At 45.4% G+C, this 143,686-nt stretch overlaps 7 protein-coding genes, 1 long non-coding RNA gene and 4 pseudogenes across 20 annotated transcripts; 1 reads left to right on the top strand and 11 right to left on the bottom strand.

The window, feature by feature from the left end:
• Window positions 1-13,710: 13,710 nt before the first annotated feature.
• Window positions 13,711-18,055, bottom strand: LOC125539629 (vacuolar cation/proton exchanger 1b). The gene is made up of 11 exons (XM_048703127.2): window positions 17,653-18,055; window positions 15,880-15,947; window positions 15,741-15,769; window positions 15,452-15,648; window positions 15,129-15,350; window positions 14,909-15,040; window positions 14,661-14,777; window positions 14,507-14,560; window positions 14,306-14,422; window positions 14,077-14,167; window positions 13,711-13,988 (listed from the first exon to the last, which is right to left on the bottom strand). The coding sequence occupies exons 1-11, from the start codon at window positions 17,914-17,916 to the stop codon at window positions 13,972-13,974; spliced, it is 1,308 nt and encodes a 435-aa protein (XP_048559084.1). The 5' UTR covers window positions 17,917-18,055; the 3' UTR covers window positions 13,711-13,971.
• Window positions 18,056-22,962: 4,907 nt separating this feature from the next.
• On the top strand, window positions 22,963-31,156 carry LOC147986597 (uncharacterized). 12 transcript variants are annotated; one of them, XR_015617321.1, is made up of 10 exons: window positions 22,963-24,046; window positions 24,372-24,528; window positions 24,630-24,749; window positions 24,885-24,954; window positions 25,057-25,312; window positions 26,328-26,708; window positions 27,324-27,385; window positions 30,297-30,436; window positions 30,521-30,604; window positions 30,710-31,156. It is a non-coding gene; the product is annotated as an uncharacterized LOC147986597 (long non-coding RNA). The 12 variants fall into 12 exon arrangements; XR_015617320.1 differs by having other exon boundaries at window positions 24,630-24,754; XR_015617314.1 differs by having other exon boundaries at window positions 22,963-23,215; window positions 23,363-24,046; window positions 24,372-24,749; window positions 30,710-31,155.
• Window positions 31,157-45,063: 13,907 nt separating this feature from the next.
• LOC147986596 (uncharacterized) lies at window positions 45,064-47,086 on the bottom strand (annotated as a pseudogene).
• Window positions 47,087-47,880: 794 nt separating this feature from the next.
• LOC147986595 (uncharacterized) lies at window positions 47,881-48,441 on the bottom strand (annotated as a pseudogene).
• Window positions 48,442-50,393: 1,952 nt separating this feature from the next.
• LOC125537780 (uncharacterized) lies at window positions 50,394-103,175 on the bottom strand (annotated as a pseudogene).
• Window positions 103,176-103,894: 719 nt separating this feature from the next.
• Window positions 103,895-104,575, bottom strand: LOC147986594 (uncharacterized). Its single transcript, XM_087542076.1, has 2 exons — window positions 104,485-104,575; window positions 103,895-104,397 (listed from the first exon to the last, which is right to left on the bottom strand). Exons 1-2 carry the CDS (start codon window positions 104,573-104,575, stop codon window positions 103,895-103,897), a joined length of 594 nt encoding a protein of 197 aa, XP_087398202.1.
• Window positions 104,576-105,373: 798 nt separating this feature from the next.
• Window positions 105,374-106,951, bottom strand: LOC147986593 (uncharacterized). Its single transcript, XM_087542075.1, has 2 exons — window positions 106,385-106,951; window positions 105,374-105,646 (listed from the first exon to the last, which is right to left on the bottom strand). Exons 1-2 carry the CDS (start codon window positions 106,949-106,951, stop codon window positions 105,374-105,376), a joined length of 840 nt encoding a protein of 279 aa, XP_087398201.1.
• A 1,236-nt stretch (window positions 106,952-108,187) lies between these two features.
• On the bottom strand, window positions 108,188-108,856 carry LOC147986592 (uncharacterized). The gene has a single exon (XM_087542073.1). The coding sequence runs from the start codon at window positions 108,854-108,856 to the stop codon at window positions 108,188-108,190; it is 669 nt and encodes a 222-aa protein (XP_087398199.1).
• A 4,444-nt stretch (window positions 108,857-113,300) lies between these two features.
• LOC125527631 (oligopeptide transporter 4-like) lies at window positions 113,301-116,317 on the bottom strand. The gene is made up of 7 exons (XM_048692142.2): window positions 115,989-116,317; window positions 115,642-115,899; window positions 115,434-115,531; window positions 114,747-115,310; window positions 114,406-114,658; window positions 114,130-114,312; window positions 113,301-114,034 (listed from the first exon to the last, which is right to left on the bottom strand). The coding sequence occupies exons 1-7, from the start codon at window positions 116,196-116,198 to the stop codon at window positions 113,417-113,419; spliced, it is 2,184 nt and encodes a 727-aa protein (XP_048548099.2). The 5' UTR covers window positions 116,199-116,317; the 3' UTR covers window positions 113,301-113,416.
• An 11,876-nt stretch (window positions 116,318-128,193) lies between these two features.
• On the bottom strand, window positions 128,194-128,317 carry LOC147986591 (U1 spliceosomal RNA; annotated as a pseudogene).
• Window positions 128,318-129,151: 834 nt separating this feature from the next.
• LOC147986590 (beta-casein (DUF760)) lies at window positions 129,152-132,274 on the bottom strand. Its single transcript, XM_087544833.1, has 3 exons — window positions 131,965-132,274; window positions 130,365-130,642; window positions 129,152-130,197 (listed from the first exon to the last, which is right to left on the bottom strand). The coding sequence occupies exons 1-3, from the start codon at window positions 132,055-132,057 to the stop codon at window positions 129,393-129,395; spliced, it is 1,176 nt and encodes a 391-aa protein (XP_087400959.1). The 5' UTR covers window positions 132,058-132,274; the 3' UTR covers window positions 129,152-129,392.
• Window positions 132,275-135,484: 3,210 nt separating this feature from the next.
• AE7 (MIP18 family protein (DUF59)) lies at window positions 135,485-139,127 on the bottom strand. 2 transcript variants are annotated; one of them, XM_048703124.2, is made up of 6 exons: window positions 138,980-139,127; window positions 137,258-137,423; window positions 137,039-137,144; window positions 136,844-136,943; window positions 136,052-136,097; window positions 135,485-135,954 (listed from the first exon to the last, which is right to left on the bottom strand). In XM_048703124.2, the coding sequence occupies exons 2-6, from the start codon at window positions 137,373-137,375 to the stop codon at window positions 135,854-135,856; spliced, it is 471 nt and encodes a 156-aa protein (XP_048559081.1). In that variant the 5' UTR covers window positions 137,376-137,423; window positions 138,980-139,127; the 3' UTR covers window positions 135,485-135,853. The 2 variants fall into 2 exon arrangements, with proteins under 2 accessions (XP_048559081.1, XP_048559082.1); XM_048703125.2 differs by lacking the exon at window positions 138,980-139,127 and adding an exon at window positions 138,591-138,945.
• Window positions 139,128-143,686: the final 4,559 nt, after the last annotated feature.

The raw sequence follows: 143,686 nt of genomic DNA, 5'->3' as shown, positions 1-143,686 counted from the left end.
ACTACAACATTTCTGATAAGTATATGTGGATGACATATTTTTGATCCAAAATAATGTAGAATTTCTGGAAAGCATAAACGGTTGTTTGAAGGGTGTTTTCAAAGGAAGACCTGGATAAAGCTGCTTACATATTGGGCATCAAGATCTATAGAGATAGATCAAGACGCCTGATGACACTTTCAAAGAACGCACACCTTGACATGTTTTTGAAGGAGTTCAAAATAGATCAGTCAAAGAAGGGGTTCTTACCTGAGTTGTAATGTGTGAAGTTGAGTAAGACTCGAAGATTGACCACGGCAGAAGAAAGAGGAAGGATGAAGGTCGTCCCCTATGCTTATGTCATAGGCTCTATACGGTATGCCATGCTGAGTACCGCACCAGATGTGTGCCTTGCCACATGTCTGGCAAGAGGGTACAAAGGTGATCTAGGATTGGATCACCAGATAGCGGTCAAAATTATCCTTAGAGGAATAAGGAAATGTTTCTCGGCTATGGAGGTGATAAAGAGTTCGACGTAAAGAGTTACGTCGATGCAAGCTTAACACCTATCCGGATAGCTCTGAGTAGAGATACCGGATACGTATAATGGAGCAACAATTTGGAATAGCTCTAAGTGGAACGTGGTAGCAGCATCTACGATATGACATAAAGTTTTGCAAAATACATAGGGATCTGAATATGGCAAGACACGTTGACTACAACCTCTTCACAAGCATAACATGATCAAACCCAGAACTCATTGAGTATTAATCACATAGTGATGTGAACTAGATTAGTGACTCTAGTAAACTCTTTGGATGTTGGTCACCTGGCGATGTGACCTGTGAGTGTTAATCACATGGCGATGTGAACTAGATTATTGACTCTAGTGCAAGTGGGAGACTGTTGGAAATATGCCCTAGAGGCAATAATAAATTAGTTATTATTATTATATTTCATTGTTCATGATAATCGTTTATTATCCATGCTAGAATTGTATCGATAGGAAACTCAGATACATGTGTGGATACATAGACAACACCATGTCCGTAGTAAGCCTCTAGTTGACTAGCTCGTTGATCAATAGATGGTTACAGTTTCCTGACCACGGACATTGGATGTCGTTGATAACGGGATCACATCATTAGGAGAATGATGTGATGGACAAGACCCAATCCTAAGCCTAGCACAAGATCGTGTAGTTCGTATGCCAAAACTTTTCTAATGTCAAGTATCATTTCCTTAGACCATGAGATTGTGCAACTCCCAAATACAGTAGGAGTGCTTTGGGTGTGCCAAATGTCACAACGTAACTGGGTGGCTATAAAGGTACACTATAGGTATCTCCGAAAGTGTCTGTTGGGTTGGCACGAATCGAGACTGGGATTTGTCACTCCGTGTAAACGGAGAGGTATCTCTGGGCCCACTCGGTAGGACATCATCATAATGTGCACAATGTGACCAAGGGGTTGATCACGGGATGATGTGTTACGGAACGAGTAAAGAGACTTGCCAGTAAAGAGATTGAACAAGGTATCGGGATACCGACGATCGAATCTTGGGCAAGTACTATACCGCTAGACAAAGGGAATTGTATACGGGATTGATTAAATCCTTGACATCATGGTTCATCCGATGAGATCATCGTGGAGCATGTGGGAGCCAACATGGGTATCCAGATCCCGCTGTTGGTTATTGACCGGAGAGTTGTCTCGACCATGTCTGCATGACTCCCGAACCCGTAGGGTCTACACACTTAAGGTTCGATGACGCTAGGGTTATAGGGAAAGTATGTACACGGTTACCGAATGTTGTTTGGAGTCCCGGATGAGATCCAGGACATCACGAGGAGTTCCGGAATGGTCCGGAGGTAAAGATTAATATATAGGAAGTATGGTTTTGGCCACCGGAAGTGTTCCGGGCATCACCAGTAGTGTACCAGGACCACCGGAGGGGTCCGGGAGTCCACCGGGAGGGGCCACCAGCCCCGGAGGCCTACATGGGCCAATAGTGGGAAGGGACCAGCCCCTAGGTGGGCTGGGGAGCCTCCCACCAAGGCCCAAGGTGCCTCCTAGAGGGGAGGGGGGCAAACCCTAGGGCAGATGGGCCTTAAGGCCCACCCTAGGTGCGCCTCCTCTCTCTCCCCCCTTGGCCGCAACCCTAGATGGGTTTTGGGGCTGCCGCCACCCCTAGGGAGGGAACCCTAGATGGGGGCGCAGCCCCTCCCCTTCCCCTATATATACTTGAGGTATTGGGGGCTGCAACATACACGAGATCATCTTCCTCTTGGCGCAGCCCTACCTCTCTCCCTCCTCGTCTCTCATAGTGCTTGGCGAAGCCCTGCTGGAGTTCCGCGCTCCTCCACCACCACCACGCCGTCGTGCCGCTGTTGGACAGAGTCTTCCCCAACTTCTCCTTCTCCCCTTGCTGGATCAAGGCGTAGGAGACGTCACCGGGCTGCATGTGTGTTGAACGCGGAGGCGCCGTGGTTCGGCGCTTAGATTGGAATCAACCGTGATCTGAATCGCTACGAGTACGACTCCTTCATCCGCGTTCTTGCAACGCTTCCGCTTAGTGATGTACAAGGGTATATAGATGCACTCTCCTTCCCCTCGTTGCTAGATTACTCCATAGATTGATCTTGGTGATGCATAGAAAATTTTAAATTTCTGCTACGATCCCCAACAGTGATAACGGCGGCCGCGAGGGCTGCAACGGCGACGGATCTAGCGAAGCGGCGGCGATGGCTGCGGCGACGGCGGCAGAGGCCACTCCTGCCTCGTGGCGGGCGGTCCATGCTGTGGCGGCGCATCATCCGGCTTTGGATCGGCGGCGGCGTCGAGGGTCTGGTGGACTGCTTGGCAGCACCTCCGGTCAGATCTAATCTGGCTGGTGCAGCCAGCGGTGGTGGTCATCTTCTCCGTCGGAGGTGGACGGCCAGAGGTTGGGTGGGCAGATCTCGAGATTCGTCATCTAGTCCCGCCTGCGAGTTGGGGAGACAGAGTTGCTGGTGAAAACCAAGCCAACAGCAGGCGATGACGACATTATGCGTCGTTACATTGGTGAAGGCATCGTCGTGTAACTATTGTCAACCCACTCGTGTTGCTCAGGGGAAACCCTAGGATCTGCTTTTCCAGATCGGATGATGGCGGCACTGCCGCGTTGTTTCTCTCTTGGGAGCATTGTTTGTGGAGCAGTGCTGGAAGTCAGAGGTAGGAGGTGGAGCAGCTTCGTCTTGCACGGAGCTTCGGTGAAGATGTCAAGTCATGCCTGGCCGACAGGTGCTACGCTTTGTCATGCCTTGTCGGCAGGTGCTGCGCATGACAGATCTTCCAGAGACTTCAAGCTGTGTCGGCTGGTGGTACTTGGCGGCATGGTGCTGAGGTGTACCGGCGGTGACCGCGACATCCTCAGCAGTTCAGGCACAGGGAGGTGGTGGCGTTGGGCGCCGTAGTGGCGTCGACGGCAGCTAGACTGGGCAAGGATGATGCATCAGTACAACTCTGAAATTGGAGTGGTGGCAGTTGGTGACGGCGGCCTCTAAGAGCGCGTCGGACCGGTGTGACCCATACCCGGCAAGTGGCTTGGTTGGGGCCTCGGGTCTTAGATGTTAGGCTTGGTTATGAGGTCTGTGGTATTAGGCCTGGACTATCATCATCCCTTCATCAATTGGATAGGAGTAGCGACATATGTTGCCTAGACGGGGGCTTCAGACTTACTGCTGTATTTATTTGTAAGGTCTTGTGTGAATAATTAATAAAGTGACTGCACGCATCGCCCAGATGCAGAGGCTGTTGGATTATGGATGGGCTTAGGCCCATATAAGACACTAATCCCTGGTTAATCTTGAGGCCCATGTATGAGATGGCAGGTGGTGGGAGTTTAGTCCCACCTTGATAGTTGAGGAGAGTTGAGACCCCTTTATAAGAGCTGCTCTACCACTTGCCATTGAGAGCTTGGGAAGATGAGTGGTACACGCGCGCTCCTCCTCCTCCGCCACCCGCCTCACCACGCCACGCCACGCCTCGCCACGACGTGCGCGCGCCGCCGCGGGTTGCGGGAATGAGCCGAGCCGAAGCTTATTTTTGCCGCTCAGGAATGAATTAATTAATCAGGGATTAATTAACGAGTCGCTAACATGTGGGCTACTGTCCAAGACGTGGCCGGGACCCGCGTATTCATCGACTCCCTTGCCGGGAGTGGGCCGACTCGGTCGTGGGCCTCGGCAAGGCCCACGACTTTTTTCCTTACGGACTATATAAGAACTCGCGTGACCTAGCCGTCATCTACTGTTCCTCACTCTGTGCTGCCTCCGGCGATCCCATCCCGACGACCGCGTGCACGGCTGGTCGGGAGAGCAGGTGCCTCCGGAACCCTGTCGTTCGAGATCCTGCCCGGGAGAACGGCAATAAGGTTTTTGGGGAGCGTGTCTACGCGACTGCTCCCGATCCGTCCCCAACTCCGTTCGCCTCTGCTTCCACTACTTCCTCTGCTTCGACACCATGGCCGACGGCGCCGCCGCTAAGAAGAAGGCCACGGACGATGCCGAGGCTACTGCTGCAGCCGCCGCGTTGGCCTGGCCAACCAGAGGGTATTATCTCTTCATCCCTTGTTTACTCGTACTTATGCTAGCCGTATATGTGCTGCTCATAGAAGGTTCGATACTATGTTCTGTATGTGCTAGTATGCTTAGGTATCGCTATGAGGTGCATACCTTTCATGCCATGCTTACTGTTAACTCGTGGATAAGTCTAATCGAAAAAGTGCTAATATTTCCAACAATCCAAAAACCTTATTTTAGACACTTTTCGATTCAAGGCTTTGCTGCTACTCTGAAACTGGAAAAGTTTACCGGGACGCATTTTAAGCGTTGGCAGACTAGGACCACCTTGTGGCTCACAGCGATGAACGTGTTCTGGGTTAGTGGTGTGTCCCTCACAGAAACGATTGATCCTGAACAGGAGAAGGCGTTTAGGGAGGCAGCTACAATCTTTCTGGGAGCAGTTCTGAGTGTGATTGGAGACAAGTTGGTTGACGCCTATATTCATATGGGCGTTGCCAAAAACTTGTGGGATGCGCTCGAAGTCAAATTCGGCGCAACTGATGCTGGCAGTGAGTTGTATGCCATGGAGCAGTTCCACGATTACAGGATGGTTGATAACCATTCTGTATTGGACCAGGCTCATGAGATATAGTGCATTGCTAAGGAGCTGGAGCTCTTGAAGTGTGAGTTACCGGACAAGTTTGTCGCGGGTTGCATTATTGCAAAACTCCCTCCTAGTTGGAGGAACTTTGCTACTTCTCTCAAGCACTTGAGACATGAATTCTCTGTTGAGGATGTCATTGGTCATCTCAGTGTTGAGCAGAACTCGAGAACAAAGGACTCACACATGAAAGGGGCAAAGGGTTCTTCTAGCGCCAATGTGGTGCAGAAGAACTTCCACAAGTTCAAGGGAAAGAGCTCTGCCCAGCAGAATACTACCTTTAAGAAGAAGGGTAAGAAGAAAGACAAAAAGAGAGATGGCTGCTTTACTTGTGGTTCAGATGAACATTGGGCAAACAAGTGCCCAAACAAGTACAAGAAGCCAGCACAGGACTCCAAGTCTGTGAATGTCACTCTGAGCAACAATGATGCGACATCTGGGTATGGTAATCTGTTTACCATACTTTCAGTTTGTCAGTCCACCGATTGGCGGATTGACACTGGGGCCAATATTCATGTGTGTGCTGATGTGTCTTTGTTTTCTTCCTACCAGGTCGCACGAGATTGTTCCGTCCTGATGGGGAATGGCTCGCATGCTTCTGTTCATGGTGTTGGCACGGTAGATCTGAAGTTTACTTCGAGAAAGATCGTGCAACTGAAGAACATGCAGCATGTCCCTGCTATAAAGAATAATCTCGTTAGTGGCTCCCTTCTATGTAAAGAAGGATTTGAGTTAGTATTTGAGTCTAACAAAGTAGTCGTATCTCGGTATGGACTATTTGTTGGAAAAGGATATGATTGTGGTGGTTTGTTTCGCCTTTCCCTGGAGGATTTCTGTAATAAAGTCGTGAACCAAATTCATTCTAATGTGAACGAATCTGAGGTTTGACATTCACGTCATTGTCACATAAATTTTGGTTGTATGACGCGGCTAGTTAAGATGGATTTAATCCCGAGTTTCACTTTAGCCAAAGGCTCTAAGTGCCATGCGTGTGTGCAAGCTAAGCAACCTCGTAAGCCTCACAAGCCTGCGAAGGAGAGACACCTAGCACCTCTAGAGCTCATACATTCAGATCTCTGTGAGATGAATGGTGTGTTGACTAAAAGTGGAAAGAAATACTTCATGACTCTGATTGATGATTCCACTAGATTCTGCTATGTGTATTTGTTAAATACTAAGGATGAGGCTCTACACTACTTTAAAGTCTATAAGGCTGAAGTTGAGAACCAACTTGAGAAGAAAATAAAACGAGTCCGGTCTAGTCATGGTGGAGAGTACTTTTCTAATGAGTTTGATTTATTCTGTGCGGAACATGGTATTATTCATGAGAGGACGCCTCCCTACTCACCCCAGTCAAACGGGGTTGCCGAACGGAAAAATCGTACTCTAACTGATTTGGTTAACGCCATGTTAGATACATCGGGTTTATCCAAGGCATGGTGGGGGGAGGCTGTATTGACATCTTGTCATGTCCTGAATAAAGTTCCCACAAAGGATAATGAGACTACACCCTATGAGCAATGGGAAAAGAAAAGAACTACACTCTCTTACTTGCGCACTTGGGGCTGTTTGGCGAAAGTCAATGTGCCGATAATCAAAAAGCGCAAGTTGGGACCAAAGACCGTGGACTATGTTTTTCTTGGCTATGCCAAGCATAGCGTTGGGTATAGATTTCTAGTGGTGAAATCTGAGGTACCTGACCAGAAGGTTGGTACAATTATAGAGTCTAGGGATGCTACATTCTTTGAGGATATTTTCCCCATGAGAGATATGCAAAGCAATTCTAGACTAGAATCTGATGAGACTCCTGAACCTGCTATTCCGATGGAATATTATGAACATAAAAGTGATAAGAGTTCCATGGAGGATGACGAGGAAGCTCCTGTTAGGAGCAAGAGACAGAGGACTACAAAGTCCTTTGGTGATGATTTCCTCGTGTACCTCATGGATGATGATACTCCCAGCTCCATTTCAGAAGCTTATGCATCTCCGGATGCTGACTACTGGAAGGATGCGGTCTGTAGTGAGATGGATTCCATCTTGGCTAACGGGACATGGGAGATCACTGATCGTCCTTATGGTTGTCGACCATTAGGATGTAAGTGGGTGTTCAAAAGGAAGCTTAGGGCCGATGGTACTGTTGAGAAGTACAAGGCTAGGCTTGTGGCCAAGGGTTATACCCAGAAAGAAGAAGAGGATTTATTTGACACTTATTCACCTGTGGCTAGACTGACAACCATTCGAGTGTTACTCGCTTTGGCTGCCTCACATGGTATTCTCGTTCATCAGATGGATGTTAAGACGGCTTTCCTTAACGGAGAGCTAGACGAGGAAATTTACATACAACAACCGGATGGCTTTGTAGTAAATGGTCAGGAAGGAAAAGGTGTGTAAGCTAGTGAAATCTTTGTATGGCCTGAAACAAGCGCCTAAGCAATGGCATGAGAAGTTCAACACTACTCTGACATCTGTTGGCTTTGTTGTGAACGAAGCTGACAAATGTGTATACTATCGCTATGGTGGGGGCGAAGGAGTTATACTGTGTCTGTATGTCGATGACATACTGATATTTGGGACCCACCTCAAGGTCATCGAGGAGGTCAAGTCTTTTCTATATCACATCTTTGAGATGAAGGACCTGGGTGTGGCTGATGTTATCCTGAACATCAAGCTACTGAGAAAATCTGAGGGTGGAATTACACTTTTGCAATCCCACTATGTTGAGAAGATTTTGAGCCGTTTTGGATATTCGGACTGCAAACCTTCTGCAACACCATATGATCCTAGCGTGCGGATTCAAAAGTTCGAAGGCACGGCTGTAGATCAATTGAGATATTCTCAAGTGGTTGGTTCACTGATGTACCTAGCATGTGCTACTCGTCCTGACATCTCATTTGCTTTGTGCAAACTGAGCCGGTTTGTTTCCAATCCGAGAGATGTGCACTGGCATGCTGTTGAGCGAGTGATGTGTTATTTGCAAGGTACTGCGAACTATGGAATTCACTATTCTGGGTACCCGATGGTACTTGAGGGGTATAGTGATTCGAATTGGATATCTGATGCTGATGAGATGAAAGCCACAAGTGGACATGTCTTCACACTTGGTGGTGGTGTTGTTTCCTGGAAGTCTTGCAAGCAGACGATCTTAACCAGATCGACTATGGAAGCAGAACTCACATCATTAGACACATCATGCGTCGAAGCGGGATGGCTTCGAGAGTTTTTGATGGATTTGCCGGTGGTTGATAAACCAGTGCCGGTTGTCCTTATGAACTGTGACAATCAAACAGTGATTGCCAAGGCTAAGAGTTCAAAGGACAACATGAAATCCACAAAGCACATAAGAAGAAGATTGAAATCTGTCAGAAAATCAAGAAACTCCGGAGTAATAGCGTTGGATTATATCCAGATGGCTAAGAATCTGGCAGACCCTTTTACGAAAGGGCTATCACGGATTGTGATAGAAAATGCATCGAGAGAGATGGGTATGAGATCCACGTAAGTTGCCATGGGGGTAACCCAACCTATGTGATCGGAGATCCCGTGAATTAGGACCTGGGAAAACAATCCAGCGGTCAACTGAGGAGAGTATCCTTAATTCACCCACTCTGTTGGAGATACACAATACTCTCAATTCTGTAAGGCAGGATGACTTTTGTCTTAATGTGTTCCAAAGCTTGTGTAAGAAAGATGCTAACCTACAGAGCATTCTTTAGAGGAACACACCTATGTGAGCCCGACTGCTTGTCACAGTCTATGAGATTGGATAATCTCTAGTAAGCTCATGAGAAGGTACGGAGTATGACTAATAGGCTCTACCCGTGGGGTTTAGCCTTCGGCAGCCACGTATCAACTGACAATAGGCGAAACTTATGCATGCCAAACTGACAATTCAAGGCATAGTCCATTGTTCAGTTGTGAAGAAGTCTAATCTTGTTGCTCTAGGTGGAAGTTCAACTTAACAGTCTCCACTGAAAATTCTAGTATATCAAACATTGTTTGGAACAGTTGACAAACTTATGTGCCTCGAGATCTGGTGGGGGATTGTTGGATTATGGATGGGCTTAGGCCCATATAAGACACTAATCCCTGGTTAATCTTGAGGCCCATGTATGAGATGGCAGGTGGTGGGAAGTTTAGTCCCACCTTGCTAGTTGAGGAGAGTTGAGACCCCTTTATAAGGGCTGCTCTACCACTTGCCATTGGGAGCTTGGGAAGAGGAGTGGTACACGCGCGCTCCTCCTCCTCCGCCGCCCGCCTCGCCACGCCACGCCACGCCACGCCACGCCACGCCTCACCGGGCTGCGGGTTGCGGGAATGAGCCGAGCCGAAGCTTATTTTTGCCGCTCAGGAATGAATTAATTAATCAGGGATTAATTAACGAGTCGCTGCCGGGATTCGTCAACTCCCTTGCCGGGGGTGCGACCCGCGTATTCGTCGACTCCCTTGCCGGGAGTGGGCCGACTCGGGAGAGCAGGTGCCTCCGGAACCCTGTCGTTCGAGATCCTGCCCGGGAGAACGGCAATAAGGTTTTTGGGGAGCGTCTTGACGCGACTGCTCCCGATCCGTCCCCAACTCCGTTCGCCTCTACTTCCACTACTTCCTCTGCTTCGACACCATGGCTGACGACGCTGCCGCTAAGAAGAAGGCCACGGACGACGCCGGGGCTGCTGCTGCAGCCGTCGCGTTGGCCTGGCCAACCGAAGGGTATGATCTATTCATCCCTCGTTTACTCGTACTTATGCTAGCCGTATATGTGCTGCTCATAGAAGGTTCGATTCTATTTTCTGTACGTGCTAGTATGCTTAGGTATCGCTATGAGATGCATACCTTTCATGCCATGCTTACTGTTAACTCATGGATAAGTCTAATCGGAAAAGTGCTAATATTTCCAACAGAGGCCGGGGGTCTTCCTCCTTAAAAGAAAGAGTGGATCATTGTGGATTTGCAAAGGATTTGCTTGGGTCATATATCTTCATAGCCTACTTGCCAAAAGTTGAAAGCCAAAAGGCCTAACCAAAACCCATGTACAAGTCTAGCCCAAAAAGGTCATGCTCTCATGTGCCAAGACTAACCTAGCAGATTATGGCCAGCGATGTTGCTGTGCTAGTTGAGTAATGGAATCCAGTGGTTCCAAGTCAAAAAAAGAGTAGAATTTATTTGGGACCTGAGAGGAAAACATTGTGTGTAGGATCTAAGTATATAGACTAGACTGGATGAATGAGAGATCTAAATTTCCTTTTGAAACATCAAAATTCTCAGCACAACACAATAGAAATAACTCAACAAGACGCAGTTCTATTAGAAGATAAATTACTTAAGAAAAAAGACTACTAGGAAAAACTAAATAATTCTATTGCCAGATATTCATCAGAGCTAATAACAGAAGAATGACAATGTAGCTACAAATGAAAATCAAGCGAACAACAGAGAAACTATCTTAAGCATCACGTGAGTAACATGAAGCATAACATGATCTCAACACGGATAGAATTGCATGAGGTAGATGAACAACCAAATCACCGATGAACAATCACCATATAGATAACTTAACCGAAAGTAAATTACTGAAAGTAATACGATAAAGAGAAAAAACCAGTTGTGCTTGATGGCGACAAGGTATTTGTTCTACCAGATCATTTTTCTAATGCCCAAGGCCGACAAGGGGTGGTTATGGCATCGCCGGCTAGCATACGCCGGCATGAGAAATTTCAAATATCTCCTAAATGGTGAGCACATTCTTGGACTAACAGATGCTTCTTTTGAGAAAGATTGTATGCGTGGTGCATTCATAGCCGGAAAGCAATATCAAGCAAAGCATACTCCCAAGGGTATCATGTCAACATCAAGGCCTCTAGTGCTTCCTTCATGTGGATCCCTTTGGGCCATCAGCCTTGAGAGAAGAAGCATGGTTTAATCATTGTTGATGATTTCTCAATATATACATGAGTGTACTTTCTCAAGTCCAAGGACGAGCTGAAAGTGACATTTGTGGATTTTGTCAAGCCCAACGCACGTTCGATAAGCTAATCTTGGCAATTAGAAGAGACAATGGCTTGGATTTCAGGAACGGCACCTTGGAAGAATTTCTTAGTGATGAGGGAACCGAGCATCAATATTTCGCACCCCTTAGGAGTGTTCCTTCACGTTGTACTGGGGCAGAACTGTTGAAGGTTGAAGATAGAGCTTCTTTTGAGGTTGTACTGCAGAGAGGGTGCTGCAAGTGGTGTCGTCTTTGGCTGATTGTTCTGCAAAACTTCGGAGGCTTATGATCCAGGATGTTCCAAGTGCTCATCTTTCGGCTCTGCATTTAGTTTGGTGTTTTGGGTGTCAAGGTTAACTCACTATGGTTTGAAGCCCGCTAAGATGTTCTACGTCACTATGGTTTGAAGCCCGGTGAGATGTTCTATGTCGTCCTTTTGCCGATACTACTCTGCTTATAACTATCGTTTGGGTTCTGGTGCTAACAGTTTTGACGGCGAGCACTTGCAACGGGGTTTTGTCTTAGTGGCCCAACCCGCTTCTCCTCTTTTCCATCCACTTGTAATTTATTTTCTTTGTCCTAAAATAAGTGTCTCAACTTTATATTAAATTTAGTACAAATTCGTACTAAGCTCAAGACACTTATTTTAAAACGGATGAAGTAATTTGGCTATAATACTAAAGTTGTGTACTGGTTATTCCGGTAAGAAATTCTACTAGCGCTTACCAACTCATGGTAAACTTTTCTCTTTCACACAGTACATGATTTTCAATGTGAACTAATTTCTAGCAACATCTTAGATTGTTAACTTGGTTTTTTTTTAGAAAAGGAGGATGACCCCCGGCTTCTGCATCTGGGAGATGCATATGGTCACTTTATTGATTATTCTCGAGGACCTTACAAAGTATTACAACAATATGCATGAATCCACCATCTTGGCAACATATGCCGCTACTCCTATCCATACGATGAAGGGGTGCTACCTGGGCCACTCAGACCACTCACCGAAGCCTAACATCAAAAGCCGAAAGCCCCAGCCGAGCCACATACCGGGTCTGGGGCACAATCCAGTCAGACACACTCGTGTGTCGTCGTCGCCATCTTCCACAGGTCCGTCTTCATATCATATTGAGGCATCTACCTTGTCTGGCCACTCAGCCATCGACGTCACCATGACGCCAGACAGTTACCTCCTCCTGCGTGAGTCCATCCCGCGCATCGGACGCCGAGTCTCCACAACGCCATGCCGCCGATAACCGCCGCCATCAATGTGTGAGATGAAGCACCGCTCCGCCGAGTACGGCAAGGCTGCTGAAGACCAAGCACCGTGGAAGAAGGACTCCGAGGTTGAGCACATAGGCGGCAGAGCGCCAACGCACCGCCACCAGACGAACTCCGACCACGCCACCAACCGCCGCCAAGCAACCAAAGCATCACATCCACCTCAAGCTCACCACGAACGACACCCCCAAGAGGGTGACGACGCCCGGAGCGCCGCTGTCGCTCGATCCGGCAAGGATTAGGGCTTTCGCCCGGCATACGAACTGGGTGGAAGGAGGAGGGGAAGGAGGTAACCTGGACGGTGCCTACAAGAAGGGTACGACGCCCTCGGGCGTCGCCGCCGTCGTGGCCAGCATTGCTGGCCTCGGATTTCTCCGGAGCCACCTCCCACCTCCAGCCGCCAAACAGGTACAACTCCGGCGACAAAGGCCGCCCAAAGTAGGACCATCGAAGGCAGCCCTGGTTGAAGTAGACGGAGGCCTTCAGATCTGGATCGGGCGCCGCCGAGACGCTCGCACCACAGCCGCCACCTGTCGCCGCCCCCGTGGCCGAGGAAGAACGGCCAGCACCAACGAGCACCGATCACCGCAGACCCGGCGTCGTTCCACCAGCCGGGGCCACCACCATGGATCCAAAGCCCCCCGAGGAAGAACAGGGTGGCCAGATCCTCGCCGCCACCTTCACCGGCGGCCGAGCGGCGAGCCGGCGGCCACCTCCGGTAGCGATGAGGGAGAGGAGAGGTGAGGGAAAGGGCCGGCGGCGGGCTAGGGTTACGCCGCCCGAGTCGCCCTTGCGGGAGCGACGCGGGGGCAGTTCTAGATTGTTAACTTGGTGCCCCAAGCATGATGGGAAAATAGATAGCCAAGTTAGGGTGCCCCAAGCATGATGGGAAAAACATTATAATATGGACAATGCAAACTGATCGATGAGGGTGGCCCAAGTGTGCCCAAGTGCGCTTGGAGGATTTTGCTCAAGAAGCCCCTACTACACACACACACGGTCTAGTCGACGGAACATGCACCGGACACTGGGACAGGGTGGTAGCGGTTGGCGCGAGATGTGATCTGTGGAGCTGCAAACGGCAGCACCCAGGCATTTCTCCTAGACGAACTCCCCTGGCGTTGATGGTTCGTTCCCCACCGCTCGACACGGTGGAGGCAAAGCAGTGTGTGTTTTTCACTGTGGCTGCTTGTCCTGCTTTTTTTTTTTTTGAATCATGCTTGTCCTGCTCCTGCCTTAATTACCTCCGTAGCTACCATAGCCTTTTAGGTGCACTAATGGATACATTAAACTCGATTAATTTACAGGCCTGCGATGACCATAAACACACCTGATTTAGCCAACACTAGTCTCGATCTACAATCTTACACGCAGGCAGGCAGGCCCTACTGCTTGGCTTAGCTGCTGCCTCATGCACGCTCATCTGCCCAGGGAGGTGCTCTACTACCTTCTTCTCTTATCTTCACGATCTGCAACTCAATCACCGGCACTCTGGACTAAGCCGATCTGCTAGGCTGAGCCAGATTAGTTGCTTCCGTCAGCTGTCATCGAAACATAACAAATGTTAAGAAACAATGAGTAGTTGCAGATGTGTTGAACAGAAAATGGGAGGGAGTGTACAACCCCTACCTGAACGTCGTCTCAGGACAAAAAAGCACACGCCGATCACGGCGTAGCAAAGGAGGAGAAGCAGTCCCTTCAGATAATGCGACGATCCGTCCTGCGCAACACACGAACAATTCCTTCACTGAATGAGTTGCTAAGTACAATGATGTTGACAGCAATGCCAGAAACACCGACAGAACATAGGTTGGCTCGACGCACGCACGTGGCAATGCGAAACAGAAACGTAAATTACCTGGAGGGTGAAGCTTGTCACTAATATTGCCAGGAACAAAGAACCGGTCTCTAGCAGGTTGAAATCAAGATCCATTGGAACCCCCATGACCCAAGCCACAAGGACACTCAGTGGCACCTACAACAGTTCAGTTCCATCAGGAAAGAGACAAAGGCAAGACCATATGAAGATAACAATGTCGAGAGGTCAGTTAATACAGACCACAAACATGGAAATCTGCGTAGCTGACCCCAGAGATACTCCGAGGGTGATGTCCTGTTACAACAACAACAAAATAGAACGGATTTCGTGTTACTTATCGCTCCACGGCATTTCAGTGAGTATGCACGGGTTCTGAACTTCTGATGCTACTTACCAGCTTGTTCTTAAAAGCAAATATTATTGCCCCAGCATGCTCTGCTGCATTCCCAACAATCGGAATCAAGATGATGCTAATGAAGCTCACTGATAGTTCCCAGGATTTTGAGGCCGCCTGCAAAATTTGTTCCCAAAAAAAATTTGTTACCTGCGCTGTAGGTTAGCTCAGAGTAAAATTACAGAGGAAGTTTCTTCAGAACTCCCATCCAAACTTGGCCAACATGAACATGGCATGGTGCTGCATACCTCAATTGTGCTCACGACATACTCCGACAGTAAGGCGGTTATCACAGTCATGACCGCTAGCCAAACCATCGCACTTGTAAATCCCAGTACCGCCTCATCTTCAGACACCAAATCATCACCATCATCTTCAACCTAATCATTTTGTCATTAAACAACTAGTTATATGCATGGTAATAATTTATTCTGGTATCTGATCAGCACTAAGCCAAATATTACACACCTCCTGTGGCTCAAAGAGCTGGCGATGCGTCTTCAGCTGGAAGTAAAGGTAGGCTCCATAGGCCAGGATCATGAGAACGCTGCACGCCCGGGATAGCACCAATCCTGAATCGTCGGAGTTTACTGCATGCTCACCAGCGCTTACTGCATACCTCAGCATCAGCGGCATCGATTGGCATAGCACACCAAGAATCAGAAGCCCTGTGCTGACATCTGCTTGCTTCTGCACAAATGAAAGCCATATCGTCGTTCATGCGTCATGACAAATTCGTGCAATCTTAAACAGCATAACAGTAGTACGAAGTAGATAGCCGAGTTGGTTACTCTGTCATATGGCTGCTCGACACCGAGGTTGGCAAGCCCACCAAAAAAGAGGGAGGTGCCGAGGACAAGCAGCAAGTTGGACAAGATGGAGCCGAGCAGGGAGCATTTCACCACCGTTATCTTGCCCTCCCTCAGGGCGAATAGCGCGATGATAACCTCGGTGACGTTGCCGAATGTCGCATTCAACAGTCCACCGACTGCAGTTCAGGTAGATAACCACATGACGTCCAAGTTGTAGGTTGGTTAGAAACTTAGAATGATTTGACGTTTCGAGATCAACAACTCTTACCAGTGGGACCGGTGTAGAAAGCGATCTGTCTGTGATCAATCAAAATAACACAAAGAACAGAGTGCAAGCTTTGTCAGCGACATAATAAAGAAGGTGACGCCGAACCGAACACGCTATGACGATGAGCAGAGAAGCTTACTCCGTCAGGAAACTGAGTCGCTCCGCAAGAGGAATTAGCCCGATTAAGCTAAGCACGAAGAGCCACACCTGCATGAGCTCAGCATTAGGAAAGATATAGCAAGTGTCCGAAAAGATGGACAAACGGTGAAGAATATTCGGGATCCATATGCTCTTCCTGTCCTATTGCTTTCAGCCTCGAAAATATCACTGTCCCTGTTTAATCGGCCAGATTTTTGAACATGGTACAGCTTGGAATATGTTGGTACAAACTAAAAACATAGGCAGTCCTCAGTCCTGGTGTGTCTCACGTGTTCTCTGCAGCACCGGCACGACAGTGAGAGCTGAGAAGACGTAGGAGTCACATGCCGGACTGAAACCTTTGGTAAAATGACAAGAGAAGGCGGTACTACAAGGGCATCAACCTCTGCTTTGTCCAGAGGAATCCCACAGTGGAAACGGCCCGTGTTCGTGTTTGAGCTGAGCTCTCGCCGATCAGCCGCAGGATTGTCTCAGAGAACTGCTAGCGCAGTGGAGCCTACGTACGGACAGGATTCACCTGATGACCACGTTGTTAACTTAGTAGAGTACTGCTAATCCTATATCATTGTTGCTGCATGTGCAGTGAGCCCAGGGGCGAGATTAATGGCTGCCATCGCTGGATGGATCATGGATGGATAATATACTACACTAGCAGTGGCATTAGGGAGGTGGATGTGAGGTGCAGAGGGGCATGGATGTTGATGGACCGACATGGGCGACATGGGTGGTGGTGGAGGGCAAGAATGTGCATGTGATTCGCAGAGCCGGGGCATATTAGTCGCGGCTTATTCCATCCCACGATTCCATCTGTAACGCGTCAATTTTGATTAGTGGTTGGGGTTTGAGGCCTAGCCCACATGCCGGTATGGGGTCACTCACATGTAAACAGCTCGTCGTAAATCAAATCTTTCTCCAAAATAATATGTAAATCAAATCACCATCATTCCATTCTTCTCATAAACATATACTAGTAGTAATTGCTGTGAATAGTTATGTTGGCGGTTTCTTTAATGGAAATCAATAAGAAAACTTAGTATGGGACTATGAATGCATTGGCCACAGCTCTAGCTCGCTCTCTCTCTCTCTCTCTCTCTCTTCACATGTTTGTGCAACGCCCTGTCGAACTATTAATCTAAGGACTAATAAGGTAATACTAAATGCAGGAGTTAGTTAGCGGTGGGCAGAGGAGAATAAGATATATTTTTATGGTGGTGATGAAAATGTTCAGGATGCTTGTTTTACAGTATGTTGTAGACAAGGCACATGCAGGTTTTACATAGAGCGGTTGATCAGAGAGCAAACCAATCGTCCCTAATTACGTCTGTTAGCTAGGCGTTCCTGGGTTGATGTGACAAAAGCAGAGGAGAATGCGAGATCTTTCTACGCGAAAAGGCACGGCACTGAAACCGATGTATGACCCTAATACTCATAGGGTGATGAAAATGTAATGTGTGTTTTATGTTGGATAGGCACATGTAAGCTTAACACACAACCACAGAGCAAACCAATTGCCCCTGCACATAACATATATGATCCGATCCAATTGCGATAACGGAGGAAGCAATCGGAATCAAAGAGGTTCGATCGATAAACAAGCAGAAAAGAGCAGCTAAGTTAACGACAGTACTACCAAACACTAGCTACGATTAGGTGAAACTGGGATAGATAAACACGGAAATCAGGTGGAAGCAGGCGCTGAAGGGCCGGTGAGATTGGAGGAGGAGGTTACAGGGAAGGAAAGAAGGGGGCGTACCTGGCCGAAGCGCATGTATCTGGCGACGACGGCGAGGAGGACGGCGGGGAAGAGGACGAAGAGCTTGGTGCCGAAGAGCACCTCCTGGAGGGTGGAGAGGAAGCCGCGGAGCGCGGCGCAGGGCACCTTGCGGACGAGCGAGGTGTCAGACTTCTTGCGGAGCGAGGAGGAGGACATGTTGTGCGCGGTGCGGCCCAGGTGCCGCATCTCCTTGCCGCCGGCCTCCAGCAGCGGCGCCGCCACCGCCACCGCGGAGGAGTCCATTCTCGCAGGCCGCGGGCAGGCTCGCTCGGCTGCGCTCTGTTTCTCTCGGCTGGCTTCCACCTCCTCAACAGCCCGGGCGGGGGCGGGGGCATGTATACCGTGTAGTGCAGGGGTTAGAAAAGGGGCAGGCAACGTGGCGTGCGGCGCCGCTGGTCCGTTAGCACGCCCTCCGCCTCGGTTGTGTGGCGGGGCGGGCCAGGCCAGGGTACCGCTCGGGATAGCCTAGGCCGGCCGAGGGGATCAGCCTGGCCGGTGGCCGCTGGTGCTGGAACCGGTACCGGGATGACGTGGATGGGGTAACAGCTCCCCCGCTAGCCTCGCCTAGATTCGTTGCCGCTCGGCACCCACCCACCCGCGTACGGCGCAGCATACAGCGAAGCGAATGTGTACGTACTACTACGTACGAGGGATGGGGGTGACGACGAGGAACGGGAAATACACAATCCTTGTTTTTCTCTCCTGGCGGCCGGAACCCTCCCTACCAGGAGAGGCCCTCTTTCAGCCCCCTCCGCCGACGCCCCCGGCCGTCGGTGATAGGGGGGGGTCATCGAATCCATGTGCATGAATCGTTTTTATCTTTTTGTAGTCTAGATTTTTAGGCTGTTTATCATCTTGGCTTCGGCGGCGACGATGACGGCACTGAATAAAGATTCTTCAGATTCTTCCCTAACGAGGCCATCGGTCCTACGGTTGGGGATGGATTTGGAAACCAGTCTGTTCAAGCAAAGATGGCGTGGCGGCGGCGACATCCTCGTGGTGGACCTGTGTCCTCGGGCTCCGCCGTTCCGACGGCGTTTGCTTCAACGCTGGCGCGGAGCTTGGGAGGTAGTCTAGGAGCAGATGCAGATTGTGGTCTGCATCGACGACATCTGAAAGACGGAACCGGTGCTGGGTTCGTGGTTCCTGGATGGCAGATATGATTTCCTTCTTCGTCGTCTTAGTCGTGATGGGGTGCCAGATTTGGAATTCGATAACGTGTCTGGGGTGTTGCCCCAGTCTGATTCGTTCAATGGCAATGGCTTCACTTTTGGTAAGTCATCTTGGAGGTCCGCAAAGCTGCATATCAGCGATGGAGGCGCGTCGAGCTCGGGTGAGGAGGTGATCCGTTATTCTTTTCTTCGGTGGCTATTGTGGTGGTGCCAGAGACAGGTGACAGGCGTTGGTGTCAATCTCAGAGATGTTCTGCTATATTTTTCAGTTTTGTCATATCAGTTCTTAACTTTGTTTTTATGATATAAATGAGACATGTATTACTATGAAAAAATACACAATTCCTTGGCGATGTGTGTCTAACAAAATACGGCAGCTCTGGCCTTTGATTTTTTTTTTTTTTTTTGCGTATGAGCTCTGGCCTTTGAATTGATGGTATATTTGGACATATCTTCTTGTGTATATAAAAAAGTACGGCAAAGCTAAGCGGTGGCTACGTACGTACGAGAGAGGTCGATGGGGACGAATGTCTTCTTTCTTTTTTAGCGACCAAGAGAGAGACAAAAACTCTGAAGCTACCGGGAAGCTTCCTCCTACCAGCTCGTGTTTTTCTTTAAAAGCAACCAGCTCGTGCTGGTGTGGCGTGTGCGTGCTGGTCTTGGTTTTTGCTCGGTTTGGGGCTCCCGGTTCGGCGTCAGCGCGCTGCTTGCGATCGTGCGCCTCTCCAAGGTCCAGAATCGGATGTTACTCGATTCGTGTGTGCGCGTGTGCCATCTGTGATCTGTGGCATCTCGTCATGGAGCTACAGTGCCATGCACACCTTTCCTCACTCGTCCCCAGCGAGGCCCGGAACAAAACCTCGAGAGGAAAAGTTTCCCCACGGCCGGTAAACATTGACGACCTGTTTGTTTGTGTCGCGGCTGGATTAAAAAGTAGCTGAGCTGGTAGACGGTGGGACGCAGGCACGCAGCTGGACGGTACAAGCACTGGAAACCAAAAAAACAAAAACAAAAACTAAAACAGTTGTTTGTCAATTGCATTTAGGACAACCGGTGAGCCAGTAGCTAGGGGTGAAAATCTGAAATGCTCTTATTTGCTGAGGATGTACTTTAAACAATGATTTTATACGATTTATTTGATTATGTTGGTCGAGGAATTGAGAGGGGGGGGGGGGGGGGGGAGGTTGGGGAGAAAAGGGCTGCAAGAACAGGGGCGGACCCATGTTGACGTTGAGTGGGGCCATGTTTTGAAAATCTTGTAGGACTAGCACAAATGCCTGTGCGTTGTAACGGGGGAGAAAAATGATGCATTGATTTAAGAAAAAGGCTAGTTTCGCCATTCACCAAAATGCCCATCAACGCGGCATATGCGTCCTGCATGTACGCTTTTATCATGTCATCATTTTCTTTAATTAGAGCTATGCATGTACTTTTTCTCATTTAATTTAATTAGAGCCATGCATGCTTTTTTTCTCATTTAATTTAATTAGAGCCAATCACATCATGCCAAGCCCACAAATCCTTCTAATTAGAGCCAATACAACATGGTTGCATCGTCCATGCCCCCTTCATTTTATGGAGTTTTCTCTCCTTTTGGTATGCTGTTTCCTCTCTTTCTTGGTTTTGGAGGTGACTTGCTGATATTTAAGACAACATGCAAATTCATATAAATTGGTGGGATTTGATATTAAAAATCAAGGTGGGACTATTAGATGGGGAACCCTTTAGTATGGCAGAAAAGCATGGTAGGTCGGTTGGCTTTGTCCTTCTATGTGGCCGGTGGCACATTTTTTTTCTCCTCCCAAAACGAAAAAAAACCCACAGATTAGTCTCAGGTTGGCTTTCTCCTTCAATGCGATGGATGGACTAAAAATATTGTAATCTAGGCGGCGGCCCAAGTCGAGGAAGCGCATGCATGGCCAATACGAACCTTTTTGACTACGAATTAGTACCACCTCGTGTATTTCACATAACGTAAGATCAGATGCCGGATGAAACTAAGAATACCTGTGCGTTGCAACAGAAGAAAATTACAATGATGCCTATCGATCAAGGTTGGCCGGGTCAAGGAATTATGTAGCAGAAGAATAATCTCTACTGACAAAAAAGGATGGAACATTTGAGGATCGTGTAGCGTGAACAACATTAAGTTTAGATTATTAGTTGTACTGACCAATTATGCATAATAGCTCAAATTTTCTGTGCAATAACACAATCTCCAAAATTGTAAAAAAAAACCTAACTAATTGGAGCAGCGGGTGCCAGATGATTGGAAGTTGTATCTAAGGCCATTGTGCGCTCATGTTTAAATTAGATGACGCAGCCAAAAGTGCTCAAGGCCACCACCAGCCATCATGCCGTCGCCGTGTCCAGCTTGCATATGAAATTCAGCTAGTAGTGGCCGCTGCTGCACGTACGTACTCTGCTCCGCTGCCCGACGCGCATAGCAGCTTCACTGACCTGCATGTTTGGCTTGGAGGCCGGCGATCGCTCGAAATCACAAAACAAAGCTCGCTAGCCCCAGGCCGTGCATGTCCCTCCCTCCCACACCCTGTCTTTATGTGGTCTCTTTTTTCTTTTTGAGTTGGACTTAATGGGTCTTTCTTGGCTTGTTGATTCTACTACAACTCACGTGTGTGTATATAAATTGGTGATATTTGATTTAAAGGAGCGAGGTGGGACTAATATATATTGGACCAGTTCTTTACTGCAATCTGAATATAGGCTGGCTGGCTATAGCCTTCGTGGCCTAACCCAGAGGTTGCGAGTTCGATACGCAGTTAAAACACATATATTTTCACCTTTTTTCGTCAAGGGGGCAGGAGTAGGCCCATCAAAGGAAGGTCGAGGCCCAGCCAGTTGAGCCGTTTCACCTTCCGACTATGTTTTCCCATCGCACGAAAAGACAACCAGAATTTCACTTGAATAGTACCACCTCATTAGATTAAAAAAAGTCTAAATAGTACAATCATTTAAGCGGGACGAAACCAAAAATACCACCTTGCTTTATTAGTAGGTATAGGTATAGGTATAGGTATAAATATTGATAGATAGATATAGATATAGACTAGGACAAATGCTCGTGCGTTGTAACGGGGCAGAAAACTGACCTATAATCAAATTTGGTGAGAACTGTATATGCAAATATAACGCCACGTGCTTCATACAAAGAAACTGCTAGTTCATGAAAATGTCCACCAGCACAGTATAATAATATCAGAACGATTTATTCAGGAATAAAAACAACTCACTGCAATAAACTAATGGAATCTTAGAATCCCATTGTGCAGTAGGACCCGGAGCCGTATGTGTGGCCAACAGTGTTTTTGGATTTGCTGGACTTTTAGTTTCAACTGTTGGAGCTCCCGCCGCACAAATCCGCAGGGGCACAAACCCGCCAAGCCCTGTCCGGTGTCTCGACTGCCACGCGATTTGCGAAGTAGTTGGATCACATATGAGGAAACAGTAAATTTGAATTTCAGTCGTTGATACTTGCTTTTTTTATTTGAAACCTGCTATTTTCTCATTCGCTTTTATCAAATTTATAGATAAAATTTGAAGACATTTTTCTGTCGATCATAGACGCAAAAATCATGATTTTATTGTTTGTGTGCTAAGTTTCAAGTGTTGAAACTTAACATTTAATTTTAAAATCCATCCAAACATATTTAAGATGGATCTTATTTGAAATCCCTCGTCATGAGAAATACGAATTCGGAAACAAAACTTAATTTAAACTTTTCATTTAAAAGATATAAAAGTTTGAAAACCGAAAGCCAGAAATAAAATCACATCTGAGGGACCGCGGCACAAATCCTCAACCGCTCTTGCCATATCTCTACTCCTAATGTCTCAGTTGGTAGGTCGTGTTCCGGGTTTAATTTTCGTCCCACCTCACCCGGTCTTTTTTGGTACTTCTTTGGTACTTCCTCCCACCTTCCTCTCAGCCGCGAAAAACTAAGGAAAACCCCTCGATCGAGTCCCGCACATGCCCAAACTCCCGTCGTTATTAACTGAAAGGATCGAAAATAAACCACGGATCCCACCTATCATGGTTTTTTTTCGTCACGGTTTTTTTTCGCTGGTTTTATTTCGTCCCACCTTGTACCCCGCTCCCGCAAACAACTCCTCTCCCCGATAGCCCTCTCGCGCGCTAGGGTTCCTTGAGCCGCCGCCGCACCGGAGCTCCTCGATCAGCCCCACCTCATGCCGCTCCACCCACTGCTTCTCCCTCCGCCCGCGCCGCTCTCTTCCCCGCCGGCACTGCCCACCACGAGCGGGAATGCCCCAGATCGTCTCGAGCAAGTCAGCGGGGCGGCGGCCAGATCCGCCACGGCAACATCTCGTCCAGATGGGCCGCGCCGGGAGAGGTAGATCGAGGCGGCGGGCACCGTGTGCGTCTTGTCTCTTGGGACGCCGCTCCGACCCGATCCGGCGAGGAGGCAGCCTCCGTCTGCGGCAACGAGGCGGCCGGCTGCGCGAGAGGTTGATGCCTTTGTTTCTGTTTCGTGCTGCAGGCCGTCTTCACGGAGCTCTGCAACATGCTGGATCCCGGGAAGCCGGCCTTCACCCCCAAGAAGGGCAAGCCCAACGTCGTCATGTTCGTCGGATTGCAGGGTCAGTCTCACTGACTAACCTCGGTTACTTGCTCTGTTTTTTGTTCTATGCATATTACTCTGAATTCTACTCGCTATGTATGATTGCTTGTAGCTGTATATATGCACCACTTTGATGTAAATTTAGGTTATCATTGCGTGTAGAATTGCGGTTAGGGTCATCAGTTGCCTTTCACCAATAGAAGCTGAACTTGTTTAGTTTATTGCTGTAATCTTATCCTCTATCTATGTGCTTTACTTTGTTAATTGTGATGGCAAGCAACTATAGCAGTCGGTATTATACACACGGGAGCTCTCAATTTTGTATTGGGATGGATGGCGAGGTAGATACATTGTTTTGTCGATCTGATTGTGCCTCCAAGACGGCATCGTGATGCCCACCGCCGACGGCGCTGCATCGCGACCAAAGGGGCACCCGTGTACGGCCGGGGACTCACTGCAGTTGAAGCACGCCATCTCGCCACCATGTATGTTGTGTGTTCTTGTGCTGCAGGTCCTGGGGTTTGGGTGTTCTTGTCGCCACCATGTTCATGCAGGCACGAATTGGACTGAGAAATGCTAACAGAGGAGGAGGAGACCATGCAAGTACGTATGTGCCAAAATTGATAGATTTAACTCTAGGTATTGCATTATTTTGCTGCAGTGTAGTAGTACTCTTTAAAGAATTTGTAGGAGATAGCAAAAGGACTAGATGAAGGATCCATTGATTTAAAAACACGTGGAAATAATTCAGTTTTGTAAATATTGTATATACCCTTCCCCTGAAAAGTTTGACGTTGTTACTTGGGAAAAAGGAAAATGCCCACAGATCAAATCCTTTGATGCATTGATTACTTTTTAGTTATGCAAAGTTTAAACTTCAGTCATGCTTTATTGGTCGTTTTCCCCAATAAATATCTACCAACTGCAGGTCCTTGGGGTTGGGTGCAGCAACTCGTAGCTCAAAGACAATCTTTTGTGGTGGGGCGTCGCTGCCGCTGGCGGCACCTGCATAGACCGTCTCGCTGGGAATGAAGAGATGCTCCCCTGATTTAGAGTTGTAGAAAGGAGGTGGTTGCAGACACAAAGTGGGGATACACAACTCCCAGTCATAATATTCTTTATCTTGGCTCGTTGACATCAATCTGATTGCGCTCTCCTCCATGCCAAACGAATCCTTGGTTCGGAGGTGCGCGGCGCCGACGATGACAACCTTTCTATCGACGCAAGGGCATCGGGAGCTCATGTCGCTGTTGATGCCACCACCATGCACGGGGTTGATGCAAGGCGGGACAAGTCTGTATACCAGGCAAAGTACTCAATCTGTTTGGCATTTAGCTTTTTGATTCTGTTTTTAGTGAGCTTTTTTGATTCAAATAATTTGTTTACCTGATGCCTTCACTCCAGGTAATCTGTTTGTCTGACATTTTGCTTTTTGATTCAGTGCGATCACTAATGGGGAGAACATAAAACTTCAATTGAGGGCGCTGTGATTCTCTAGCTACATGTATCATGTAAGTGACGTCTTTCCATGAATCTTCTATACATTATATAACCTCTCAGGCCCTTAGAAAAGTATCTCTGTTAACTCGATTTCTTTCTGTTGATTCTTATAGAGCTTCTGCAGGAGGGCGTCACCTGCGGCATCACTTGCATCAACCTCTCACCGATCACCATCCCGAGGATGCACGACAGACTGGCGGAGCAGGGCACCAGTGATTATTTCACCAATTTGCTCGACTCATAGTTCCCTTCCTCTGTCCACGCAACGTTGCCCATTGTTGCTAAGTTGTTAATTCATCAGGCCCATTATTGCGGCTACATAGTCTGTTCATCTTGCCTTCCTTCTTAGGAGAAACCAATTTACTGAAGGTAACTATTCTTTATTTACATTTTATTTGTTTCTTCCTGCTACTTGTACGATTTGCGTCGGAAATATTCTGACTACTTGCATGAATTTTAGACCCTACTTGCACAGTTGCTTGCATTTTGTGTTGAGAAACATCTACTTAAATGTACATAATACTTGCAAGTTCTATCTGTTGACTGTGCTATGATAACTTTAGGCCTTTAGTTCTACAAAACTGCCAAAGTAGGTGACAACCACCTGCAGCTCAATCCTTGTTTAACTCGACAGACAAGCTAAAGTAAATGCGGAGCCAAGATAAATTGTTGTAAGCCTTTTACTGACTAGGAACGAGGGGTTGTAGGAAGGAACACTGCACTATGAGTATGCCCTTTGTTAGCTCTTTGCCCTTTTCTGTAACACTAGCCTATAGAAGGATGAATGGTGTCAAGCTCCGGGCAACAAGTAGGATTATCTCAGTAGTAAGCAGTCAGCACCACTATCTGAGATTGCACATTTACGACCATGGTGGCACACGGAAAAGGAAGGTTGGTCTGAAACAAATTGCCAAATGCTAGGATCAACATTTCTTTTCTAGAGCATCTCCTTTTCGGGAAAGTTGTTGTCGAGAACTCAGTTGCGTGTTCCTTAAACATTTAGTATGGTGTATTTGTAACGTACAATCCATTCATAATTATTGGTAGTAACATGTGTGTATGTGTATCTTTAAACGTACTGTCACTAGATCAAAATTTGGACATACATAGATAGCTCCAGATGTAGCCTAAATGTTTTTTTACTCCCCATATAATCACTGTTGTGAATCCTTGTGCCGTTGTGCCTAGATATATCAAAATGCATCTGCTGCTATATCTCTCAATACTCAATAGCATGGTTTCATGGCGAATCAGTGCCACTGTTATGTGTGTTGATGTTTGAACCGAACCAGCGATTTGTTAGAACTTATATTGTTTCTTGTATAGGATGTCGGTTTTCCAAATCATAAGAATATTTGCTTTGCTTTGTTTTTTATATTTGCAGGTTGGCAATTCCGAAGTTATTGCCTTTCTACTTCAAACTGAAATAATTCCTCTTTGTCTTTAATATGGAGATGGGCACTGAGCTTTAGAAAACACTATGAACTCAACCCCTTCTGTAAATCAAATATTTCATTTGCGGGGACGACGTGGGGCTCACGTCGAGCACTTCACCTGCAATGGGTGTGGCCTTCTCCGCCTGCCAAACATGCTACAAGTACGAGCACCACGAGGGAACTGCCTGGAGTGCAAGACCCGCCACAAGCTCCTCAAGGGTCAGTCAGCCTCCACCCACGGCCGAAGGCACTTGCAGATGTGAAGAATATCCATGTCCAATTACATCGCCAGAAAGCAAAACCCATGAGATCCCAAACTAATCATCGAGGTAAAAATTGTCATGTAGTCTTTTCTAATATTTCATTTGTATGTTGGTTTGGTAAACTTAGCATGATGCGAGCTATTTTTAAGAAAGTTCAGTCATACCTGATGCAGCTATGAAAAATACATGTTAGGACTATTTACATGCCTATAATTAGGCCCACCAGTTTGGATGGCAAACAATTGCAGCTGCGAAGAATAGGATATCTTCTCGATCTTAGGGATCAGCCCATCTGATCTTTTGTTTGATTGGGGTTGCGGTTTTGTTGGGCATATAAATTTGTGCTGGGTATATGATCATATTTTTGCTGGCACTGATGTATGACCTTCCTTATGGTTATTTTTTATAAAAATAAATTGTGTCAGTTTTGCCGTCGATGATAGTAATAGTATCAAGTTCATATGGTAAAATAACTGATATGAAATACTACCCTCGGTTTAGATCTATTTCATGAAGGTCTCATATTAACACCTATGAGTGGGAGTTTCATAATATAGAGTTCCTTATAAGATTGGATACTATTTTTTGATCTGAAAATATCTATTGCTGATAAGAACGTATTTCACATAATAAATTGCTGGTTCATGCTGGAGCTTGAAATGTATTCCTTTTTTTCTGTAGGGATTTTTGAAACGAGCAGAAGATTAGTAACTTCTACGACATCAAAGATCTGACCTTTTAGAGTATGCACCATATTGATTTACTTATTAATTTATTCACACTATATCAGATTTGTTTTGAACGTGATACTTTATTGACTGTACTAGACACGGGAAGTTAATAGGATTAGTCTGCACCAATTGTTGCATAAGTTCTCCTTGATACCAATTTACACACTTGCGCTACTAGGCCTTTGGTCAGTTTGCAACTGGTATTTTAGACATGTACGAGTATTCTCATGGTATTTCTATATGTTTTAATTAGTACCAGATGGAATTTGGGAATTAGTCTTACAAAGAGAAGAGAAAAGGAAATATTATTCACGAGTTTGCAGGAATATGGAAACTCAAGGTAGTCTGTTAGCATAAGTAAAAAATAACTTTCATTCTATTTCTTGGTTCGACCAAATTATATTTTATCCGAACGTGTGGATGATCGACACAATGAACATACGTAGTTTCTGGTCAGCACTACTCGGATAACAATTATGCCTACTATTACCATTTTTGTGCATTGTTTGGTCTTATGCATTTTAGTTAAATACATCCTTTGTGACGAATAATGATTTTTGAGCATACTATCTTCTTTTCATGTGGGGGAGATCGCTGATAGAAAAGAAAATTGTGTTTCTGATATGTTATGCTTATTTCTAAGTGCTTCCAATTTCCAACTACTAGGTATGCAGCCTTAGATGAACAACTACCTCTTTATTTGCTTGAGGATGATTTGATTGTGCAATTAAGACTACATAATTTCACTTTTCATTTATATTTATTGGTGAGGGCGAGCTGGCGGCGGCATGGCGTGCTGGTGCGCGTGACCGCAGGTTCGGCCAGGGTGCGAGCCGATCTGGCATGTGCGCTGGCAAAGTAAGGCGTACAGGTGCTCCGGCCGACTGTGTGCGTTGGTCCGTGGCGGAGGTGCGAGGTGGGCGTGGATCTGGCGCCTAGCATGCGCGAGGGTGGACATATGGGCGTTGTGCAATTCTTCGCGGCGAGAGGTGTGACTGTGCTGCTCTGCAGATTGATGACGTTGTTCTCCTGGTTTCGTGGATCTGCAGCGGGGTAGCCGGTGGTTGCGGCGCCAGAGAATGCTGGGGCAGCGGCCTTGGGCTGATGGCTGCTATGGCAGGGGCTGCTGCACCGGCTCGGGATGGTGGATTTGGAGCGATGCACTCAGATCTGACCCTGACAACTGCGTTGTTTCTGTGTCGCATGAGTTGCTGTAGCTGGTCGTCGCGTGAGGGCTATGTCGGCTGACGGTAGGGGGGGTGACCTACACAATGTTCTTGGCTCTGATGGCCTGGGTATCGTTGCGTGACCAGATTTGCAAGCAAGCTCACTGATAGGAGATCAGGGACTCGAGTGAAAGCTCCGTGACCTTCTTAGAGGCATAGTCGTAGACATCTTCCTATCCTTTCATGTGCTTGGGCTCTCCGGATCAGAACCTAAAGTCCAGTTTTCTACGGGCGACAATGGCGTTTATGTCGTAACCATCTTCGGAGGCGTTGCCTTGGAGGGTCAGCCTTTGGATGTCGTGTGGGGCTCTTTCGTTTTCAAGGGCGGTGTATGTCGGGGCTGCGGCTCCGGGATCTTCTATTAAGTGTCGAGGCTGTGGCCTCGGGAAGTACTGCGACAACAGCTCCAAGAGGTAGGGCTGCTTGTCGGCATGGCTTGGGTGAGGACCTTGAAGTGCGGAAGCAGCAAGGTTGTTGTCAGGAACTAGCTAGCAATCGGGATGCGATCTAGAGATTTGGAGGGGAGAGATTGGGGAATTCCGCCCAGATCTCGAATGTATGTATTAATATATGGGTTTACTTAGCCATCTAGGCAATTCTCAGCAACAACACGATGCCTCCAGCCAGCCACAGCCTGGCTGTCTTTATAGGCGATAGCTCCCGGCAACGGGGTGAAACGGAACAATAACAGCTAACGGTAAAGACACAATTCAATCTAACGGCTAGCGACGAGCGGTAACAGTGAGGAGTCATCTTAGCCATCCGTTTCTTCTGAAGCGTTTTCCTTGATCTGCTACAGTTAACTGAAACTATCGACACCCGGTTCAGTCCTCACAGTTGTCAGGTCTGTCAATGCGCCCCAGTCGGGACTGTTGGACGACATGTTGGGGCAGCGGCCCAGGATGTGGTGCAGCGTTCGTGGTCTATGTGCGGTTGGCCTGAGCAGCGTGAGCTGCGGGTAGCTGTATCGTTCGACGTTAGTGCTCAAGGGACAGTGGTGGGGGTAGCGGCACCAGAAATTGGTGCGGCGTTCGTGGTCTGTGTACGGCTGTCATGAGCAGCGTGGGCTATAGTTAGTTGTATCATGCGGCGTTGCTGCTCGAGGAAGAGCGGTGGCATGTTGGGGTTGTGGCGCGGGATAGTTTCCAGTTTACATGCATGTCTATGAACTTTGGTTTCAGTCTAGGTAGGTCACACTTTGATTGGATATTTGACATGTCAGAAGACGCTTGTTTGAAAAATAATACCAGCCAGTCACACCTGTTCGACATAAAGAATATGAAATATCTTCAATAGCTACTCCTTCAGGGAATCCTTTGCTTCTGGTATAGTCTCATATTCAACCTTCTGAACTGACATCAAACACATCCTCTGAACTACCAGACTGAATGGTGATTTTGTAGGTAAACTAATTTTAAGAAAAGTAGATTAGTTGCAATAAATATTTTAGTCTTTCACCCATATTCTCTTATTTTCTGCAACTATTCCAAGATAGGTCCCATACTTTCCATTGCAATGCACATCAATTTCATTTGGAAACATACCATGGTCCAATTGTTTGTTTTCTTTACCAGTTTTGCATGGCCATTGTGTACAACCATGTTATTTGTTGCTTGATGAAACAAGAATATGATGTTTATGATTACAGATGAGTGAGTCATATCTCATGATGAGCCATTTCGCCTTCCTTTATGTAGTGTAAATTTAACCATTGACATATCACTCGGAGAAACATTTTTAGCTGGGAGAAGGAAGAGAATAAGGGTGCTTGAACGGTAAAAAAAAGAAGTCATCAATGCAACCCGTTGCAACTCATAGGCGTTCTACTGATGCAGAGGTACCTTTCCTTGCTTGGGAGTTATATGTGGTTCTGTTTGCTAAATCTGTTTTAGGTTTATACTGATCATGCTTAGCTTTTTAGTGTATAACCAGTTTGTAGGTCCTACTATTTGATCAGCGGATGCAACAGATGGGTGCCGGATGGCGTCTCTGGCGTTTTGTTAAGGTACGACCAAACCACACTACAGTTTGGTCTAGCCAAAGTTATGCATGCTGTTCATCTTTACTTTGCGTGTGAATGTCCCTGAAACATGGTTTTGTTTGACACTAGGTTCAGGACAATAAACATGATAACTCAATCACTGTTATCAGAATAAGGTATGCACGCTGATGGCGATGAACCCGGTGACGACGAGCGCGGGGGGCACGAGCACCAGGCTGAACAGCACGACGAGAGGCATCACAGTGCGACACCGACGAGGCTATCTACCAGGACGAGGCCGGAGAGGCCCAGCAGCATGCTGCCAACACTATTGTATGAATATGATCAAGTGGTATGTTGTGGGTGCAGTTTGCCTGTATCCTTTTTTTATTTGTCAGGTTTCTATCTTCCTCGCTGGATTGTGTCACTTCCATTTAATCAAAAGAGTGTTAGTTGTTCCCCGAAGACACATCTCACTCACTGTAATTAGGAACTAGTTGTTGTTTGCCTCAAACATATACATGATCTATTGACTCCTACCAAAATTTCACAACTACCCATGCAGAAAAAAAACATTGTGAGTATAAGAATGTTGATTATCTACATTGTCGCCTGTAGCAATGCACGGGCACTCTACTAGTTGATTTTGGTTTTAGAGTCGCTAGTGCTGCCGCAAATTAGCACCACTTAACTTGTAGCAATTTTTGCATGGGGACAATATTTTCTGTCATTACCATATGAATTGTTGGAGGCCTATTTTAGCCTCTAGTGAGGAAAGAAAGCAGTTCCCGGCTATGCTTTTAAGCCTGCCGTTGAAGACCAAGCAAAATCCTGCTTAGTAATTAGAAACCAATTAAGGCATCATCATGTAGCAATGTACAATTTTTTCATTATTCTACGGACGATTCCATTGAATTTGGCCACGCCGTGCGCCCTTCTTCCTAATCTCATTTAATTCTCTTTTATTAGGGATGAATCCATTTAATTTGCCCACATCGTGAGTCAACCTTCCTATTTTTTTAAATATGAATGAATCCGCTTAATTCAAGGACGCCATGCGCCAGAGGCCTGGAGCCTTTGCCTTCCTAACTCCTTTAATAACGTCCGTGTGCTAGAACATTCATCGTCCTCCTTTAATTCTGTTTAGTTTACCCTTCCCTCGTTATCTCACATGGCTGTGTACAGTACATTGGAGATCACTAGTTCGATTCTGGAGAGCAATTTTTTTCCTTCTATTTTCCTGGACTGCAGTCAGCCCGCCGAGGTGTATGTTTTAAACGGGCTACAACTAAGATATAAGATGGGCCACAACAACACAACACAGGCTGTGCTCGACGGACGGGCGTGCATGTGTCATATGTCACCAAATTAGTACCACGTCGCATACATATAGAAAATAAAATCACCGCGGGACGAAAGCAAGAATATCACCTTGTTTTATTAGTAGGTATAGATATATATATATATATATATATATATATATATATATATATATATAGATATAGATTTGGTTGTATTATTAGGAAAAAAACTAAAACTCTCTAAATTTATACAAAATGTGCCAAAATATGCCCCCACTCAAGTATCCCCCCCTCCCCGTTCAAAAAAGTTGTTAGGTCCGCCCCTGGCGAGAACGGAGGGAGGGGGACGTTGGAACGTGAAACGAACGGGTTGAGTCGGTCAATGGGCTACAGTACCCTCTAGACCCAAATCAACCAGAGTAGCCTGATTTCGCGCCAATTTTTTTGGGAGCAAAAGAGGGTTTCCCCTCCGATTTCTATTAGAGAAACCAGGCCGAAGCCGAGCGACAGTTCAGTAGTCTTGATACAAGTTCATAAACGGGAAAAGAAAAACGAAACATAACAGGGGAGGAGGCCTAGAGCTGTCAACATCCCCACGATGAGCAAACTTAAGACTTCATTACAATTCCAACGCAAAAGAAGAAGGCTAAAAGCACAGAAACAGGAAGACAAGCTGGGAGCGTCGCAGCTTCGCTAATCTTTTTCACATCTGCAGCCTCGGAACTTGGAAGCGCCATCCCTGCGAAGCTTTCAAGATCTCACTTGCCACCTGTTCGATGATCCTTGCCCCCAACATCACCATTCTTTCCTCTGGGTCCTTTTTCTGTAAAATAGACCAGTCAGTGATCCAGCTCCACATTCTTTTGATGATCCTAATTGGGTCATTCAAATTTCTTTTGTTAAACCAATATCATTTCTACAGTTCCAGATCGCCCAAAGGAGGGCTGAAGTGCCAGTCAGGACCATTTTTTTTGCTCTCCTTGTTAAATTGACCTAACCAGCTCCCAAAACATTCATTGGTATCTCTAGGAATTTTTTTAAGATCGAATGCACATCCTATCAGGTTCCAAACCAAGCGAGCCACCGAACAGGAGAAGAAAAGATAGTCAATGTTTTCATCTTTTCCACAAAACACACATTGCTTGTCCCCTTTCCACCCTCTTTTGAGTAAGTTATCTCTGGTCAGAATACTTTTCCTGGTCATTAGCCAGAGAAAGAATTTGATTTTGGCAGGCACCTTAGGTCTCCACAGAAATTTGTGTGGGAAGCCAAGATCAGTTTTGAGAAGGTGCAGTTATAAAGATTTCACCGAAAAAATTCTATTAGCATTTAGCATCCACAGGGGTTGATCTCTACCCCCATGTATTATGATTTTTTGACATCTTCTTTTAAGACTATCCCATAGAATACTATATCCCCCACTAATTGTTCTTCTAAAGGACATGGCATTCCATCCTTTCTCCATCACTCCACTAACAGTAATCTCCCTATTATTGCTAATAGAGTATAATGAAGGGCACCAATCTTCTCAAAATCTGGTGTTTTTCCCATCTCCAATTCTCTTCTTGATATGGGGAAAGATCAGATCCTTAATCTTTAATAGACAGGTCCAAAATTGAGAATCTCTGTGTCTTTTCTTGACACCAGACAAGCATTTGCCATGGAGATATTTAGATTTTATAATATCTTGCCAGAGTCCATCCTCAGCCTCCAGCTTCTAGATCCATTTAGCTAGCAGGGCAATATTAAATTTTTCCATGTTGATCAAACCCAGACCTCCTTGTTGTTTTGGTAAACAACACATTTTCCAGTTAACTAGGTGATACTTTTTCTTATCTTCTTCAGCTTGCCAAACCAATCTAGCCCTGAAGAAGTCAACTTTTTTTCTGACTCCAGCAGGGAGCAGATAGAAAGACATCATATATATTGGTATATTAGTAAGGCACGACTGAACTAGTGTGACTCTACCAGCTATACTAAGCAATCTGCCCTACCAGCACGCACATCTCTTTTCAATTTTTTTAGTAACATTCCTCCACATTCTATTACATATCCTTTTATTGTGAACAGGTAAACCTAGGTATTTTATGGGCATTTCCCCCAGAGCACAGGTGAAGATCCCCTGGTATAGATCCTTTCTATTTTTAGCTTCCCCAAAAAGGTAGATGTCACTCTTATGAAAGTTGATTGTCAGCCCTGACATTTGTTCAAAGGCTGTCAGAATAAATTTCAGATTTTTTGCTGACTCCTCATCATCTTATATCAGAAAAATAGTGTCATCTGCATACTGCAGCATATTAATTCCGTTTTCATGAGTGTCGGTGAGTACTCCTTTAATGTATCCCTCCATTCTCGCCCTATCCATAATTATTGCCAGGGCATCTACAGCTAGATCAAATAGCAAGGGGATAAGGAATCCCCTTGTCTGAGTCCTTTGAAGGTTTTGAAGTATTTACCAATATTATCATTGACCTTCACCCCCACCTGTCCCCCCCTCATGGTGTGCATCACCCAGTCACACCACTTGTCAGGGAAGTTTTTAAGTTTGAGCATTTTGTGGACAAAAGGCCATTTAATTTTGTCATATGATTTTTTTTCAAAATCAACCTTAAACAACATAGCGTTCTGTCTTTTCTTCTTAATTGAGTTTAGAGCTTCATGTAGGATGACCACTCCTTCCATTATGTATCTGCCTTTCACAAAAGCAGTTTGAATGGGTGAAATAATAGGGTTAACAACCTTACTGAGTCTATTCATCAAGACTTCAGTAATTATTTTGAAGCTAACATTCAATAGACAGATGGGTCTGAATTTTTGGATTTGTTTGGCATCTTTAACTTTAGGAACCAGGGTAATAATCACATAGTTCAACCTGGCCAAGTCCACCCCCCCCCCCCCCGCGCTGTAAAAATCATCCAGAATATTTTTTAGATCATGTTTAACTATATCCAAGAAATTCTGGTAAAATTCTATGGCAAAACAATCAGGTCCTGGGCTTTTATTTTTTTTCCATGGAGAAGACAACTTCTCTGATCTCCTCCATAGAGAATTTTTTAATTAAGTCTTCTTGAGTCTGGGAGGAGATCTCAGTGGATCCCTGAATGTTAAGGTTTATAGTAGAATTTTCAGCTTGACCAAATAAATTTTTATAAAATGCAGTAATATAGTCCATCAGTTCTTTTTCCCCTTCAATCACTTCTCCTTCTTGCTCCAATTTAATAATTCTACTTTTCCTCCTTCTCCCATTTACTTTAGCATGATAGTATCTAGTGTTAGAATCTCCTTCTTTGATTTCTTTATATTTATACCTTTGCAACCATTTAATCTCTTCTAACTTGAAGATTTCTTTTAGCTCTCTCCTTAGTTCCTTTTGCATAACTCTTTCTTGGGCATTAATCCCTCTGGATTCTGCATTTTTATCCAGAATGTCAAGCATATTCAGTAATTCTTTTTTCCTCTTCCTATACATATCATTTGCATTTAAGATCCACCCTTTTATTTTCTGTTTGATATTTCTAAGTCTTTTTTGCCAGGTGTCCACACTGGACCCATTGCATTTCAGCTCCCAATTTTTTTCAACAAATTCCTTGAATCCTTCCATATGCATCCAGGCATTTTCAAACCTGAAGATAGGTGGAGCATTTTTTGTTCACCCAAGTCCAACAGCAAGGGTGTGTGATCAGAAATCTCTCTTTCTAGGGCAATGCTACCTCTTGAGCACTGTGTTGGTTTTCCCTTGAAGAGGAAAGGGTGATGCAGCAAAGTAGCGTAAGTATTTCCCTCGGTTTTTGAGAACCAAGGTATCAATCCAGTAGGAGGCCACACGCAAGTCCCTCATACCTACACAAACAAATAAGAACCTCACAACCAACGCGATAAAGGGGTTGTCAATCCCTTCACGGTCACTTACGAGAGTGAGATTTGATAGAGATAATAATGATAAGATAAATATTTTTGGTATTTTTATGATATAGATTAAAAGTAAAGATTGCAAAATAAAATAGATTGGAAACTTATATGATGGAGAATAGACACGGGGGCCATAAGTTTCACTAGTGGCTTCTCTCAAGATAGCATAAGTATTACGGTGGGTGAACGAATTACTGTCGAGCAATTGATAGAAAAGCGAATAATTATGAGAATATCTAGGCATGATCATGTATATAGGCATCACGTCCGTGACAAGTAGACCGACTCCTGCCTGCATCCACTACTATTACTCCACACATCGACCGCTATCCGGCATGCATCTAGAGTATTAAGTTCATAAGAACAGAGTAACGCATTAGGTAAGATGACATGATGTAGAGGGATAAACTCAAGCAATATGATATAAACCCCATCTTTTTATCCTCGATGGCAACAATACAATACGTGTCGTTTCCCTTTCTGTCACTGGGATCGAGCATCACAAGATTGAAACCAAAGCTAAGCACTTCTCCCATTGCAAGAAAGATCAATCTAGTAGGCCAAACCAAACTGATAATTCAAAGAGACTTGCAAAGATAACCAATCATGCATAAAAGATTTCAGAGAAGAATCAAATATTGTTCATAGATAGACTTGATCATAAACCCATAATTCATCGGATCTCGACAAACACATCGCAAAAAGAGTTACATCGAATAGATCTCCAAGAAGATTGAGGAGAACTTTGTATTGAGATTCAAAGAGAGAGAAGAAGCCATCTAGATAATAACTATGGACCCAAAGGTCTGAAGTAAACTACTCACACATCATCGGAGGGGCCATGGAGTTGATCTAGAGGCCCTTCGTGATCGATGCCCCCTCTGGCGGAGCTCCGAAAAAGGCCCCAAGATGGGATCTCTTGGGTACAGAAGGTTGCGGCGGTGGAAATAGGGTTTCGCGGTGCTCCTGGTTGTTTTCAGGGTAATTGAGTATATATAGGAGGAAGAAGTAGGTCGGTTGAGACACGAGGAGCCCACGAGTGGGGAGGGCGCGCCCAGGGGGGTAGGCACTCCCCCTCCCTCGTGGACTCCTCGTTCTTTTCTTGACGTCCACTCCAAGTCCTCTGGATCACGTTTGTTCCAAAAATCACGTTCCCGAAGGTTTCATTCCGTTTGGACTCCGTTTGATATTCCTCTTCTGCGGAACACTGAAATAGGCACAAAAAACAACAATTTGCACTGAGCCTTGGGTTAATAGGTTAGTCCCAAAAATAATATAAAAGTGTAAAATAAAGCCCATTAAACATCCAAAAAAGAATATATAATAGCATGGAACAATCAAAAATTATATATACGTTGGAGACGTATCAAGCATCCCCAAGCTCAATTCCTGCTCGTCCTCGAGTAGGTAAATGATAAAAAAAGATTTTTTGATGTGGAATGCTTTCTAGCATATTCTTCAATGTAATTCTCTCCATTGTGGCATGAATGTTCAGATCTGGAAGATTCAAGATAAAAGTTTAATGTTGACATAAAAATAATAATAGTCCAAGTATGCTAACCAAGCAATTATGTCTTATCAAAATAACATAGCCAAAGAAAGCTTATCCCTACAAAATTATATAGTTTGGCCATGCTTCATTTTCCTCACACAAAATGCTCTCATCATGCACAACCCCGATGACAAGCCAAGCAATTGTTTCATACTTAGACTTTTCAAACTCTTTCAACTTTTACGCAATATATGAGCGCGAGCCATGGACATAGCACTATGGGTGGAATAGAATAGAGTGGTTGAGGTTGTGTGAGAAGACAAAAAGGGAGAAAGTCTCACATTGACGCAGCTAATCAATGGGCTATGGAGATGCCCATCGATTGATGTCAATGCAAGGAGTAGAGAAGAAGCCATCTAGCTACTAGCTATGGACCCGAAGGTCTGAAGTAAACTACTCACACATCATCGGAGGGGCCATGGAGTTGATGTAGGGGCCCTCCGTGATCTATGCCCCCTCCGAAGGAGCTCCGGAAAAGGCCCCAAGATGGGATCTCTTGGGTACAGAAGGTTGCGGCGGTGGAAATAGGGTTTCGTGGTGCTCCTGGATGTTTTCGGGGTATGTGAACATATATAGGAGGAAGAAGTAGGTCGATTGAGCCACGAGGGGGAGGGCGCGCCCAGGGGGGTAGGTGCGCCCCCTGCCTCGTGGACTCCTCGTTGGTTGCTTGACGTCCACTCCAAGTCCTCTGGATCACGTTTGTTCCAAAAATCACGCTCCCGAAGGTTTCATTCCGTTTGTACTCCATTTGATATTCCTTTTCTGCGAAACACTGAAATAGGCAAAAAAACAGCAATTTGCACTGGGCCTTGGGTTAATAGGTTAGTCCCAAAAAATAATATAAAAGTGTGAAATAAAGCCCATTAACATCCAAAACAGATAATATAATAACATGGAACAATCAAAAATTATAGATACGTTGGAGACGTATTAGCATCCCCAAGCTTAATTCCTGCTCGTCCTCGAGTAGGTAAATGATAAAAACATAATTTTTGATGTGGAATGCTTTCTAGCATGTTTCTTCAATGTATTTTTCTCTATTGTGGCATGAATTTTCAGATCCGAAAGATTCAAGATAAAAGTTTATTGTTGACATAAAAAATAGTAATACTCCAAGTATGCTAATCAAACAATTATGTCTTATCAAAATACTATAGCCAAAGAAAATGTATCCCTACGAAGTCATATAGTTTGGCCATGCTTCATTTTCGTCACACAAAATGCTCCCATCATGCACAACCCCGATGACAAGCCAAGCAATTGTTTCATACTTAGCCTTTTCAAACTCTTTCAACTTTTACGCAATATATGAGCGCGGGCCATGGACATAGCACTATGGGTGGAATAGAATATGATGATTGAGGTTGTGTGAGAAGACAAAAGGGAGAAAGTGTCACATTGACGCATCTAATCAATGGGCTATGGAGATGCCCACCAATTGATGTCAATGCAAGGAGTAGGGATCGCCATGCAATGGATGCACTAGAGCTATAAATATATGAAAGCTCATCAAAGAAACTAAGTGGGTGTGCATCCAACTTGCTTGCTCACGAAGACCTAGGGCATTTGAGGAAGCCCATCATTGGAATATACAAGCCAAGTTCTATAATGAAAAATTCCCACTAGTATATGAAAGTGACATAACAAGAGACTCTCTATCATGAAGATCATGGTTCTACTTTGAAGCACAAGTGTGGAAAAAGGATAGTAACATTGTCCCTTCTCTCTTTTTCTCTCTTTTTTTATTTGGGCCTTCTTTTCTCTTCTTTTTATGGCCTCCTTTTTTTTCATCTGGAGTCTCATCCCGACTTGTGGGGGAATCATAGTCTCCATCATCCTTTCCTCACATGGGACAATGCTCTAATAATGATCATCACACTTTTAATTACTTAAAACTCAAATTACAACTCGATACTTAGAACAAAATATGACTCTATGTGAATGACTCCGACGGTGTACCGGGATTGCGATGAATCAAGAATGAAATGTATGAAAAATTTGAGCATGGTGGCTTTGCCACAAATACAATGTCAACTACATGATCATGCAAAGCAATATGACAAGGATGATGCGTGTCATAATAAATGGAATGGTGGAAAGTTGCATGGCAATATATCTCGGAATGGCTATGGAAATGCCATAATAGGTAGGTATGGTGGCTGTTTTGAGGAAGATATAAGGAGGCTTATGTGTGATAGAGCGTTCATATCACGGGGTTTGGATGCACCGGCGAAGTTTGCACCAACTCTCGAGATGAGAAAGGGCAATGCATGGTACCGAAGAGGCTAGCAATGATGAAAGGGGGAGAGTGTGTATAATCCATGGACTCAACATTAGTCATAAAGAACTCACATACTTATCGCAAAAATCTACAAGTCATCAAAACCAAGCACTATGCGCATGCTCCTAGGGGGATAGATTGGTAGGAAAAGACCATCACTCGTCCCCGACCGTCACTCGTAAGGAAAGCAATCAAATAACACCGCATGCTCCAAATTTGTCACATAACGTTTACCATACGTGCATGCTACGGGACTTGCCAACTTCAACACAATTATTCATCTATTTCACAATTACTCAACTAGCACACCTCTAATATTACCACCTTTATATCTCAAAACCATCCATCAAGCATCCAACTTCTCTTAGCTTTTATAAATTTATAGCCAAAGTGAATTACCAGGTTGTTCTAAAGGACTCTCAAAATGATATAAGTGAAGCATGATACATCAATTATTTCTATAAAATAAAACCATCGCCGTGCTCTAAAAGATATAAGCGAAGCATTAGAGCAAAAATTATCCAACTCAAAAGATATAAGTGAAGCACATAGAGTATTCTAAAAAATTCCAATTCATGTGTGTCTCTCCCAAAAGTTGTGTACAGCAAGGATGATTTTGGTAAACTAAAAATCAAAGACTCAAATCATACAATACGCTCCAAGCAAAACACATATCATGTGGCAAATAAAAATATAGCTCCAAGTAAAGTTACCGATGGACGAAGACGAAGGCATCCCCAAGCTTAGGCTTTTGGTTGTCCTTGAATTTTACCTTGGGGTGCCTTGGGCATCCCCAATCTTAGGCTCTTTCCACTCCTTGTTCCATAATCCATCAAATCCTTACCCAAAACTTGAAAACTTCACAACACAAAACTTAAAAGAAAATCTTCGTGAGCTCCGTTAGTAAAAGAAAACAAACCACCACTTCAAGGTACTGTAATGAACTCATTATTTATTTATATTGGTGTTAAACCTACTGTATTCCAACTTTTCTATGGTTCATAAACTCTATTACTAGCCATAGATTCATCAAAATAAGCAAGCAACACACAAAAAACAGAATCTGTCAAAAACAGAACAGTCTGTAGTAATCTGTAGGTTTCGAATACTTCTGGAACCCCAAAAATTCTAAAATAAATTTCTGGACGTGAGGAATTTATCTATTAATCATCTTCAAAAATAATTAACTAAATAGCACTCTCCAGTAAAAATGGCAGCAAATCTCGTGAGCGCTAAAGTTTCTGTTTTTTACAGCAGGATCGCAAAGACCTTCCCCAAGTCTTCCCAAAGGTTCTACTTGACACAAACACTAATTAAAAGCATAAAACCACATCTAAACAGAGGCTAAATGGATTATTTATTACTAAACAGAATCAAAAATCAAGAAACAAAAATAAAATTGGGCTGCCTCCCAACAAGCGCTATCGTTTAATGTCCCTTGCTAGGCATAAGATTTCAACGATGCTCACATGAAAGAAAATAATTGAAGCACAAAGTGAGCATCATAAAACATGTGACAAACACATATAAGTCTAACATACTTCCTATGCATAGGCATCTTATAGGCAAACAAATTATCAAGGCAAGCAAAAACTAGCATATGCAAGGAAGCGGAAAGAAACAATAGCAATCTCAACATAACGAGAGGTAATTTAGTAACATGAAAATTTCTACCACCATATTTTTCTCTCTCATAATAATTACATGTAGGATCATAAGCAAATTCAAAAATATAGATATCACAAAACATATTCTTAACACGATCCACATGTATGCAAAGTTGAGACTCTTCCAAAATAGTGGGATTAACATTAACTAAAGTCATGACCTGTCCAAACCCACTTTTATCAAAAACTTCATAAGATTGAACATTCTCCAAATATGTGGGATCTAAAGTTGACACTCTTCCAAACCCACTTTCAATATTATTGCAAACATTATCAATCTCATATTCATCATGGGGCTTAAATAAATTTTCAAGATCAAAAGAAGAATCACCCCAATCATGATCATTGCAACAAGTAGAGGACATAGCAAAACTAGCATCCCCAAGCTTAGGGTTTTGCATATTATTAGCACAATTGACATTAATATAATTCATAATAACATCATTGCAATCATGCTTTTCATCGAAGGAACTATCAAATATGGGTGTAATAGCAACGATATCATGTTTAACATAAGGAACTATAGCAAACTCATCTTCATAAATATTGGCATCATGGCCACAAAAATAGCAAGCATCATGTTCATCAAGGGATATTTCAATCAAATCATCGGAATCATGATTATCTATAGATTCATGGATATCATTATTTTCTTCCGAAGCAATGGTCATTCTTTCAATAAATTCTTTGACATAGACATTATGAGCATAGTTTTCATAGCAATATTTAAGTATGTCGTAATTTTCAGATTCGTAGAGAGTAACATCATATTTTTCAATCAAAGAAGCGACTTCATAAACACCCTTAAAAGCAACAAATTCTTCAATTTGTTCGATATCGTAGTAACTATAAACACCCTTTGCATAAGAAGATAAGATTTCATTGTCATTAAACTCACATAGGTAGGGCAAGTGTTTTTTAGGGTTCTTAGAGCAACAAGTAAGATCACAAATTTCACAAAAGTTCCAAGCATAACATAGAAATCTGTTTATTTGATGCCATAAGGGTCTCCCTTTTTCAGACAAATGATGGCGCACAAAATGAGCATGCTCATCTAAAGATTTCCCATCAACTAGGCTAGTTGGGGTTTCAACACAAGCGCATAAGGATCGAAGATGATCCAAGTAGAATACTTTAAGTGGATCCATATCAATAAATTTTTAGCAAGCAAAGATGCAAGCAAATGGAAACACAAACAAAGATACATACGGGAAGAAAGCAAATGGAAAAGAGGGCGAATAAAATGGCAAGGGTGAAGTGGGGGAGAGGAAAACGAGAAGCAAATGGCAAATAATGTAATGCGAGGGGAAGAGTTTGTGATGGGTACTTGGTATGTTTTGACTTGTGCATAGACTCCCCGGCAACGGCGCCAGAAATCCTTCTTGCTACCTCTTGAGCACTGTGTTGGTTTTTCCTTGAAGAGGAAAGGGTGATGGAGCAAAGTAGCGTAAGTATTTCCCTCAGTTTTTGAGAACCAAGGTATCAATCCAGTAGGAGGCCACACGCAAGTCCCTCGTACCTACACAAACAAATAAGAACCTCGCAACCAACGCGATAAATGGGTTGTCAATCCCTTCACGGTCACTTACGAGAGTGAGATCTGATAGAGATAATAATGATAAGATAAATATTTTTGGTATTTTTATGATATAGATTAAAAGTAAAGATTGCAAAATAAAATATATTGGAAACTTATATGATGGAGAATAGACCCGGGGGCCATAGGTTTCACTAGTGGCTTCTCTCAAGATAGCATAAGTATTACGGTGGGTGAACGAATTACTGTCGAGCAATTGATAGAAAAGCGAATAATTATGAGAATATCTAGGCATGATCATGTATATAGGCATCATGTTCGTGACAAGTAGACCGACTCCTGCCTGCATCCACTACTATTACTCCACACATCGACCGCTATCCAGCATGCATATAGAGTATTAAGTTCATAAGAACAGAGTAACGCCTTAGGTAAGATGACATGATATAGAGGGATAACTCAAGCAATATGATATAAACCCCATCTTTTTATCCTCGATGGCAACAATACAATACATGTCGTTTCCCTTTCTGTCACTGGGATCAAGCACCGCAAGATTGAACCCAAAGCTAAGCACTTCTCCCATTGCAAGAAAGATCAATCTAGTAGGCCAAACCAAACTGATAATTCGAAGAGACTTGCAAAGATAACCAATCATGCATAAAAGATTTCAGAGAAGAATCAAATAGTGTTCATAGATAGACTTGACATAAACCCACAATTCATCGGATCTCGACAAACACACCGCAAAAAGAGTTACATCGAATAGATCTCCAAGAAGATCTAGGAGAACTTTGTATTGAGATCCAAAGAGAGAGAAGAAGCCATCTAGCTACTAGCTATGGACCCGAAGGTCTAAAGTAAACTACTCACACAGCATCGTAGGGGCCATAGGGCCCTCCGTGATCAATGCCCCCTCCGGCGGAGCTCCAGAAAAGGCCCCAAGATGAGATATCTTGGGTACAGAAGGTTGCGGCAGTGGAAATAGGGTTTTGTGGTGCTCCTGGATGTTTTCGGGGTATGTGAACATATATAGGAGGAAAAAGTAGGTCGGTTGAGCCACAATGGGCCCACGAGGGGGGAGGGCGCGCCCCCTACCTCGTGGACTCCTTGTTGGTTGCTTGACGTCCACTCCAAGTCCTCTGGATCACGTTTGTTCCAAAAATCACGCTTCCAAAGATTTCATTCCTTTTGGACTCCGTTTGATATTCCGTTTCTGTGAAACACTGAAATAGGCAAAAAAACAGCAATTTGCACTGGGCCTTGGGTTAATAGGTTAGTCCCAAAAATAATATAAAAGTGTAAAATAAAGCCCATTAACATCCAAAACAGATAATATAATAGCATGGAACAATCAAAAATTATAGATACGTTGGAGACGTATCAGGAAGTAACCATGGTCATAGGGTATTTATCTTCCCAATCTGGGCAAATTAATATTCTATCAAGTTTCTCATAGGTGGGGTCTGGCATATTATTAGCCCAAGTATATTGTCTCCCACTGATGGGGATGTCTCTCAATCCAGCATGTCTATAATGGCATTGAAGACAAAACTGAAGTGATCAATCCCCCCAGGTTTGTTTTTCTCAGCACTGTTCCTAATGATGTTAAAATCTCCCCCAATCACACAAGGGAGAGGGTTATCTTGATATAATCTGTATAATTCAGCTAAAAAATTTGTTTTACCTTCTTTTTGAGCATCCCCATAAACTGTCACTAAGTTCCAGCTAAATTTAGCTTTTTTATCAAAGAGGAGTGTCCTGACAAAGTAGATGCCTTTTTCAACTTGTATTAAATCAAAGTCATCATTGTTAATCCCAACTAGAATCCCCCCAGATTTTCCACCAGGGGCAATCCATTCCCAGAGAAAATTCCTTCCTCCAGAAAGATTATGCAATTCATTTCTAGTATATTCTCATTTAATAGTCTCAAGTAGACCAACAAAATCTAAATGTTTTTTACAATAGTTTCCGTAATGAAATTTCTTTTGATGTCTTGTCTAATCCCTCTCACATTCCAAAACATTCCTTTCATTGTTTCTTTTTCTTTTTCTTGTTCCCCCTTCCCCAATGGATGTGGCATGTTTCCCAGCACTAGTGGCTGAGGTGCCAATCTTGATTTTCTTATTACTGGAAAATATTTTTTTGAGATTATTATAATAATCTAACTCTAGCTCTGCATTAGAGTGGTCATCTTCGGAGCACAATTCCTCTAGGCTAGCATGTCCAATATCAATTAGATCAGGAGAGCTTTTCCCTTTCTCTTTTTCTTCCTGATTTTTAATATTTTGTAGACAGATATCTCTTCTAGCTTGTTCCATACTGGAAATCAGGTCTAGGTTTTGGTGGACCATATCAATGGTGCACCCCAACTCAACCCCCACTTTCCTATCCATCTCAAATAAAGAAATTTGCCCTTCAGAAAGTGTTGTAGACTTACCATAGTTGTCTTTGTCAGCAGCTCTTTCTTTAGCCAAATCTTCAATCTTAGCATCTTTCTTGTCCAGGTTTCTGTCACTTCTTCTGGTTGGTCCATCCTTGTCCTTATCTTTGTCATCTCTGGCAGTGATCCCCAATTTTGACCCCAGAGACTCCATAGAGTCCTGACTGGCACTATAATCCACATTTTCAACATAATTATCTTCTATCAGGGGATCTTGTGGAGCATCTTTGTCAAGATCATTTTTCTCTGCCAACTCTTCACAAGAAATTTCTTTTTCATCCCACCGGTCCACTTTCTCCATGCATTTGTCTATCAACTCCTATTGTTTTTTAATCATCTCCACCATTCTGTTCTTCTCTTCTTCCCATGCATTATGCTTTTTTCCTCCACTGCCCTCCAGGCTTCCTGTTTATATTTATTTTCTTCCATTTCTTGCATCTTCTGTAGCAGTCTGTCCAGATCAACTTCAGCTTTTTTCCTTAAACCGACCTCAGCCAGATATTCCTTCTGAATACTCAAAATCTCATCATTCTTCTTCTTTACTTCTTCAAATTGCTTGAGTCCCACACTCTCTAGATAGATGTTTTCTTTGGTCCCTTCTACAATAGCTCCACCAATCTTGATTTTTTCCTCATGTCATCTGTATCAGCTTCCCTGTTTGAATCAGTTTTAGTACGTTTCCTTTTATCTTCATACCATCCCTGCTCCACCACCTTTTCAAGCTCTAAAGCCACTCTGTAAATCATGAGGTCCTTATCAGTTACTTCAGTGTGTTTTGGAATTTTTTCAATGTCTCTGACTCCCACCTTGGCTCTGATTTTTACCATCAGGATAGTTGTCATGTCAATCTCTAAAACTGGGCCAATGGTGGCAGCTACCTCACAAGCACCAAAAAAATGTCTAAAGCATTCTGGCATTTTACCAATCTACACCCACACAGTGTGTAACTTCCCTATGGCTTGAGTGTCATAAGTCCAACTATCCACATTTATGACTGCTTTAGTTCCTAGCAGATTGAAATTCCAAAAAATGTGAAGTTCAATCAGCCTGCTCTTGTTTGGAAATCTCATAAGATATGCCTTGTCTCCATGTCTTTTACATCTCCATTGCTAGTCCCACTTGAACATGTAGTTGAAGCCCTTCAAGAAATGTGTCTCATTGATCTCTCCAGAAGCAATATTGATGATTGCCATTGGGTTAACATGTTCACTACTCACCACTTCCTTAGAATTCTGGATCAGAAGTACTCCCAGCCCTCTGGCTGCATATCCTACATATTTAGGTAGAGGTTTCATTTGTTTCAGCCAGTTGCAGTCCTCAGAGATGTGTGAGTTTTTTCCACAGATTATGCAATTTGGGAGCTTGCAATCCCTAGTCAGATGTCTGAATCCTTGCATTTGTTACACATCATTGTAAAATTGTTCCCACCTTTCACCAGCTCAGGCCCTTCTCTTTGTGCAAATCTACCAGTCCCACTCCAAGTTTTCTGATTTTGTCTAGATCCTGATCCAGTATCTGCATCTCCTCCATAGTTGGTATCTCTGTTGTACATTTGATTTCCTTTTTCTCTATCCCCTTTAGGTTTTTTCTCTCCTTCTCCCTGTTTCCCTGATCCAGAAGTCACTCCTGCCCCTTGTTGGGCCATCAGGGCAAGAAGAGCCCCAAACCACTGTTGATGCTGAAAGAACTCAAGAGGAGGGTTGAAACCATGAACAAGATCTTTACCTTTGCCCTCGGATCCAGCACGGCCAGCCTCTAACTTATTCTCTTCTCCCCCTTTTTCTTTAGCAGCTTTCTTTGTTTCTGAATTTACCATTCCTCCTCCATTTCCCAGATAACTTGAGGCGCCAGTTGTGGATCCAGATCCAAACCCTTCGGGACCCCTGCCAAACTGTGGAAGAATCCCCTTATATTTGTCAATCTCTTCTTCTTTCTTTCTGTATTGGAATCCCTCTCGACCTCCTCGGTTGAATCTACCCCCCCCCCACGGTTTCCTCTATAGCATCTATTCATCTCTCCCTCTCCCTTTTCCTCTGGTGGCGGCGAGAGGGGGGAAACCCTAAATCCTTGAGGGGATCACACTCTCCTCTCCACAGAGAGAGAGAGTCTCATTATTTATACTGTTAAAGCTTGTAGAAAGCGTATTTTTACAGGGCATCTCTACCCATTTTCCCTTTTGCCCTCGATTCTCTTTATCATCGAATCCTTCCTCATTAACAAATTTTCCCCAGGCCAACCCACCAGTCTCAATTTCCATTTCATCAATATAATTCGCCTCATTAGACCCGATATCTGGAATTTGGGCATAATATTTTCTGTTCATTTTCTCCATAATCTCTCTACCAAGTAATACTTGGTTTGGATTAATTGTTGTCCCCTCTTTTTTCCCCTGAGCAGGGCTATTACAACAATCTCCCTCTAATTCCCTTGTAATTTCTGCGGCTATCAGCCGCTTTTTCCCCTTTTGATTCTTCTGTTTTCCCTTAACGAAGTAGGTTCAGTAAAGTGATATGGAGGGAATTGTACCTTGGTAATCCAACGGGAGCGCAGTCTCCTTGTCAGAATCCTCCCCAGCGAGCAGCCAGAAGCGGCCGCCTGCTGGCGAGACCCCTACCCCCGCCCAGTGGGGCGAGCGAGACTGAGCAGGCGCGGGGAGCGGTGTGGGAAGCGTGGTGACCTCCTCAAAATCAATGACATCTTCTTCTGGATCTTCTTCGTTGTCCCAGGCTTCATCCCCTTCCCGCCCTTGCCGCGCCCCAGATCTGTCTGCGCCTCCGACACCACCGCAGAAGTAGGGCCCCTCTCCATGGTCATCACCGGGACCGCGGCCGGCAGAGCCATCACCGCACCAACCACGAATCCTGTCGGGCCCGTCAGAGAGCAGCGGCGTGAGCGGAACGCCACCCACTTCATGGCCTACATCGGATCGTCCGATTCCGCCTCCTCCATTGCACACAGCAGCATCCTGAGCGCCCCCACCAGCTCGCCTGTTGGTGTGAGGCGCCAATCTTCTGCCTCGGTGAGCTTCCTGTAGGCACACCCTGCTGCCTCCTTCAGATTTCTCTCCATTGAGAACCTGGCAATGATCTCCATCAGCTTCTCCAGCTTCGATTCGTCCCCGTCAGTGATCACCCGAGCCCTCTTCTCGAGTCTCAGCTTCCAGGGCTCCATGGACGCTCGTTTGCGGCACGCTCACTTGTGGGGAAGAGGGGTAGCGAATTTCGTCGCGTGGGGAGGGGATGGCCGCACCGCACCGTGCTACGACTTTAATTCGTCTCTGTTCCCGACGTTCCCTCTCCTCCTCTACCTCGATCTGCGCGTCGCGCCGTGCCTCCGCCTCAGGACCCAACGCCCTGTCGACCAGAACAACGTGACATGGGAAACGTACCTGTGTCCCCTCTCCGATCAAGATCTCATCGTGTACCCGCATTGAGTCGATGCGTACGCCGGAGTCGTCGATGAGGGTCAACACCGGGGAGCCACCGCGCTGGATCAGGACGCCTCGCTTGAAGATCAGCAGCGCCGGCGTCGCTAGATCGGCGACGAGATGAACCACCCATCGGCGATCGGGTGGAACCGCCTCACGCGTGGTCACCACACACGTCGTCATCCGTTGAACACTCTTGTATTTCTTTCGCCTTCCTTCCGTTGATCCCAAGGTAACCCTAGAAAGACAGTCGGCCCACTTAGCTGGAAAATACAAAACAACACAACAATTAAACGACCAGAAATAATTGAAACACGATGTCCGATGTAAAAAATTGCTGAGTGCGTGAGAAGGCTGGGAAGTGGCTCGTAGCCATGCTTTCCCTTGGAGGCACCCCTCACCCCTCATTTTAAGCAAGGGTCGCCCGACCATCCTATGGTGACGATAGATTAGCGACCTGCAATGACAGATGAGCAACTACCAAAAATTTCTCCCGGCCATCGTAATACCATGAATAGGCATACATCAACGAATGGTGCTATCAAATTTATATGGGAGCCGCACAATGGTTAGAGGCCAAGAAGAAGCCAAGGATGCACGTCGCGTGTGTTGAAATATATTGCCTATCTCTCTCCATCAGTTCGGACTTTTGGACCAACTAGTTGGAGCATAAATTCAATATGGTATCCGAGCCAAGCGGTGTTGAGTTTAAGACCTAAAACGATTATGTGATCTACATTGATCCCACATCTAAGGACTAAAATAGCGTAAACATGAGGTGGAGTGTTAAAATATATTGCCCAGCTCCCTCCATCAATTTAAACTTTTGGATGAGTTGACTAGAGCATGCATTCAATAGCATGCACTTGTCACACATTTTTCACGTGTTCCCAGCGCACTCGATGAGCTCTCCAACCACTACAACTCTAGTGTTGAGCATGTATGAAGGCCTCGATATATATCTGCCGACTACTTCATGACTCATATGTGCCCTTGGAAGCCTTTGGACTCATCACACGCAATATTCTGTCAGCAGGGTACCTAAGATCTCGTACTACATCTTTCCTAATCTAATTCATTTTATCTCACATATTCTGAAGGTCATTGATGTAATGGATTTCATGAGAATCAATATCATTCAAAACTTGATGGAACAATTTGTGTTGCTGTTGTTCAAATAACGATATGTGTTGCAGTTTAATTAACGATTCATGGACACCCGATATGTAGTATTTAACCTTTTCTATTAACAAATTTGATCATCACTTTTGCTTCAAACATTTGGAAATAATTTATATGCAATGTGAAGCTGCATTATTTTTTTGGTACTGCTATTTTAGAGCCAACCACAACATAATTGATAGCTCAAAATAAACATATAATACATTAGCACAAAATTGCCCTCAATAATATATATTGTGTTATTTTCACATATTTATGAAATTTCATTATAGTGTAAAAATGGACAAGCACGGCAACACACACCATCAATGATCTAGTATTGTACAATAGCAGCCCCTGCTCATCTCTATAGGGTTACTAGATGTCTAGGTCGGCAAGAAAACAAAGAAGTGTTTTTCCTTTCGCTGCCTAGGCCAGAAACGAAAGCCTTTTTATCTTGGCAAAGAAGAAATACCTTATATATATATAAGCAAGTAAGCGACAACGAAAATCATGTGGACTAGAATAAAAAGTCTCAAACAATATGTGCCAAACGGTCGACCAGGGAAAAATTTTCACCTAGTATTTGCCTAAGTTTTGTCAACATGATGAACTGGTGATAGTAATTTATGAGCTTTGAGCATTGGAGATCGCAGCCCAACTTTACCGTTTGTAATGCATCTTCTTCCGAGTCGAGGAACCTAACCAGCAAATTCTCATACATGGCCTTCATCCTATCGAGACCGAACCAGCACGCCTCAACCAACATATCTTCCGCTATCATCACCTCATCTTGGTCAGCACCATCATGGACTAGGTCTTGAATTGGAGGCAACTCATCGGTGTAGATGAAGTGGAGCACGGCCTTGAAGACCTCTACTATCACATCGTGAACCGACATGACATGGTCATCCTTGTTACCCATTACCATCATCTCACATAGGGTTGGTGATCATGCAGCTATCACAAGGCTGTGCGCGCAGAGCTCACAGTCCTCGACCAGGAAACTTACATCCGACCCGTGCTTGCTCACCAACAACAGCTTCAGGTGAGAGGCAATATCAGACGGTGGCATTGTGGCTCTGGTGCCCATGGTGGTGGTCCTAGTACTACAAGTGTGGACCTTCCTGGTGATGGCAACAACACAACGTATGGTAAGGGATCCATCATCTGCAAGGTGACATGACTTGGCAGATTCAATGGTGACGAACTTTGCATATCCCCAATCTGACTTGGCCGTAAAGGTTTTCTCTGACCATTTCATCAAATGCGGTGACTCGCCACTATGATCATCCAACTTAAAGCCCAATGTCACATTGACACCTTCAGGTCCAGGATCAGTCAATAGCTTGGCATACACGGAGATGTGCCCTTGTATCTTCTTTGACGACGACGGCGACGGGTATACCCTTATCTTCCAACCGTAATCGCCAACCAGGAAAGCTTCGGAACTGATTTCTTTGCCAACTCAATGCCTCCTTTGCACAAAGACAAAATGGGGGATTTTAAACTCATGTGTGCCCTGGGCCACCTACAATGAGTAATGTGTGCACACATTCATCTGCGGGCGGCTGCTGGAGGAGGAAGGAGCAGTGGAGCACAAGTTATGAGTCATGTTGATGGCTGCTACTTTGTCAGCGACCTCGAGTATGAAAGAGCAACAACTCTCCTTCAACTCCTAGTAGTTATCCGTTGCCTTCACAGTGGCGTACACGGTAGGATCTGACACCATGTACTGATACGTCTCCAACGTATCTATAATTTTTTATTGTTCCATGCTATTATATTATCTGTTTTGGATGTTTAATGGGCTTTAATATGCTCTTTTATATTATTTTTGGGACTAACCTATTAACCGGAGGCCCAGTGCCAGTTTCTGTTTTTTTTCCTATTTCACTTTTTCACAGAAAAGGAATATCAAACGGAATCCAAACAGAACAAAACCTTCGCGAGGATCTTTCTTGGAACAAATGCAAACCAGGAGACTTGGAGTGGAAGTCTGGAACTCTACGAAGCTTCCACGAGATAGGAGGGCGCCCCCCACCCTCGTGGGCCCCACGGAGCTCCACTGACGTACTTCTTTCGCCTATACTCTTATACCCTAAAAACATCATAGGGGCCACGAAACCACTTTTTCACCGCCGCAACCTTCTGTACCCGTGAGATCCCATCTGGGGCCTTTTCCGGCGATCTGCCGGAGGGGGATTCGATCACAGAGGGCTTCTACATCAACACCATAGCCTCTCCGATAATGTGTGAGTAGTTTACCACAGACCTTCGGGTCCATAGTTATTAGCTAGATGGCTTCTTCTCTCTCTTTGGTTCTCAATACAAGGTTCTCCTCGATGTTCTTGGAGATCTATTCGATGTAAAACTTTTTGCGGTGTGTTTGCCGAGATCCGATGAATTGTGGATTTATGATCAAGTTTATCTATGAATAATATTTGGTTCTTCTCTGAATTCTTATATGCATGATTTGATATCTTTGCAAGTCTCTTCGAATTACCGGTTTAGTTTGGCCTACTAGATTGATCTTTCTTGCAATGGGATAAGTGCTTTAGCTTTGGTTCAATCTTGCGGTGTCCTTTCCCAGTGACAGTAGGGGCAGCAAGGCACGTATTGTATTGTTGCCTTCGAGGATAAAAAGATGGGGTTTATATCATATTACTTTAGTTTATCCCTCTACATCATGTCATCTTGCCTAAAGCATTACTCTCTTCTTATGAACTTAATACTCTAGATGCATGCTGGATAGCGATCGATGTGTTGAGTAATAGTAGTAGATGCAGAATCATTTCGGTCTACTTAACACGGACGTGATGCCTATGTTCATAATCATTGCCTAGATATTCTCATAATTATGCGCTCTTCTATCAATTGCTCGGTAGTAATTTGTTCACCCACCGTAATACATGCTATCATGAGAGAATCCACTAGTGAAACATATGGCCCCCAGGTCTTTTCCTTATTATATTGCATCTCTTTTATTATCGCATCTCGTTTACTATTTTGCAATCTTTACTTTCCAATCTATACAACAAAAATAAGAAAAATATTTATCTTACTATCTTTATTAGATCTCACTTTCGCAAGTGACCGTGAAGGGATTGAAAACCCCTTTATCGTGTTGGTTGCGACGTTCTTGATTGTTTGTGCAGGTACTAGGTGACTTGCGTGTTATCTCCTACTGGATTGATACCTTGGTTCTCAAAAACTGAGGGAAATACTTACACTACTTTGCTGCATCACCCTTTCCTCTTCAAAGGAAAATGTGCATTCTCAAGAGGTTGCAAGAAGGATTTCTGGCGCCGTTGCCGGGGAAATATACGCTCAAGTCAAGACATACCAAGTACCCATCATAAACTCTTCTCCCTCGCATTACATTATTTTCCATTTGTCTCTCGTTTTCCTCTCCCCCACTTCACCTTTGCCGTTTTATTCGCCCTTTTTCGTTCGCCTTCTTTCACTTGCTTCTTGTGTGATTGTGTGCTAGATTGATTGTTTATCACGATGGCTCAAGATAATACTAAATTATGTGACTTCTGCAATACCAACAACAATGATTTTATTAGCACTCCAGTTGCTCCTATTACCGATGCTGAATCTTGTGAAATTAATGCTGCTTTGTTGAATCTTGTCATGAAAGATCAATTTTCTAGCCTTCCTAGTGAAGATGTCACTACCCATCTAAACAACATTGTTGATTTGTGTGATATGCAAAAGAAGAAAGATGTGGATAATGATATTGTTAAATTGAAGCTATTTCTGTTTTCTCTTGGAGATCATGCTAAAACTTGGTTCTCTTCTTTGCCTAAAAATAGTATTGATTCATGGAATAAGTGCAAAGATGCTTTTATCTCTAAGTATTTTCCTCCCGCTAAGATCATCTCTCTTAGAAATGATATTATGAATTTTAAGCAACTTGATCATGAGCATGTTGCACAAGCTTAGGAGAGGATGAACTTAATGATACGTAATTGCCCTACACATGGTTTGAATTTATGGATGATTATACAAAAAAATTATGCCGGATTGAATTTTGCTTCTAGAAATCTTTTACATTCGGCCGCGGGAGGCACTTTTATGGAAATCACTTTAGGAGAAGCTACTAAACTCCTAGATAATATTATGGTTAACTATTCTCAATGGCACACTGAAAGATCCACTAGTAAAAAGGTTCATGCGATTGAAGAGATTAATGTTTTGAGTGGAAAGATGGATGAACTTATAAAATTGTTTTCTAATAAGAGTGTTTATTCTGATCCTAATGATATGCCTTTGTCCACTTTGATTGAGAATAATAATGAATCTATGGATGTGAATTTTGTTGGTAGGAACAATTTTGGTAACAACGCGTATAGAGGAAACTTTAATTCTAGGCCGTTTCCTAATAATTCTTCTAATAATTATGGTAATTCCTACAACAACTCTTATGGTAATTTTAATAATATGCCCTCTGATTTTGAGACTAGTGTTAAAGAATTTATGAGTTCGCAAAAGAATTTCAATGCTTTGGTTGAAGAAAAATTGCTTAAGATTGATGAGTTGGCTAGGAACGTGGATAGAATTTCTCTTGATATTGATTCTTTGAAACTTAGATATATTCCACCTAAGCTTGACATCAATGAGTCTCACAAAGCCATGAGAATTTCCATTGATGAGTGCAAGGAAAGAACCACTAGGATGCGTGCTAAAAAAATATTGCTTTGTGAAAGCGTGTTCTTCTAGTTTTCATGATAATAATGATGAAGATCTAAAAGTGATTGATGTGTCTCCTTTTAAATCTTTTTTTCCACTATAAGTCTTGATAAAGATGGGACTAGAGATGAGTCAACTTTAGTTAAAAGGCGTCCCAATGATTCAGAGTTTTTAGATCTTGATGCTAAAATTAATAAAAGTGGGATTGAAGAGGTCAAAACTTTACATAGCAATGAACCCACTATTTTGGATTTCAAGGGATTTAATTATGATAATTGCTCTTTGATAGATTGTATTTCCTTGTTGCAATCCGTGTTAAATTCTCCTCCTGCTTATGATCAAAATAAAGCTTTTACTAAACATATCGTTGATGCTTTAATTCAATCTTATGAAGAAAAACTTGAACTAGAAGTTTCTATTCCTAGAAAACTTTATGATGAGTGGGAACCTACTATTAATATTAAGACTAAAGGTTATGAATGCTATGCTTTGTGTGATTTGGGTGCTAGTGTTTCCATGATTCCAAAAACTTTGTGTGATGTGTTAGGTTTCAGTGAATTTGATGATTGTTCTTTAAATTTGCACCTTGCGGATTCCACCATTAAGAAACCTATGGGAAGGATTAATGATTTTCCTATTGTTGCAAATAGAAATTATGTGCCAATATATTTCATCGTTCTCGATATAGATTGCAATCCTACATGTCCTATTATTCTTGGTAGACCTTTCGTTAGAACGATTGGTGCAATTATTGACATGAAAGAAGGAAATATTAGATTTCAATTTCCGGTAAGGAAAGGCATGAAACACTTTCCTAGAAATAAAATTAAGCCTTATGAATCAATTATGAGAGCCACTTATGAATTGCATGCCAAAGATGACAATACCAAGATCTATTCTTGCTTTTATGCCTAGCTAGGGGCGTTAAACGATAGCGCTTGTTGGGAGGCAACCCAATTTTATTTCTGTTCTTTACTTTTGTTCCTGTTTAGTAATAAATAATTTATCTAGCCTCTATTATGATTGTTTTTTTATGTTTTAATTAGTGTTTGTGCCAAGTAAAGCCTTTAGGATCTTCTTGGGTGATTGTTGTCTGATCTTGCTGGAAAAAAACAGAAAGTATGCGCTCACGAAAATAATTTTAATTTTTTCCCAGAGAGCGATAAAATACCAAATCCAACTGAATCAGGTCAATATACAAATTATTTAAGCTGTCCTAATTTTTCAGAATTTTTTCAGTTACAGAAGTATTCGAAACCTCCAGATTGCTACAGACTGTTCTGTTTTGAAAAATTATGTTTTTCGTGTGTTGTTTTCTTATTGATGAATCTGTAGGTAGAATCGGGGGTTATAAACCATTGAGAATTTAGAATACAGTAGGTTTAACACCAATATAAATAAAGAATGAGTTAATTACAGTACATTAAAGTGGTGGTTTGCTTTCTTATACTAACGGAGCTCATGAGATTTTCTGTTGAGTTTTGTGTTGTGAAGTCTTCAAGTTTTTTGGGTAAAGATTTGATGGGTTTTGGAACAAGGAGTGGAAAGAGCCTAATATTGGGGATTCCCATGGCACCCCAAGGTAAAATTCAAGGACAACCAAAAGCCTAAGCTTGGGGATGCCCCGGAAGGCATCCCCTCTTTCGTCTTCGTCTATCGGTAACTTTACTTGAGGCTATATTTTTATTCATCACATGATATGTGTTTTTCTTGGAGCGTCTTGTATGATTTGAGTCTTTTCTTTTTAGTTTACCACAATAATCCTTGCTATACACACCTTTTTGGAGAGACACACATTAATCAGAATTTATTAGAATACTCTATGTGCTTCACTTATATCTTTTGAGCTAGATAATTTTGCTCTAGTGCTTCGCTTATATCTTTTTAGAGTATGGTGGTGGTTTTATTTTATAGAAATTATTGATCTCTCATGCTTCACTATATTATTTTGAGAGTCTTTTAGAACAACATGGCAATTTGCTTTGGTTATAAAATTAGTCCTAATATGATGGGCATTCAAGATGGGTATAATAAAAACTTTCATATAGAGTGCATTGAATAGTTTGATACTTGATAATTGTTTTTAGATATAAAGATGGTGATATTAGAGTCATTCTATTTGAGTAATTGTGAAATTGAGAAATACTTGTGTTGAGGTTTGCAAGTCCCGTAGCATGCACGTATGGTAGCCGTTGTGTGACAAATTTGAAGCATGAGGTGTTCTTTGATTGCCTTCCTTATGAGTGGCGGTCGGGGACGAGCGATGGTCTTTTCCTACCAATCTATCCCCCTAGGAGCATGCGCGTAGTGCTTGGTTTTGATGACTTGTAGAGTTTTGCAATAAGTATGTGAGTTCTTTATGACTAATGTTGAGTTCATGGATTATACGCACTCTCACCCTTCCACCATTGCTAGCCTCTCTAGTGTCGCGCAACTTTCGCCGGTACCATAAACCTATCATTTACCTTCCTCAAAACAGCCACCATAACTACCTATTATGGCATTTTCATAGCCACTCCGAGATATATTGACATGCAACTTTCCACCGTTCCCTTTTATTATGACATGCTTCATCATAGTCATATTGCTTTGCATGATCATGTAGTTGACATTGTATTTGTGGCATGGCCACCACTCATAATTTTTTATATATGTCACTCTTGATTCATTGCACATCCCGGTACACCGCCGGAGGCATTCACATAGAGTCATATTTTGTTTTGAGTATCGAGTTGTAATTCTTGAGTTGTATGTAAATAAAAGTGTGATGATCTTCATTATTAGAGCATTGTCTCATGTGAGGAAAGGATGATGGCACCTATGATTCCCCCACAAGTCGGGATGAGACTCCGGACAAAAAAAGAGGCCATAAAAAAGAGAAGGCCCAAACAGAAAAAATATAAATGAGAGAAAAAGAGAGAAGGGGCAATGTTACTATCTTTTTTCCACACTTATGCTTCAAAGTAGCACCATGATCTTCATTATAGAGAGTCTCTTATGTTGTCACTTTCATATACTAGTGGGAATTTTTCATTATAGAACTTGGCTTGTATATTCCAATGATGGGCTTCCTCAAATTTCCCTAGGTCTTCGTGAGCAAGCAAGTTGGATGCACACCCACTTAGTTTCTTTTGTTGAGCTTTCATACACTTTTAACTCTAGTGCATCCATTGCATGGCAATATCTATTGATAGGCATCTCCATAGCCCATTGATATGCCTAGTTGATGTGAGACTATCTTCCTCATTTTTGTCTTCTCCACAACCACCATTCTATTCCACCTATAGTGCTATGTCCATGGCTCATGCTCATATATTGCGTGAAAATTTAAAAAGTTTGAACAGGCTAAGTATGAAACAATTGATTGGCTTGTCATCGGGGTTGTGCATGATGGGAGCATTTTATGTGACAGAAATGAAGCATGGCCAAACTATATGGTTTTGTAGGGATGAACTTTCTTTGGCTATGTTATTTTGAGAAGACATAATTGCTTGGTTAGTATGCTTGAAGTATTATTATTTTTATGTCAATATTAAACTTTTGTCTTCAATCTTTTGGATCTGAACATTCATGCCACAATAAAGAAAATTACATTGAAAATTATGCTAGGTAGAATTCCACATCAAAAATTCTATTTTTATCATTTACCTACTCGAGGATGAGCAGGAATTAAGCTCGGGGATGCTTGATACGTCTCCAACGTATCTATAATTTTTGATTGTTCCATGCTATTATATTATCTGTTTTGGATGTTTAATGGGCTTTAATATGCTCTTTTATATTATTTTTGGGACTAACCTATTAACCGGAGGCCCAGTTCCAGTTTCTGTTTTTGCCTATTTCAGTGTTTCACATAAAAGGAATATCAAATGGAATCCAAACGGAACGAAACCTTTGCAAGGATCTTTCTTGGAACAAACGCAAACCAGGAGACTTGGAGTGGAAGTCTGTGTCAGGACCCCGATTCCAAGTCACATCGATCTAGCCGGTAACACCTCATATCACTTTGCGGCCTCACGCATGGTATTCCCACGGTGTCGCCTTACCATGGCCCGGGACCGTTTGTGCCTTTTGGCTCATGTATATGATAGGGTCGCTAGCATCCATATGACAGAGAACCTGGGCCGACATGGCTAGTCGTGAACCCAAAGCGGCACCAACCTATGGGGACAGGCATACATGAATCACATCGAGCATGTCGGTCAGCAACGTGTGAATCCGGGCTGTAGCACTGGGCTAACAGGACTCCGGGAACCCGGGCTGTAGCAGGCTAGGCAGGACTCCGGATGTCACCGCGTGACATTTCCCCGAAGGGACAGACACAGGAACAAAGTGAAACACATGCCGGCCAGTCAAGTGCCCTGAGGAGTAGTGCTGGGCTACCAGGACTCCGGTGAACCGGGCTGTAGCGGACTACTATGGCTCATGGAAGCACTAGACTACATTTCCCCATAAGAGAGGCTGCCAAGGATAAATAACTAGATTGTCGGATCCCACACATACCAAGCATTCCAATCATACACACAATATGCTCGATATGTGTAAATACAACATGGCATCACAACATAACTCTACGACTCAAGTATTTATTCATTAGGCTCCGAGGAGCGAGATAGTACAAACATGGGTCTCACGACCCAACAATCATAGCATACAATTCAAGGCACAAACGGAAGCTTAACATGTCTGAGTATAGACATCTACAAATGAAAAAGGCTAAGAAGCCTGACTATCTACCATATCCTGCCGAGGGCACAAGATCGTAGCTGAGGTAGCAAGCTAAACGTCGAAGCCCACACGGAACTACTAGCGAGACTGACGTCTCTCTGCAAAACATAAATTAAGCAAACGTGAGTACAATTGTACTCAGCAAGACTTACATCAGAACTAACTACATATGCAACGGTATCAACAAAGGCGTAGTGGAGTTTAACTGCAGCAAGCCAGCTTTGACCCAGTGGCTAACCTGAACTACGACTACAAGAAACTCTTTTGAGGTGGCGCACACGAGTCCACATGTTCACCATTCAATACACCACCATGGATCCGCTCCCGTCTCCCTACGAGAAGGCCATCCATAGCACTCACACTTAGCTTGCGAGTTTTACAGTATCCACTTCAAGTTATCTATGAACTATGTAAGTGGTCCAAGTTTCCATATCCGAGGAATCTGGTTATTCGAATAGATAATGATAACCCTGCAGGGGTGTACTTCTTCACACACGCTCCCACCACTTACCGTCGTTTACACGACATGTACTCGGCAACCTTCAAGCGGAAGCCCAACGGGGGTGTCGGCCACGGCCTACCTAAACACTTAAGTCTCTAGTCCAGGTTTATCGCCTATCCAGGTTCCATCCGCAGGGAGTCCGGCCGAGGTTTCCACTTACGGCCCCGAACGATGTGAACAGGGTTCCCGAGACACCAAACGGGTGCCCGGTACACCGTGCCACGGTGTATCTACCGCATCATAGCCCACCCCTAGGGTCAGCGCTACGCACGGCCTCCAACACATAACCTACAAACACCAGAAACTAGTTGCAACTCGTGGACAGAGTACTAGGGTGATTAAGAAGCCGAGAGGGTCAATTAAGGATCCCAATGAGTGGTAGTAGCTGTTCATGGATCACAGACACAGAACTCAGTTCCTGAGGACGGTTTCAATGAGACAACCCACCATGTACTCCTACATGGCCTCTCACCGCTACCTTTACCAAAACATGTTCACACACTTAGCTCACACACAGTAGGACATGTTCACACACCTCCGATTCATTCCCGATGAATCAGACCTGACACAACTCTATGCAATAGCAGGCATGACAAACAAGCATGAATGAGTAGGCACATCAGGGCTCAAACAACTCCTACTCATGCTAGTGGGTTTCATCTATTTACTGTGGCAATGACAAGTCATGCAGAGGATAAGGGGTTCAACTATCGCAACAAGTAACGGATGAATCGTTGTTGTCCTAATGCAGTAAAAGAGAGCAGGAGCGAGAGAGTGAGATTGTATCGGGATGAACAAGGGGGTTGTGCTTGCCTGGCACTTCTGAAGGTAGTATAACTCTTCATCGGTGTCATTGATCACATCGTCGAAACATATGTCTACCGAGGGGGGAACAATTACCGGCAAACACTGAAAGAATACAATCAATGCAATGCACATTATGATGCATGATCATGACATGTCAATATGTTGTGATTGAGCTAATGCAACTAGCAATCATATTAAATGAAGTTGGTTTGAACCAAGGGTTCAAATTCAAACTCCATATGTGCTTATTTAAATGTCAATTATGCAAATTGCCCTGTACAGCAACCCTATGTGGTTCAACCATGCATGCAAATGCCATAAACAGATTCCTTGAATTTTTCTGATAATTTTTCATATATAAATTATTTGATTTGGAGCTGCGGTTGATTTTCTATGAATTTTAGAAGTTTTGAGCATTTTCTGGAATTTTCTGAATTATTTAAAAATCCAGAAAATCACTTACTGTGTCAGCATGACATAGGTGTGATGTCAGCAGGTCAGCTGGGTCGGCCAGGTCAACCTAACCTGTGGGACCCATACATCAGTGTCTCAGGCTGGTTTGGGTGGATGACAGGTGGGACCGGTCAACGTTGACTTGACCAAAGTCAAAGCTGACACGTGGGGTCCACCAGGTTAGCACTAATCTAAACCGATAATTTACACTAACCTAATCTATTTTAGTTAGCCGGTTAGTTGGGCGGTGGGGCCCGGTTGTCATTGACTCCAGGGAGGTAATCAGTAGGGTGCTTAGGCCCTAATGATGTTGCCACGTTAGTCACCGGCGTTTAACCGCCGGCGACGACAGACCGCGGCGGTGCCCGCTTCGGGTTTGCTCTACGGGCCACCGTTCGACGCGCGGAAGGGCGCGTTTGAAAGAGGGGAGAGAGACGCATCCGTGGGTGGCCGTGGTTCGAGCGGGGATGGATGGAGTCAACGACGGCGACCAAAACGGCGGCGGCTGGAGCACGGTGGGTTGCGGGTTTGGGGTTGCGGTGCACGAGAGGGGGATATGTTGGTGGCTACGGTCTCGTGGGGTCATTCTGAGCACGGTAGTGTACTCAGGTGGAAGCTCCAATGGCTATGGCCACGACGGCAACATGGCGCGGCGGCGGCGAGCTTCAGCTCAAGTGAGAACGAGGGCTACAAGGTGCAATCGAGGCGGGGAAGAGAGGGGTTTGAAGCGGTAGCTCACAGCGGGGTCATCGGTGATCTCAGCGTGCTCGGGGATGGCCTGGTGAGGACGAATCGGGCGACGACGGCCGTCGATGCAGAGGGCGAAGAAGGCGTCGACGACGGCGCTCCAGGGCGTCCGGCGTCATGTGGCTCGGCGGAGAGGACCGGGGCGTCACGGCGGAGCTCGGGGGTGCGTCGGAGAGGCTCAGAGATGGCTGTGGCCGTGGGGGAGCTCGTCGGCGGCAACGGCTGCGTTCGATCGCGCGCGTGAGAGAGAGCGAGACAGAGAAGGGGACGAGGGCGAGGGAGAGTGCGAGAGAGGTCGAGGCTTGCGTGGCGTCTCCATAGAAGGCCAGGGCGTCGACGGGGAGAGGCTAGCAGGAGCTGGCGAGGCGCCTGGCCAGCGCGCGGCGAGCACGCGCTCGTCCTTCTGTCCGGGGAGGAAGACGACAGGGAGGCTGCGGTGGTGGGCTGGGCCGGCCACTTGGCCCGCCAGGTAAGCCTAGGTACTATCTCTCTCTCTCTTTCTGTTTCCATTTATTTAATTCTCTGTTGTTTGTTTTGAATTAGTAGAAATACTAATCCATTTTAGAAAATTCTGAAAATAATCATAGGCACCTTTGGAATTACTCCCAACAGCCTAAAATTACTTTCAAAAGTATTTGGGCATTTCAAAGTATTTATAGTATTTTAAATGCCCAAATGCAAATAGTTATGTCTTAATTCAAAAATCCAAAATGGCTCCAAAATTTATGAACCCATTTTTGGCAGAGGTTTTAGCCAGAACCAAAAATGATGAACATTTTTAAGGGCATATTGGGTTCATTGAAAATATTTAAAGTTGGGCCTATTTGCATTGCTTTGGTGCTAGGGGTTTGATCATCCCCATTTCAGTTTCATAAAAAATAAACATGCTGCCATGATGATCATGCAAGAGTAAGCAAAGCAAAGCTAGGGCTGTGACAACTCACCCCCACTAAAAAGAATCTCGTCCCGAGATTCAAGCGTAGGGTAAGATGAAGGGGGACGCAAAATTAACACAATCTTCACGATCCAAGTTGCACTTCATAAGAACGTTGGTTCAATCACCATCTTTGTCTCGATGTCTTGCTCTGAGAACTCCCACCAACATGACAACGAGAGGGAAGGGAAAACTCTAGAAGGGTCGATCTTCTCGAAGATCAAACAACTCAGGATCAACTCATGGAGTGAGACATAGGAACATCTCTCCAATTGAGACACAAAGTTCACATCAGGGTGATGGAAATCAGACGACGAGGATTCAAGTTGGTAGGTAGTAATTCCACACTTGAGTAAGGTGGTGCAAGGTTTCAAGGTTGCGAGGAGATAATTGTCATGAACCCATAACAGCGCACCTTGGAGAAGGTGACTCGTTGAACTGTTCCCTTAAGTGGCAAAAAGAATTACTTTTGATCCATAAATCATTGAAACTCTTCATACCAGCTTAAGGCAATTTACAATTGATCGTTTGAGATAGCTCGAATAGACGGCATACTCGGACTAGGATGGATGATCTGGACTACCTTGTTGAAAACAACGCAAGGGATGATTTTGCTTACGCGTGCTCTCAAGAACTTGAGCATTTCCATATTCATCAAGGTTCTACCAACATCCGTGGCAAGGATCCTGGCAACACGGCATACTACCATGATGACTAGTGATGGATGATGCGGATACAAAGGAAGATAACACCTTCTCAGATCTTCCCTTAGCGAGGCTAAGGGAACAGAATCTGGACGATCGACCGAGAGACATTTAGCACTCCACTTCTAATGTTCTCCTTGATGTGCTAGCGTAATCCATTCATAGATATGGTTGTATATCTAGAACGTCAAGTAAAAGGTCGGACTTCGGAAGCTCAAGAATCCATAAGGAATAACTATGGAGGCAGATCCTGCGATATCCTTATGGGGAGGTGACCAACTTCTTCAACCAGGATACTACAATAATAGGCCTTCCGGCTAGGTGTGTTGGCCACGACATCCACGTTACCGGTTACAGAGAGACCAACAATATAGTTCTTGGAGTACGTTCCAACCATCATATCTTCCTGAGATTCGGATCTGGTTGGTGTTAGGATATTCCAGACCCATCCAGTCTAGAAGGAAAATGAGAGTTTGCAACACAATTGATGAGATGACGTTGCGAGATTCTCGGGGAATGAACTGCGATAGCAAGCTCCAAAACATGAGTTGGTTCTGGTACAAACCTGTGAACACGCTATCCAAGACGAGCATGACCATGTAGTAGTCTTATAGTAAAACACTATCGAGTTCAGGTGGGGAACCATCTTCAAGGATTTCGAAGTCTTTACGCAAGTCCATGGATTAGATCCCAAGCGTAGACTTCTTTGCCTTGAACAAGTCAATCAGTGGCTTGGTGTGCTAGGGAATACATATGGAGTGGAGGTAATTAATCTACCAAACCATAGAATACATTCACACATGCATAACTGACTTGGGATGGTACCAGGGGAAACAAAAACAATCTTTCTCGAACTCACGGCGGCAACTTGCACCAGATGCACATGAATTCGAGGAAGTCACTTCTTCCATCCAAGCATAAGCTTCATGAACGGAACACGAAGGCATTGCTTATAAAGTTTCCAACACTAGGTTGATGTTCAACATGAATCATGGGGGAGACAAAATGCTGCTGATGGGCTCAACAACAACTCATCGGAATTTCCATATCACTGGACTTCCACCATCATGTGAACAGGATGATAGTATTGGTCAGACCAAAAGATATAATGGTGTATGCTCGAGGGATCAACCACGGGTAAGACAACATTATGAACATCGTTGGTTCTGATTTGACTTGACGGTAGCCCATACTCAAGTCAAAGTTTTGACAAGGCAATAGATCCAACAACTGATCACGAGGACCAATCGATGGAGATATCATCTTTCTTCAACACACACACACACACACAAAGATATCCCTTAACACGAACTAAGTCAGACAAGCTTTTATCTTCCAACTCTCCAAGTTGTTGTCTAGCTCAACCAACTAGCTCAGGGATATCCAACATAGATTCTTGGAGAAGGGGTGATTTATAAGAAAACCAACTTGATCACGAACTCAACATAGCGGTCAGGTGACAGCCAGGTAATACTTCCGAGAAGATCTTCAGAAAATCACGAACCACCGATATGTTACTAAGCTCGAGAACAATCTTGCTCTTCAGAGCAAGATGACATGATCAAATAAGCAAGGGATTGAATAATCCTAACTCATTGATCGAAGAGTGCACCGGAAAAAAAACTAGGTAGCACGATCAATCTCAGAACGATGGTTCAATAACCAACACGCTAAGAATGCGGATATTGTCCATTTACTACCAAGCAACTAGTTGCTAGGAGTATTGATTTCACACATCAAGGTTCACTTGTCGGTATTCCGGTTGCAACAACATGGATCCAAGGAGCGAATGATGATGGCGAGAAGTATCACTGCATCAAGAGTTCATAAGAGGTGGTGCAATTATCATGACAATTCTGACATAAGGAGGCAACACTCCAAGGTAGAACAGAACAAAAGCTGGATTGGCACTTTGATCTGCGGAATACAACTGTTTTGACCCAATCCTAGATATGGATGAGGTACTGGAGTTTGTTTCTCCTAGTGATTCCGGAATAGAATGGCTTGACGGATCACATGAATAACAAGCATCGATAACACCAATGCACAACTACTCTTGACCAACAATTGATGGACGAGGGTCAGAATACAACTAAAGAGGGGCAACTCAAAGGAACATATAATTTTCTGAGTTGTGGATGCATAGATTAGTATGTCGAGCAAAGCTCAACATTCCTTCCGGACAATCCATGCAGAAAGGTAGGACTGGCAAATTCACAATGAAGAATGGAGAACTCATCAAGAGCACTCTGGTTGTGATCTTTTGGTTCAAAGAACTTCTGCCATAGGCGGTTCGTAGTATTTGGAAGAAGGATATACCACGGACCTCGAGGACTAATGCAAAGGTTACTAATATCCTAAAGGAACTAGCAACACTATCAACATGAGGTAAGTAGGGTGAATCTCGGGTTCAAGAACCCATGAATAGAATACCTACTACTACATGGCATCACGGGATGCTTTCGAGAATGGTGGCCAGAATCATCACACCGGAACACAAAACATGGCTAGACTACAGGTGACTCCCTAAAACACCTAGGGTCATAATAATAGCTCCAACATATATGTCGAGGCAACAAAGTACCTCAACTCACCGATTAGTGTGATTAATCTGGCCCAAAGGGACATCAGGAACAGGAGGAAGGGGTTTGCAAATGCATCAGACTACTTAGAAACCTGGGATGACTCGGACAGCATAACGGCTGTAAATGCTCAAAAAGATTTGAGACATCCTGCAAAATGGTGGCATAACCACTCAACATCACAATATCAAGGTTCCGAGACCAATTATGAACACACGGAAGTACTGGAAACTGAATTGCGGCATGAATCCATCAATCCTATAAGTCAACGGGTTAGTAACACGTCATCCTGATAGATAGATGAGAAGGCCTAGTTTCTTAACACCGTAGAAAGGAAGAGGGTGACTCAGATCAGAGGGCATGAGATATAAGGAGTAAAAAGAGCCTTACGTTCCCTTCCACAATCAATTTCCTTACATAACTAAAGCATTTCTAGACTCGACTTCGACCAGTTTAGCTTGGTAATCCTACAGGCAACCTGACTCTGATACCAAAGCTGTCAGGACCCCGATTCCAAGTCACATCGATCTAGCCAGTAACACCTCATATCACTTTGCGGCCTCACGCACAGTATTCCCACGGTGTCGCCTTACCATGGCCCGGGACCGTTTGCGCCTTTTGGCTCACGTATATGATAGTGTCGCTAGCATCCATATGACAGAGAACCCGGGCCGACATGGCTAGTCGTGAACCCAAAGCGGCACCAACCTATGGGGACAGGCATACATGAATCACATCGAGCATGTCGGTCAGCAGCGTGTGAATCCGGGTTGTAGCACTGGGCTAACAGGACTCCGGGAACCGGGGCTGTAGCAGGCTAGGCAGGACTCCGTATGTCACCGCGTGACATTTCCCTGAAGGGACAGACACAGGAACGAAGTGAAACACATGCCCGCCAGTCAAGTGCCCTGAGCAGTAGTGCTGGGCTAGCAGGACTCCGGTGAACCGGGCTGTAGCGGACTACTATGGCTCATGGAAGCACTAGACTACATTTCCCCATAAGAGAGGCTGCCAAGGATAAACAACCAGATTGTCGGATCCCACACATACCAAGCATTCCAATCATACACACAATATGCTCGATATGTGTAAATACAACATGGCATCACAACATAACTCTACGACTCAAGTATTTATTCATTAGGCTCCGAGGAGCGAGATATTACAAACATGGGTCTCACGACCCAACAATCATAGCATACAATTCAAGGCACAAACGGAAGCTTAACATGTCTGAGTACAGACATCTACAAATGAAAAAGGCTAAGAAGCCTGACTATCTACCATATCCTGCCGAGGGCACAAGATCGTAGCTGAGGTAGCAAGCTAAGCGTCGAAGCCCACACGGAACTACTAGCGAGACTGACGTCTCTCTGCAAAACATAAATTAAGCAAACGTGAGTACAATTGTACTCAGCAAGACTTACATCAGAACTAACTACATATGCATCGGTATCAACAAAGGCGTAGTGGAGTTTAACTACAGCAAGCCAGCTTTGACCCAGTGGCTAACCTGAACTATGACTACAAGCAACTCTTTTGAGGTGGCACACACGAGTCCACATGTTCACCATTCAATACACCACCATGGATCCGCTCCCGTCTCCCTACGAGAAGGCCATCCATAGCACTCACACTTAGCTTGCGAGTTTTACAGTATCCACTTCAAGTTATCTATGAACTATGCAAGGGGTCCAAGTTTCCATATCCGAGGAATCTGGTTATTCGAATAGATAATGATAACCCTGCAGGGGTGTACTTCTTCACACACGCTCCCACCACTTACCGTCGTTTACACGACATGTACTCGGCAACCTTCAAGCGGAAGCCCAACGAGGGTGTCGGCCACGGCCTACCTAAACACTTAAGTCTCTAGTCCAGGTTTATCGCCTATCCAGGTTCCATCCGCAGGGAGTCCGACCGAGGTTTCCACTTACGGCCCCGAACGATGTGAACAGGGTTCCCGAGACACCAAACGGGCGCCCGGTACACCGTGCCACGGTGTATCTACCGCATCATCGCCCACCCCTAGGGTTAGCGCTATGCACGGCCGCCAACACATAACCTACAAACACCAGAAACTAGTTGCAACTCCTGGACAGAGTACTAGGGTGATTAAGAAGCCGAGAGGGTCAATTAAGGATCCCAATGAGTGGTAGTAGTTGTTCATGGATCACAGACACAGAACTCAGTTCCTGAGGACGGTTTCAATGAGACAACCCACCATGTACTCCTACATGGCCTCTCACCGCTACCTTTACCAAAACGTGTTCACACACTTAGCTCACACACAGTAGGACATGTTCACACACCTCCGATTCATTCCCGATGAATCAGACCTGACACAACTCTATGCAATAGCAGGCATTACAAACAAGCATGAATGAGTAGGCACATCAGGGCTCAAACAACTCCTACTCATGCTAGTGGGTTTCATCTATTTACTGTGGCAATGACAGGTCATGCAGAGGATAAGGGGTTCAACTACCGCAACAAGTAACAGATGAATCATTGTTGTCCTAATGCAGTAAAAGAGAGCAGGAGCGAGAGAGTGGGATTGTATCGGAATGAACAAGGGGGTTGTGCTTGCCTGGCACTTCTGAAGGTAGTATAACTCTTCATCGGTGTCATTGATCACATCGTCGAAACATATGTCTACCGAGGGGGGAACAATCACCGGCAAACACTGAAGGAATACAATCAATGCAATGCACATTATGATGCATGATCATGACATGTCAATATGTTGTGATTGAGCTAATGCAACTAGCAATCATATTAAATGAAGTTGGTTTGAACCAAGGGTTCAAATTCAAACTCCATATGTGCTTATTTAAATGTCAATTATGCAAATTGCCCTGTACAGCAACCCTAGGTGGTTCAAACATGCATGAAAATGCCATAAACAGATTCCTTGAATTTTTCTGATAATTTTTCATATATAAATTATTTGATTTGGAGCTACGGTTGATTTTCTATGAATTTTAGAAGTTTTGGGCATTTTCTGGAATTTTCTGAATTATTTAAAAATCCAGAAAATCACTTATTGCGTCAGCATGACATAGGTGTGACGTCAGCAGGTCAACTGGGTCGGCCAGGTCAAACCTGACCTGTGGGACCCATACGTCAGTGTCTCAGGCTGGTTTGGGTGGATGACAGGTGGGACCGGTCAACGTTGACTTGACCAAAGTCAAAGCTGACACGTGGGGTCCACCAGGTTAGCACTAATATAAACCGATAATTTACACTAACCTAATCTATTTTAGTTAGCCAGTTAGTTGGGCCGTGGGGCCCGGTTGTCATTGACTCCAGGGGGGTAATCAGTAGGGTGCTTAGGCCCTAATGATGGTGCCACGTCAGCCACCGGCGTTTAACCGCCGACGACGACAGACCGCGGCGGTGCCCGCTTCGGGTTTGCTCTACGGGCCATCGTTCGACGCATGGAAGGGCATGTTTGAAAGAGGGGAGAGAGACGCATCCGTGGGTGGCCGTGGTTCGAGCGGGGATGGACGGAGTCAACGACGGCGACCAAAACGGCGGCGGCCGGAGCATGGTGGGTTGCGGGTTTGGGGTTGCGGTGCGCGAGAGGGGGAGATGTTGGTGGCTACGGTCTCGTGGGGTCATTCTGAGCACGGTAGTGTACTCAGGTGGAAGCTCCAGTGGCTATAGCCACGATGGCAACATGGCGCGGCGGCGGCGAGCTTCGGCTCCGGTGAGAACGAGGGCTACAAGGTGCAATCGAGGCGGGGAAGAGAGGGGTTCGAAGCGGTAGCTCACAGCGGGGTCGTCGGTGATCTCAGCGTGCTCGGGGATGGCCTGGTGACGACGAATCGGTCGACAACGGCCGTCGATGCAGAGGGCGAAGATGGCGTCGACGATGATGCTCCAGGGCATCCGGCGTCATGTGGCTTGGCTGAGAGGACCGGGGCGTCACGGCGGAGCTCGGGGGCGCGTCGGAGAGGCTCAGAGATGGCTGTGGCCATGGGGGAGCTCGTCGGCGGCGACGGCTGCGTTCGGTCGCGCGCGTGAGAGAGAGACAGAGAAGGGGATGAGGGCGAGGGAGAGTGCGAGAGAGGTCGAGGCTTGCGTGGCGTCTCCATAGAAGGCCAGGGCGTCGATGGGGAGAGGCAAGCAGGAGCTGGCGAGGCGCGTGGCCAGCGCACGGCGAGCACGCGCCCGTCCTTCTGTCCGGGGAGGAAGACGACAGGGAGGCTGCGGTGGTGGGTTGGGCCGGCCACTGGGCCGCCAGGTAAGCCCAGGTACTATCTCTCTCTCTCTCTCTCTCTCTCTCTCTCTTTCTGTTTCCATTTATTTAATTCTCTGTTGTTTGTTTTGAATTAGTAGAAATACTAATCCATTTTAGAAAATTCTGAAAATAATCATAGGCACCTTTGGAATTACTCCCAACAGCCTAAAATTACTTTCAAAAGTATTTGGGCATTTCAAAGTATTTATAGTATTTTAAATGCCCAAATGCAAATAGTTATGTCTTAATTCAAAAATCCAAAATGGCTCCAAAATTTATGAACCCATTTTTGGCAGAGGTTTTAGCTAGAACCAAAAATGATGAACATTTTTTAAGGGCATATTGGGTTCATTGAAAATACTTAAAGTTGGGCCTATTTGCATTGCTTTGGTGCTAGGGGTTTGATCATCCCCATTTCAGTTTCATAAAAAAAATAAACATGATGCCATGATGATCATGCAAGAGTAAGCAAAGCTAAGCTAGGGCCGTGACAGTCTGGAACTCCGCAAAGCTTCCACGAGATAGGAGGGCGCGCCCCCACCCTCGTGGGCCCCACGGAGCTCCACCGACGTACTTCTTTCACCTATATATATACTCTTATACCCTAAAACATCAGGGGGAGCCACGAAACCACTTTTCCACCGCCGAAACCTTTTGTACCCGTAAGATCCCATCTGGGGCCTTTTTCGGTGATCTGCCGGAGGGGCATTCGATCACGGAGGGCTTCTACATCAACACCATAGCCTCTCCGATGATGTCTGAGTAGTTTACCACAGACCTTCGGGTCCATAGTTATTAGCTAGATGACTTCTTCTCTCTCTTTGGTTCTCAATACAAGGTTCTCCTCGATGTTCTTGGAGATCTATTCGATGTAATACTTTTTACGTTGTGTTTGCCGAGATCCGATGAATTGTGGATTTATGATCAAGCTTATCTATGAATAATATTTCGTTCTTCTCTAAATTCTTATATGCATGATTTGATATCTTTGCAAGTCTCTTCGAATTATCGGTTTAGTTTGGCCTACTAGATTGATCTTTCTTACAATGGGAGAAGTGCTTAGCTTTGGGTTCAATCTTGTGGTGTCCTTTTCCAGTGACAGTAGGGTCAGCAAGGCACGTATTGTATTGTTGCCATTGAGGATAAAAAGGTGGGGTTTATATCATATTGCTTGAGTTTATCCCTCTACATCATGTCATCTTGCCTAAAGCATTACTCTCTTCTTATGAACTTAATACTCTAGATGCATGCTGGATAGCGGTCGATGTGTGGAGTAATAGTAGTAGATGTAGAATTGTTTCGGTCTACTTAACATGGACGTGATTCCTATGTTCATAATCATTGCCTAGATATTCTCATAATTATGCGCTCTTCTATCAATTGCTCGGCAGTAATTTGTTCACTCACTGTAATACATGCTATCATGAGAGAAGCCACTAGTGAAACCTATGGCCCCTGGGTCTTTTCCTTATTATATTGCATCTCTTTTATTATCGCATCTCGTTTACTATTTTGCAATCTTTACTTTCCAATATATACAACAAAAATACCAAAAATATTTATCTTACTATCTTTACCAGATCTCACTTCCGCAAGTGACCGTGAAGGGATTGACAACCCCTTTATCGCGTTGGTTGCGAGGTTCTTGATTGTTTGTGCAAGTACTAGGTGACTTGCATGTTATCTCCTACTGGATTGATACCTTGGTTCTCAAAAACTGAGGGAAATACTTACGCTACTTTGCTGCATCACCCTTTCCTCTTCAAGGGAAAACCAACGCATGCTCAAGAGGTAGCATGTACTCGATGCAGGAGGCCTCCACCGACCTACAGCTATGCCGGCCATGAATCTCCATCAACGTCGACATGACAAATTCGACTTCCATGCTCTCGGACAACATGTTCTCACACATGAGCCTCAGGCTTTTGATGTCATACCGATCCGCAGCCACAAGTAGGTCGAGCGCCATAGGTGTACGACCATCATCGTTGCTATTTAGTTGGAGCTGATCGGTGTATATGAAGTGTAGCATGGCCCTGAAAGTGGAGGCGCTTATGCCGTCGACCCGCAGCGTGCTCTCTGTCGTGTGCCATCGGAATTCCGCAGCAAAGACCGGTGATCGCATGGCGAGCATGAGTTTGTGCGCCTGTATCTCACTCTGCTCGACAATGAAGGTCACGTCCGGCAACATGCAACATCTTCACGACAACTCCAACTCCGTCTTAGGCACTCCCTGCCCCTGAATTAGGAGAAGCCTACCAAGATCTCTGGAGATTGTCTGCGGCGGCACCATGTGTTAACACCAGATTTTGGCATGGTCGAAAACATAATTAATAAGGCCTCAGATGGAAAAGTGCTCAAAGTGAGAAAGTTTTGTATCGTCAAATGGAGAAACTTTGATGTTTAGGATATAGCCATCTGGTCTCATCTCTAAGGCTGAAAATATGTTTGAAGTACTGAGATTTAATATCCATAACACTATTCGACTGATTTTGCCCCAAGATGGTCTCATATGAGAAAACTTTCTACACGAGTTGTCTTCATCTTGTCGAAACGGTCGATCTGTATATATAAAATGTGTAAATCGGAGTTCGTATGCAGAAGTTACAGGTAAAACAGTGTGCTACAAAAGTATGCCCCAGAAGTTCCAGACAACTATCGGGGAGGTTCTGGGCTAAACCGAAAGTTTGCACGCGGTGCGCCCCAAAAACTGGAGTTTTAACATTACTTGCAGAATTGCGGGCCCGAATTCAACCTCAAGATGACCTTGGATGAAAAAGTGATCAACTGACGAGTTTTTCTCCATTGCAAGATCTACAACTTTGCTTTTGGGACCACCATGATCCGAAGTCATATGCGACCTAGAGAATCAGTGCAAGAGGGCTACTTGATATAATTTGAGCCCGGAAGTTCCGGCCCTTGTAGTCCGAGTTAGGGTAACTATTGATGATTTGGACATGATTTGAGTCCTTTTCTTGTACGGGAAGTCCAGCCGCCTCATATATATGTAAGGGGTGACGGCCGATTGAAAAACACACAATCGACAAATCAATCTATCATCTTTTACCTTTACTTTTGTCTTCTCCCTTGTTCTTCTTCTTCCTCGTTCTTCGTTCATTCTTCTTCATTGTAGGGCGGCAAACCTCGAGGCCCTAGGGGCGATCAGATTGACCTAGGGCAGCCCATAGCCGCCGCGTGCCCTGACGGGATTCCTCCCGGGCATGTGGAATTCGGGTCTACAAAAGCGCCCAACGGATTGTCTTGCGTACCGCGCTTCTGGCGGGTCTCCTTCGACGTGAGCTGCGGTGCATCACCCCCGGCGTCGAGCATACACTGTGACATGTTCGTGTGTGAACACACTTTTTGGCGACTCCGTTGGGGACGAAGCTTTGAACGGTCTCCGGTCCATTCTTGCTACGAAGAGATTGTCATCTAGGGTTTGCAATCTACAAAGGTAATATGAATATCCAATTCACAAAGGAGAAACTGGCCTCCGCCCACGCCGAGCTGATCCCTCTGTAGCAGCGGGTTGCTGACGCCGAGTCCGTCGCGCGGCAGAACAGGGAGGAAGTGCTTCAGCGGCGAACGCTGGAGCGCGTGCACGCCCCCATGCTCTAGGACCTCAGGAACAGGGCCAACATCGCCCTGGGCCACATCTGTGATGGGAATGCTCCTCATCCCCACGCGAACAACTATGCCAACCACCTCCGCTTCTTCACCGACGTGGTGATGCGCCTGGAGAACCGTTCTGAGAGGGCTCGCCAACTTGTTGAAGAGAGGAGCCGCGGCCTGCTCGGGCGTGCGTTCTCCCGTGTCTTCAGCCATCTCCAGAACGCCGACCCCAACTTCGATTTTGACGCTGCCATCACTCTTGTACCCGAGGCCATCTGGGGCGACCTGTCGCGATGGGTGGAAGACAATCTGGACGCGCTGGTCAGGGCCTTCACTTCCGATGACGATGGGGTGGTGGTCGCGGCGGACGCGGGCGACATGGTCGACGATGGTGATGGCGGCGCTGGTGGAGGTGATGGTGATGCCAGCGATGGTGGCAGCGATGCCAGCGACGCGTATGAGGGCGATCCGGGGGACGCGGCGAGCGACATGTCTGACTGATCCCGTATTTCCCAACTGTTTGTCCTGCACACAGAAGCTCGGGCGCAACCCTTGAAGTTGTAAGAGCATTTTTGGAGGGGCAGCCCCTGATGTAAATTTGCTACTTCCTCTATTTTGTTAGGTCGAGTTGAATATGTGTCTTCGTGGACTCACGTATCCTAGGTCAAAGTTGCTATTGCGGTTTACCTTAGCCTGGACGATCCCAAACCGGCTCGTGAGGTTGTGAGTTTCTGGGAAGCTCCTGAGGAACTCGTCGAGACGCTCGAGGGGACCGCGTGATAAGCAAGCGCTAGCCATGGCGCGACATGCACGTGGCGCGTGTGCGTCTTGCCCATCCCCGCTCACGAGGGGCCCGCGAGGGAGGGGCAACAGGTGAGAACTCTGAAATAAGGAAAGAACCAGATAGCAAGAAATCGCTCGAACGAGAAAAGGCACCCCCCGCACGCATCAATGAAAATTCAACTTCAACTCAAATCCAAATCCACAAGGCAAGGCTACAGAAAAGGGATCCAAAGCAAATGGCCGCGTCCGGCACCTAGTCTAGTCTTCTTGTTTTGAGTCTTCTCACCAGCGTGGAGCTAAGTGCTGCCACTAGGACGTGGGAGGGAGCCCCAAAGGCCCGAGGGCGGCACTCCTGAGACTCTGGGGCGTGTACAGCCCCACTCGTTATTACGTGAGAGTGTCACGGCGGCAACCTTCACAGGCGTGAGCCTTACTTCATATCGCCAGACGAGGGCCCCGCCTTGCGCCTCCCTCGTCCACAGTTAGGGGCGACCGGAGACCAAGATGACACCAAAGGGGAAAAGGGGACGCCAGCGGCACCCTCGGCGACCACGGGTCCTCTGCCGGGGGTAGGCCTACCTCCGGGGGACACTTTGCTCCGCGCAGCGCTGGGGAGGGCCTTCGTCCCGGCTTTCTTCCTCCAGTCCCCAGCGTGCCCCCCTGGAGGGAGGGAGGCCGACAAGCTGGGACCGCCATCTACTGCTATGACTTGATCCCCCAGCGCACCATGGTTAGCGTAAGCCTTCTCCTGAGGAATTAGTGGTACCCTATAGCTGTTGTTGCCGGCGCGGTTGGTGAGGCTTCCAGAGGGGTCCTGAAAGGCGCCGGCTTCTAGCGCCTCCTCCTCCCAGCCTGGCTCAAGGGACGAGCCGGGGTCGTCTTCCAGCATGTAGTCCTGGTCCACCATGCGGGGCACGTAGGCCTCCGAGGCCACCGCCTCGAAGACCTCGCCGTAGTGCCCCACACTCCACATCGTTCGACGTACTATGCCGCCTCGAGGATGGCAGGGTTGCATCCCGCTCGGACCGCAGGTGGCAGCGCCCGTGACCGCGCCCAGCGGAGGTGGCACGAGCGTGAGCGGGCGTGCAGCTCCGTTGGCTGCGCCGGTGTCGATGAAGCCTGGTGGTGCACCTGTAGGCACGCGGGCGCGGCGTGGCCCGCCATGTGACCCGGCGACAGCTTGTGGCGTGAGCAGAGAACAGAAGGGCGATGCTCCTGAAGCCAGGGCGTCCAGTAGCTCGGTGACGCGTTCCAGTAGTGCATCCCAGCCGCTCTCCATCAGCCGGCACCATACCAGCTCCCGTGCCATCGTGAGTGCAGCCTGCATGTTTGCCTGCTCCCTCCGGGTGTGCGGCGCCGTCGCCGTGGCGTGGCTTGCGGCCCTTGCAACAGCTCCCGCCTATCGTGGGGAGAGGGTGGACGGCGCCTGGCCGTGCCGCCCATGCCCCGCAGCGTCGGGTGGCGCGCACGCCGCCTGGAGCACGGGGTTGAGGTCTTCCTAGGCAGGCGGTGCCGCCCGGGCTGGCCAGACTGCCCAGCGGTCGGCGTTGGTCCTTGAGTCGCCGGACATCGGAACTGCAGCGCATCGGTGAATCGACTGGTGGGAGAGCGGCTCCGGCGCGCCCCTACCTGGCGCGCCAAATGTCGGATCACGGGTTCCGGCAAAACCCTTAAGATTCGAACACTAGGGTGCGCGCGAAGATCTCCCCCTACCGATCCACGTCCTAGCTGAAGGAAATATGCCCTAGAGGCAATAATAAAGTTATTATTTATTTCCTTATATCATGATAAATGTTTATTATTCATGCTAGAATTGTATTAACCGGAAACATGATACATGTGTGAATACATAGACAAACAGAGTGTCACTAGCATGCCTCTACTTGAGTAGCTCATTTATCAAAGATGGTTATGTTTCCTAGCCATACACATGAGTTGTCATTTGATTAATGGGATCACATCATTAGGAGAATGATGTGATTGACTTGACCCATTCCGTTAGCTTAGCACTTGATCGTTTAGTATGTTGCTGTTGCTTTCTTCATGACTTATAAATGTTCCTATGACTATGAGATTATGCAACTCCGGTTTATCAGAGGAACACTTTGTGTGCTACCAAACGTCACAACGTAACTGGGTGATTATAAAGGTGCTCTACAGGTGTCTCCGAAGGTACTTGTTGAGTTGGCGTATTTTGAGATTAGGATTTGTCACTCCGATTGTCGGAGAGGTATCTCTGGGCCCACTCGGTAATGCACATCACTATAAGCCTTGCAAGCATTGTAACTAATGAGTTAGTTGCGGGATGATGTATTACGAAACAAGTAAAGAGACTTGCCGGTAACGAGATTGAACTAGGTATTGAGATACCGATGATCGAATCTCGGGCAAGTAACGTACCGATGACAAAGGGAACAACGTATGTTGTTATATGGTTTGACCGATAAAGATCTTCGTAGAATATGTGGGAGCCAATATGAGCATCCAGGTTCCGCTATTGGTTATTGACCGGAGACGTGTCTCGGTCATGTCTACATAGTTCTCGAACCCATAGGGTCTGCACGCTTAAAGTTCGGTGACGATTGGTATTATGAGTTTTGTGTTTTGATGTACCGAAGGTAGTTCGGAGGCCCGTATGTGATCACGGACATGACGAGGAGTCTCGAAATGGTCGAGACGTAAAGATCGATATATTGGACGACTATGTTCGGATACCGGAAAGGTTTCAGACATATATCGGAGTACCGGGGGTCACCGGAACCCCCCCCCCCCGGGGGGGGGGGCTTAATGGGCCTACATGGGCCTTAGTGGAAACAGAGGGCAGCAAGGGGAGTGTGGGGCACGCCCCCCAAGGCCCAAACCGAATTGGTTTAGGGCAAGGGGGGTCGGCCCCCTCTTTCCTTCTCCTCCTCTCCCTTTCCTTCCCCCTCTCCTACTCCTACTAGGAATAGGAGGAGTCCTACTCCTAGTGGGAGTAGGACTCCCCCTTGGCGCGCCTCTCCCTGGCCGGCCGCCTCCTCCCCCTTTCTCCTTTATATACGGGGGCAGGGGGCACCCCATAGACACAATTGATCATTGATCCCTTAGCCGTGTGTGGTGCCCCCCTCCACCATAATCCACCTGGATCATATCGTAGCGGTGCTTAGGCGAAGCCCTGCGTCGGTAGCATTATCATCACCGTCACCACGCCGTTGTGCCGACGAAACTCTCTTGTGGAGATTCTATGGATCGGAGCTCCCGGGACGTCATCGAGTTGAACGTGTGCTGAACTCGGAGGTGCCATGCGTTCGGTACTTGGATCGGTCGGATCGTGAAGACGTACGACTACATCAACCGCGTTGTGCTAACGCTTCCGCTTTCGGTCTACAAGGGTACGTGGACACACTCTCCCCTCTCGTTGCTATGCATCACCATGATCCTGCGTGTGCGTAGGAATTTTTTTGAAATTACTACGTTCCCCAACAGTGGCATCCGAGCCAGGTTTTATGCGTAGATGTTATATGCACGAGTAGAACACAAGTGAGTTGTGGGCGATACAAGTCATACTGCTTACCAGCATGTCATACTTTGGTTCGGCGGTATTGTTGGATGAAGCGGCCCGGACCGACATTACGCGTACGCTTACGCGAGACTGGTTCTACCGACGTGCTTTGCACACAGGTGGCTGGCAGGTATCAGTTTCTCCAACTTTAGTTGAACCGAGTGTGGCTAAGCCCGGTCCTTGAGAAGGTTAAAACAACACTAACTTGACAAACTATCATTGTGGTTTTGATGCATAGGTAAGAACGGTTCTTGCTCAGCCCGTAGCAGCCACCTAAAACTTGCAACAACAAAGTAGAGGACATCTAACTTGTTTTTGCAGGGCATGTTGTGATGTGATATGGTCAATACGTGATGCTATATTTTGTTGTATGAGATGATCATGTTTTGTAACCGAGTTATCGGCAACTGGCAGGAGCCATATGGTTGTCGCTTTATTCTATGCAATGCAATCGCCCTATAATTTCTTTACTTTATCACTAAGCGGTAGCGATAGTCGTAGAAGCAATAGTTGGCGAGATGACAACGATGCTACGATGGAAATCAAGGTGTCGCGCCGGTGACGATGGTGATCATGACGGTGCTTCGGAGATGGAGATCACAAGCACAAGATGATGATGACCATATCATATCACTTATATTGATTGCATGTGATGTTTATCCTTTATGCATCTTATTCTGCTTTGTTTGACAGTACCATTATAAGATGATCTCTCACTAAATTTCAAGGTAAAAGTGTTCTCCCTGAGTATGCACCGTTGCCAAAGTTCGTCGTGCCGAGACACCATGTGATGATCGAGTGTGATAAGCTCTACATTCATCTACAACAGGTGCAAGCTAGTTTTGCACACGCAGAATATTGAGGTTAAACTTGACGAGCCTAGCATATGCATATATGGCCTCGGAACACTGAGACCGAAAGGTCGAGCGTGAATCATATAGTAGATATGATCAACATAAGTGATGTTCACCATTGAAAACTACTCCATCTCACGTGATGATCGGACATGGTTTAGTTGATTTGGATCACGTGGTTACTTAGATGATCAGAGGGATGTCTATCTAAGTGGGAATTCTTAAGTAATATGATTAAATGAACTTAAATTTATCATGAACTTAGTACTTGATAGTATTTTGCTTGTCTATGTTGATTGTAGAAGGATGGCCCGTGCTGTTGTTTCATTGAATTTTAATGCATTCCTTGAGAAAGCAAAGTTGAAAGATGATGGTAGCAATTACATGGACTAGGTCCGTAACTTGAGGATTATCCTCATTGCTGCACAGAAGAATCATGTCCTGGAAGCACCGCTGGGTACCAGGCCTGCTGCAGATGCTGCTGATGACGTTAAGAACGTCTGGAAGAGTAAAGCTGATGACTACTCGATAGTTCAGTGTGCCATGCTTTACGGCTTAGAACCGGGACTTCAATGATGTTTTGAACGTCATGGAGCATATGAGATGTTCCAGGAGTTGAAGTTAATATTTCAAGCAAATACCCGGATTGAGAGATATGAAGTCTCCAATAAGTTCTATAGCTGCAAGATGGAGGAGAATAGTTCTGTCAGTGAACATATACTCAAAATGTCTGGGTATCATAATCACTTAACTCAACTTGGAGTTAATCTTCCTATTGATAGTGTCATTGACAGAGTTCTTCAATCATTGCCACCAAGCTACAAAAGCTTCGTAATGAACTATAATATGCAAGGGATGAACAAGACAATTCCCGAGCTCTTCACAATGCGAAAAGCAGCGGAGGTAGAAATCAAGAAAGAGCATCAAGTGTTGATGGTCAACAAGACCACTAGTTTCAAGAAAAAGGGCAAAGGGAGGAAGAAGGGGAACTTCAAGAAGAACCGCAAACAAGTTGTTGCTCAGGAGAAGAAACCCAAGTCTGGACCTAAGCCTGAGACTGAGTACTTCTACTGCAAACAGACTGGTTACTAGAAGCAGAACTGCCCCAAGTATTTGGCGGATAAGAAGGATGGCAAGGTGAACAAAGGTATATGTGATATACATGTTATTGATGTGTACCTTACCAGAGCTCACAGTAGCACCTGGGTATTTGATACTGGTTTTGTTGCTAATATTTGCAACACGAAACAGGGACTACGGATTAACCGAAGACTGGCTAAGGACGAGGTGACGATGCACGTGGGAAATGGTTTCAAAGTCGATGTGATCGTCGTCGGCACGCTACCTCTACATCTACCTTCGAGATTAGTTTTAGACCTAAATAATTGTTATTTGGTGCCATCGTTAAGCATGAACACTATATCTGGATCTTGTTTGATGCGAGACGGTTATTCATTTAAATCTGAGAATAATGGTTGTTCTATTTATATGAGTAATATCTTTTATGGTCATGCACCCTTGAAGAGTGGTATATTTTTGTTGAATCTCGATAGTAGTGATACACATATTCATAATGTTGAAGCCAAAAGATGTAGAGTTGATAATGATAGTGCAACTTATTTGTGGCACTGTCATTTGGGTCATATTGGTATAAAGCGCATGAAGAAACTCCATACTGATGGACTTTTGGAATCACTTGATTATGAATCACTTGGTACTTGCGAACCATGCCTTATGGGCAAGATGACTAAAATGCCGTTCTCTAGAACTATGGAGCGAGCAAGAGATTTGTTGGAAATCATACATACTGATGTATGTGGTCCAATGAATATTGAGGCTCGCGGTAGGTATCGTTATTTTCTCACCTTCACAGATGATTTGAGCAGATATGGGTATATCTACTTAATGAAACATAAGTCTGAAACATTTGAAAAGTTCAAAGAATTTCAGAGTGAAGTGGAAAATCACCGTAACAAGAAAATAAAGTTTCTACGATCTGATCGTGGAGGAGAATATTTGAGTTACGAGTTTGGTCTACATTTGAAACAATGTGGAATAGTTTCGGAACTCATGCCACCCGGAACACCAGAGTGTAATGGTGTGTCCGAACGTCATAATCGTACTTTACTAGATATGGTGCGATCTATGATGTCTCTTACTGATTTACTGCTGTCATTTTGGGGTTATGCTTTAGAGACGGCTGCATTCACGTTAAATAGGGCACCATCAAAATCCGTTGAGACGACGCCTTATGAACTATGGTTTGGCAAGAAACGAAAGTTGTCATTTCTTAAAGTTTGGGGCTGCGATGCTTATGTGAAAAAGCTTCAACCTAATAAGCTCGAACCCAAATTGGAGAAATGTGTCTTCATAGGATACCCAAAGGAAACTGTTGGGACACCTTCTATCACAGATCCGAAGGCAAGACATTCGTTGCTAAGAATGGATCCTTTCTAGAGAAGGAGTTTCTCTCGAAAGAAGTGAGTGGGAGGAAAATAGAACTTGATGAGGTAACTGTACCTGCTCCCTTATTGGAAAGTAGTTTATCACAGAAAACGGTTCCTATGACACCTACACCAATTAGTGAGGAAACCAATGATGATGATCATGAAACTTTAGATCAAGTTACTACAGAACCTCGTAGGTCAACCAGAGCAAGATCCGCACCAGAGTGGTACGGTAATCCTATTCTGGAGGTCATGCTACTTGACCATGGCGAACCTATGAACTATGAGGAAGCGATGATGAGCCCAGATTCTGCAAAATGGCTTGAGGCCATGAAATCTGAGATGGGATCCATGTATGAGAACAAAGTGTGGACTTTGGTTGACTTGCCCGATGATCGGCAGGCCATCGAAAATAAATGGATCTTCAAGAAGAAGACAGACGCTGATGGTAATGTTACTGTCTACAAAGCTCGACATGTTGCCAAAGGTTTTCGGCAAGTTCAAGGAGTTGACTATGATGAGACCTTCTCACCAGTAGTGATGCTTAAGTCCGTCCGAATCATGTTAGCTATTGCCGCATTTTATGATTATGAAATTTGGCAAATGGATGTAAAGACTGCATTCCTGAATGGATTTCTGGAAGAAGAGTTGTATATGATGCAACCTGAAGGTTTTATCGATCCAAAAGGTGCTAACAAAGTGTGCAAGCTCCAGCGGTCTATTTATGGACTGGTGCAAGCCTCTCAAATTTGGAATAAACGTTTTGATAGTGTGATCAAAGCATATGGTTTTATACAGACTTTTGGAGAAGTCTGTATTTACAAGAAAGTGAGTGGGAGCTCTGTAGCATTTCTAATATTATATGTGGATGACATATTGTTGACTGGAAATGATATAGAATTTCTGGATAGCATAAAAGGATACTTGAATAAGAGTTTTTCAATGAAAACCTCGGTGAAGCTGCTTACATATTGGGCATCAAGATCTATATGTTGGGGAACATAGTAATTTCAAAAAAAATTCCTACGCACACGCAAGATCATGGTGATGCATAGCAACGAGAGGGGAGAGTGTTGTCCACGTACCCTCGTAGACCGAAAGTGGAAGCGTTAGCACAACGCGGTTCATGTAGTCGTACGTCTTCACGATCCGACCGATCAAGTACCAAACGCACGGCACCTCTGAGTCCTGCACACGTTCAACTCGATGACGTCCCTCGAACTCCGATCCAGCCGAGCTTTGAGGAAGAGTTCCGTCAGCACGACGGCATGGTGACGATGATGATGTTCTACCGATGTAGGGCTTCGCCTAAGCACCGCTACGATATGACCGAGGTGGATTATGGTGGAGAGGGGCACCGCACACGGCTAAGAGATCAAGAGATCAATTGTTGTGTCTTTGGGGTTCCCCCTGCCCCCGTATATAAAGGAGTGGAGGAGGGGGAGGGCCGGCCCTCTCTATGGCGCGCCCTAGGGGAGTCCTACTCCCACCGGGAGTAGGATTCCTCCTTTCCTAGTAGAACTAGCAGCCCTTCCAAGTAGTAGGAGTAGGAGGGAAGGAAAGGGAAGGGAAAAGGAGAAGGAAGGAAGGGGGCGCCCCCCTCCCTAGTCCAATTAGGACCAGCCCATGGGGAGGGGTGCGGCCACCCTTTGAGGCCTTTCTCTCCTTTCTCGTATGGCCCATTAAGGCCCAATACGAATTCCCGTAACTTCCCGATACTCCTGAAAATACCCGAATCACTCGGAACCTTTCCGATGTCTGAATATAGTCGTCCAATATATCGATCTTTACGTCTCAACCATTTTGAGACTCCTTATCATGCCCCCGATCTCATCCGGGACTCCGAACTCCTTCGGTACATCAAAACACATAAACTCATAATATAACCATCATCGAACTTTAAGCGTGCGGACCCTATGGGTTCGAGAACTATGTAGACATGACCGAGACACGTCTCCTGTCAATAACCAATAGAGGAACCTGGATGCTCATATTGGCTCCTACATATTCTACGAAGATCTTTATCGGTCAAACCGCATAACAACATACGTTGTTCCCTTTGTCATCGGTATGTTACTTGCCCGAGATTCGATCGTCGGTATCTCAATACCTAGTTCAATCTCGTTACCGACAAGTCTCTTTACTCGTTCCGTAACACATCATCCCGCAACTAACTCATTAGTTGCAATGCTTGCAAGGCTTATAGTGATGTGCATTACCGAGTGGGCCCAGAGATACCTCTCCGACAATCGGAGTGACAAATCCTAATCTCGAAATACGCCAACCCAACAAGTACCTTCGGAGACACCTGTAGAGCACCTTTATAATCACCCAGTTATGTTGTGACGTTTGGTAGCACACAAAGTGTTCCTTCGGTAAATGGGAGTTGCATAATCTCATAGTCATAGGAACATGTATAAGTCATGAAGAAAGCAATAGTAACAAACTAAGCGATCAAGTGCTATGCTAACGAAATGGGTCAAGTCAATCACATCATTCTCTAATGATGTGACCCCGTTAATCAAATGACAACTCATGTCTATGGCTAGGAAACTTAACCATCTTTGATTCAACGAGCTAGTCAAGTAGAGGCATACTAGTGACATACTGTTTGTCTATGTATTCACACATGTATTATGTTTCCGGTTAATACAATTCTAGCATGAATAATAAACATTTATCATGATATAAGGAAATAAATAATAACTTTATTATTGCCTCTAGGGCATATTTCCTTCACTATAGAGATAGATCAAGACACTTAATTGGACTTTCACAAAGCACATACCTTGACAAAGTTTTGAAGAAGTTCAAAATGGATCAAGCAAAGAAAGGGTTCCTTCCTGTGTTACAAGGTGTGAAGTTGAGTAAGACTCAATGCCCGACCACTTCAGAAGATAGAGAGAAAATGAAAGATGTTCCCTATGCTTCAGCCATAGGCTCTATCATGTATGGAGAACGGAGTCTTAGTCATCTTGCCCATGAGGCATGGTTCGCAAGCATCAAGTGATTCCAAAATCCCATCAGCATGAATTTTCTTCATGCGCTTTACACCAAAATGACCTAAACGGCAGTGCCACAAATAAGTTGCACTATCATTATTAACTTTGCATCTTTTGGCTTCAATATTATAAAAATGTGTATCACCATGATCGAGATCCAACAAACCATTTTCATTGGGTGTATGACCATAGAAGGTTTTATTCGTGTAAACAGAACAACAATTATTCTCTAACTTACATGAATAACCGTATTGCAATAAACATGATCCAATCATATTCATGCTCAACGCAAACACTAAATAACATTTATTTTAGGTTTAACACTAATCCCGAAAGTATAGGGAGTGTGCGATGATGATCATATCAATCTTGGAACCATTTCCAATACACATCATCACTTCACCCTTAACTAGTCTCTGTTCATTTTGCAACTCCCGTTTCGAGTTACTATTCTTAGCAACTGAACTAGTATCAAATACTAAGGGGTTGCTATAAACATTAGTAAAGTACACATCAATAACATGTATATCAAATATACCTATGTTCACTTTGCCATCCTTCTTATCCGCCAATTACTTGGGGTAGTTCTGCTTCCAATGACCAGTCCCTTTGCAGTAGAAGCACTTATTCTCAGGCTTAGGACCAGACTTGGGCTTCTGCACTTGAGCAGCAACTTGCTTGCCGTTCTTCTTGAAGTTCCCCTTCTTCCCTTTGCCCTTTTCTTGAAACTAGTGGTCTTGTCTACCATCAGCACTTGATATTTTTCTTGATTTCTACCTTCATTGATTTCAGCATCACGAAGAGCTTGGGAATCATTTCCGTTATCCCTTGCATATTATAGTTCATCATTAAGTTCTACTAACTTGGTGATTGTGACTAGAGAATTCTGTCAATCACTATTTTATCTGGAAGATTAACTCCCACTTGATTCAAGCGATTGTAGTACCCAGACAATCTGAGCACATGCTCACTGCTTGAGCTATTCTCCTCCATCTTGAACTTGTTGGAGACCTCATATCTCTCAACTCAGGTATTTACTTGAAATATTAACTTCAACTGCTGGAACATCTCATATGGTCCATGACGTTCAAAACTTCTTTGAAGTCTCGATTCTAAGACGTTTAAGCATGGTGTACTAAACTATCAAGTAGTCATCACATGTATTATGTTTCCGGTTAATACAATTCTAGCATGAATAATAAACATTTATCATGATATAAGGAAATAAATAATAACTTTATTATTGCCTCAAGGGCATATTTCCTTCAGTCTCCCACTTGCACTAGAGTCAATAATCTAGTTCACATCGCCATGTGATTTAACATCAATAGTTCACATTACCATGTGATTAACACCCATAGTTCACATCCTCATGTGACCAACACCCAAAGGTTTACTAGAGTCAATAATCTAGTTCACATCGTTATGTGATTAACACGCAAAGAGTACTAAGGTGTGATCATGTTTTGCTTGTGAGAGAAGTTTAGTCAACGGGTCTGCCACATTAAGATCCGTAAGTATTTTGCAAATTTCTATGTCAACAATGCTCTGCACGGAGCTACTCTAGCTAATTTCTCCCACTTTCAATATGTATCCAGATTGAGATTTAGAGTCATCTGGATCAGTGTCAAAATTTGCATCGACGTAACCCTTTACGACGAACCTTTTTGTCACCTCCATAATCGAGAAACATATCCTTATTCCACTAAGGATAATTTTGACCAATGTCCAGTGATCTACTCCTAGATCACTATTGTACTCCCTTGCCAAAAACAGTGTATGGTATACAATAGATCTGGTACACAGCATGGCATATTTTATAGAACCTATGGCTGAGGCATAGGGAATGACTTTCATTCTCTCTCTATCTTCTGCCGTGGTCGGGTTTTGAGTCTTACTCAACTTCACAGCTTGTAACACAGGCAAGAACTCCTTCTTTGACTGTTCCATTTTGAACTACTTCAAAATCTTGTCAAGGTATGTACTCATTGAAAAACTTATCAAGCGTCTTGATCTATCTCTATAGATCTTGATGCTCAATATGTAAGCAGCTTCACCGAGGTCTTTCTTTGAAAAACTCCTTTCAAACATTCCTTTATGCTTTGCATAATAATTCTACATTATCTCCGATCAACAATATGTCATTCACATATACTTATCAGAAATGCTGTAGTGCTCCCACTCACTTTCTTGTAAATACAGGCTTCACCGCAAGTCTGTATAAAACTATATGCTTTGATCAAATTATCAAAGCGTATATTCCAACTCCGAGATGCTTGCACCAGTCCATAGATGGATCGCTGGAGCTTGCATATTTTGTTAGCACCTTTTAGGATTGACAAAACCTTCTGGTTGCATCATATACAACTCTTCTTTAATAAATCCATTAAGGAATGCAGTTTTGTTTATCCATTTGCCAAATTTCATAAAATGCGGCAATTGCTAACATGATTCGGACAGACTTAAGCATAGATACGAGTGAGAAACTCTCATCGTAGTCAACACCTTGAACTTGTCGAAAATCTTTTTGCGACAATTCTAGCTTTGTAGATAGTAACACTACTATCAGCGTCCGTCTTCCTCTTGAAGATCCATTTAATCTCAATGGCTCGCTGATCAATGGGCAAGTCAATCAAAGTCCATACTTTGTTCTCATACATGGATCTCATCTCAGATTTCATGGCCTCAAGCCATTTCGCGGAATCTGGGCTCATCATCGCTTCCTCATAGTTCGTAGGCTCGTCATGCTCAAGTAACATGACCTCCAGAACAGGATTACCATACCACTCTGGTGCGGATCTCACTCTGGTTTACCTACGAGGTTCGGTAGCAACTTTATCTGAAGTTACATGATCATCATCAGTAGCTTCCTCACTAATTGGTGTAGTAGTCACAAGAACATATTTCTGTGATGAACTACTTTCCAATAAGGGAGCAGGTACAGTTACCTCATCAAGTTCTACTTTCCTCCCACTCACTTCTTTCGAGAGAAACTCCTCTAGAAAGGATCCATTCTCAGCAACGAATATCTTGCCTTTGGATCTGTGATAGAAGGTGTACCCAACATTTTCTTTTGGGTATCCTATGAAGACGCACTTCTCCGATTTGGGTTTGAGCTTATCAGGTTGAAACTTTTTCACATAAGCATTGCAACCTCAAACTTTAAGAAACGACAGCTTAGGTTTCTTGCCAAACCATAGTTCATACGGTGTCTCTCAACGGATTTAGATGATGCCCTATTTAATGTGAATGTAGCTGTCTCTAATGCATAACCCCAAAACGATAGTGGTAAATCGGTAAGAGACATCATAGATCGTACCATATCTAATAAAGTACGGTTACGATGTTCGGACACACCATTACACTGTGGTGTTCCAGGTGGCGTGAGTAGTGAAAATATTTCACATTGTTTTAACTGAAGGCCAAACTCGTAAATCAAATATTTTACTTCTGCGATCATATCATAGAAACTTTTATTTTTGTTATGATGATTCTCCACTTCACTCTGAAATTCTTTGAACTTTTCAAATGTTTTAGACTTGTGTTTCATTAAGTAGATATACTCATATCTACTCAAATCATCTCTGAAGATCAGAAAATAATGATACCTGCCACGAGCCTCAATATTCATCGGACCACATACATCAGTATGTATGATCTCTAACAAATCTGTTGCTCGCTCCATTGTTCCGGAGAACGGAGTCTTAGTCATCTTGCCCATGAGGCATGGTTCGCAAGCATCAACTGATTCATAATCAAGTGATTCCAAAATCCCATCAGCATGAATTTTCTTCATGCGCTTTACACCAAAATGACCTAAACGGCAGTGCCACAAATAAGTTGCACTATCATTATTAACTTTGCATATTTTGGCTTCAATATTATAAAAATGTGTATCACCATGATCGAGATCCAACAAACCATTTTCATTGGGTGTATGACCATAGAAGGTTTTATTCGTGTAAACAGAACAACAATTATTCTCTAACTTACATGAATAACCGTATTGCAATAAACATGATCCAATCATATTCATGCTCAACGCAAACACTAAATAACATTTATTTTAGGTTTAACACTAATCCCGAAAGTATAGGGAGTGTGCGATGATGATCATATCAATCTTGGAACCATTTCCAATACACATCGTCACTTCACCCTTAACTAGTCTCTGTTCATTTTGCAACTCCCGTTTCGAGTTACTATTCTTAGCAATTGAACTAGTATCAAATACTAAGGGGTTGCTATAAACATTAGTAAAGTACACATCAATAACATGTATATCAAATATACCTATGTTCACTTTGCCATCCTTCTTATCCGCCAATTACTTGGGGTAGTTCTGCTTCCAATGACCAGTCCCTTTGCAGTAGAAGCACTTATTCTCAGGCTTAGGACAAGACTTGGGCTTCTGCACTTGAGCAGCAACTTGCTTGCCGTTCTTCTTGAAGTTCCCCTTCTTCCCTTTGCCCTTTTCTTGAAACTAGTGGTCTTTTCTACCATCAGCACTTGATATTTTTCTTGATTTCTACCTTCATTGATTTCAGCATCACGAAGAGCTTGGGAATCATTTCCGTTATCCCTTGCATATTATAGTTCATCATGAAGTTCTACTAACTTGGTGATTGTGACTAGAGAATTCTGTCAATCACTATTTTATCTGGAAGATTAACTCCCACTTGATTCAAGCGATTGTAGTACCCAGACAATCTGAGCACATGCTCACTGCTTGAGCTATTCTCCTCCATCTTTTAGCTATAGAACTTGTTGGAGACCTCATATCTCTCAACTCAGGTATTTACTTAAAATATTAACTTCAACTGCTGGAACATCTCATATGGTCCATGACATTCAAAACGTCTTTGAAGTCTCGATTCTAAGACGTTTAAGCATGGTGTACTAAACGTCTTTGAAGTCTCATATTGAGCTAGCCGAACTTTAAGCATGCGGACCCCACGGGTTCGAGAACTATGTAGATATGACCGAGACACGTCTCCTGTCAATAACCAATAGCGGAACCTGGATGCTCATATTGGCTCCTACATATTCTATGAAGATCTTTATCGGTCAAACCGCATAACAACATACGTTGTTCCCTTTATCATCGGTATCTTACTTGCCCGAGATTCGATCATCGGTATCTCAATACCTAGTTCAATCTCGTTACCGACAAGTCTCTTTACTCGTTCCGTAACACATCATCCCGCAACTAACTCATTAGTTGCAATGCTTGCAAGGCTTATAGTGATGTGCATTACCGAGTGGGCCCAGAGATACCTTTCCGACAATCGGAGTGACAAATCCTAATCTCGAAATACACCAACCCAACAAGTACCTTCGGAGACACCTGTAGAGCACCTTTATAATCACCCAGTTACGTTGTGACGTTTGGTAGCACACAAAGTGTTTCTCCGGTAAACGGGAGTTGCATAATCTCATAGTCATAGGAACATGTATAAGTCATGAACAAAGCAATAGCAACAAACTAAGCGATCAAGTGCTATGCTAACGAAATGGGTCAAGTCAATCACATCATTCTCTAATGATGTCACCCCGTTAATCAAATGACAACTCATGTCTATGGCTAGGAAACTTAACCATCTTTGATTCAACGAGCTAGTCAAGTAGAGGCATACTAGTGACATACTGTTTGTCTATGTATTCACACATGTATTATGTTTCCGGTTAATACAATTCTAGCATGAATAATAAACATTTATCATGATATAAGGAAATAAATAATAACTTTATTATTGCCTCTAGGGCATATTTCCTTCACTATAGAGATAGATCAAGACACTTAATTGGACTTTCACAAAGCACATACCTTGACAAAATTTTGAAGAAGTTCAAAATGGATCAAGCAAAGAAAGGGTTCCTTCCTGTGTTACAAGGTGTGAAGTTGAGTAAGACTCAATGCCCGACCACTTCAGAAGATAGAGAGAAAATGAAAGATGTTCCCTATGCTTCAGCCATAGGCTCTATCATGTATGCAATGCTGTGTACCAGACCTGATGTGTGCCTTGCTATTAGTTTAGCAGGGAGGTACCAAAGTAATCCAGGAGTGGATCACTTGACAGCAGTCAAGAACATCCTGAAATACCTGAAAAGGACTAAGGATATGTTTCTCGTTTATGGAGGTGACAAAGAGCTCATCGTAAATGGTTACGTTGATGCAAGCTTTGACACTGATCCGGACAATTCTAAATTGCAAACCGGATACGTGTTTCTATTGAAAGGTGGAGCTGTCAGTTAGAGCAGTTCTAAACAAAGCGTCGTGGCGGGATCTACATGTGAAGCGGAGTACATTGCTACTTAGGAAGCAACGAATGAAGGAGTCTGGATGAAGGAGTTCATATCCGATCTAGGTGTCCTACCTAGTGCATCGGGTCCAATGAAAATCTTTTGTGACAATACTAGTCCAATTGCCTTGGCAAAGGAATCCGGATTTCACAAGAGAACCAAGCACATCAAGAGATGCTTCAACTCAATCCGGGATCAAGTCCAGGTGGGATACATAGAGATTTGCAAGATACATACGGATCTGAATGTTGCAGACCCGTTGACTAAGCCTCTTCCACGAGCAAAACATGATCAGCACCAAGGCTCCATGGGTGTTAGAATCATTACTGTGTAATCTAGATTATTGACTCTAGTGCAAGTCGGAGACTGAAGGAAATATACCCTAGAGGCAATAATAAAGTTATTATTTATTTCCTTATATCATGATAAATGTTTATTATTCATGCTAGAATTGTATTAACCGGAAACATGATACATGTGTGAATACATAGACAAACAGAGTGTCACTAGTATGCCTCTACTTGACTAGCTTGTTTATCAAAGATGGTTATGTTTCCTAGCCATAGACATGAGTTGTCATTTTATTAACGGGATCACATCATTAGGAGGATGATGTGATTGACTTGACCCATTCCGTTAGCTTAGCACTTGATCGTTTAGTATGTTGCTATTGCATTCTTCATGACTTATACATGTTCCTATGACTATGAGATTATGCAACTCCTGTTTATCGGAGGAACACTTTGTGTGCTACCAAACGTCACAACGTAACTAGGTGATTATAAAGGTGCTCTACAGGTGTCTCCTAAGGTACTTGTTGAGTTGGCATATTTCGAGATTAGGATTTGTCACTCCGATTGTCGGAGAGGTCTCTCTGGGCCCACTCGGTAATGCACATCACTATAAGCCTTGCAAGCATTGTAACTAATGAGTTAGTTGCGGGATGATGTATTACGGAACGAGTAAAGAGACTTGCCGGTAACGAGATTGAACTAGTTATTGATATACCAACGATCTAATCTCGGGCAAGTAACATACCGATGACAAAGGGAACAACGTATGTTGTTATGAGGTTTGACCGATAAAGATCTTCGTAGAATATGTGGGAGCCAATATGAGCATCCAGGTTCCGCTATTGGTTATTAACCGGAGATGTGTCTCGGTCATGTCTACATAGTTCTCGAACCCCTAGGGTCCGCACGCTTAAAGTTCGGTGACGATCGATATTATGAGTTTTGTGTTTTGATGTACCGAAGGAAGTTCGGAGTCCTGGATGTGATCACAGACGTGACGAGGAGTCTCAAAATGGTCGATACGTAAAGCTAGATATATTGGACGACTATGTTCGGACACTGGAAAGGTTTCGGACATATATCGGAGTACCGGGGGTTACCAGAACCCCCCCCCCCGGGGGGGGGGCTTAATGGGCCTACATGGGCCTTAGTGGAAATAGAGGGCAGCAAGGGGAGTGTGGGGCGCGCCCCCCAAGGCCCAAACCGAATTGGTTTAGGGCAAGGAGGCCGGCCCCCTCTTTCCTTCTCCTCCTCTCCCTTTCCTTCCCCCTCTCCTACTCCTACTAGGAATAGGAGGAGTCCTACTCCTAGTGGGAGTAGGACTCTGCTACCACTTGAGCACTGCATTGGATTTCCCCGAAGAGGAAGGGATGATGCATTAAAGTAGCGTAAGTATATCCCTCCGTTTTTTAGAACCAAGGTATCAATCCAGTAGGAGGCTACGCTCAAGTCCCTCGTACCTACACAAAAACAATAGCTCAACGCAACCAACGCGCTTAGGGGTTGTCAATCCCCTCACGGTCACTTACAAAAGTGAGATCTGATAGAGATGATAAATAATATTTTTGGTATTTTTGGTATAGAGATGCAAAGTAAATAAAGTAAAAGCAAAGCAATAATAAAGTAATGGAGATTGATATGATGAGAAAGAGACCCGGGGGCCATAGGTTTCACTAGTGGCTTCTCTCAAGAGCATAAGTATTCTATGGTGGGTAAACAAATTACTGTTGAGAAATTGACATAATTGAGCATAGTTATGAGAATATCTAGGTATGATCATGTATATAGGCATCACGTCCGAGACAAGTAGACCGAAACGATTCTGCATCTACTACTATTACTCCACTCATCGACCGCTATCCAGCATGCATCTAGAGTATTAAGTTAAAAACAGAGTTACGCCTTAAGCAAGATGACATGATGTAGAGGGATAATTTCATGCAATATGATAAAAACCCCATCTTGTTATCCTCGATGGCAACAATACAATATGTGCCTTGCTGCCCCTTCTGTCATTGGGAAAGGACACCGCAAGATTGAACCTAAAGCTAAGCACTTCTCCCATGGCAAGAAAAACCAATCTAGTAGGCCAAACCAAACTGATAATTCAAAGAGACTTGCAAAGATAAACAATCATACATAAAATAATTCAGAGAAGATTCAAATATTATTCATAGATAGACTGGATCATAAACCCACAATTCATCGGTCTCAACAAACACACCGCAAAAAGAAGATTACATCGAATAGATCTCCACAAGAGAGGGGGAGAACATTGTATTGAGATCGAAAAAGAAAGAAGAAGCCATGTAGCTACTAGCTATGGACCCTAGGTCTGAAGTAAACTACTCACACTTCATTGGAGGGGCTTGGATGATGATGTAGAAGCCCTCCGTGATCGATGCCCCCTCCGGCGGAGCTCCGGAACAGGCCCCAAGATGGGATCTCGTGGATACAGAAAGTTGTGGCCGTGCAATTAGGTTTTTGGCTCCGTCCCCGATCGTTTGGGGGTACGTAGATATATATAGGAGGAAGAAGTACGTCGGTGGAGCTTCGAGGGGCCCACGAGGCAGGGGGCGCGCCCTAGGGGGGTGCCCCTACCCTCGTGACCACCTCGTGGCTTTCTTGACGGAGGGTCCAAGTCTCCTAGATCTTATCTGATGAGTAAATCACGTTTCTGAAGGTTTCATTCCGTTTGGACTCTGTTTGATATTCCTTTTCTTCGAAACCCTAAAACAGGCAAAAAAACAGCAATTCTGAGCTGGGCCTTCGGTTAATAGGTTAGTCCCAAAAATAATATAAAAGTGGAAAATAAAGCCCATAAATGTCTAAAACAGTAGATAATATAGCATGGAGCAATCAAAAATTATAGATACGTTCGAGACGTATCAAGCATCCCCAAGCTTAATTCTTGCTCGTCCTCGAGTAGGTAAATGATAAAAACAGAATTTTTGATGTGGAGTGCTACTTGGCATAATTTTAATCTAATTCTTCTTAATTGTGGTATGAATATTCAGATCCGAAAGATTCAAGACAAAAGTTCATATTGACATAAAAATGATAATACTTCAAGCATACTAACTAAGCAATTATGTCTTCTCAAAATAACATGGCCAAAGAAAGTTTATCCCTACAAAATCATATGGTTTAGTCATGTTTCATTTTCGTCACACAAGAATGCTATCATCATGCACAACCCCGATGACAAGCCAAGCAATTGTTTCATACTTTAGTAATCTCAAACCTATAAACTTTCACGCAATATATGAGCGCGAGCCATTGACATAGCACTATGGGTGGAATAGAATATAATGAGGGGGTTATGTGGAGAAGACAAAAAAGGAGAAAGTCTCACATCAACGAGGCTAATCAATGGGTTATGGAGATTCCCACCGATTGATGTTAATGCAAGGAGTAGGGATTGCCATGCAATAGATGCACTAGAGCTATAAATGTATGAAGGCTCAACAAAAGAAACTAGTGGGTGTGCATCCAACTTGCTTCCTCACGAGGACCTAGGGCACTTGAGGAGGCCCATTGTTGGAATATACAAGCCAAGTTCCATAATGAAAATTTTCCACTAGTATATGAAAGTGATAACATGAGATACTCTCTACTATGAAGATCGTGGTGCTACTTTGAAGCACAAGTGTGGTAAAAGGATAGTAACATTGTCCCTTCTCTCTTTTTCTCTCATTTTTTGGCCTTCTCTTTTTTATGGCCTTTCTCTTTTTTTGTCCTTCTCTTTTTATGGCCTTTTTTATTATTTATTCCTCACTTGGGACAATGCTCTAATAATGATGATCATCACACTTCTATTTATTTACAACGCAATGATTACAACTCGATACTAGAACAAAGATGATTCTATGTGAATGCCTCCGGCGGTGTACCGGGATATGCAATGAACCAAGAGTGACATGTATGAAATAATTATGAACGGTGGCTTTGCCACAAATACTATGTCAACTACATGATCATGCTAAGCAATATGACAATGATGAATGTGTCATGATGAACGGAATGATGGAAAGTTGCATGGCAATATATCTCGGAATGGCTATGGAAATGCCATAATAGGTAGGTATGGTGGCTGTTTTGAGGAAGATATATAAGGAGGTTCATGTGTGAAAGAGCGTATCATATCACGGGGTTTGGATGCACCGGCGAAGTTTGCGCCAACTCTCAATGTGAGAAAGGGCAATGCACGGTACCGAAGAGGCTAGCAAGGATGGAAGGGTGAGTGTGCGTATAATCCATGGACTCAACATTAGTCATAAAGAACTCACATACTTATTGCAAAAATCTACAAGTCATCAAAACCTCGGCACTACGCGCATGCTCCTAGGGGATAGATTGGTAGGAAAAGACCATCGCTCGTCCCCGACCGCCACTCATAAGGAAGACAATCAAATAACACCTCATGTTTCAAATTTTTTGCATACGTTTACCATACGTGCATGCTACGGGACTTGCAAACCTCAACACAAGTATTTCTAAATTTCACAACTACTCAACTAGCATGACTTTGATATTATTACCTCCATATCTCAAAACAATCATCAAGCATAAAACTTTTCTTAGTATTCAACACACTCATAAGAAAGTTTTATTATTAATTTTGCATACCAAGCATATTAGGATTTTAAGCAAATTACCATGCTATTAAGACTCTCAAAATAATCTAAGTGAAGCATGAGAGATCAATAGTTTCTATAAAACAAATCTACCACCGTGCTCTAAAAGATATAAGTGAAGCACTAGAGCAAAACTATAAAGCTAAAAAGATATAAGTGAAGCACATAGAGTATTCTATCAAATTCCAAATCATGTATGGCTCTCTCAAAAGGTGTGTACAGCAAGGATTATTGTGGTAAACTAATAAGCAATGACTCAAATCATAAAAGACGCTCCAAGCAAAACACATATCATGTGGTGAATAAAAATATAGCTCCAAGTAAAGTTACCGATAGAAGTAGACGAAAGAGGGGATGCCTTCCGGGGCATCCCCAAGCTTTGGCTTTTAGGTGTTCTTAGATTATATTGGGGGTGCCATGGGCATCCCCAAGCTTAGGTTCTTGCCACTTCTTGTTCCATAATCCATCAAATCTTTACCCAAAACATGAAAACTTCACAACATAAAACTTAAAGTAGAAAATCTCGTGAGCTCTGTTAGCGAAAGAAAACAAAAGACCACTTCAAGGTACTGTAAATAACTCATTATTTATTTATATTGGTGTTAAACCTACTGTATTCCAACTTCCCTATGGATTATAAACTATTTTACTAGCCATAGATTCATCAAAATAAGCAAACAACACATGAAAAACAGAATCTGTCAAAAACAGAACAGTCTGTAGTAATATGTAGCTAGTGCAAGATATGGAACCCCAAAAATTCTAAAATAAATTGCTGGACGTGAGGAATTTATCTATTAATCATCTGCAAAAAGAATTAACTAAATAGCACTTTCCAAATAAAAATGACAGCAGTTCTCGTGAGCGCTAAAGTTTCTGTTTTTTACAGCAAGTTCAACAAGACTTTCCCCAAGTCTTCCCAACGGTTCTACTTGGCACAAACACTAAGTAAACACAAAAAACACAACCAAAACATAGGCTAAATAATTTACTTATTACTAAACAGGAGCAAAAATCAAGGAATAAAAATAAAATTGGTTTGCCTCCCAACAAGCGCTATCGTTTAACGCCCCTAGCTAGGCATAACAAGGAAGAATAGATCTAGGTATTGCCATAATAATAAGATAGATTGTTAAAACTCATTTCATATTCTCTACGTTCAGCAGCAAGTTTTCTTTGAGGCAAGAAAAAGTAATCAAAAGGTCTAAATTTGTTGGGACAAAAGTCTCCAAGATCAACCTTGGGAGGTATAGGTTCCTCCTTTGGTCCTTCATATTGCACAACCAATTCATCATTATAAGCATTCTTTTGACAGAACTTTGTGAGCCTATATTCAAGAGAATATCCCAATTCATTATCTCGAATAGCTAAATCATCATTAAGTTCATAAATTCTATCAACTAAAACATTGGTAGGAACCCTTTTTCTAAGATTTTCATTGAAAGCAACATAGTCTAGAGATTGAAAACGCATTATTTCTTCTTGATCAAAGAGGACAGTCTCTATGGGAGGACGGCAAGCATCCACCCTATAATGCGCAAAGATTTCTTTGGCCTCTTTAATTATGAATCAAAACTCATGAGCCAAAAAGATAGTAATGGCACGCTTAACAGAAGAATGCTCAATATTAGAAAATTCTAGGAAAATCCTTTGTATAGAAGGATGCAAGTGCTCAAGTTCAACTACAAGCATGGCAATAGCATCCGCAAGACTACTAGTTCTATGAAGAATAGAACTACCCATAGAAGGTAAAGCACCGGCGCAAGTAAAGAAATCTTGAACAACTCCCTTACCAATAATATTACCACTACCAACACAAAATCTTTTTATATGTGAGATAGTGGGTTCTTTAGTAGGAGCATCAAAATTATTATCGACAATAGTATCCCCAATTTCAGACATAGAGGCAGAAGGTAAAGAACTAGCCATAACGACAAGCAAGCAAACCAACACACGAGCAAACAAAGAGCAAACGGGCAAAAGAGGCAAATAGAGAGGGAGGATAGAGAGAGAGGGCGAATAAAATGGCAAGGGTGAATTGGGGGGAGAGGAAAACGAGAGGCAAATGGCAAATAATGTAATGTGGGAGATAGGGATTGTGATGGGTACTTGGTATGTTGACTTTTGCGCAGACTCCCAGGCAACGGCGCCAGAAATTCTTCTTGCTACCTCTTGAGCACTGCGTTGGATCTCCCCGAAGAGGAAGGGATGATGCAGCAAAGTAGCGTAAGTATTTCCCTCAGTTTTTGAGAACCAAGGTATCAATCCAGTAGGAGGCTACGCTGAAGTCCCTCGTACCTACACAAAAACAATAGCTCAACGCAACCAACGCTCTTAGGGGTTGTCAATCCCTTCATGGTCACTTACGAAAGTGAGATCTGATAGAGATGATAAATAATATTTTTGGTATTTTTTGTATAGAGATGCAAAGTAAATAAAGTAAAAGCAAAACAATAATAAAGTAATGGAGATTGATATGATGAGAAAGAGACCCGGGGGCCATAGGTTTCACTAGTGGCTTCTCTCAAGAGCATAAGTATTCTATGGTGGGTGAACAAATTACTGTTGAGCAATTGACAGAATTGAGCATAGTTATGAGAATATCTAGGTATGTTCATGTATATAGGCATCACGTCCGAGACAAGTAGACCGAAACGATTCTGCATCTACTACTATTACTCCACTCATCGACCGCTATCCAGCATGCATCTAGAGTATTAAGTTAAAAACAGAGTAACGCCTTAAGCAAGATGACATGATGTAGAGGGATAATTTCATGCAATATGATAAAAAAAAACATCTTGTTATCCTCGATGGCAATAATACAATACGTGCCTTGCTGCCCCTTCTGTCACTGGGAAAGGACACCGCAAGATTGAACCCAAAGCTAAGCACTTCTCCCATGGCAAGAACAACCAATCTAGTAGGCCAAACCAAACTGATAATTCGAAGAGACTTGCAAAGATAACCAATCATACATAAAAGAATTCAGTGAAGATTCAAATATTATTCATAGATAGACTGGATCATAAACCCACAATTCATCGGTCTCAACAAACACACCGCAAAAAGAAGATTACATCGAATAGATCTCCACAAGAGAGGGGGAGAACATTGTATTGAGATCAAAGAGAGAGAGAAGAAGCCATCTAGCTACTAGCTATGGACCCGTAGGTCTGAAGTAAACTACTCACACTTCATTGGAGGGGCTTGGATGATGATGTAGAAGCCCTCTGTGATCGATGCCCCCTCCGGCGGAGCTCCGGAACAGGCCCCAAGATGCGATCTCGTGGATACAGAAAATTGCGGCGGTGAAATTAGGTTTTTGGCTCCGTCCCCGACCGTTTGGGGGTACGTGGATATATATAGGAGGAAGAAGTACGTCGGTGGAGCTTCGAGGGGCCCACGAGGTAGGAGGGCGCGCCCTAGGGGGGCGCCCCCTACCCTCGTGACCACCTCGTGGCTTTCTTGACAGAGGGTCCAAGTCTCCTGGATCTTATCTGATGAGTAAATCATGTTTCCGAAGGTTTCATTCCGTTTGGACTCCGTTTGATATTCCTTTTCTTCGAAACCCTAAAACAAGAAAAAAAACAGCAATTCTGGGTTGGGCCTCCGGTTAATAGGTTAGTCCCAAAAATAATATATAAGTGGAAAATAAAGCCCAATAATGTCTAAAACAGTAGATAATATAGCATGGAGCAACAAAAATTATAGATACGTTGGAGACGTATCAGACTCCCCCTTGGCGCGCCTCTCCCTGGCCGGCCGCCTCCTCCCCCTTGCTCCTTTGTATACGGGGGCACCTCATAGACAGAATTGATCATTGATCCCTTAGCCGTGTGCGGTTCCCCCTCCACCATAATCCACCTCGATCATATCGTAGCGGTGCTTAGGCAAAGCCCTGCGTCAGTAGAATCATCATCACCGTCACCACGCCGCCGTGCTGACGAAACTCTCCTGTGGAGCTTTGCTGGATCGGAGCTCGTGGGACGTCATTGAGTTGAACATGTGCTGAACTCGGAGGTGCCGTGCGTTTGGTACTTGGATCAGTCAGATCGTGAAGACGTACGACTACATCAACCGCGTTGTGCTAACGCTTCCGCTTTCGGTCTACGAGGGTACGTAGACACACTCTCCCCTCTCGTTGCTATGCATCACCATGATCCTGCGTGTGCGTAGGAATTTTTTTGAAATTACTATGTTCCCCAACACTAGCTTCACTAAGATCTCAAGGGCTAACTCGATGAACTCACAACACAAAGGACACAAGATTTATACTGGTTCGGGCCACCATTCTGGTGTAATACCCTACTCTAGTGTGGTCGTGGTGGATTGCCTTTTGGGCTGAGGATGAATAGTATAAGGGGAAGAACAGCCTCCTGAGGAGAGGTGTTCTTGTGCTTGGTGAACTTGTGGTTGTTTGGATCGATCCCCCCTCCTTAGCTACGGTGGTGGCTTGGTCCTATTTATAGAGGCCCTAGTCCTCTCCCCAAATATTGAGCGGGAAGGGAGCCAACAACGGCCAATTCGAAAGGGGGCAGCTAGTACAGTTTATCCTGACAAAAGTAGTCTTCGCCTGCAAAAGGCTCTGGCGGTGACGCTGCCTTGGGCTCCATGGTGACCTCTGTCTTGCCGTCTGCTGGTCTTGGTCTCGTTGCACCGATATGAAAATATTTGCTTGACGCCTCGGTACTCCGCGCCTGCGCATGCTTCCTTAGCACCAAAGAGGAAACAAGGACATTGTGCACGCTGGCGCCCGCCTGGCGCCCGCCTGGCATTGGTCGTCATGGCTCACGTCATTGGAACCTCGTGAGGTTTGCCTTGCCTTAAACTCTCCGCCCCTCTCGAGCCAGCCTGGTGAGGACGCTCCTGAGGAGGTCTTGTGTCGTCCGCCTCGCGAGGCTTGGCCCCTCGCGAGGGTCTTGAATACTTGTTAGAGAAGATGGGCTGTACGGGCCCGCTTCTTAGAGCCACGCCGTGGGCCGCATGCAGGCAAGTCTGGGGACCCCGTTCCTAGAATGCTAACAGCGAGAATTCCATGGAAGCTACAATGGAGACGCTGAGGGCTGGGGGGTAACAAGAAAATTCAAAGATCGGTGCAAGCACAACCAAAGGAAACAAAGGCCAACTTACGTACAAAGTTAAAAAGCCGAAAGTCACTTTCACGCAACTATTGAAAATATCAGAAGATAAGTGAGGAGAATAGTGCTTACGGCCAACTAATGCAAAGGCATCAAGATCACCCCATAGGCGTAAATCCAAGGATCGATATTGGAAAGAAGAGAATTTTAATGCAACTTGTTCATATCCTTATTTTGTGCCGCCAATGTCAATGCCATGGATACCTTCCTATCATCATGTAAATTCATATCTATCGTGGGACAGGTATGATACAAGGGCGTATTCTTCATCTTATTTTAGACCATCTCACAAACATTATGCAGCTCCAAAAAGATCAACATTTGAACAATCACATGTCAAAGAACGTTTCAATCATAAGGGATCGGTCCGGATCTCAATATACAAGGGCATATGATCTCAGATGAAAAAGAGCCAAGTAAAGTGTTGACATTGGCTACAAAAGGCAATCAGGCAAGGCAATCAAGTGCCAAATCTGAAGGGAAGAAATTGAGAGTGCACAAGGTAAAACAAGAGTTGCCATTACTTCAAACAAAATCGCAGTCGGGGTGCCCACTCGGCTTATCGTATTGGCAAAAGAAGAAATTGCAAAAGCTTAGTGCACAAGAACTTGAAAAGAGAAACATGGCATGGGTTCCCAAAGGAGGTACTCAAAATAAGAATTATGTGCAAACTTACATTACAAGAAGTGCGGCAAATGTTGAAACTATGAAGGAAAAGAGTGAAAACTATGAAGGACCAAGCCAAAGGTCTCAAAATCTTCGATCCACACATTATCCATTTTCTTCAACTATGTCATTGATGCCTATGCCATGGAATTCGTCATTAGGTATGACTGGTTACCCGCAATGGGCTTATTTTAATTCATGGATGCAATATAATTTCTTACATCATGAAAGGGTATTACCAAATCATCATACGTTTGATTAGCTTCACTTTTGTTGCTAATCTAAATGGCCCATATATACTTATCGTCCTAAGCACGTACAAATGGTCGATGGAGTGTTAACATCATCCTTAGAAAGAGCATTGTGCAAGTTATTTTTCGGCACGCAAGTTTTGCCGAAAACTGGGGGGCATGTGTTGACACCAAATTTTGGCATGGTCAAAAATATAATTAAGAAGGCCTCAAATGGAAAAGTGCTCGAAGTGAAAAGGTTATGTATCATCAAAAGGAGAAACTTTGATATTTTGGCCATAGCTATCCGGTCTCATCTCTAAGGCCGAAAATATGTTCGAAGTACTGAGATTTAATATCCAGAACACTATTCGGCTGATTACGCCCCCAAGATGGTCTCATATGAGAAAACTTTCTACACGAGTTGTCTTTGTCTTGTCGAAACGGTCGATTTGGATATAAAACATGTAAATCGGAGTTCGTATGCAAAAGTTACAGGTAAAACAGTGTGCTGCAAAAGTCTGCCCCGGAAGTTCCGGGCAACTTCCGGGGAGGTTCCGGGCTAAACCGAAAGTTTGCACGCGGTGCGCCCCGAAAACTGGAGTTTTAACATTACTTGCAGATTTGCGGGCCCGAATTCAATCTCAAGATGACCTTGGATGAAAAAGTGATGAACTAACGAGTTTTTCTCCATTGCAAGATCTACAATTTTGCTTTTGGGACCATCATGATCCGAAGTCGTATGCGACCTGCAGATTCAGTGCAAGAGGGTTATTTGATATAATTTGAGCCCGGAAGTTCCGGCCCACGTAATCCGAGTTAGGATAACTTTTGATGATTTGAACGCGATTTGAGTCCTTTTCTTGTACGGGAAGTCCAGCTGCCTCATATATATGTAAAGGATGACGGTCGATTGAACAACACACAATCGACAAATCAATCTATCGTCTTTTACCTTTACTTTTATCTTCTCCATTGTTCTTCTCCTTCCTCGATCTTCGTTCGTTCTTCTTCGTTGTAGGGTGATGAACCTCGGGGCTCTAAGGGCGATCAGGTCGACCTAGGGCAGCCCATAGCCGCCGCGCGTCCTGACGGGGTCCCTTCCGGGCGTGTGGGGTTTCGGGTCTACAAAAGCGTCCGCCGGATTGTCTTGCATACCACGCTTCCGGCGGGTCTTCTTCGACATGAGCTATGGTGCATCACCCCGGCATCGAGGGTATACGGTGACGTGTTCATGTGCGATCACCAGAAGGTTTGGTCTGCATCTGCCGGTATGTCGGTGTCCTCCTGTAGGACTTCCACCTCACAGTAGACGTAGAGACTACCGTCCTCGCCGTCAACGGAGAGATGCTCCTGGCCACGGAACATGTCGGGGAGAGGTAGCTCCCAGCATCTGCAAGTAGCCATGGACGATAGAGAGGGCCAAGCGGGGAAGACGATGGCGTCGCCGCTCCACGACTGGGCGATCCTCCATCGGTCCGCCGGGTTTTGGATCGCCGGCCTCGAAGTCGGCGGACCTGATGGCCTGCCGCCTGCTGTAACCGCGGATGCGCATCAGGTGCGTGCCACGGACCAGCATCGCCCCGTGCGTCACCGTCGTTGTCGCCATCGATCCCGTCGCCGGCCGGCCGGCCTGGTTTAATTGCTAATTCACTAGATCCATCAGCGATCGATGATCCCGATCGACTATCGAGGCTTCATTTTACTCTGTTTTTCCGGTGTTGGTTTGTATGTCAGTTCGATCCAGTATGTATCTATACGGCACGACCAGCACACGATATATGCAACTACGAACCGGTCCCAAATAGGTGTCCTTATCGGTCTCGGTCGATCGTCTCTACCCAAACTGTTCTGATCGATCTATGGATTCCTGAAAAAACGGATTCCCGGTATAGGCCGGTATAGGCCCTGTTTGGATACTCTAACTCAGTTAGAAGTTATTAGAGTTAGATTCTAATCCTGAACTAACTCTAACCAAAGAGGTGTTTAGATGGCAGGGTTAGATTGACAATAAATACACCATCTTAATCATTTGGCTTCTTTAGACCCTCTTTCCTGCCGGATTTGGTGCGGCCGGCTCTTATGTGGCCTCCTCCCCGCTCACAATTGACATAAACAAATGATCTTTACAAATCAAGAGTCCAAAACATGATAAATTTTATTTTGTTGACATGAGCTAACTCATTATGGAAGGCATTCATGTTGATATCTTCAACAAGAGGTTCGTCCTCTGGCCATGCGGATGCAGAAGAACTAGGCATTGGGTTATAATTTGCATCCGCATCACAGGCATCAAATTCCCTATCCGCATCACAGGCATCAAATTCCCTATCCGCAATTCTGCTCTCTCGAATGAAATTATGAAGAGCCATACAAGCAACAATAATTCTACTTTGCTTGTCCTCCAGAAATTTTGGCATGTTCAATAGAATTCTAAATTTCATCTTCAACACTCCAAAGAATCGCTCAACGACATTTCTAACTTTGACATGTGCATGGTTGAAGGTTTCTTTCATACCTTGTGGCGGCGGGCCGTTTTGCCATTGTTGCACATGGTACCTTGTACATCTGTATGGTGAAAGGTAGCCCGGCCGGTTTGGGTGCCCCGCATCAACCACATAATACTTCCCTACATATTGTGAAAGGCACACAATGAGACTTAGATGAACAAGTGTAATTGGATAAAAAATGTTGCAAGACAGTTCAAGTAGCAAACCTGGTGGTGGATGTGGAAATTTGTGATGATGAGTAGTTATGGCATCTTTGAAAACTCTCATTTCATGTGTTGAACCAGGCCATCTCAACATCACAAATGTAAATCTCATGTCGAAATCACAAACAACAAGCACATTCTGACTGGTCTCATTGTGCCTATTCAAGTATGGAGCCCTCTTACTCTTATCCACCACAACATTCACATGTGTCCCATCATTGTGCTCGTTCAAGCACATTCTAACTGAAACTACCCCACCTGTTTGGATCCTTTTGAGCTATTTGAGCCCAAAACAACTCAAACTAACACTAACTCTAGGATCCAAACAGGGCCATAGACGTGCTTCTACTTGGACACTGTCAAAACCTATCATGCCAAGACTAACCCCCATGCACTTGAAGTATCCACAAATACGGCAAAACTCTACAATAGATGTATATATGAAATACATATCTATGTGACCTCGTTTGACTACATGTTGCTAAGAGGAAATTGCACAAACATACAACTTTTAGGGCGGATGTAACACAAACCCACAAGTCTAGGGCTAAGGTTTTTTCTTAGGGCTAGCTCGGCTTCACGGGTGTGGGCTAACTGGGCCGTGTCAGACTGCATCGTCTTTTTCTTTTGCGAGCGGAGACTGCATCGTCTTTAGATCAAGTGTTATCCTTCTTCAGAGAACAAACGGCCAGGGTTGAAGCTCACGACAATGATGGATGGCTCACGGCGCTCGCCATCCCTCGAGGCGTTATTTTTTTGACGAAAAGCAGCCTTAGTGCTGATTTCATTGCAATAAGAGAGAAAGGCCAAGACGGCCAGGTTACAAGGTTAGAGCCCGCTAGTAGTTAGGTATGTACAGCCTAGGGTCAGCTAGAGTACGGTGGTGTCGCAGCTAGTCTGGCGGCATCCACATCGCTCCGACGAGGCCCGCCGTGCGCCATAGCCGGAGCTCCTCGTTGATCAGTGAGCAGACCTCAGTGATCGCCGAAGCACGTTGCTCGAAGATCCTAGCGTTTCTCTCCTTCCAAACGTGCCACCAGGTGCAGATGACGAGACCGTTGATTTTCAGTCTTTCCTCTTTGGATAGGCTGTGGACAGAGCTAAGCCACCAATCTTCAAGTGAAGGCTCGTCCGCGCTTGGCAGGCGGATTTGTACTTGTAGTTTCTGTGAGATCAGCATCCAAAGCGATCGGGTGAATTGGCATCGAGCAAAGAGGTGCAGGGCAGTCTCAGGGTGCATCTGGCACAACGTGCATGTTGGGGTGTGAGGCCAGTTCTTTGCGAGCTGGTCAGCAGTGTTGCATCGCCCTTGGATTGCCAGCCATGCGTGCATTTGGCACTTTGGAGGCGTCCGCAATGACCAGATTAGCATGTTGTAGTTGGTCCGGATTCTCCCTTGAAATAGCATGTGGTAGGCCGTCCGGGCCGAGTATTCACCATCAGTCGTCCACTTCCAGCGGATGTCGTCGGGCTGAGTTGGGGAGAGATTGACTTGTGCCATGATATGCCAGACGCTTAGATAGTCCGCCAACACTTGGAAAGTTGGATTTGCTTTGATGCATGAAATCCACTTGTGATCCGCAAGCGCCATCCTTAGTGACAGATTGTGTCCTCTGCTATGCACGTACAGCTGGGGGAAGGTGTCTCGTAGCGGTGTACCCTGCCACCAGTGAGAGTGCCAGAAGGAGACGGAGGCACCGGATCCAATCGTGATCACGGTGCTCGCAATGAAGATGCTGTGGGCAAGCTTATCAGAGGGGAAAGGCAGCCCTGTCCATGGCTTGTCTGGGAGCTTGGCCTGTTGCCATAGCCAGCGCGTGCGCAGCGCGGCACCATGGTACTCGAGATTCGATATACCCAGCCCTCCAAAAGTGGTCGGTCAGCAGACGGAATTCCAATTTACCAAACATTTTCCGCCTGAAGCCGCGCTCTTGCCAGCCCAGAGGAAAGGTCGGCGAATCTTGTCAATCTTCTGGTTTAGCCACTTCGCTTGCGGGATTGCAATCATCTGAAAGGTTGGCATCGCAGATAGCACGACCCGAACAAGAACAACTCTCCCAATCAGGTTAATCAAATCGATCTTCCAACCGGAGCACTTGCCAGCAAGGCGATCGACCGCCGGCTGTAAGTCCACCCTCCACAGCTTCTTGTCTAACAAAGGCATGCCAAGGTAAGTGCAGGGGAATGAGCCTTGTGAGCAGCCTAGGATCTGTTGCAAGCCCGAGAGGTCCTGGTGCTGGCAGCAGATCGGCATGAAACTGCTTTTGCTCATATTGGTGTGCAGACCAGTCGCATCTCCAAAAAGGTGAAGGATGGAGTTGATCGTCGTCGCGTCTTCAGTCATAGGCTTGGAGAAAATGATCACATCATCCGCGTAGATTGAGGTCCTGTGCCTCATGTTATGGTTCTCAAAGGGGGTTAGGATGCCATCCGAACTTTCCTTGTCCATGATTTGCGCGAGGCAGTCCATGATCAGGACAAAAAGGAGAGGCGAGATAGGGTCTCCCTGTCGAAAACCCCTCCTGTGGTCGATCCTGGGCGAGGCCTCGCCATTGACAAGAACTTTGGTTGATCAAGTAAGGAGAAGCGCCGTAATCCAACTTCTCCACTTTGTCCCAAAACCCCTGTGTTCAAGCAGTTGCATCAGGAACTCCCAAGAGGGGGAGTCGAATGCTTTTGAAATATCCAACTTGAGCAGGAAGGTAGGCGTGCTTTTGAGTTTGAGTGCTCTGGTCAGGCTCTGAACATAGAAAAAGTTGTCATGTGTGATGTGCCTCTTTATGAAAGCATTTTGGCATGGAAGGATCAGATCCGGCATAAAAGGTTGGAGACGTCTTGCCAGGATTTTTGTCATGAGCTTGGCAAAGCTGTGTATGAGGCTGATCGGTCTGAACTTGCTAGGGTGGTTTGCCCCTCCATGTTTGGGGATGAGAATCATGAATGCGGAGTTGAGGAGGTGCAGATTTTGTGTATTGCCAGACTGGAATTTCCAAACCGCGCGCATTAAGTCACCCCTGATCACATCCCAACATGCTCTGAAGAAAAGCCCCGAGAAGCCGTCAGGTCCTGGTGCTTTCTCCGGGTGGATATCAAAAAGTGCGGCCTTGACCTCCTCTTCTGTGAACGGATCTTCTAGGTGTCCCAAGTCGATCGGCGGGAACGGGATGGCTCCGAGATTCAGAGTTTGGGGGCGGGCTCGATAGGTGCCAATCAGCGCTTCAAACTGGTTGTGAATGGCTGTCATCTTGGCCTGCTGATCTGCCAAAGCTGTCTCGTCAATGATCAGCGAGGGGATGAAGTTTTTCCTCCGTCGAGCAGTAGCTTTCAGGTGGAAAAATTTGGAATTGCAGTCTCCTTCTCTGAGCCAAAGAAAGCGCGAACGTTGTCGCCACATACATCTCTCCATCGCGGCCAGCCCTTGCCTCTACATCTTGAGGAGTTTGCGAAAGGCCACCTCATCAGTCGTCAGGTTTCTGGATTCCATGGCTATATCAAGCCGCAGAATTAGCTCAGACACAATTGACACTCTCAGTTTCAGATCAGAAGATTTCTTAGCACTCCAGCGAGTTAGGGCACGCGCTGTTGCCTGCAGTCTTGCGCTGTACGTTGCGAAAGGATCGGCCGGGGGGTTCTGTATCTGCCATGCCGGTTTTACCACTTCATGGAATCCCTCCCATCTGATCCAATTCTTCTCAAACCGAAATCTTCAATAGTGCTTAAAGGAATGGTCTGAATTTAGGAGTAGCGGCGTGTGGTCGAACACCTCAGAAGAGAGGCCTTGCAACAGGGAGTTCGGGAAGTGGCTACCCCAAGCCTTGTTGTAGAGGACACGATCTAGTCTCACCAAGGTTGCCTCCTGCTGCTCATTTGACCAAGTGTAGCGCTTGCTGTGCAGGTACATGTCCTTGAGCTGAGCATCATTCATGAATTTCCTAAAAGCATTCATTAGGCCTCTGTGTACCCTGGAATTGCTCTTGTCAGACATCCAGGCGATCAGGTTGAAGTCACCAACAAAAATGATGGGATCAGATGTAACCGAAGCGATGGCCTTGAGATCAGCAAGGAAATCAAGTTTCTCGGTAGTTGATTGGGGGTCGTAGACATTTACCAAGGCCCACCGCTTCCCGGTCTTTCTGTTAGTGCAGGTGGTCATGATGAAGTGACGACTGCAAGTTGAACTGGAGACCGAGATGAGGTCAGGGTCCCATGCAGTGATCAGGCCACCACTCGCGCCTATGGCAGGCGAGAACACGAACTCTGAGCATCGAGATGAGCAGGTGTTGGCCAGGTCTTGAGGAGACACAAATTGCATTTTTGACTCTTGCAAGCAGACTACAGAACAACCATGATGTTGAACAACATCAGCGACAACCATCTTACGCGTCGGGGAGTTAAGCCCCCTGACGTTCCAAACTAGGAAGTTGCAACTATCCATGGAAACTAGCACAACAAACAACTAAGGGAGCGGCCCTACTAAGCAGTAGCAGGCACGGTCCTCTTCTTTCCCGCAGTGGCATTGAGGGCCAGGTCAGTCAGCGCCTTGATCTGGTCTGTGGTCAGCGGGTACTGGAGTGAAGCCACGTAATGGGCGAGCAGGGCAAAAGCATCAGGGCTCGGCTCATCGAACTCCTCTCCCAGGCGACGGCAGATAGTTTTCTGCGCCCTAGTCATCACCGAGTCACCAGTGGCCTTCAATGCCAGGCGGCCACTGCGCCTGACCGTCTCCGTGGACGATTGCTTGGACGATTGGCGCTTGGGGGGGACAGGCTTGAAAACCGGCCCATGAAGCAGTCCTTGGGCCACAGGAAAGGTGATGGCCTCAATGAACTCTTTGAGGCATCCAGGCCCGCCAGCAGCCAAATTGGTACCTTGGGCATGGGGCAGAGGAGGAGCCGAAGCAGTGGCCCCGGGCGTAGGCCCAGCGCCCTCCAAAGAGTGGGCCAGAGGAGGGATCGGTGGAGGCGCCACATCCGATGCATCCTCGGGAGGGCCGAGCTCCTGTAGTGGTGCAGGTGGGGTGCACTGCCGCACCATTATTGGCAGGGCCACCAGCGGGGTGGGGTTGGCCTCTGCCACGGCCGGGGAGGCAGCGATGGCAGCGATAGGGCTCCGAGAAGGCTGGTCGGGCAGCGACAGAGGCGACAGCAGGGGCTCCAGGGTGGCAGGCGGATCATCGATTGGGCAACCGGTGTCCTGCCCACGCGCGGGGAGCGCCACGGCCAGCAGAGGGGGTGGGGGTGGGGCCGCACCCTGCAGCCCCACGACAGCCACCGCCGGGGATAGGGCTGGGCCCAGGAGGAACGGTTGACCCTCAGCTACCACCGTGAAGCTAGGGGCGGTCACTGGGTCCATCTCGCGGTCAGCACCCGAGCCAAAGTGGGGGCCCGGTGCTGGGGCCAATAGTGGGGTCCCACCGTCAGCGGCAGGGAAGGGTCGTGGGGCAGCCGAAAGGTTGGGCTGCCCATTGGAAGCAGCAGCCTGCGCGACAGGGGCGCCTGGCAGGGCTGCCAGTGGAGCATCAGCGCCGGCGAAGGGGTGGTGACGACGCCGGCCACCACTCGACGAGGCAGACCCACCGAGGCGCTGGAACACGTTCCCGGCGGTGTGCCTAGCGAGGACGGCCTCGCCGTCCTTCATGCCCCATCTCCAGGGATAGCGGCGTCTAGGCTCGTCGTCATCGCCGTCACTGCCGCCTAGCTGGCCCGGCGGACCGCGCCCTCCAGGCTTGGGGTACTGCATGAGGAAGTCGAGGTGGACGAGGACTTGTGAGTTGAGAGCTTGGGGCGGCGAGCCTAGGTCCTCCCAGGGGTTGTCGTCGACGAACTCGGCGAACCCGGCCGATAGACCCAGCTGGTCTAGCGGCGAGGTGCCGGACACTGGCTCCATGGCGTCCAGATCGATGACCTTGGGGATTAGGTCAGGGTTGATCACCCAAGCGTACATGATGAAGTAGGAGTAGTCGAGCTTGTCGGAGGAGGAGACAGCTACGGTGTGGAAGCGGCACATCGGGAGCGGGCGGACCACGTTGGTGCAGTTGGCGGCGGACGGCGGGATGCCCTTGATGAATAGGCACACGCGATAGCGGTATGTGACCATCTCGGTGAGGAAGCGCCTGCTCCATGGCCGTAACACGAGGGGCATGCCCTGCCAGTGGATGTTCTTGTTCACCTCCAGCTCCGCACGCCATCTTGGGTTGGAGAAGCGCAGCAGGAAGGCGTCGGGGCATAGAAGATTGACGGCCAGAGCACCGTCCGGGAGCTGCGGCAGCTCGGTGTGGATCGCCTCCTTGATCCAGCTCGGCCAGACATCGGTGTTGGCCCCAGCCACGATGACAATGGCCGCATGGCTGAGGAGCAGCTGCTCATCCGCGGCCATCTCCGGCGAGTACTCGATCGTGGCCCTCGTGCGCTCCACCCTGTGGATGGCACCCCCGGGGGCGCAGGGGTGAGCAAGAGGTAGGAGCGAGGTATCCAAAGCCGCCGCGTCCATAGGCGTCGGCGCCAAACTCCGGGCAGCCGAGGGGGCAGCAGCAGGGGCGGGTGTGGCGGGGTGGGACCTGGGTTGCACCGGCACCCGCACGGCGGGGGCGGGGTAGGGTGACGGAGGCGGAGGCAGTGGTGGTGATCTCGGTGGCGGCGGCGGTGATGGAGGCTGGAGGGGCGCCAGATGTGGCGAGGGGAAAACAGATCCTTGCACGGGCAGGGAGGCAGAGTGCCGGCGGGGGGAGCTGCGGGAGGAGCGGAGAGCGGTCGAGGAGGGGTGGCGGTGGGCGCTGGGGCGGTAGTTGAGATGGCAAGGCAAGCGGCTCAAAGCCCATGCACTGTCGGGCGATGTGGCCGGCAATGAAGCACTTGCGGCAGCGGATCGGATTGGTGCAGCGGGCAATGAAGTGCTTGTCTGAGAGGCAGCAAAAGCACAACCGAGATGTATCCAATATATGGACCCTTGGGGGAATGGGCATCCCATGAATCGCGCGCATGCGCGCTTTCTTTTGCTTGCGCGTGCTCTGGATCTGCCAGCCCTCGCCATGCTCATCATGGCGCTGCAGCGGAGGGTCGCAGTGCCATGAAGGCTGAGCTGCCAAGGTAGGTGAGCTTCCACCCCGAACCACGGCCACATTGGAAGGAGGAGGAGGGGGGAGGGATGGCGGGGAGATCGAGATAGGCGAATCTGGATCAGAGGAGCTGGCGGAGAAGTGAATGCGCTCGCGCGTGCCCGGAGAAGCGCCGGCATCTGGGGAGAGCGTGCCACCGCGCAGGGGCGCCAGGGTGGTGAGGCTGGGGCATGGTCTGGTGAAACGGTCAGGAGGAGTCATGGCGGGGTGGGGGCGGCAGGCACGGCAACCGAGGTGGCCGCCGAGGGGCGCTAGGGGGCGGGGTGGCGGCGGCCAAGGAGGCCGCCGGCGCTAGGCGGAGGGCACGGGAGCGAACGCTAGGCGAAGTACTATAACACTCCTTGAGGCGTTATTTACTTTTACTGTACCATTTCACTTGTCATATTGTTCATCTCTTTTACTTGTCAGCTCGGCCTTACAAGCCAGCTCGCTCTCGATGTAAGGTATCCTTATTCTGGATCATTCCTATGCAAACTCAATCATATAACTAATAGAGAATAGTACAGCTGTATACTTTCCCCTTTGCCTTGCAATCCTTCGAACCCTAGCCACCAAATCGATCTCGATCCCAAAGCAAGGCATGACATGCGGCTGCGCTGTCGTGCTTGTTGGGCCGGTTGGTCTGCCTGGCCTCTTTTTCCCCTTTTCTTTCCCGTTTTTTCATATTTTTTTAATTTCAAAAACCATACTTGCTCTAATCCAATTAATAAATTTAATAAAAGGTTAAATTTAATATTTTCGTTTTATGCAAATTTTATTCCTTCCAAAATAAAATTTAATAGAAGGTTAAATTTAATATATTTTTTCTCTGTTCCGGCTATGTTTGGATCGGTTAGGCTGATACTATGTTAGAAGGGAGAGGATTGGCGCAAGGGTGTGTCTAAGTCTCAGTCAACCAAGTTTCAATCAAGTGATACTTAGTAAAGAATTTTTTTGTATGAATCTCAATGCAAGATCAATGGAATATAGCATCGACTGAGTCGACTGAGACTTAGCAAATCTGTCGGCGTAATGTGTTGAATGTTGTATTGAGCCTCATGGGCGAGTATATATAGGAGTACAGACTTGAAGGACAAGAAGCAACTCCTAGAGATAACGTAGGAGACGGATTACAAATACATGTAAGCCAAATATATCTATAACAATTAGAAATCAAAGAGAGAGGGGCCCACCATTGGAAATAGTCCTGGCCATGGTCAGCCCGGCCCGAACGGCCCGGCCCGACGCCGCTCCCGGGCCGGGCTCGGGCCTAGATTTTGAGCCCGAAGGCCAGGCCGGACCGGGCCCGGGCCCATCGTTTTCGCATTTTCCTGAAGGACGGGTCGGGCCTGGCCGAAGCCCGACGAGTTTTTACGTGTTCGGGCCAGGCTCGGGCCCAAAAAACAAGCCCGACAGCCGGGCCGGACTTGGGTTTTTTGCTCGCTCGGCCCGAGGTATGGCCAGGTATAACTGGAAATCAGGGGGAAGCCGATTTGTGGGGAAGAAGAGTCCGTAGGTGCGTAGGTGATATCCGTAAGTGTAGCATTTTTTGTTAGGTAAAGATGGAAGTTAAATGGAAATTGATTGGCTCAAGGATTTTTGTCTCATGAAACAAGGCTAATTTTCCAATCTTTACACAATATTAAACCAGACGGGCATCCACTCCCATCAAACAAACCGCAGCTCTAATACCTAAGAAATGAACGGTCTGATTCTGATAGCTACATAATCTAATTTTCCAATTGACAAAGAGCAGCACACACAATCTATAATTCTACACGTTATACTAGAGCTAAGCTAGGTGCATGCTTCATGTGTCGATCAAGACTTGAACCCTCGGTCTCAGAGGACGGGGCATCCGTCCACCAGCACGCCCTTGGCGGTGGGGCAGGCGGCGAGGTCGCAGTACTCGCCCCTGGAGCCCCACCAGTCGAGCTGGTGGCCCCAGCTGGTGAGCGCGAAGTAGAGGAGCACCCCCATGATGGCCACGCCGCCGTCCATGGCCGCCGACAGCACGTAGTTGTACCGCTTCCACCACCCCTTGCGGTACCGGAACACGAAAAAGTTGAACACAAAGCCGACGAAGCCCCACGCCGTGTAGTTGAGCGCCGACGCCGGCGGCATCATGGCCGTGCCCCCCAGGATGACGGGCAGGTTGATGAGGCTGATCCAGCCGGCGTGCCGCGGCAGCGCCTTGGCGAAGAGCCACACCACCACCGGCCCGGCTAGCCCGATGAGGAAGAACCAGTTGAGCGCCGAGTAGTAGCCGAGCGGCCCGAAGATGCGGCGCGGGCCGACGAGGCCCCAGATCACGGACGCGTCGAAGAAGACGTGGTCGCCCGGGCACGTCCACGGGCTGCCCTCCGGGAGCTGGCCCTTCTCGCAGATGTGCGGCACGGTGGTCAGCAGCCACCACGCCACCACCGTGTTCACCGTCGACGCCACCACCGTCCCCACGAACTGAACATGAATTAATATGTTGGTTGGACTTGGACGTACGTACAAGATAAATCTCTGAGAGCTTAACAATTTGTAATCGCCGTGCAGTTACGTACCTGCACCAGGAACATGGATCTTGGGGGGATCTTCATGTAGTGGCCGAGCTTGAAGTCGGTGAGGAAGGAGACGGCCTGGTTCATGCTCATGTAGCCGTACACCTTGAAGCACACGTTGGCGATGGGCTTCCCCGGCATGATCAGACCCCAGCAATACTCCGTGATGATATTCAACCCCGGCGTCTGCAATTAATCCAACGCCACAACTGATTAGCGATACGATTGTGCACGTCGACCGACGACACACGGTCGGTCAGCATAAGCATGTACTAGTACCGTGTTTGTGGTCGCGGTGATGACGCTAATGGGGAGCGTGAAGACGAAGGCTATGGCGCAGGCAATGAGGAGGCCCCACCACGGCAGCTGCACCTCCTCCTTGAACACGGTGCAGAGGACCAAGGATACCGCCATGGACACCGCGAGCAGGATGTAGAACCACCAGTTCGGTATGTCGTCGTACCTCTTCATGAGCCTCGCGTGCACGTCCATCTTGCCCTTGTACGACTCCCGGAACCTCTGGTACATCTCCCTTCACGCACAAATTAACAACTCAATCAAACAGTCAATACACAGCAAGCATATGTGCATATACGATCGACGAAAGGAAATGAACATACTTGCCGTAGAAGCATGCGACGTGGGTGAAGGTGGCGGCGATGGTGGCGAAGCCGAGGCCGTAGCTGACGGCGAAGAAGAGGCTGAGGTGGATCCTGCCCTGCCGCGCGTAGGCGTCCATGTCGATCTCGAACTTGTCGTTGACGATGGAGTGGATGTCGTAGAGCTGGCCGTGGGCGTCGAAGAGCTCGTTGGAGAAGAGCGGGTAGCTGCTGGCGCTGTAGAGGTTGATCACCCAGTAGGCGATGGGCAGCATGAGGTAGATGAGCAGGACGTAGCCGACGAGGACGTTGGCGGTGGCGAAGAAGGGCGTCACCAGCGGGCTCCCCAGCCAGGAGACCACCGTGGCCCAGTCGAGGGTGAAGGCGCCGATGCCGAGCCCGTTGAGGCCGGACCCGATCTGCTGCATGGTGATGGACTTGGGGAACACCCAGCACACCCACGACACGGCCGTCAGCGTCGGGAACAGGTACCCCGGCACCGTGTACCACGCGAAGCTGCAGATGAGCGCGATCAGGAAGAACTTGCCCCGCGTCATCCGCCGCTTCTCCTTCTCGTGCATCGCCCTGCCAACAGATTTCAGTCTCAGATCAGATCAGATCTATACGCATGGGCAATGCAATCTCATCGTCGTCACTTGAGTAATTGATTAGGTTACACTTGACCAAATCGATCATCGACGTAGGTACCTCATGAGAGAAACCTGCACCAGGCTCGTCGGCCACCACATGTGCGCCGGCTCCACCACGTACTTCCTCATCAGCCCTGCCCAGCCGTACCCCAGCACCTATACGTTGTATGCATGGATGGAACACCGATCAGATTCATCCATGAACCAACAGTTGATAGATCGATTGAAACACAACACGTACAAAGCAGATCTAACTGATAGGTCACCTGGGTCGTGATGACGAGGAGCAGGCTGGTGACGAAGGAGATGTTGCGCTTGTAGAAGGCCTTGATGATGGTGACGATGCCGATGGCGTAGGCGTTGCCGCCGCCGAAGGAGGCGCCGGCGTTGGCGAAGATGGAGATCAGCACGTGCTCCTTCACGTTGAAGGGCCCCGGGTTCACCGAGCACTCCCGCCCGAACACCCTGAACTTCTTCTCCGGCAGCACCCGCGACAAGAAGCGCCCGATCGGCAGCGCCGCCACCTGCACCCATCCATCCATGCATGCGCGATCCGTGAATTCCCCGTCATAATCTGCAGGCGCGGTCTACTGAGTAAGTAGAGAGTACTGACCTGGATGGTGATCTGGCTTATGATGATGGGCTCGGCGCGGTAGGCGAAGAACTGGTTGAGGAAGGAGAGGAGGGCGCAGGAGAGGAAGCCCATCGTCCACATCCGGAACGTCCATACCGGCAGCGAGTGGTCGTCAGTCACCGGCACCGTCAGCCGGACCTGCTCCACCGGAGACGCGTCGTCCTCGTCGCCGGCGCGTTCGATCTCCATTGCGGCTCGCGAGACAGATCGGAGTCTGAACAGTTCAAGAACGAGGTTGTCGCGGCTATAAATGCAAGCGGTTAGTTGAGATCCATTGACCGGAATCTGAGATTCTCAAACTAACTCGCTCCCTTTCCTGTTTTTCCGTCGACATTTCTGCGATTTTTAGGTTCGTCCGATAGCGCGCAGCGGTCCCTGCATTCCTCCGGGTTTTTTTGTTTTTTTTTAAGGGAGTGCATTCCTCCGGCTGGTTTTAGTGGGCTCGTCGGTGTCTTCAAACTCGTTTGAACGAGCCCAGTAGACCACTGGGCCGCCCGTATAAAAATCACCCTGACGCGTGTCAGGCCTGGAGACGTTTTAGACTTAGAGGTTCGTGCCCTTATCTCAAAAAAAAAAAAAAGGTTCTTGCCCACCTTTTCATTACAGTTTTGCTTCTCTCTTAATTCTCAGGAAAAAGAATTTGCTTCTCTCTTTCTTTTCCTCTTCTTTGTTCTCCTTCCTGTACCCCACGGAAAGTGCTCTGCTTTTAGTCCACCATTCCCTTTCAATATGTTACTACCAATGTTCACCGTTCCTACTAGCATTTCATATTGATCTGATGAAACTGCGGTGCACATTGAACCGCGGATTGATTTCGATGAAGTATAATGTTATTTATGTAAAATATGTTCATGGCCATTCATCGTATCCATTGTTTTTGCATCTAATGGCTGAAAATGGTGGCATTGCCTAGCTTCATATCATACCCCCCCCCCCCCCTCATATTGTAGTATTTTTATGTTTTGTGTTTGAATTGTTTGTTTTTGTAGGTAAAATTGATGTTACCGAGAGATTCCACTCTGTATGAACTGTCATAGGGAATACGAAAATGTAGTGTGGCTTTGCCGACACCTCCAACAATAGCCGAACCTAGGCTTTGATCATCAAATCAACTAGTGAGCGACTCATGGGCATTGGCCTAAAGGTTATATGTTAACATGATTTTGATTTGTTGTGAATAAACTTCAATTTAAATTTATATACAAACATGTACCCCACTAACACGTATTAGGGATAAAGATTTAGAAGTTATTAAATCATTAGCACCACATAAAAACATTCCTCCTAGAGTAGTTGTGATGCGGGGCATCCCACGGCCATTCCCATGGACACTACCTCAGCTATCCAAGCTCCAAGTGGACCCATGACAAGGGCTCGAGCACGTGCTATTCAATCCGAGGTGACACCTCTCCTCCTTGAGCTTCCCTTACATTCGAGTGAGACATGGCTACTGCCTAAGTCAGAAACATTATGTGTGATCAGGTACAACGCACAAGCCACGGAGCCGAGAGCTAAGGAAGAAGGAACATCCGACAACTCTCTGCTCAGCCCGGAACTTCCGGCCAGGAGTCCGGAACCTCCGGACGACCCGAAACTTCCGGCCTCCGACGACCCAGACGAGCCCGGGCGTGTCAACTTTCTGGTTAGCCCGGAACCAGCTCGGAATCTGGCCCGGAACTTCCGGCCCCCGGACGCCAGCCCAGCTCCCGTTGTGCCAACTCTCTGGTTAGGCCGGACCCTCCCCGGACCTTGACCCAGAACTTCCAGCCCCGCCTGCGCGCAGTGACTTGGGTCGAGGTGTTGGGGAACGTAGCAGAAATTCAAAATTTTCTACGCATCACCAAGATCAATCTATGGAGTAATCTAGCAACGAGGGAAGGAGAGTGCATCTACATACCCTTGTAGATCGCTAAGCGGAAGCGTTCAAGTGAACGGGGGTGATGGAGTCGTACTCGTCGTGATCCAAATCACCGATGATCCTAGTGCCGAACGGACGGCACCTCCGTGTTCAACACACGTACAGCCCGGTGACGTCTCCTACGCCTTGATCCAGCAAGGGGAGAAGGAGAGGTTGGGGAAGACTCCATCCAGCAGCAGCACGACGGCATGGTGGTGGTGGAGGAGCGTGGCAATCCTGCAGGGCTTCACCAAGCACCGCGGGAGAGGAGGAGGGAGAGAGGCAGGGCTGCGCCATGGAGAGGTCAAAACTCATATGTTGGCAGCCCCAAAGTCCTCAAGTATATATAGGGGAGAGGGAGGGGGTGCGCCCCCTTTAGGGTTTCCACCCCAAGGGGTGCGGCAGCCCCAAACCCATCTAGGTTGGCGGCCAAGGGGGGAGAGGGGGAAACTTGCCCCCCAAGCTAGGTGGAGGCGCCCCCTCCCCAAACCCTAGGCGCCTTGGGCCCTTGTGGGGGGGCGCACCAGCCCACCTGGGGCTGGTCCCCTCCCACACTTGGCCCATGCAGCCCTCCGGGGCTGGTGGCCCCACTTGGTGGACCCCCGGGACCCTCCCGGTGGTCCCGGTACGTTACCGATAGCACCCGAAACTTTTCCGGTGACCAAAACAGGACTTTCCATATATAAATCTTTACCTCCGGACCATTCCGAAACTCCTTGTGATGTCCGGGATCTCATCCGGGACTCCGAACAACATTCGGTAACCACGTATATCTATTCCCTATAACCCTAGCGTCATCGAACCTTAAGTGTGTAGACCCTACGGGTTCGGGAGTCATGCAGACATGACCGAGACAACTCTCCGGTCAATAACCAACAGCGGGATCTGGATACCCATGTTGGCTCCCACATGCTCCACGATGATCTCATCGGATGAACCACGATGTCAAGGACTTAATCAATCCCGTATACAATTCCCTTTGTCTAGCGGTACGATACTTTCCCGAGATTCGATCGTCGGTATCCCGATACCTTGTTCAATCTCGTTATCGGCAAGTCTCTTTACTCGTTCCATAACACATCATCCCGTGATCAACTCCTTGGTCACATTGGGCACATTATGATGATGTCCTACCGAGTGGGCCCAGAGATACCTCTCCGTTTACACGGAGTGACAAATCCCAGTCTCAATTCGTGCCAACCCAACAGACACTTTCGGAGATACCTGTAGTGAACCTTTATAGACACCCAGTTACGTTGTGACGTTTGGCACACCCAAAGCACTCCTACGGTATTCGGGAGTTGCACAATCTCATGGTCTAAGGAAATGATACTTGACACTAGAAAAGCTTTAGCATACGAACTACACGATCTTTGTGCTAGGCTTAGGATTGGGTCTTGTCCATCACATCATTCTCCTAATGATGTGATCCCGTTATCAACGACATCCAATGTCCATGGTCAGGAAACCGTAACCATCTATTGATCAACGAGCTAGTCAACTAGAGGCTTACTAGGGACATAGTGGTGTCTATGTATCCACGCATGTATCTGAGTTTCCTATCAATACAATTCTAGCATGGATAATAAACGATTATCATGAACAAGGAAATATAATAATAACCAATTTATTATTGCCTCTAGGGCATATTTCCAACAGTCTCCCACTTGCACTAGAGTCAATAATCTAGTTCACATCGCCATGTGATTAACACTCACAGGTCACATCGCCATGTGACCAACATCCAAAGAGTTTACTAGACTCAATAATCTAGCTCACATCACTATGTGATTAACACTCAATGAGTTCTGGGTTTGATCATGTTATGCTTGTGAGAGAGGTTGTAGTCAATGGGTCTTGCCATATTCAGATCCCTATGTATTTCGCAAAACTTTATATCGTAGATGCTGCTACCACGTTCCACTTGGAGCTATTCCAAATTATTGCTCCATTATACGTATCCGGTATCTCTACTCAGAGCTATCCGGATAGGTGTTAAGCTTGAATCGACGTAACTCTTTATGTCGAACTCTTTATCACCTCCATAACCGAGAAAACTTTTCCTTATTCCTCTAAGGATAATTTTGACTGCTATCTGGTGATCCAGACCTAGATCACCTTTGTACCCTCTTGCCAGACATGTGGCAAGGCACACATCAGGTGCGGTACTCAGCATGGCATACCGTATATAGCCTATGACAAGAGCATAGGGGACGACCTTCGTCCTTCCTCTTTCTTCTGCCGTGGTCAAGCTTTGAGTCTTACTCAACTTCACACCTTACAACTCAGGTAAGAACCCCTTCTTTGACTGATCTATTTTGAACTCCTTCAAAAACATGTCAAGGTGTGCGTTCTTTGAAAGTATCATCAGGCGTTTTGATCTATCTCTATAGATCTTGATGCCCAATATGTAAGTAGCTTTATCCAGGTCTTCCTTTGAAAAACACTCTTCAAACAACCGTTTATGCTTTCTAGAAATTCTACATTATTTCGGATCTACAATATGTCATCCACATATACTTATCAGAAATGTTGTAGTGCTCCCACTCACTTTCTTGTAAATATAAGTTTCTAGCAAACATTGTATAAACCTAAAAGCTTTGATCACTCCATCAAAGCATATATTCCGACTCCGAGATGCTTGGTCTAGTCCATAGAAGGATTGCTGGAGCCAGCATACCTTTTAGCATCCTTAGGATCGACAAAACCTTTTATTGTATCACATACAACCTTTTCTTACGGAAACTGGTAAGAAAACTTGTTTTGACATCCATCTGTAAGATTTCATAATCAAAAAATACAGCTAATGCTATCATGATTCCGACGGACTTAAGCATCGCTACGGGTGAGAAATTCTCATCGTAGTCAACTCCTTGAACTTGTGAAAAGACTCTTTCCCACAAGTCGAACTTCATAGACAGTAACATTACCGCCCACGTCCGTCTTCTTCTTAAAAATCCATTTATCTCAATGGCTTGCCGATCATCGGGCAAGTCCACCAAAGTCCATACTTTGTTCTGATATATGGATCCTATCTCGGATTTCATGGCTTCTAACCATTTGTCGGAATACGGGCCCACCATCGCTTCTCCATAGCTCGTAGGTTCATTGTTGTCTAACAACATGATATCCAAGACCGGATTACCGTACCACTCAGGAGTAGTACATATCCTTGTCGACCTACGGGGTTCGATAGCAACTTGATCCGAAGCTTCATGATCACTATCATTAACTTCCTATTCAACAGATGTAGGCTCCACAGAAAACATCTTTCTGCGTTGCATCACTCTCTGGTTGAAATAAAGGTTCGACAACCTCATCAAGTTCTATCTTCCTCCCACTCAATTCTTTCGAGAGAAACTCCTTCTCGAGAAAGGACCCGTTCTTAGCGACAAACAATTTGCCCTCGGATCTGAGATAGAAGGTATACCCAACTGTCACCTTTGGGTATGCTATGAAGATGTGTTTGTCCGCTTTGGGTTCGAGCTTCTCCGGCTGAAGCCTTAAGCATCGCAGCCCCAAACGAAACGACAACTTTGGTTTCTTGCCAAACCAATTTTCACACGATGTCGTCTCAACGGACTTAGATGGTGTCCTATCTAAAGTGAATGCAGCCGTCTTTAACGCGTAACCTCAAAATGAAAACGGTAGATCGGTAAGAGACATCATAGATCGCACCATATCTCATAAGGTTCGATTACGACGTCCGGACACACCATTATCCTGTGGTGTTCCAGGTGGCTTCAACTGTGAAACAATTCCACAATGTCTTAAGTGTTTGCCAAACTCATAACTCAGAAATTCTCATTGATCAGATCACAGGAATTTGATCTTCTTGTTACGATGATTCTTAACTTCACTCTGAAATCGCTTGAACTTTTCAAACGTTTCAGACTTGTGCTTCATTAAGTAAATATACCTATATCTACTCAAATCGTCAGTGAAGATGAGAAAATAGCGATATCCACCGCACGCTTCAATTCTCATTGGATCACACGCATCAGCATGTATGATTTCCAACAAGTCACTTCCCCATTTCATTGTACCTGATAACGGGGTCTTAGTCATCCTGCCCATGAGGCATGGCTCGCATGTGTCAAGTGATTCAAAATCAAGTGACTCCAAACATCCGTAGACATAGAGTTTCTTCATGCATCTTACGCCAATATGACCTAAGCGGCAGTGCCACAAGAAAGTGCTACTATCATTATTAACTCTACATCCTTTGGCGTGAACATGTGTATTACCACGACCGAGATTCAATGAACCATTCACATAGGGTGCATGACCATGAAAGGTATTATTCATGTAAACAGAATAACCATTATTCTCTAATTTAAATGAATAACCGTATTGCAATGAACATGATCTAATCATATTCATGCTTAACGTAGACACCTGATAACATTTATCTAGGTTCAATACTAATCCCGAAGGCAGATGGAGCGTGCGATGGTGATCTCATCAACTTTGGAAACACTTCCAACACACATCGTCACCTCGCCTTTAGCTAGTCTCCGTTTAGTCCGCAGCTTTTGCTTCAAGTCACCAATAATAGCAACTGAACCGGTATCCAATACCCAGGTGCTACCAGGAGTACTAGTGAGGTACACATTAATAACACGTATATACTTTGTTGAAGTTGCCAGCCTTCTTATCTACCATGCATTTGGGGTAATTCCGCTACCAGTGACCGTTCCCCTTACAGTAGAAGCACTTAGTCTCGGGTTTGGGTTCAACCTTGGGTTCCTTCACTGGAGCGGCAAATGGTTTGCCATCCATGAAGTCCCTTTTAGCCCTTGCCCTTCTTGAAACCAGTGGTCTTGTTAAACCATCAACACTTGATGCTCCTTCTTGATTTCTACATTTTGCGGTCTTAAGCACCGCGAACAGCTCCGGGATCAACTCCATCCCTCGCATGTCATAGTTCATCACAAAGATCTAGTAGCTTAGTGATAGTGGCTAGAGAACTCTATCAATCACTATCTTATCTGGAAGTTTAACTCCCACTTGATTTAAGTGATTGTAGCACCCAGACATTCTGAGCACATGCTCACTAGCTGAGCTATTCTCCTCCATCTTGTTGGCAAAAGAACTTGTCAGAGGTCTCACACCTCTCAACACGGGCATGAGCCTGAAATCCCAATTTCAGCTCTTGGAACATCTCATATGTTCTATGGCGTTCAAAACGTCATTGGAATCCCGATTCTAAGCCGTAAAGTATGGTGCACTAAACTATCAAGTAGTCATCAGGATGTGTCTGTCAGGTGTTCACAACATCCACAGACGACGTTGTAGGGGTTTGCACATCGAGCGGTGCATCAAAGATGTAAGCCTTCTGTGTAGCAGTGAGGACACTCCTCGGACTACGGACCTAGTCCGCATCAGTGCTTACAATATCTTTCAACTTGGTCTTTCTCTAGGAACGAATTGAAACAGGGAGCTACAACATGAGCTATTTATCTACAACATATTTGCAAAGACAATTTAGACTATGTTCATGATAATTGAGTTCATTTAATGAACTCCCACTCAGATAGACATCCCTCTAGTCATCTAAGTGAAACATGATCCGAGTCATCTAGGCCGTGTCCGATCATCACGTGAGACGGACTAGTCAACATCGGTGAACATCTTCATGTTGATCGTATCTTCTATACGACTCATGCTCGACCTTTCGGTCTTCCGTGTTCCGAGGCCATGTCTATACATGCTAGGCTCGTCAAGTCAACCTAAGTGTTTTTGCTGTGTAAATCTGGCTTACACCCGTTGTATTCGAACGTTAGAATCTATCACACCCGATCATCACGTGGTGCTTCGAAACAACGAACCTTCACAACGGTGCACAGTTAGGGGGAACACCTTTCTTGAAATTTTAGTGAGGGATCATCTTATTTAAGCTACTGACGTTCTAAGCAAATAAGATGTAAAACATGATAAACATCACATGCAATCAAATAGTAACATGATATGGCCAATATCATTTTGCTCCTTTTGATCTCCATGATCATCGTTGTCACCGGCATGACACCATGATCTCCATCATCATGATCTCCATCATCGTGTCTTCTTGAAGTTGTCTCGTCATCTATTACTTCTACTACTATGGCTAACGCTTTAGCAATAAAGTAAAGTAATTACATGACGTTTATGTTGACACACAGGTCATAAATAAATTAAGACAACTCCTATGGCTCCTGCCGGTTGTCATACTCATCGACATGCAAGTCGTGATTCCTATTACAAGAACAAGATCAATCTCATACATCACATGTATCATTCATCACATCCTTTTGGCCATATCACATCACAAGGCATATGCTGCAAAAACAAGTTAGACGTCCTTTAATTGTTGTTGCAAGTTTTTTACGTGGTTACTATAGGTTTCTAGCAAGAACGTTTCTTACCTACGCGAAAACCACAACGTGATATGCCAATTTCTATTTACCCTTCATAAGGACCCTTTTCATCGAATCCGATCCGACTAAAGTGGGAGAGACAGACACCCGCTAGCCACCTTATGCAACTAGTGCATGTCAGTCGGTGGAACCAGTCTCACGTAAGAGTACGTGTAAGGTCGGTCCGGGCCGCTTCATCCCACGATGCCGCCGAATCAAGATAAGACTAGTAACGGCAAGTAAATTTACAACATCGACGCCCACAACAACTTGTGTTCTACTCATGCATAGAAACTACGCATAGACCTAGCTCATGATGCCACTGTTGGAGAACGTAGCAGAAATTCAAAATTTTCTACGCATCACCAAGATCAATCTATGGAGTAATCTAGCAACGAGGGGAAGGAGAGTGCATCTACATACCCTTGTAGATCGCTAAGCGGAAGCATTCAAGTGAATGGGGTTGATGGAGTCGTACTCGTCATGATCCAAATCACCGATGATCCTAGTGCCGAACGGACGGCACCTCCGTGTTCAACACACATACAGCCCGGTGACTTCTCCTACGCCTTGATCCAGCAAGGGGAGAAGGAGAGGTTGGGGAAGACTCCATCCAGCAGCAGCACGACGGCGTGGTGGTGGTGGAGGGGCGTGGTACTCCAGCAGGGCTTCGCCAAGCACCGCAAGAGACGAGGAGGGAGAGGGGTAGGGCTGCGCCAAGAAGGAGATGTTCTCTTGTCTATGGCAGCCCAAAACCTCAAGTATATATAGGGGGAGGGGAGGGGCTGCGCCCCCACCTAGGTTTCCACCCCTAGGGGTGGCGGCCAGCCCTAGATCCCATCTAGGGGCGGCCAAGGGGGAGAGAGGGGGGCACACCACTAGGTGGGCCTTAGACCCATCTGAGCCTAGGGTTTCCCCTTTTTCCATTCTCTCTTCGCCTTGGGCCCTGGTGGGGGGCGCACCAGCCCACCTGGGGCTGGTCCCCTCCCACACTTGGCCCATGCAGCCCTCCGGGGCTGGTGGCCCCACTTGGTGGACCACCGGGACCCTCCCGGTGGTCCCGGTACATTACGGATAAAACCCGAAACTTTTCCGGCGACCAAAACAGGACTTCCCATATATAAATCTTTACCTCCGGAACTCCTCGTGACGTCCGGGATCTCATCCGGGACTCCGAACAACATTCGGTAACCACGTATATCTATTCCCTATAACCCTAGCGTCATCGAACCTTAAGTGTGTAGACCCTACGGGTTCGGGAACCATGCAGACATGACCGAGACAACTCTCCGGCCAATAACCAACAGCGGGATCTGGATACCCATGTTGGCTCCCACATGTTCCACGATGATCTCATCGGATGAACCACGATGTCAAGGATTCAATCAATCCCGTATACAATTCCCTTTGTCTAGCGGTACGATACTTGCCCGAGATTCGATCGTCGGTATCTCGATACCTTGTTCAATCTCGTTACCGGCAAGTCTCTTTACTCGTTCCGTAACACATCATCCCGTGATCAACTCCTTGGTCACATTGTGCACATTATGATGATGTCCTACCGAGTGGGCCCAGAGATACCTCTCCGTTACACGGAGTGACAAATCCCAGTCTCGATTCGTGCCAACCCAACAGACACTTTCGGAGATACCTGTAGTGTACCTTTATAGCCACCCAGTTACGTTGTGACGTTTGGCACACCCAAAGCATTCCCATGGTATCCGGGAGTTGCACAGTCTCATGGTCTAAGGAAATGATACTTGACATTAGAAAAGCTTTAGCATACGAACTACACGATCTTTGTGCTAGGCTTAGGATTGGGTCTTGTCCATCACATCATTCTCCTAATGATGTGATCCCGTTATCAACGACGTCCAATGTCCATGGTCAGGAAACCGTAACCATCTATTGATCAACGAGCTAGTCAACTAGAGGCTTACTAGGGACATTGTGTTGTCTATGTATCCACACATGTATCTGAGTTTCCTATCAATACAATTCTAGCATGGATAATAAACGATTATCATGAACAAGGAAATATAATAATAACCAATTTATTATTGCCTCTAGGGCATATTTCCAACAGGAAATATAATAATAACCAATTTATTATTGCCTCTAGGGCATATTTCCAACACGAGGCCCATGTACCCTTTTGCCCTCGAGACTATATATACTCTTCTCCTACATACGTTATAGGGTTAGCAAAGTAGTAGCTCATTTGAGAAGCTTTGCTCTTCACTTGATCCCTTCTCCATCGGAGTTCATGACCTCTATGGAGAAGATCCCCAAAGTGGATTCAAGACACCTCACGGGAAGACCCCCCTCAAGAATTTCTCACGGAGAAGAACTTGCTACTTGTATCGTCCCTTGTAGATCGTGGATCATGTATCTCTTTGTGTTTCGAGGATCTAGCACATGTGTAATCGAGTCTTGTTGGTTTGAGTGATTTCTCCCATGTTTTCCCCTTTGTGTTCCTCGTGTTCCTCGCGGGATTTGCTCCAATCGTGAAAGATCGGGCATCTAGGGTTCTACCCTACATCAAGTTGTTAATGTGAATAACAAAAACTCTGTTATAGCCATTTTTGTGCATTCAATGTACTCTACGGATAAAGGAATACATAAACTTGAACATAACAAATTGAGAAATTGAAAGATTTCGTTGAAACTATTTGTTTGAAAATTTTCCAAAAAGCTAATTATAGGTTCTTCTCTCTGTCAAAACAATAAGGTCATTATACTTATTACTAAACTTGTTGAAGAGATTAAATAGAACCAAGGTCTATCTTTTTTACCAGAGGTTAAATCGATCATCAAAAGAAGGATTAGGCCAAAATTAGGATACATTGTGAGGAAATGAAACTTCCATTGAAGAGAAGCAAATGAAACATTTTCATAAAAATTATAGAATCGAGAATGAATATTTCATTATGTACATGCCAGATCATGAATTAGTAACCGCATCCAATCTCCGAAAAGTCCCGATTGTTTTGATTTTTGAAATGGTATATTAACGGAATCCCCTAGTTGATCATGATCTTTGTTTTCTCTTTCTTTTTATTTTTATTTGTTTCGAGAAAGATATCGTCTGATTCTCCTTCTATTGATTCTTTCCGATCAAGATGTACGGATCCATGTGTCTACATACATAGATTTTATTTATGGATTAATACAAACGTGCAAGAGTTCTATTTGCCTCTACCATTCTATGAGTCGCTTCCTTTTTTCGTATGGCACTCTCACTCCCTTTGGCAGCATCTACTAATCCGGAACTTAATTTAACGGTCATATTTTAACCCTGGATGCTTTTGGGATGCTTCTAATAACCAACGAATGGCAAGTGCTCTTCCTTGTTTAGATCATACTATTTCGATCGGAACGCATTCCCTGCTACCACAGATTGTGACGTCCACTCTCCCACTCGGGGAGATGGCACTAAGACAAATTTTAGACCTAAAGATTTAGATCGACTTGATTTTTAGTTTTTTACTAAATATTTATAGTTTGAATTAGTAGGGGCCGTGCGAACGCGTACCCCTGGTACCATAAATTATGACGTCCACTCTGTCCGTCCTAAATCCGGCATATCTCATAGTAGGGGTCCTAAGCTAGGTGTCTTGAAGCGATGGTAACATGGACACAAGATTTTACCCAAGTTCGGGCTCTCTTGAAGAGATAATACCCTACGTCATGCTTTTGATTGTATTCATATGGAGAATAGTACAGAGTACATGTATCTATCACGAGATTGTTCTTTTTTTTTGATAAACTTCTTTTCCTTTATTGACTAATCACCAAGTCGTGTGGAATATTTCTCGTATATCTCATGGGTTGCCTAAAGTGGCCCATTAATGAACCGTCATGGGTCCTCGACCCGATCCACCTAGTTGGACACCGTCAAACTCTCCCACAAAGGGAGATGGTAAACCGATGCTCCTCCAAAGTGCAATGGAGGACACTAGTTTAGGCCATGGGTCTTCTTAATCACCCATAGACCCCGACCAGGTAAGTGGTTAACTAGGCACTCCTCCATTCCGATTTATACCCTGAGGCTTCCTTTCGTCTCATCTGGACAGGCGATGTGGTACTATGTACCATCTTTACGCTAAATGTTTTTTTAGCAAAATCTATCAGCTAAATGTTGATTACGGTTGAGCGAGATCCTAGGCCCGTTGCTGGGTTGCTAATTAAAAGGCGAGCTGTCCAAACCTCCTTTTTTAAACCGATGGACCTTTTTTTGAAATCGGTGAACTTTTTTATGTTTGTGAACTTTTTCAAAAATCGATGAACTTATGTCAATTTTTTTATTTGTTTTTCAAAATGGATGAACTTTTTACAAAACAGATAAAAAATTTCAAATGGATGAACTATTTTTAAAATCCGTAAACCTTTCTAAATTTTATAAAAAAATTCATAAGTATTAAAAAACCGTACGGTTATTTTGCACAAGATCAACAATACAAAAAACAGCCGCGGCCCACTTGGGCGTGCCTGAGCGAACAAAGTGACTGCATGAGCGGTCAAGCGACCAGCAGCGCTTGTTGGGCCCGCCCATGACAGCGGCTACGTGAGCGCCAGGTTCCTAAACGGGCGCCTGAAGCGACGATTAGGATGTCCCGTTCATAAGCTATCGCCAGGGAGAAGTTGGGAATGAAGGTGCACAGAAAGCTGGAGAGAAAGACGCAAAAACTAAAAAAGGCTTTTTTACTAGCAGTATATACAACTGTTGTAAAGAGAATAATACTACTCCCTCCGATCCATATTATTTGTCTTATATTTGTCTGGATACGGATGTAATATGGATAGGAGGGGCATATCTAAAACAAGTAATTTGGGACGGAGGAGTATATCATAAGAAGAAACATTTTCCATTCCTCTGTTAAATTACAATCTGATCTGTGACTGTGAGGGGCCATGGAGCCATCAGCCATGGACAGTGACGGTTTGATTCGTGCCCCTTGGCTGCTGCTGATAGAGAGCAAACAAGAGCAAGAGCATCAGCTACACTGAAAAGGCATACCAGAGATGGACTGGATCCTACCCTATCAAATGCACAGAAACCCATTTCCAGATTAACAAAACGCACAATCAACTGTTAACAAAATGGTATTTGGATTCTACATGGCTCTCAGCCTCCCACAAAAAGGCCCCGAAACCAGCCGCCTCCAGGACAAGGTGCGTGAGCTCTGTAAACGTAAGCGTCACAGTTTTACCATCTTTAGCGTTAACAGAGCCATCATCCAGCACTTTGATATCCGGCCGACCAAACAGAGCCTGCGTTTGCTTCTCTATCAGCGAGACCGATTCCTTGGACCTGATGGTAGCGTACCGTTGCAACGTATCGGCGTCCAGCCGCGAGACGTAGGACCTCAGCTTGTTTGGGTTTGTTTCCTCGTCCTCCTCCACATCAACCATCTCCCCATCAGGCGTCATCCGTACCAGGGACTCCATGTCCATGAATGGATTAGGCTTAATGTCTCTCTCCGTAAATAGTTTTTCGTTGAGGCTTGGTGGGAGCGTCTTCATGGTTTTCTCGAGTTGGAATCGCTCGTCCACCCTCTTGAGGAAGTAACCATACATGATGGATGCTGCGTAGAGCTTCCCGAGATTTAAGTTGCTGATCTCAACAACGGTATCTAGTGGCGCTGCTGCCTGCTCCCCCATGATAAGGTTGAGATGGTTCTGTATCATCTCAAGAGCGTCTTGAGAGTGTATGTTTTGCAGCTTATACTCCTGGTTAGGCAACGAGGAGACGTCGCCTACAGGGCCACCTGATGATGATAATGCAGGTGTCATTTGTATGTCATTTTCCATGAACTTGAACAAAATCCAGCAGTAGATGATCTCTTCCAGGGTATTCTGTCTTTCCTTCTCTTTGACTTCTGCAATTCGCCTGTAGTTCAATTAGCATAACTCGTTAACTGATGCATTATTAATTGATATGAGTCAAACAGAATATCTAGTGTCTTCTCCTTTCTATAACATTTACATAGCAGATATGACACGAGACTATCTGTTGCTGATGTGCGGAAAACAATTCCTATAATTATTGATACTTACTTGTAAAGGAGGTCCTCGGGAACTTTTGCAGCCTTTTCCTTTTGGGCAATTTTCTCTGCTGTCAGGTTTTCAAGTTGTTGATCAACTGTTACAGGGATTAGGTGAGGCTGCGATTGCAGCATCTGCGCCAGAAGTTGACCACTTGGGGTTTCGAATTTAACTGGAGCGAGTTGTGTCTCGCCATCACCAGAATCCATCTTTGCTTTAACCTTTAAGCTCCTTGCTTGGTAATGATTGATTTGGAATCCAGCTTTAGAACGAGTGGTGCAAGGAAAGCCCTGTGAAACAAAGCAACATCATCCAGTTGACCCAAAAAAGCAATTGAAACTTGAACGGGGAGATATGCAACTCCAATATAATATCATGGTATTTCCCATTCAGCTAAGGAATTACTTCCTCTTTAAAATAATATAGGACGTTTTAGAGACTTGACATTGAAATGCAAATGCAGCACGGGTAAAATAAAGATATTAACTGAAAATACACGAGTTGAGCAGAACAGTTTGAGCAAGAGATAAGACAAAATTCGATAATCATCAGTCACCACGCAATGCGAAATAAAAATTTCAGATCACTTAAGTGTTGGGCACAATCAACCCTTAGCAAAAGTATCAGAAGTGAGCAGTTGAGCATAACAGGAGCATCAGAATACTTGTCGAAACCAGGTGCATAGAGTATAGATAATGTGAAATGATAGAAACTCTTGTAAATAAATAAATGAAAAGAGTTAATGTTGCGTTCATAGGCATCATGAACAATTTAAAAAACTAGGGCACATCTAGATGTGCTCTAGTTATTGCACATCTAAGTGAGTGAATCAAGCATAAAGAGAAAAAGAAAAAAGGAAAAAATATATTCACACGAATCTCAATGTAAGATCAATGACATATGACTTAGATGTGCAATACTTATGGCACATCTAGATGTGCTTCAGCCAAACTGTTTAAAAAGATGCAATACATCATATCGAATGCTATGGCACTCTAGGCAGGCGGCTACTGCCTCCGTTCATAAATATAAGATGTTCTAACCTTTTCCTAAATCGGATGTATATAAGCATGTTTTAGTGTGTTTGTTCACTCTTTTCGGTCCGTATGTAGTCCATATTGAAATATCCAAACTAACTTATGTTTGTGAACGGAGGGAGCACATAACAATTCCGTGAGCTTTTTCAAGAACAAAAGCAAAATTCAGGCATGCTTCTTGTTCAGGGTTTCACCACGTACTGGTGCCATTTCCGCTGGATAAAGTCTGAATTCAAGATGAAGATTAACTAAACTAACACGCATGCTTGCCCAAACACGCCGACAGCTAAACGCCACAGCTATTGTGCATGAGCAAGCGCGTGAGGCAAGTCGTTACGCGCCCTGAAACCGGACGCCACACACTTCCGACAGCACACAAACCTCGGCGCGGCGCGGCGCTGCTCAGATGCGCGGTTACAGTTCACAGAAGCAAGGCAAATGCACGCAGAGGTGCAGGGACAACCGGTCGAGCATCAGGCCATCCGGCAACCACGAGTTGGATCCCACTTGAGTGCCTGGGACTAGGAAACGGGCGACGGGGGCGCCGTCGGGAGGCGGGCGAGGAGGAGGCGTACCTTGCGGAGGCGCCCGTAGCGCGGCCTGGCGAGGGGGGAGCATGAGGGGGACGGGGAGGCGAGGAGCAGCGCCGCGTCGGCCCACGCCGACATGGTGGCGCGCGCGGAGAGGGGCGGGCGACGAAGGGGAGGGAAGAGGGATTCCGTCCGCTGTTTGGGCTCTGGAGATTTTGTTGGCAGGTTGCAGCGGAGTGAGACCGAGACGGGGCGGGGCAGTGGAGAGGAGACTGGAGATGGAGAGCGCGGCGCTGATCTTTTTCTATCTGGAGCGGAGTGCGCAGCTCTTCCTTCCCTTTTCCTCCACTCCAAGCGAAACCAAGCGGGCGGGGGCGGCTGCCGTGAGCGTGCGGGACTGTTCGTAACTTTGTACGCCACACAAGTCTGGTTTTTAGGCATGGGCCACGCGTGGGCTCACGACTGGGCTAGCAGTGAAGCTTCCTTCAACGGAAGCAGCATGACAAAAAAGGATGAAGACCAACACAAAGATCTACCACTAAAAGCAAAAAAAAAAAAAAACACACACAAAGATCTACCGCTCAAACAAAATGGTCGTGCTACGTGCCGGCCGCCGCCCGTCTACGAGCTGTCCGATCTGACACAACTCCCGGTCAAGCGTCGCCGTACTTTTGCGATAGAAGCCGTGTTGTGAGAACCCTTTTTGCAACACATATCTCGTTGTAGAAAATTTTGTACTAACAAAGTTTGTGTTGCAGAGGCCTTGTTGTGGAATATTTTTTAGATTTTTTTCAACCGAGCTCTTGTTGTAGAGTACTTTTAAGAATTTTTTTTTGCAACCGAACTCTTGTTATAAAAATTTTTTGGCAACAAATGTCTTGTTGTTGCAGAAAGTCACTACGTTGCATTGCTTGAGGTCATGGCCTCGCGCCGGAGCTTCTCTGGTTGAGGAAGGGAGAAGGGGTGTTTGCGTATGCGATGAAGGTGATGGTGTAGGCGATGCAACATGGGGGCCAAACGTCATAGTTGGGCGACGGCCCGAAGCGGAGCTCTGGCGTGCGCGCTCGAGCGGCCATGGGCACTGGTTGTAGACACAGAAAGACAGGGAAAGAAGACCTCGTCGACGTGTGATGGCCCACAAGTATAGGGGATCAATCGTAGTCCTTTCGATAAGTAAGAGTGTCGAACCTAACGAGGAGCAGAAGAAAATGACAAGTTGTTTTCAGCAAGATATTCTCTACAAACACTGAAATTATAAGTAACGAGTAGTTTGATAGCAAGATAATTTGTAAGGAGCTAGTAACGATAATAGTAACAAAAGTGTAGCAAGGTAGGCCAATCCTTTTGAGGCAAAGGACACGTCAAAACGGCCTTTTATGATAAGCAAAGTGTTCTTGAGGGTACACGTGAATTTCATCTAGTGACTTTCATCATGTTGGTTTGATTTGTATCCGCTACTTTAATAATTTGATATGTGGGTGGATCAGTGCTTAGGTGTTGTTCTTACTTGAACAAACCTCCTACTTATGATTAACCCCCTCGCAAGCATTCGCAACTACGAGAAAAGTATTAAAAATAAATTCTAATCATAGCATTAAACTTTTGGATCCAATCGGTCTCTTACGGAATATCGCATAAATTAGGGTTTAAGCTTATGTCACTCTCGCAGCCCATCATCTAATAACTACTCCACAATGCATTCCCTTAGGCCCAAATATGTTGAAGTGTCATGTAGTCGACGTTCACATGATACCACTAAGGAAATCACAACATACATACCATCAAAATATCGAACACATATAAAATTCACATAATTACTTGCAACAAGATTTCTCCTGTGACCTCAAGAACAAAAGTAACTACTCACAAATGATAATCATGCTCAAGATCAGAGGGGTATTAAATAGCATATTGGATCTGAAGATATAATCTTCCACCAAATAAACCATATAGTAATCAACTACAAGATGTAATCAACACTACTAGTCACCCACAAGTACCAATCTATAGTTTCGGTATAAAAATTGAACACGAGAGATGAACTAGGGTTTGAGAGAATATGGTGTTGTTGAAGATTTGATGGAGATTGCCCTCTCCAAGATGGGAGAGTTGTTGGTGATGATGATGACGATGATTTCCCCCTCCGGAAGAGAGGTTCCCCCAGCGAAATCGCTCTGCCGAAGGGCAAAATTGCTCATGCTCAAGTTCCGCCTCGAGACGGCGGCGCTTCGTCCCGAAAGTCCTTCTCTTATTTTTCTAGGTCAAAATGACTTATATACCATAAGATGGGCACCAGAGGTGGGCTGGGCTGAACACAACCCACCAGGGCGCGCCTGGGGTCTTGTGCTCACCAGGTGGCCCCCCTCCGGTAGTTATTTTCCTCCTGAAGTTTCAGCTCATTTGGAGTTGTGCAAAATAGGTAGCCTGGCGTAGCTTTTTCAGGTCTAGATTTCCAGCTGCCGAAATTCTCCCTCTTTGTATGTACCTTGCAAATTATGAGAAAAAATGCATTAGAATTACTCCAAAAAGCATTATTATGTATAAAAATATTATAAATAACAGTAGATAAACATGATGCAAATGGATGTTTCAACGTGTTTATGGGCGGCCTTGTCGGTGTTCTACCGACGACGAAGGTCGGAGTACGCATGGAGGCATTGGCTTCACGAGGAGCTCGGGAGAGCACGGGAGGTGACTGCTCATAGGGGGATCCAAATCCAGATCCCGCACCACATCACTTATTGCGGTGGGGAAGATTGCAACTATACCTGGCCATCTGTCGGGCCGGGCCTACCAAAGCCCGATGCAAAAAACCCAGGCCCGAGCCCGACCCGGCCCAGCCGTCGAGCCTAAAAATCAAGACCGAGCCCAGCCCATAGCGCTAAAAGCCTGTTGGACCTTGGGCCGGGCCTCTTCGTTAACTCATGAATATGACAGGGGCCGGCCCAGCCTTGGGCTTGAAATCTAAGCCCGAGCCCGACCCATGGACACGGTCGGCCCGGGTCGGGTCGGACCGACCGGGCCGGGCTGCCCATGGCCAGGTTTAATTGTAACAAAGGCTCAATTGCAAAATCTAAACTAGGTAGTACGTTGCCCCCTGAGTCATATCATATGACTAAAATCAGATACGACGGCCATGAATCATTTCCCCAAAAAAACCAACACAGATCTTTATAAAATCTAAAAAATAGAAAATCATTCTCTGCAAATATGATTGTGAAATAATGACCGAGGAAAAGAGTTACTGGACAGACAGCACGCGTCACCACACCTCCCTCAGCAGTGGTGCTCTTTTCTTTCTCTCCTCAGAGGATGAATTTTCTTACGAACCGCAAATCTGCCACGATAAACTAGCTAGATATGTAATACTCCTACTTGGTTTTATGTTCCACCGGATTGTATTTGTGACATTGTCGTGGCTGAGGCCACTTAGATAATACGTACGTACAAGGCAGCGAGGTTGAATCTAAAAAAAAGGATAGAACATGAGGTTAAAAAAAGGATAAACATAGACCCTTCTCCGTAAACATGACAAAAGCATGACTAAAAAGGATAGAACATGAGGTTAAAAAAAGGATAAACATAGACCCTTCTCCGTAAACATGACAAAATTTTACAGCACGGACCACCACACTACATCCCTCGATGTACAATCAGCACCGTACAAAAACATAGCAGCACCCAGTTCCTCCAAGAAAAAAATAGCAGCACTCGACGACCTACATACTGGCACTACGATACGAGAGCTTAAGCGGCAGCAACGTTCTCAGAGAGGCGCAGGGCCTCAGAATTCATGCACACGTCCTGCGCCACCTAATTAAAGAATTCTTCTCAAACATCAATCAAAGTAATAATATGCTGAGTGGCATAGCATATGTAATCTCCTGTAGTCTGGGAATGTATCCACGCACTGGTTTCCAGTCCTACTCAGGTCTCAGCCGAGCGTCGGTGACAGGCACTCCTCCACTATGTCCAGCAGGTTTGAATTCTCCAGCGCGGCCGCGACGCGTTCTTTGTCACTCAGTTGCTTGTTCACTGGGAAAGAAGGGGGAAAAAACATACTGATATATTGTTCCGGGCAAAATAGTGTGGTAACTGTAAGGTATAAAAATGTATATCGTAGAACACATACCGGCAGCTTCAGTTGCATGTGATCCAGGCGTCAACCGTATGTCCACCTACATGGGTCAGAAATCAATACAATGTCTGATTGTTTTGAAGAAACTATGGGCAGTAATAGCTAATAAGCAGCAGAAAAGTATCAATTTCCCCGCACTGTCATTGACAGGAGCAAAATCCACCCTACCTAATTAGTCCTCAATAAATTTGCTTATGAAATACTTGGCATATATGTTAATGAATTACCATTGTTTCTAACCATTAATGATGCATTTACACCACACGTATCTGAAATTAGAGAAACTGCACTTATTGTGCCTCCAGAGTGTGTTTGCGGTATCTGAATTTTGAAGTAAAAACTTGTTCTATAATGGCAGTAGCAAGTTAAGGGCCAGTTCTTTTCGGGCTTATGTATGGCTGTGGAAATAAGCTGCCCCAAAATAAAACTTTAGGTTGGGTTTCTAGAAAAAAAATTAGGTTCTAGAATAAGCTGGGGAGGGGGTAGACAGCCAGCCATAAGCCCCAAAAGAACTGGCCCTAAGTGGTCTGACACAGATGGCTCATCTAGCTCAGTGTTTTAAGACTTCCTAAATTATAATAAATACACTGACATGTTAATTAAAATACCATGGCTTCAGCAACATATTAAGGCAGCTCGTTATTTTCTTCTCTTCTTTTCTTTTTAAGCAGTTCACAATTGAACTGATTGTTACTTTCTTCTCTTCTTTTCTCTTTTAAGCAGTTTACGATTAGTTGTGGAACTATAATAGCAGGAGTTCCTTTTTACCGCACACCAACAGCATACCTTGTAACGAGGTGGAAGACTCCGCATGAGCTTCACACGTAAGCAAAGGCCAATGATAGTGGCCATACTGCAATGCTCCACTGTTGGGGTGAAAGTAACCCTGAAACCAAAGCGACCAGGAATCCTCACGATTTAATTTCATTATGATTCCTGAATTGTAGCAGCCAAAGTTCCAATAGACAGATGCCAACTTACCTGACATGACTAAGTTCATCATTGATTTCGACTGAGTCTTCATTTACCACATTAAGGTCTTCCAATGAGTATGGATGTTCTGGGTCCTTTATGTCTCTAATATGATGTAAGAATGTTAAGGAGTACAAGGTAATTATGCTAACACGGTACCAGACAATAAAGTATAGCAAGAAAGCAAGCTACTAGATCCATATATGAAGGAAAAACAATAGAGGATATCAAATATTTCAAGCTGGTCTATGGCCTCTGGTGCATTTTCATCTATGTTTTCTGGTGCCTGCCGGATGCGCCTCTCCCTTTTCTCATGAATCACAGGGTTAGCATTTATCAACTCCATTACTATTTTCCCTCTGCAATGCTCTGATTGGAGAAGTCAGACAAACTCCTGCAAGTCAAAAGCATGAAAACTGTATCAACGGCATTATTAAATCCTTATTATGTCTTCACATTGCCCATCCTTTTGACAGTCAATTGCGAAATCACCCTATATGGCGGCAAATGCAAGATAAATTTATTGGAGCGTAAACCGGTACACGAAAAGATGGAAATATCCTCCTCCAGGAACATTGCTTCTCTGTGTTCTATGTTCTCTCTTCTATCCCTCTTAGGGTCTGTTTGGTTGACTGTAGATTCTGAAAAACCTGCTGTGAGCTGTGAGAAGGCTGATGTGTGCTCAGAACTATGGGACAGTTGAAAGTTGTTTGGTTGAGACAACTGTGAAACTATAGATTTGGTAGGAGTTGGCTGTAATGCCCCTGGACGCTGAAAGACTGTTTGTATGTTAATTGACCGTAAAGCAACAATATGTACACTGATTCACATTTCAATGGTCATATTGAAAGGGAAAAAAATGACAATATCGACAAGTTTTTTGAACTTCTTTTTAATATTGCATATGTATAGCTAATACAAATAGAAACTTAAGCCATATATTATTACAAGACCACACAAAATACATGGTTCACATGATTATGTTCTCCGTCAACATAGCTAACCTATCGTCCTCTTGCACAACAAGAATCAGCTATCCTACCAGAAATATTTTTCCAGACTTTCCTATTGAAATAACCTAAGGGCCTGTTCCCATCAGTAACCTCTAATTTGCAAATATCAACGAATTTCTTCACATGTACATCATCCCAAACCACCATGTCGACCAGTACTTCAAGCAAGCAAAATTCTATCCGGTATGAAGCACAATTTAAATATCTACCATGCTACAATCTAGAACATCACCATTCACATCTACAAAGTACAAGAAAATAGAAGAAAATTCCATACTAGCATTTTCACAAATACCTAGCAAGCGAACTCCATTGCAAGGAAATACGGCTATGCAATCAATAGTGTATGGTCACAATGTTCAGTCCATAGCATTCATCAACTTCCATGCATAGCAACTACACAATGTCGACCACGCAAAAAAATCAGAAAAAAAATGAAGAAAAAGGAATAGAGCAATGGTACAGGAGGGGAGGGATGGAAGAGGGAGGGGGGAGGAAGGATTGGGGGGGGGGGGGGGGGGGGAGGGAGGGGGGATTAGAGAGAGGACCTCTCCTCTGGTCGGCGGTGCAGGAGAGGGCCGGACGGGCCGGAAGGCTGGAGGGCCAGAGGCAGGGGACGGGAGGGGCGGAGGTACTGGACGGCGGGACGGGCGGGGAACACCGCGGAGGGCGCGCCGGCGGAGGGCCTGCCGGAGGGGCGGCGGCTGCAGTAACCCTAGCTTTGTGCGGGGGCGGGGAGCTCTGGCTGCTTCGCTGGCTGGGGCCGCACGAGCGTGCGACGGTGCGAGGCTGAGAGGTGCGAGCTCTAGGTCAGGAGTTGGTGACGCGGAAGCCAGCTTCGTGCTCAACGAAATCCCACAAACAGCGGAGCACGTCCCCAATTACGGCCCTCTAAACATAGCGAACGGGTCGGCCGAGGGAGAGGAAAGGAGCTCACCGAGGAAACCCAGCGAACGACGGCGGCGGGCGGCGGGCGGCGGGCGGCGTTCTGTGCTCGTCGAGGTTACTCGCGTCGGGGGAACAACCAGTTTTTTCTTCTTTTTTTTGACGGAAGGGTGTATGTGTTCAAGTCCAACTTCTCTTTCGGTCCGAGTTGACCGGGCTGGCCGGCTGAGCGGGCCGGCCCGGGATAGGCCATTCCGCCTTTGTCAGCAAAAAACAAAGTGTCTTAGAAAAAGCAAAAAAAAAAAGGAAGAGGAGAGGAAATCACCAAAAATGCTAGACTTACAAAGAAATACGGGGTTTTACAGACTGTTTTCATCCACTAACCAATCATGAACTTGCTCCTCCCCTGATTTTCAGGGGGTGGGCTGGCTCCATCAACTATTGACCAATCACAAACACACAAGTTAATCCCTCCCTGTAAAACCCTATAAGTTACCGTACGTGTACCATTGCCGGGAAATCACACACGAAGGCTTTGCTCTCTGCCCTGGCGATGAGAGAGAGAGAAACGGTGGTTCCTACCTTCCTTTGGACGGCAGCGAGGCGATGATCTCCACCCTCTCTGTCTGTTGTTCCGGTGGTTGGTGGAGGGGGTGAGCTCCCATTTCTCTTTCAATTGATCCATTTTAGTGTCTCGTCTTTGTTTGATACCACGTCGCTTTGGTGTGGTTGGTGCTCCATCGAATAAGGTGGTTTTTTATCTCTCCTCACCATGATGACATTCTCTCTGAAGGCACCGCTGAGCTGATGGCCCCGTCTGCTTGCTGTTCGTTTGGAGCGGTGGGCTTTTTATGTTTTCTTGTGTCAGCACTGGCAAGTGGGATATATTGGTGTTGATTTAAGGTTGGTGGTCCGACGGTAGTGGATCTGGCGTCTTTCCCTAACAACAACGGTAGGATGCGTCAAATCTGGATCAGTGTTAAAACTGGATCCAGGTTGGCGGCGAAACCGTCCTCAATCGTGGCGCCACATCGCCAAGTGTCTATTTTGCAGGTTCGGTCTTCAGCTCTCAACGCCTTCAAGGCTATGGCACGGGATTTCAATTTGCTGGTATTCTGTCTCTTCCCCCAGTGTGCGTCTCGGCGATCGATGGTGGTTTTAAGATCTAGTTGATCATAGGGACACCAAGGGACTTATTTGTAATATATTTTTTGGATTTCTTTCTGCATAGTTTCTGGACACCCACCATGTCCTAGTCTTTTCTGGTAGTTTTCACATGTATGTGTGGTTGTATTTTGTTTAATGGTTAATATAATGTGTGCGGTTAAAAAATCTTGCCTGAACCTGCCCGTCGCACGCACACAGTGAGCAAGCTGGACATCCCTGGAACCCTGCTAGTCAACCGAATGTGCTCGGCCCCTCTCCATCTTCCCATAGTCCCCCACATTATTCAATATTGCAAAGTCTCCTGCCTTCCCTAAAAAAGCAAGGGCTCCTGCCAATTGGACTCTCAACAAGGACATGAAAAGGGGGAGTGGAAGTAGAATGGGAGGACACCTGAACCTCGTCTGCTATGGTGCATCTCGTGTTGTCGATGGCACCGGTGGAGTGCTATTTCTTCAGTTTGCGTTGGTCTTTCCCTTAAAGAGGAAAGAATGATGCAGCAAAGTAGAGATAAGTATTTCCCTCAGTTTGAAAACCAAGGTATCAATCCAGTGGGAGACAACGCACAAATCATTGAATACCTGCACAAATAATCAAACAACTTGCACCCAGTGCGATAAAGGGGCTGTCAATCCCTTCACGGTTACTTGCAAAAGTGAGATCTGATAGAGATAGATAAACGATAAGGTAAATATTTTTTGGTATTTTTGGTTTATAGATCGGAAAGTAAAAGATTGCAAAAAGAATAGATTGAAAATTAATATTGTAGATCGGAAAGTTATATGATGGAAAATAAACCGGGGGGCATAGGTTTCACTAGAGGCTTCTCTCAAGATAGCAAATAATACGATGGGTGAACAAATTACTGACGATCAGTTGATAGAAAAGCGCAAAGTTATGACGATATCTAAAGCAATGATCATGAATATAGGCATCACGTACGTGTCAAGTAGACCGAAACGATTCTACATCTACTACTATTACTCCACACATCGACCGCTATCCAGCATGCATCTAGAGTATTACATTCATAAAGAACGAAGTAACGCATTAAGTAAGATGACATGATGTAGAGGAATTAACTCAAGCAATATGATGAAAACCCTATTTTTTTATCATCGATGGCAACAATACAATATGTGCCTTGCTACCCCTACTGTCACTGGGAAAGGACACCGCAAAATTGAACCCAAAGCTAAGCACTTCTCCCATTGCAAGAAAAACCAATCTAGCTGGCCAAACCAAACCGACAGTTCGAAGAGAATTACAAAGATATCAAATCATGCATATAAGAATTAAGAGAAGATTCAAATAATATACATATATAAGTTGATCATAAATCCATAATTCATCAGATCTCGGCAAACACATCGCAAAAAAGTATTACATCGAATAGATCTCCAAGAACATCCAGGAGAACATGGTATCGTGAATCAAAGAGCGAGAAGAAGCCATCTAGCTACTCGCTATGGAGGTCTGTGGTAAACTACTCACGCTTCATCGGAAGGGCAATATAGTTGATGTAGAAGCCCTTCGTGATCGAATCCCCCTCCGGCAGGGTGCAGGAAAAGGTCCCTAGATGGGATCTCACGGGTACAGAAGGTTGCGGTGGTGGAAAAGTATTTTCGTGGATGCCTCTGGTGGTTTGGGTATATATGGGAATATATAGGCGAAAGAATTAGGTCAGGAGGTGCACAAGGGGCCCACAAAGGGTGGGGGGCACGCCCTCCGTCTTTGTGGCCGCCTCGTGGCTCCTCCGACTTCATCTCCAAGTCTCCTGGTTGTCTTCTGGTCCAAGAAAAATCATCGCGAAGGTTTTATTACGTTTGGACTCCGTTTGGTATATTCCTTTTATGCGGAACTCAAAAATAGAAGAAAAAAAACAGGAACTGGCACTGGGCTCTAGGTTAATAGGTTAGTCCCAAAAATAATATAAAATAGCATTTATCCAAAACAGATAATATAATAGCATGGAACAAAAAAGATTATAGATACATTGGAGATGTATCATGGAGATGGGGCGTCTAGGAAGGCGTGGGGTCAAGCAAGTGAGTCACACAAGCCCTAGCACATGTTCCTCTATGTTGAGGGCATCCTTTAAGCCCGACCATTTTTCTCCCCTTTTGTATTGGTTGTCTTGCGTCGGATGGCTGTTTATCAAAAATATAGGTCTTCGAAAAGTCATAAGACCATGTGAAGGGGTTGAAGATCAACTATGAAAAGGTGTGTGTGCTTAGATTGTAGATACACCATTACCAACTTTTATCTTACAAATTAGGGTTGCTACTCCAAGGTGGAATACTGAAGGAAATATGCCCTAGAGGTAATAATAAAGTTATTATTTATTTCCTCATATCATGATAAATGTTTATTATTCATGCTAGAATTGTATTAACCGGAAACTTACTACATGTGTGAATACATAGACAAACAGAGTGTCACTGGTATGCCTCTACTTGACTAGCTCATTAATCAAAGATGGTTAAGTTTCCTAACCATAGACATGAGTTGTCATTTGATTAATGGGATCACATCATTAGGAGAATGATGTGATTGACTTATCCCATTCCATTAGCTTAGCACTTGATCGTTTAGTTTTCTGTTATTGCTTTCTTCATGACTTATACATGTTCCTATGACTATGAGATTATGCAACTCCCGATTACCGGAGGAACACTTTGTGTGCTACCAAACATCACAACGTAACTAGGTGATTATAAAGGTGCTCTAGAGGTGTCTCCGATGGTACTTGTTGAGTTGGCATAAATCAAGATTAGGGTTTGTCACTCCGATTGTCGGAGAGGTATCTCTGGGCCCACTCGGTAATGCACATCACTATAAGCCCTGCAAGCATTGTAACTAATGAGTTAGTTGCGGGATGATGTATTATGGAACGAGTAAAGAGACTTGCTGGTAACGAGATTGAACTAGGTATTCAGATACCGATGATTGAATCTCGGGCAAGTAACATACCGATGACAAAGGGAACAACGTATGTTGTTATGCGGTTTGACCGATAAAGATCTTCGTAGAATATGTGAGAGCCAATATGATCATCCAAGTTCCGCTGTTGGTTATTGACCGGAAACGTGTCTCGGTCATGTCTACATAGTTCTCGAACCCATAGGGTCCGCACGCTTAAAGTTCTGTGACGATCGGTATTATGAGTTTATGTGATTTGATGTACCGAAGGTAGTTCGGAGTCCCGGATGAGATCGGGGACATGATGATGAGTCTCGAAATGGTTGAGACGTAAAGATCGATATATTCGACAACTATATTCGGACATCGGAAAGGTTCTGAGTGATTCGGCTATTTTTCGGAGTACCGGAGAGTTACGGGAATTCATCGGGAGTGTCAATGGGCCTTCATGGGCTTTAGTGGAAATAGAGGGCAGCAAGGAAGTGTGGGATGCGCCCACCTAGGCCCAAACCGAATTGGTTTAGGGCTTTGGGGGCCGGCCCCCTCTTTCCTTCTCCTCTCCTCCTCTTTCCTTCCCCTCCTAGTTGGACTAGGAAAGGGGGAGCCTACACCTAGTAGGAGTAGGATTCCCCCCTTGGGGCGCACCCTATGAGGCCGCCGACCCCCTCCCCTT

The sequence above is a fragment of the Triticum urartu genome, chromosome 2A (genome assembly GCF_056163025.1).
Source record: "Triticum urartu cultivar PI428250 chromosome 2A, HENAU_Tu73, whole genome shotgun sequence".
In the NCBI taxonomy this organism is placed as follows: Eukaryota; Viridiplantae; Streptophyta; class Magnoliopsida; order Poales; family Poaceae; genus Triticum; species Triticum urartu.
Note: the sequence above shows the minus strand (reverse complement) of the source record. Positions and strands in the feature narration are given on the sequence as shown.

What these genes read in the sequence shown, in the direction of transcription:
- LOC125539629 (XM_048703127.2), bottom strand. Translation starts at nt 17,916, where the DNA reads ATGGACTCCTCCGCGGTGGCGGTGGCGGCGCCGCTGCTGGAGGCCGGC. An exon ending in GATACATGCGCTTCGGCCAG is followed by an intron (nt 15,948 to 17,652) that starts GTACGCCCCCTT and finishes GAGCTCATGCAG; the next exon opens with GTGTGGCTCTTCGTGCTTAG. An exon ending in ATGTCGTGAGCACAATTGAG is followed by an intron (nt 14,778 to 14,908) that starts GTATGCAGCACC and finishes CAAATTTTGCAG; the next exon opens with GCGGCCTCAAAATCCTGGGA.
- LOC147986594 (XM_087542076.1), bottom strand. Translation starts at nt 104,575, where the DNA reads ATGTTGAGATGGCCTGGTTCAACACATGAAATGAGAGTTTTCAAAGAT. An exon ending in ATTTCCACATCCACCACCAG is followed by an intron (nt 104,398 to 104,484) that starts GTTTGCTACTTG and finishes CACAATATGTAG; the next exon opens with GGAAGTATTATGTGGTTGAT.
- LOC147986593 (XM_087542075.1), bottom strand. Translation starts at nt 106,951, where the DNA reads ATGGACTGCCTCGCGCAAATCATGGACAAGGAAAGTTCGGATGGCATC. An exon ending in CTTCAGGCGGAAAATGTTTG is followed by an intron (nt 105,647 to 106,384) that starts GTAAATTGGAAT and finishes CTGATCTCACAG; the next exon opens with AAACTACAAGTACAAATCCG.
- LOC147986592 (XM_087542073.1), bottom strand. Translation starts at nt 108,856, where the DNA reads ATGGTTGTCGCTGATGTTGTTCAACATCATGGTTGTTCTGTAGTCTGC.
- LOC125527631 (XM_048692142.2), bottom strand. Translation starts at nt 116,198, where the DNA reads ATGGAGATCGAACGCGCCGGCGACGAGGACGACGCGTCTCCGGTGGAG. An exon ending in TAAGCCAGATCACCATCCAG is followed by an intron (nt 115,900 to 115,988) that starts GTCAGTACTCTC and finishes GGATGGGTGCAG; the next exon opens with GTGGCGGCGCTGCCGATCGG. An exon ending in GTCGCATGCTTCTACGGCAA is followed by an intron (nt 114,659 to 114,746) that starts GTATGTTCATTT and finishes TTGTGCGTGAAG; the next exon opens with GGAGATGTACCAGAGGTTCC.
- LOC147986590 (XM_087544833.1), bottom strand. Translation starts at nt 132,057, where the DNA reads ATGTCGGCGTGGGCCGACGCGGCGCTGCTCCTCGCCTCCCCGTCCCCC. An exon ending in GCTACGGGCGCCTCCGCAAG is followed by an intron (nt 130,643 to 131,964) that starts GTACGCCTCCTC and finishes TTTGTTTCACAG; the next exon opens with GGCTTTCCTTGCACCACTCG. An exon ending in CCCGAGGACCTCCTTTACAA is followed by an intron (nt 130,198 to 130,364) that starts GTAAGTATCAAT and finishes ATTGAACTACAG; the next exon opens with GCGAATTGCAGAAGTCAAAG.
- AE7 (XM_048703124.2), bottom strand. Translation starts at nt 137,375, where the DNA reads ATGGAGTTGATAAATGCTAACCCTGTGATTCATGAGAAAAGGGAGAGG. An exon ending in AGACCAGCTTGAAATATTTG is followed by an intron (nt 137,145 to 137,257) that starts ATATCCTCTATT and finishes TAACATTCTTAC; the next exon opens with ATCATATTAGAGACATAAAG. An exon ending in GATGAACTTAGTCATGTCAG is followed by an intron (nt 136,944 to 137,038) that starts GTAAGTTGGCAT and finishes CTTTGGTTTCAG; the next exon opens with GGTTACTTTCACCCCAACAG.